This window comes from Pristis pectinata, chromosome 3 (assembly GCF_009764475.1).
Source record: "Pristis pectinata isolate sPriPec2 chromosome 3, sPriPec2.1.pri, whole genome shotgun sequence".
In the NCBI taxonomy this organism is placed as follows: domain Eukaryota; kingdom Metazoa; phylum Chordata; class Chondrichthyes; order Rhinopristiformes; family Pristidae; genus Pristis; species Pristis pectinata.
In genome coordinates this window covers 53956635-54100813 of record NC_067407.1, presented here as the reverse complement: position 1 = coordinate 54100813, position 144179 = coordinate 53956635, and the positions used below count along the sequence as shown (strand labels likewise).

At 39.7% G+C, this 144179-nt stretch overlaps 3 protein-coding genes across 6 annotated transcripts; 1 reads left to right on the top strand and 2 right to left on the bottom strand.

Moving 5' to 3' along the window:
- Nucleotides 1–42329: 42329 nt before the first annotated feature.
- On the bottom strand, nucleotides 42330–70766 carry uhmk1 (U2AF homology motif (UHM) kinase 1). The gene is made up of 8 exons (XM_052011126.1): nucleotides 70295–70766; nucleotides 61754–62046; nucleotides 60516–60707; nucleotides 55602–55696; nucleotides 53744–53820; nucleotides 53121–53219; nucleotides 52878–52966; nucleotides 42330–49950 (listed from the first exon to the last, which is right to left on the bottom strand). Exons 1-8 carry the CDS (start codon nucleotides 70749–70751, stop codon nucleotides 49795–49797), a joined length of 1458 nt encoding a protein of 485 aa, XP_051867086.1. The 5' UTR covers nucleotides 70752–70766; the 3' UTR covers nucleotides 42330–49794.
- A 725-nt stretch (nucleotides 70767–71491) lies between these two features.
- On the top strand, nucleotides 71492–105064 carry nuf2 (UF2 component of NDC80 kinetochore complex). Of its 4 annotated transcripts, none has more exons than XM_052013053.1 (14): nucleotides 71492–71632; nucleotides 73933–74128; nucleotides 83576–83703; nucleotides 84267–84341; nucleotides 84916–84992; nucleotides 87664–87725; nucleotides 90798–90895; nucleotides 91843–91916; nucleotides 92714–92810; nucleotides 93587–93649; nucleotides 96847–96984; nucleotides 98408–98551; nucleotides 100058–100233; nucleotides 104937–105064. In XM_052013053.1, exons 2-14 carry the CDS (start codon nucleotides 74098–74100, stop codon nucleotides 105016–105018), a joined length of 1245 nt encoding a protein of 414 aa, XP_051869013.1. In that variant the 5' UTR covers nucleotides 71492–71632; nucleotides 73933–74097; the 3' UTR covers nucleotides 105019–105064. The 4 variants fall into 4 exon arrangements, with proteins under 4 accessions (XP_051869013.1, XP_051869014.1, XP_051869012.1 ...); XM_052013054.1 differs by lacking the exon at nucleotides 71492–71632 and adding an exon at nucleotides 78848–79044 and having other exon boundaries at nucleotides 74097–74128; XM_052013052.1 differs by lacking the exons at nucleotides 71492–71632; nucleotides 73933–74128 and adding an exon at nucleotides 80170–80271.
- Nucleotides 105065–117373: 12309 nt separating this feature from the next.
- Nucleotides 117374–121650, bottom strand: LOC127568081 (regulator of G-protein signaling 5-like). Its single transcript, XM_052011367.1, has 5 exons — nucleotides 121519–121650; nucleotides 120292–120390; nucleotides 120120–120181; nucleotides 118569–118735; nucleotides 117374–118438 (listed from the first exon to the last, which is right to left on the bottom strand). Exons 1-5 carry the CDS (start codon nucleotides 121560–121562, stop codon nucleotides 118226–118228), a joined length of 585 nt encoding a protein of 194 aa, XP_051867327.1. The 5' UTR covers nucleotides 121563–121650; the 3' UTR covers nucleotides 117374–118225.
- Nucleotides 121651–144179: the final 22529 nt, after the last annotated feature.

Genomic DNA, 144179 nt, shown 5'->3' with positions numbered 1-144179 from the left:
TATAGATGCATAACAAGGGAAGTTAGTCATGGAGCTGGTGACAATGATAAAATTGGATTCACCAGCATAGTTGAAGGGAGTAAGAAAGAATTATGAACCAAGGTTCTTGTATTTAAGCAAGAAGAGACATCTACCTAGTGGGGGATATTTGGTGAGCTTGCAGATTTTTGTTGATTTCCATTACATGTTTTGTTAATGTGAGAACACACTCTTCACAAATCTGAAATGTAACCTCATCTGTTAAATGGCAACTGGGAAAAAGTTGCTCACTCAAATCTTTCCTTTACTATTGTTGTAAACTTGCAACTATAGAATATGAAGGATTCCATCCATTCTCTTGCCGTTTCAATAGATGGATGTTATCAGTAAAGAAGGCAACACCTGTAATAATGCTAAACTGGTTTATTTGTGAATGGAGTTATTTCTGAAAGCAGACAGTTCACTGAGATATTTAAGATTACAAAGCAGCAGTAGGAATCTGGAAACTGCTGACAAAGGGTAATCAAACAAAATGCTTAAGTAAGCCTCTATAATTTAAGTTTGAGACTCAGAACATCTCTGGAAGAAAATAATAAATTGTGTTCCTTATCTGAAAGTAGAATATAATTTTGCAGACAAGCAGGCTGGGATTTTCTCCTGCAGGGACTGTGCCACTGGAAATGATATGAGGCAATATTTATATCAGTTTGACCCAGTTACCATAATCCCAGGGCAAATTTCCTGAATCAGATCAGTTTAATTAAATTGCCACTTGTAGTATTCCAGCCAGAGTTTATTGGCTCTGGACAGAGGGGATTGGATGTGAAATGTCTGCTACTGGTTGAAATAGCTGGCTGCAATAGTGTGGGGGAAAGGCAAAGTTGAACAATAAGATAAGATATTTATTTATTAGTTACATGTACATTGAAACACACAGTGAAATTCGTCTTTTTGCGTTACTGAGAATGTGCTGGGGGGCAGCCCGCAAGTGTCGCCACACTTCCGGCGCCAACATAACATGCCCACAACTTCCTAACCTGTACGTCTTTGGAATGTGGGAGGAAACTGGAGCACCCGGAGGAAACCCACACAGACACATGGGGAGAAATTACAAACTCCTTACAGACAGTGGCAGGAATTGAACCCGGGTCGCTGGCGCTGTAATAGCATTACGCTAACCGCTATACTATAAAACTCCGGTCTCCTGGTACCCAAGAAATGATGAGGTTTACTAATGTAAAACCACACTGCAACTGATTTCATTCTTCAAACCATTGTTGCAGTGAATGAAGAATGACCAAAATGGTCAGATTTTTAAGGTAAATTAGACATACTAATGTACCAGGAATATTGAATACATTTTGATATGGTCCATTGTGCCGTGGATCTGTCTCAGCCCCAGAGATGTTCCAAACTAAGACAATGTCTGACAACTCCCTTTCACACAGTAGTGGTAAGGCATCATATGGCACTTCCTTGGAGGTATCATAAAGGTGCTGGCATGAAATGGAATCCGTTCAGTCTTTTATGATTTTCCCATAGGCCTCTCCAGCTCCCAAGGGAAAAAAAGAATTAAAATTTTTGGACAAACTTTTATTTGTTTTACACCATTGTTCCTGTGAGCAGAGATGTTTTGCTTCACTTGAGGTTGTCACGGGTTGAATTGCTCATGGAGCGGACTGTTGGCTCTCAGTGTCATCATACAAGGCATGCCCTCGACATGGCACCCGTTCAGGCTGGAGGGAATGGGCAGCAAAAGAGGAAAATGACTAGGAATTACAGGTCAAGCAGCATCTGTGGAGAGAGAAACGGAGTTAGCATTTTAAATCAAAAAGGTCATTGACCTGACCTGGGACCTCAAGAGGGAATGGAACAATGGTCTGGTTATATTTTTGCTTAAGTGGCGTAACAAGTAGTGCTATTCTGGTGACTCAGGTTCAACCCTGATCTCCAGCGCTCACTGTGTAGAGTTTGCACCTTCTCTCTGTGACCGTGTGAGTTTACTCTGGGTACTTTGATTTCCTCCCAAAGATGTGCTGGTTGGTAGGTATACGGCCACTGTAAATTATCCCCATTGTAGGTTGGTGGTAAGATAATCAGGAGGGTGTTGGTGGGCATGGGAGAGCGGATAGGTTACAAGGACATAGATGGGAGAATGGGATTGCTCTGAGACCCAGCATAGATTCAACTGGGACCGATCGGCCTCCTTCCATGCTATAAGAAAATATAATGCTGTAAAAGAAAGAGGTTTCTCTTGTAAACCAATTACAAATCAGTTACGACACTCTTGATCTGGCTGAAAGCCATTTAAGCCTGAGTAATAAGGGGAATAGAAATAACTAAACTAGTTCTGAATTTACGCTTGAAGGATGGGAATCTAACTTGTTAACAATAGAGTTTTTCCAAATATTTTTTATTTGGCTCTTTTAACGTGTCTACACATAGTTTTATTTTTGTAATTCCAATCCTATTTCAGATACGATTTTGCAAATTTTGAATGTGGTGACTCTTCTGGAAAATGTGATTATTAAAACATCAATCTCTTGATGCTGATGAACAGATTAAGTATGAGACGTTTTTGATTAAAATGTCAGTCTTTTTCTCCACAGTCTGCTGATTGAAATGTCAGTAAATTGGAATTGGATCTGTGTAAGCTTAGTCATTGTTATTAGTGAATGTGTATGAATCTGTGACTGTTGATTAATCATTCGTTCCTTGCTATATCTTATTTTACATTACTTTCCCTGTTGCTTTAATGCTGTCTGAGCTCTTATTTCATAAGGTAAGATTCTTCAGCTGTATACTCTTGTCAAATAAGATGTTTGAGAATGTCTTTTTGTTCCTTCTGCTTCCCTCTTACTTGAATACTAGCTCACAACTAATGCTGAGTTCTGTTGTTTTTAGTTCATTACCAAAAGCTGACCAAACCAATGCAATAAGTTGCAGGATTTTAAATCTGGGTCAAAAAAAAGTTGCCACATTATTTTTGCACTAGCCAGCCTCATTCACAAAATTGATCAGATTCCTGATTGAATTAATTTAGTGCAATTTGGAGAAAGGTGAGGTGAAACATTTTGGTAGGAAGAATGAAGAGAGGCAATGCAGAATAAAGAATACTGTTCTAAAAGAGGTGCAGGCAGAGAGGGAACTGGGGGTATGTGATCACTGAAAGTGGCAGTGCAGGTTGAGAAAGATAATACATACATAATTCTGAGCTTTATCGATGGATCCATGTAGTATAAACCCAGGGACGTTATGGTAAACCATAAAATTAGTCCAGCCTCAGATGGAGTATTATGTTCATTTCTAGTCATCATATCATAGGAAGGATTTGAAGGCATTAGAGGTTTACCAGAAGGGCTCCAGGAACAAGGGACTACAGGTACAAGGATAGAGTGGAGAGAGTGAGCCTGTGTTCTTTGGAGAAGAGGCTGAGTGAAGATTTGATACAAGTACATAATGTCCATGCTGTCCAGAGCCCTCATCACTTTAAGATGAAGGTCCTTTTGGTATTGGTTTATTATTGTCACTTGTACCGAGGTACAGTGAAAAACTTGTCTTGCATACTGATCGTACAGGTCAACTTATTACACAGTGCAGTTACATTGAGTCAGTACAGAGTGCATTGAGTTAGTACAGGTAAAAACAATAACAGTACAAAGTAAAGTGTCACAGCTACAGAGAAAGTGCAGTGCAAGTAGACAATAAAGTGCGATGGAGTGATCCATCCTTTTGATGGAGTGGTTGAGGTCCAGAGGTCACCAGTGTAAAACAAAGGAAAGAGAATTAAGAGTGACATGAGGAAGAACTTTTTTACACAGCGTGTGGTTGGAATCTGGAATGCACTGCCTGCAGATGTGGTGAAGGCAGATTCCATTGTGGCCTCCAAGATGGAATTGGATAAATATATGGAGTTGAAAAATATGCACACAAGGGTTAGTGGGTGGAACTAGTGAGTTGCTTTGGTAGAGAGCTGGTGAGGACATGATGGGCTAATGGGTGGTTTCCTGAACTGTTATCAGCCTATGGTTCTGTGAATTCATTTGTAGTCCTTCCTAGGGGCACTTACATTTTTCATGATATGTAACAACACTAAAAAGGCAATGTAAAGGACTTTAAATCGGCCTCAGATTTTACTAAGAAACTGACTACCATATACCAATGAAAAGACAATTAGTTCATTATTTTTTTTAATCAACTTACTCAAAATGGTGTATTGGACACAGAACAAAAATGCCTTTTTTTTTTGTGATGAAGCCATTTTCTTCCATTTAGATAAACCTGACGGTGTTACCTCATTTTACGTATATAAAACCTTTAGAAGCAAAATTTTTAAAAGAATAACTTTCTAACCTCAGGGAACGAGCAAGAGCAGATGTCAATACACAAATGCTTTTGAGGGGAAACATGAGGGGAAACATTGTAATTTTGGGGTGAATTTCCACTTGCCCTCTGATCATGCCCAATGAGGAAGCTACAGACCAGTGTATTTCCATCCACATAATTTGGTTGTTTTCTATTGATAAAGTAACAGCTTGTGTTGTTGTTAATTGTAATGATCTGCGTTGTCTAACTGGTTGTTAGATCCTAGCTAATTAGGATTCTTTCTCTCTCTGTTTTTGCTTGGTAGTTGACCAAAGCATGTTTGAAAACTCCAATACCACACCGATGCCAAAACTTCACCACGGCAGAACCTCCACCTCCGTGAGAGGTGCCCTGGCCGGGTCCTCGACGGCCATTGCTGCCGAATCAGCTGGGAGATTGGCCAGCGGCAGCGTCAACCACCAGCACCTTAAGAGCGCCATCAACCTGGGGAAGGCCATGGGGGCAAAGGTCAATGACCTGCTTCGAAGGAAGGAGCAGAGCACGGCGATGGATGTCGGTGTGACTGAGGTCAACAAGAATGCAGAGGGGGCCCTTTCGATGGCGGGAAAGGATGAGAATGGGCCAGTGGCCAACAATGGGATGTGAGTAGGTTCTCAGTTACCTTACCAACCACACGAGCAAAATATCTAAGTTTTGTAGTGACTGACTGTGAGCAGATGTTCTGAGTGCACACAGGATGTGTTGGCTATCACAGATACTTCCTCAAGCAAATTATGTAGAATTTAGAGTACAGAATTAAGCCATTTAACCCAACTGGTTTACGTCAGTGTTTATGTTTCACCCAGCCATATTAATGTACAATTCTCGAGTCATACGGCACAGAAACAGACTATTCAGTCAACCCTGACCATGTCAACAAGTACCCGTCAATACTAATCCCATTTACCAGCCCTTGTCCTGTAGCCTTTTATTCCTTTCTTCCTCACGTAATTATATAACTTCCCCTTAAACATATTTACGGAATGCCTTTGGAGAGTATTGGAGCCATTCCCTGGGTGTAAATAATCCTATTACTAACCAGCTAGGTTGAAAGTAGAATATGTTTGAAATCCTCTAAAGATGCAAATGTTCCGAGAGTGCTCCGTACATGGAACCCGACAGATTTCAAAAAATCTGTAGGAAAGAAAAATCCTTGTGAGGCTCAGGTGATCGCACTGCAGAACACCTCCTTGCATTGTTTCACGTCTAATCTTATGAGATTCGAGCTATGGAAGAAGAAGGGTTCGAGGTTGTGTTGATAATCATCAGGCAGGAAGCCACATTAAGGAAATGAAACATCAATGTCCCATTGGTAACACTTTAACTCGTTTATGATTGGTGACTTGGTGCAGGGTTTGACAGTGAATACAGGTCAAAAATTGTGCAATTTTGTTTGCTTCGATTTTGATTTTTAATGAAAACATTGGCACACATTAACAATACTGGGGAAATGACACCCATATTACGGTTAATGGCACATAGCAGTGTCCCAATGGAAACAGGGAATTGCGTTAAAACATGTGCAAAATGATCTTTGCCCATAAAAATTGGCATAAAGTGGGTCCAACTACTCAACTTAGGTCTGGATTGCTAATGCTCGACAGGGTCAGCCAGTGGTTAGAGCATGGAACCACAGGTCGACCTCAATCATTCATTGAAATCTTGTTCATTTTTAAGTTCACCTCAGGACAGCCCAAAATGCCTTACAGCCAATTAAGTATTTTGAAATTTAGTCACCATTGTAATAATAGAATGAAGCAATGATCAGACAATCTAGTTTTAGTGACATTGGTCGAATGATAAATATCAGCCAGAACATTGAGGAGAACTCCACCGGTGTATTTCAGAATAGTGCCATGGGATCTTTTATTTCAACTACAAAAAGGAGGCAGAGCCTCAATTTCAAATCTCCCTGCAAGATAACACATGGACAGCACACCTTCTGTCCTGCATAGATTTGTGCTCAAGTCCTGCAGTGATACCTAAAACTAGAATCTTCTAACAGAAGTCAAGAGAGCTACCAGTGTTTTGAGGCTGCAACCCAATGTCATAGTGTGACAAATGAATAACAACCTCCTTTTGGAAGTGCAGGCATCATTAAATGTGAAGGCAATTAATATTACATTGACAGGCATATTTAGAAACATAGAAACATGGAAAACCTACAGCACAATTCAGGCCCTTCGGCCCACAAAGCTGTGCTGAACATGTCCCCACCTTAGAGACCCATAGCCCTCTATTTTTCTCAGCTCCATGCACCTATCCAAAAGTCTCTTAAAAGACCTTATCGTATCCCCCTCCACCACCGTTGCCGGTAGCCCATTCCACACACTCACCACTCTCTGAGTAAAAAACTTACCCCTGACATCTCCCTTATACCTACTCCCCAGCACCTTAAACGTATGTCCTCTTGTGGCATCCATTTCAGCCCTAGGAAAAAGCCTCTGACTATCTACCTGATCAATGCCTCTCATCATCTTATATACCTCTATCAGGTCCCCCCCCCATCCTCCGTCGCTCCAAGGAAAAAAGGCCGAGATCCCTCAACCTGATTTCATAAGGCATGCTCCGTAATCCAGGCAGCATCCTTGTAAATCTCCTCTGCACCCTGTCTGTGGCTTCCACATCCTTCCTGTAGCGAGGTGACCAGAACTGAGCACAGTACTCCAAGTAGGGTCTGACCAGGGACCTATATAGCTGCAACAATACCTCTCGGCTCCTAAATTCAATTCCATGATTGATGAAGGACAATACACCATATGCCTTCTTAACCACAGACTCAACCTGTGCAGCTGCTTTGAGTGTCCTATGGACTCGGACCCCAAGATGCCTCTGATCCTCCACACTGCGTAGAGCCCTACCATTAATACTATATTCTGCCATCATATTTGACCTACCAAAATGAACCACTTCACACTTACCTAGGTTGAACTCCATCTGCCACTTCTCAGCCCAGCTTTGCATCCTATCTATGTCCTGCTGTAACCTCTGATAGCCCTCCACACTATCCACAACACCCCCAACCTTCATGTCATCCGCACACTTACTAACCCATCCCTTCACTTCCTCATCCAGGTCGTTTATAAAAATCACAAAGAGTAAGGGTCCCAGAACAGATCCTTGAGGTACACCACTGGTCACCGACCTCCATGCAGAATACGACCCTTCAACGACCACTCTTTGCCTTCTGTGGGCCAGCCAGTTCTGGATCCACACTGCAATGTCCCATTGGATCCCATGCCTCCTTACTTTCTCAATAAGCCTTGCATGTGGTACCTTATCAAATGCCTTGCTGAAATCCATATACACTACATCTACTGCTCTCCCTTCATCGATGAGTTTAGTCACATTCTCAAAAAATTCAATCAGGCTCGTAAGGCAGGACCTGCCCTTGACAAAGCCATGCTGACTATTCCTAATCATATTATACCTCTCCAAATATTCATAAATCCTGCCTCTCAGGATCTTCTCCATCAGCTTACCAACCACTGAAGTAAGACTTACTGGTCTATAATTTCCTGGGCTATCTCTACTCCCTTTCTTGAATAAGGGAACAACATCTGCAACCCTCCAATCCTCTGGAACCTCTCCCGTCTCCATTGATGACGCAAAGATCATCGCCAGAGGCTCCACAATCTCCTCCCTCACCTCCCACAGCAGCCTGGGGTACATCTCATCTGGTCCCGGCGACTTATCCTACTTGATGCTTTCCAAAAGCTCCAGCAGCTCCTCTTTCTTAATATCCACATGCTCAAGCTTTTCAGTTTGCTGCAAGTCATCACTGCAATCACCAAGATCCTTTTCCGTAGTGAATACTGAAGTAAAGTATTCATTAAGTACCTCTGCTATTTCCTCCGGATCCATACACATTTTCCCACTGTTACGATTGATAGGTCCTATTCTTTCACGTCTTATCCTCTTACTGTTCACATACTTGTAGAATGCCTTGGGGTTTTCCTTAATCCTGCCCGCCAAGGCCTTCTCATGGCCCCTTTTGGCTCTCCTAATTTCCTTCTTAAGCTCCTTCCTGTTAGCCTTATACTCTTCCAGATCTCTAACATTACCTAGCTCTCTGTACCTTTTGTAAGCTTTTCTTTTTCTTTTGACTAGATTTATTATAGCCTTTGTACACCACGGTTCTTGTATCCTCTTGTGACTCCCCTGTCTCACTGGAACATGCCTATGCAGAACTCCACACAAATATCCCCTGAATAGTGGACACATTTCTTCCCTGAGAACATTTGTTCCCAATTTAATCTTCCAATTTCCTGCCTGAGAGCCTCATAATTCCCTTTACTCCAACTAAACACCTTTCCAGTCTGTCTGTTCCTATTTCTCTCCAATGTTATCGTAAAGGAGATAGAATTACGATCACTATCTCCAAAATGCTCTCCCACTGAGAGATCTGACACCTGACCAGGTTCATTTCCCAACACCAAATCAAGCACAGCCTCTCCTCTTGTAGGCTTATCTACATATTGTGTCAAGAATCCTTCCTGAACACATTTAACAAACTCCACCCCATCTAACGCCTCACTGTATGGAGATGCCAATTGGTATTTGGGAAATTAAAATCTCCCATCACAACAACTCTGTTATTGTCGCACCGTTCTAGGATCTCCTTCACTATCTGCTCCTCGATGTCCCTGTTACTATTGGGCGGCCTATAAAAAAACACCCAATAAAGTTATTAACCCCTTCCTGTTCCTAACCTCCACCCACAGAGATTCCGTAGATAGTCCCTCTATGACGTCCACTTTTTCTGTAGCCGTGACACTATCTCTGATCAACAGTGCCACTTCCCCACCTCTTTTTCCTCCCTCCCTGTCCTTTCTGAAACATCTAAAACCCGGCACTTGAAGTAACCATTCCTGTCCCTGAGCCACCACATCGTACCTCCAAGTATTTATCCAAGCTCTAAACTCATCCGCCTTGTTCACTATACTCCTTGCGTTAAAATAGACACATCTCAAACTGTCTGTCTGACCATGTCCCTTCTCTATCACCTGCCTATCCTTCCTCTCATACCGACTACAAACTTTCTCTATTTGAGAGCCAAACACCTCTTCCCCAGTCTCTCCAGTTCGGATCCCACCCCCCCCAACAATTCTAGTTTAAGCTCACCTGGATAACGGTGATTCTGCTTCAAGAGTAATAACATAAACACAAAATACACCTCAGGAAGTGACAAGGTTCTGTATAAATGCATTTTCATTATTTTTTCCCCAAGGCAAAACTTCTTTTGTAAAATAGTCTGCCTTATCTCTCCCTGATTGACATTCTTAGGCAATCACCCATCACTGTCTGGGTGGGGGTGCATCCCATGATATTTGGTTTTGGCTGCAACAATACAGAAGTATGAATTTTGTGCTGGGCATCTTGTGAATCCATCCTGGGCATTTGACTTTTCCATTGGTTTCCATATTGACCGAATTTAAATGAACATCTGAATATTTAATGCCAACTTGAACACTGTTGATTAATAAAACATTGTGTGCAGCCTAGAGAGGCAATCGTTCTTAGTCGTAGCTCAAACAGCAATGTGAGTAGTGGGCTGGACAAGGTGGGAAATTCTGGAGATTCCCAACTCCCTGGCCAGTTTTCTAACCGCACTTTAAGATTGCACCCCTCAAGGAATCTAGTGGCTGAATGTGAGTTTCTTGAGCATGTACACTGGGGAATCTGCCCACCAAACCTGCAGCAGGTTAGACTTACTGCAGAAGGAGGGGAAGGGGTAAGATATTTAGAAGGGATCGGAGGGGGACCTTTTTCACACAGCTAGTTGTAAGTACCTGGGTGTACTGCCTGAGAGAGTGCTGGCTGGCAGCATTTAAGAAGTGTCCAGACTGGCGCTTAAATTGCCTAGGCGTGAAGGGCTACAAGCCAAGTGCTAGAAAATGGGATTAATATAGATGGCCAGCACAGGTGTGATGGGCCAAGTAGCCTGTTTTTGTGCCCAATGACTGTATGAAACTATGACTCACTGGAGAGGAATGGCTGCCGGCAAGAAATGTTAGTTAATTTTATTTTAAAATTTGAGTTTAGTTAATTGTTTTTAAGTGTGCTAAGCATTTGTATTTTCAATTTTGTTATTTTCAATCTGTAATTGAGTCACTGATGTTTAATTTTTTTTTCAGCGCTTCTGAATGGCAGGGCTGTTCAGAAACATTAAAGATCCCTGATAGGTGTTGTAGCTGCCTAAGCTATGGATTGCAGCTTAGCCAGTCATCAAAGGTGTTTTTTCTGCTATTTTGAGACATGGGCTTTCTTTGCCCTGGCATTGTCACTGGCATGCTCTCACCAGGAGATCTGCAGAAGGTAACTTGTGTGCACGGCTGGCCTCCCTCCAGCGGAAGATTTTGGCCCATCATCTCCCAAACTGCTGTAGGAAGCATCTCCGGAGCTTCAGATGGTCAGGGTCATTTATGAACCTGAATAGATCCCAACGTCTGTATCAAAGCCAAAACTGAAACAACTGCAACTTGCAATTACGTGGCTCCTTGTTGCTAGTAGACTGCCCCAAAGTGCTTTAGTCAGACACAAATGGGAGAGAGAGAAATGTATCCAGCTTCCCTGTATCTTGCTATCTTTTGACTCACATTGAGGCACGTGCCTGACTTTGCTAACCTCTGCCTTCTTTACTTGTAGTCAGAGCCTTTCGGAGTCGTTCCCTCGGCTGGAGCCACCTCCACCAACAGCCAAAAAGAGGACTCCCCGAGCGTTGAAGACCACTCAGGACATGATGATATCATCTGTGCCGGTGGTTCATTGTGGAGACACCCTTGACCTGTCCATCACCTCCGCCCCTGATGGAATAGCACAGCAAAAAAAACAAGCACTGGAAAGTAAGGCCGACGACGTTGAAACTGCCCTCTCGGGCAGTGTGGAGAACCTGGCTCCCAACCTCATCACGCAAGCCAAATCGGAAAACAAGCCCTGCAGCACGCTGGAGAGCATCGAGGACCTCGCTAAGCCTGCCCTTTCCGTGCCTGATCTGTTGAATAAAGAGCCTGTGGATGTCAAACTCAAGCCAACTGGCCAGGAGAAATGGATGGCTTCCTCCCCATGCCCCGATAAGGCTTGCTTGAGGATCAGCATTAGTGAAGATGATCTTTTAGGAAATGACTCTGAAGACTCTGGAGTGCCAAGGCAAAGATGTTCAAGTGTTGAAAATGAAGAACACCATCCGGACTTGTTGTCATTTGACTAGTCTCTCGTGGGAAATCTTCACTAGTTAAGACTGGGACTATTGAACCTTTTTGTTGGATGGTATCAGAAGTGCCGTTGGCAGGGGGTAGACTCTCTGCAAAATTCTCTGCAACTAAAGTCTTTTGCAAAGTTTCACACCAAATTTCATGACCATTATTCTAACAAATTCACGAACCATTGCATCTTAGAACCAGTGAGTTTCATGTCATGGTTGAACACAGGGTTGGTTGCACAATAACGTGTGCAGCCCTCCTTCAGTGGACAGAAGTTTGGCTCCAAGCCTGACTTTTAAGCCGACTGGGAATCTGACCTTGTATCACCATTTGAAAGGTCACAATTGCTAGTGCTGCTTTCAAAGGATACATCTTTCCAGTGCTCACTTGGAACATGACAAGAAGACTAAAGGAGAATGCAGAGTTTTTTTTGAACTGAGGCATTGAAGTTACATTAGGGGACAAATGGCTTGGACACTTGATCTAACCCTCTCTCCTATTTTTAACACTGCAGTTAGCCTATTTATTTTAAACAACAGAACACCTCTGCTAAAATAGCAGAGATTCTCATTTCAATCCAGCACACCAGCCACTCAGACCTCCCACTCTAAAATATTATCTCAAGGGCTAGATTCTAAAGGTAAAGCTAGAGACGTCAACAAATCCAGCCTCTCTCCCAACTGTTCACCAAAGTTACTAACAACCTTTAACCACTTGCAAAGTCTGCAAGTAATATTGCAACATGAAGTGCCTGAATTATGCCTTGTGTGCTGAAACATTGCCGCCGTAAAATTTGGTTTGGTGAACTCCTCATTAAATACTTTTTTCTGCAATTACTTCCAGCAAGCCATCACAAGAGTGAAGAAAATATGATGTTCTGTTCAGAACATGTGGTGGAGCATTTGAAAAGAATGCAGGAGCCTAAAAAAAATTACAAGGGAAACTGTCTGCAAGTGAATTATATTGTAATTTTAAAATGAAAGATAATGTAGTTGTTTTAGGAAAGAAGAATTTATTTTAGGTTAATATTACTACATTGATGACTAAATCAAAACTTTATAAAGCATATCATTTTATTAAGAAGTCCAGATACCATACTGCCTTAATGATCTATTTGAAAGAGCTTTTCCTGTTTTAAGAACTGGATTATTTAACTGCACCATAATTTGCTAACACGCCAGTTATGCATCCATCAATTAGCTGCTACCTGTATTAATGGACCCCACACATTCAGACTAACCCGCATTGTGCTGCTCTCCAGAATTCCAGTTTAGACAGGAGCTATTTCCAAAGGTATTTTGGTGAAGAGTTTTATTTAATTTTTTTTTGTTTTTCTAGTTTACTAATTTTAATTACTTCTATTACTTAGTTTTGACAAAATAAAATAAATCCTCTCCCTCACCCCAATCCTCACATCTACCTCATGGCCCTCTTCACAGTTTTGCTTCACTAGGTAAATCTGAAAAGGGAGGTGTGCATTCAATATGGGTTTCAATGCCCAAGGCCTCATGTTAAGACACAGTGTGTGGAGTATTGCATTGGGAGTTTTGTCTTAATGTGGTTTGCATTCATTTTTTTAAAAAAACAGCTTAAGAATTGGTGGTGCGAGGGTCAGGAATTGTCTTTGGGAGAAAGCTTTCCCAATCAGTGTCAATCTTCTGAAAACCTATGACCTACTGATTTTTGTGGAATGGATCTCAAAGTGTGATTGGTGTTTCAGATTTAGCTGTTTCATTCAAACACAAATGTTAACACTTAAAACCTTTAGTGTTTTTTTTGCTTTATTTTATAAACTGAAATCTTTAAAAAATAATTTGACAATGTTTTGTGGTTTTCTTTTACATTTGAATTTTGGCAAGCATAGTCTCTCTCTGAATCACTTTGATTGATTTATTGGTGCTCACCTTGATTAGTTTGCTATTGTAATTTGTAATGTTTCATGTAATACCCATACTTTATAATTCACTGGCACATGCATTAATATTGTGTAATTAGGCAATATTACATGAGGAAGAGAGGACTAAAACATTAATCATCCAATTTCTTTTAATTTAGTAGTACATGTATTGCTGTAACGAGACACATTGCATTAAAGATTCAATTTATCTCAAATTTTTGCCAAAACTTCACAAGAGGGCATCAAACTTTTTGTCTGTGATGTTATTCGTTTCAAACTGAGAGTCACCAAGATGACTTTAAAAGTCATCAGAATTGTTACTGGCCCATTATTAAAAGAAATTCAATACACACTTGAAAGCAGAAAACTTGCAAAGCTTCTCTAAAAGAATAGGGCTACCAGGATAGGTCTTTCAAAGAGTTAGTTCAGACAAGGTGGGACGAATGGACTCAATTTGTGCTGTGAGATTCCATGTATTCACACCATTATCCTGTCCCCTTTCACGTCTTTTACTATAAAATATAATTTCATTAAAAATGTAATATTTTGTTCAAACTGACTTTCCAATTGAGTTAACCAAAGGAAAACAAGTTGATTTTTTTCTATCAGATGTTTCATTTGATGGAAATTTTGAAAATATATGTTTCTTTTCACCATTTTGGGCCACTGAATTGTTGAGAGTCAAGTCTAACAGTTACATTGGTGCAGATTCAGTGGAAAGGAAAAATGCCACAGAATTTATTTGGCCACTTGATTCCTGATCCCTGGATTGTCATCCGTACCTTAAAGCAAACACTAACTAATGCTGTACACTGTAATGTGACCAATAATCTCCTACGGATACTGTTAAAGATGGAAGCAGAAATGTTGGGGATATGGAAAGGTTCTCAGAGAACCACCCTGTTGTTTCATGGGCAAAAACAATTTATAACATGCTGGAAATGTATGAAAAATGTTGATTTCAACCGTCACCAATATTCACACTTGTCAGTCCCGCACTGAGGTTGCAGTCACCATTAGAAAACTATTTAGTGAGATGACTTTCTAACTGTTCATGTGTGTTTTATGAAAGTTTGAGCAATGTTGAGAGGTGTGCATGCTTGTCATCCGTACTAAACCCTAATCCTTGTAAATTTTATTGCAACCTTCATTCTTCTGCCATTACACAAGTTTAATGAGATCAAAGCTTAAATGTACATCTCATTTGCTGTCCTTATCAATGCAGTACCTTTCCACAAAGATAATTTTACATGAGAGTGTGATGTTAAGGTGGATAAACACGGTGTAAAATACTTTCCCCGTCTGTTCATTCTATTACATTGATGAAAACGTGTGTCACATCAGAATTAATCATCGAGTGGATTTAACCCCTAACTTAGCTTGCTGAAGGAACTTCACCAGTGTTATTTTACCTCGGATGGTTTGCGAGACTTGTAGAACAGGTGTCAACTTGCACAGTGGGACTGTGACATCACTAATTCTAAGGAGAGGATCACCATAAATTCCCAGGTAGTCTTGAGAGTGTCGGTAAAGTGGATTTAATATCAAGATAGTCTGTAATAAAATGAGATTAGTGTACATGGGTGCTTGATGGACCATAGAACAATACAGCACAATACAGGCCCTTCGGCCCACTATGTTGTGCCGACCTTCAAACCACTCCTAAGACTATCTAACCCCTTCCTCCCACATATCCCTCTATCTTAAATTCCTCCATATGCTTATCTAACAATCTCTTGAACTTGACCAATGTATTAACCTCCACCACCACCACAGGCAGCGCATTCCACGCACCAACCACTCTGGGTGAAAAACCTCCCTCTGACGTCTCCCTTCAACTTCCCACCCATTACCTTAAAGCCATGCCCTCTTGTATTGAGCATTGGTGTCCTGGGAAAGAGGCGCTGGCTGTCTACTCTATCTATTCCTCTTAATATTTTGTATACCTCTATCATGTCTCCCCTCATCGTCCTTCTCTCCAATGAGTAAAGCCCTAGCTCCCTTAGTCTCTCCTCATAATGCATACTCCCTAATCCAGGCAGCATCCTGGTAAATCTCCTCTGCACCCTTTCCAACGCCTCCACATCCTTCCTATAATGAGGCGACCAGAACTGGACACAGTACTCTAAGTGTGGTCTAACCAGAGTTTTGTAAAGCTGCATCATTACTTCGCGGCTCTTAAACTCGATCCCACGACTTATGAAAGCTAACAACCCATAAGCTTTCTTAACTACCCTATCCACCTGTGAGGCGACTTTCAGTGATCTGTGGATATGAGCTCCCAGATCCTTCTGCTCCTCTACCCTGCCCAGAATCCTGCCATTTACCTTGTATTCCGCCTTGGAGTTTGTCCTTTCAAAGTGTACCACCTCACACTTCTCCGGATTGAACTCCATCTGCCACTTGTCAGCCCAGCTCTGCATCCTATCAGTATCCCTCTGTAAGCTTCGACAGCCCTCCACACTATCCACATCACCACTGATCTTTGTGTCATCTACAAACTTGCTAACCTACCCTTCCACCCCCTCATCCAAGTCATTAATAAATATCATAAAAAGTAGAGGTCCCAGAACCGATCCCTGTGGGACACCACTAGTCACAGCCCTCCAATCCAAATGCACTCCCTCCACCACAACCCTCTGCTTTTTATAGGCAAGCCAATTCTGAATCCACACAGCCAAGCCTCCCTGGATCCCTTGGCCTCTGACCTTCTGAAGAAGCCTACCATGCAGAACCTTGTCAAATGCCTTACTAAAATCCATGTAGACCACACCTACTTCACTACCCTCATCAATCTTCCTGGTCACCTCAAAGAACCCTATCAGGCTAGTGAGGCAAGATCTTCCCTTCACAAATCCATGCTGGCTGTCCCTAATCAGTCCATGATTCTCTAAATGCTCATAGATCGTATTTCTAAGAATCCTTTCCAACAGCTTGCCCACCACAGACGTAAGGTTCACTGGTCTGTAATTCCCTGGAGTATCCCTACTACCTTTTTTGAACAAGGGGACAACATTTGCCACCCTCCAATCCTCCGGTACCATCCCCGTGGACAACGAGGACTCAAAGATCCTAGCCAACGGTTCAGCAATCTCCTCGCTCGCCTCACGAAGCAGCCTGGGGAATATTCTGTCAGGCCCCGGGGACTTATCTGTCCTAATATTTTCTAACAGCTCCAACACATCCTCTCTCTTGATACCTACATACTCTAGAACATTACCCTTACCAACACTGTCCTCAGTGTGATCAGGACCCCTCTCCCTGGTGAATACTGAAGAGAAGTATTCATTGGGAACCTCACCCACTTCCACAGCTTCCAGGCACATCTTCCCACCTTTGTCTTTAATCGGACCTACCTTTACTCTAGCCATCCTTCTGCCTTTCACGTACAAGTAAAAAGACTTGGGATTCTCCTTAAGCCTTTTCATGTCTCCTCCTCACTCTCCTCAGCCCCTTCTTAAGTTCCCTCACAAGCCCTGTCTGATCCTTGCTGCTTACACCTTACGTATGCTGCCTTCTTCTTCCTAACTAGTTGTTCCACCTCCCTTGTCACCCATGGTTCCTTCACCCTGCCATCCCTTCTCTGCCTCACCGGGACAAATTTATCCCTAACATCCTGCAAGAGATCTCCAAACATCGACCACATCTCTATAGTACATTTCCCCTCAAAACAAAAGGTGAGACCAGGTGAGACAAAGGGCCTGTTTCTGTGCTGTGTGACTCTATAATTGTTTTAAATGTTTTGTCATACCTGCTTCAGTTGTAGAAACTTTCCAGAAATCTAATTGCCCTTCAGATAACAATGCCTTTTCGCCCACTAAATACTGGATTGTGAGTTTTCTGCCCCCTCGTGGATGTTCTAAGTCAATGCAAGCTGCCTTGAGAAAAAACACATTTTCTCACCTTTGCATTGATTTACTTTTCAGCACCTAAATGCAAGGATATCTTAAGTTCTAATTCCATTCTGTGAACTGCTCAGAAAATACACAGAGATCTCAATTCTATGGGCTGCAGACAATACTTGTTTGAAAAACGTGTGCTTGGTTTACTTAATGCATAGTTTCCTTTCAGTTAGGCTTAATGGTTGGAGGGATACATTATAGTGACCTTTGTAGCAAGCAGGGATATTGCTCGCCATGAATTGCATTAAGGGAGAATGCAGGTACATCATGGTGTGGAGTTTCTTTTCAAGGAATATACAAAGAGTGGGATAACTATCTACTAATGCCAGGCTACAAGGACAAGCACAGTGACTTCAAACCAGTTGTGCAGCAGTCCTCTTGACTAGTGCAAAAATCTTCTACACACTCAAGACTGTTTGGCACAGACCTCCCACGATAAAACTGGCCTTAACTGGACAGCTGAATGTGCTACAGTGTTAGGGAATCAAGTGTACCAGGGGTCTGTAGTTGGGAAGCCCGAAGCTTTGATCTTCAAAAAGGTAGATCTTCCAAGTAGTTTACTGGCCTTCACCCCACCCAGTCTCACCTGTCCCCCTGTTACACCACCCTACCTGCTCTACCTCTCATGTTTCTTACACCTCTCACTACATTCTGATACCTTTCCACTCCACAGGTGTCTGACCTGCTTTCATGTCTGTACCCAACATACAGCCTCGATTATATGCTCCTCCATTCCTACAATCCCCTTTCCTAGGTATTACTCCTTTCTACACCTCTGACCCTTTTCCCATTCCTTCCTGACCTCCACCTCTCTCTCTCTCTCGCACACAATCTCTCTCATTCTCTCTCTCCCTGTCTCCCTCTCTGTTTCTCTCTTCTCTTTGCCGCTCTCTCTGTCTTCCTCTCTCTCTCTCATCCCCTCTCCTACCCTCTCATTCTCTCTCTCGCTGCCTCTTCCTCTCATTCTCTCTGCCCTCCCTTTTTCTCTCTCCTCAATTTCTTTTGCCTTTCACTCCCTTCAGAGGGGAAGCTTGTGGTATGGGTAAGGTAAGTTGTTTGGTTTATTTTCATGTTTTTAATTTATGTTTTGATAATGAAATTTAGTTGTGAATATGTTAATTTTTTTTGTTTCATCATTTACATCAGTTTTAGTAGTCTCTTCATTTTTAATGCTTTTTAAAATATTTTCTGAATAAAACTTCCAAGATTCATAGTGGTGACAGAAGGCAAAGCTCCTCCCACAACTTTGGCTTCTGACAAAGCCTAACAGGGGTATCTGAGGGGAGAGGTCTCTGGATTTCACCACCCCAGACCTGGTCACTACATAGACCACACTGTCCACCTCGTAGGTACGTTTGGCCATCTGCATCCAGACCAGGTAAGTGGATGGGTAGCAAGTCTGGAAATCCAGGAAGATCCAATTGATTAATTTTGCTTCTTTCTACATTGACACTGCCAGACCTGCTGAGTATTCCCCATCACCTAGCATTGACTCTTTTTAGATGCCTGTTATGAAGTGTTTTAATTCCTTATTTTCTTTTTCTCAGTTTACTCCCCTTAATTGGCAGCATAGCCTCAGGTGAGAGACTGAAATCTATCATTGATTTATCTTCTCATATTAAATTTGTTGCTGAAAGCTAGAACAAACAGAACCAAACACAGAGTGTAAAACGTGATACCAATAAGCCGTGATTCTCGTTATTTTGAACCATTTCTGTGGCAGACATCCTCAGCGGTATATGTTTTCCCAGTTTACATAATCAAAGATTAAAAAGAGAAAATGATGAGGATACTCAGAAGGTCAGGCAGTGTGTATGGAGAGCGAAACAGCGCCAACATTCCAGGTTGATGGCTATGGGAAAGAGAAAGCACATGATGATATCCTGCTGAACTTTGGTTTGTTCACTCCATGTTGCATATGCTGAACAGTGCCATTATGATAGTCACCATGATCAATAAAAGAGGGAAGACATCTCTCTAGCTGAAATTAAGAGGCTTATTAAAGTACAAGTGCATGTGAAAATCCAGTGGATTGAGACAGCAGCGAAAGGATACAAAGGAAGTAACTGATGTTCCAAAAAGGGGTCAGGAGCTTGCAAGCAAGTAGGAAAGGTAACAACAAGACTTTTGTTGGAGGTTGAGAGTGATGGGAGGGAGTGTGGCCCATTAAAGGCAGAAGCAGTCGAATGGTGGAAATGGGCAAAATATAAGCAATACAAAGGAATCAAAAATTAGCCAAAAATGATGAACTTAGCATATTTAAGGGATAGACCTCTCAACTTAAGTCAGGCCAAGAAACGAGCCATCTATTGCACCCCCTTGGTCCATTTTTCTGCTGAGTGCTCTATGGGTTAGGGTAAAATCATAAGAAATGGTGAAAAAAGTTGGACTGTAATGTTTCGAGTTTTCTCAGTTGAAGGGTGATTTAATGTTGTTTTTATAAAATGATAAAGGAATGCAACAAGGTAGACAAAGGGTAACGACTTCATCTGCTGGGGTGATCAGAACAAAAGATTATAATCTTAAAATAAGAGGTAAGGCACTTAGAAGTGAAATTTTCTGCACAAAAGACAGGGTCATTTAAAATTTTCAAAACCAGGTTGAATAAAAATTTGTGAGTCCGGGCATCGCAGGAAAGAGCACCAAGGTACAGATCAGCCCTGAATCAAGGACTGGCATCAAGGGGCTTCATGGCTTATTTCTGTGTTATATTCCTTTGGTCAACGTGGCCCAGAAGGATTAGTTCCTAAGATAATTAGAATGTGACAGCTTAGACAGATTCCATCACACTGATTCCATCACACCTGGTCCCACCACTGACCACTGCAGAATAGAGGCACTGGTGCTTGGAATGTTATGTCTAGTTTTTAATAAACAACCATATTACTTGAACCTGCTGTCTCTGCACTTTCTTTCCTTTCTTTTATTATCTACAATTCAGTTCATCCTTTTCATTGTACTTATCCTCTCTCTATACTTGAGTAGCAAGTAGTGCATGAAATAAGAGTCTGAGGATTAACAAATACATTTATTGTACAGCTGCTGAATCTCAATTACATTAGTTGTTGCATTCAAAGAACTACATCATTATTTCTGGGCCATGCCCAAATTGATTACATGATCAGAAGATTTCATCTCTTCAGCATTTGCTGTGGAAAGAGTCTTAACTGTTTGGTTCTTATTGACTTTTCTACAATTCAACACTGCAGATAACAAAAATATCAGCTAAATAGCACATGTTGAAAATGGATTGGCTTGTGAATCAGAATCAGATTTATTATCACTGTTTTATATGATGTGAAATTTATTGTTTTGCGGCAGCAGAACAATGTTGTACAGTGCAAAGGCATAAAATTACTATAAATTGCAAAGTAAGTAAATAGTGCAAAAGAAAGGAATAACGAAGCCATTGGTTCAAGGACCATTCAGAAATCTGATGGCGGAAGAAGCTGTTTCTGAATCGTTTGAGTGTGGGTCTTCAGGCTCCTGTGCCTGGGGATGTGTAAATAAAATCCATCTTTGCTCTTTTTTCCTGGGGTCTCTGGTTCACTGAGTTTCTGTCTTTCGATTCTCCTGTATTCCAAAGACGTGACATTGTCACTCCTTAGACGTTGTGGGAAAAGCTAGAGTTAGGGGTCCTGGTTTAAAAATAAAGGGTTGCCCATTTAAGACAGAGATGAGGCAAAGTCCTTTCTCTCAGTGGGTTGTGAGTCTTTGGAATGCTCTTCCTCAAAGGGCGGTAGTCACAGAGTCTTTAAATACTTTTAAGATAGGCTCTTGATGAGGGAGGGAGTGAAAGGCCACACAGTCAGGCAGGTAATGCAGAAATGAGTTTACAATCAAATTAGACGTGATCTTATTAAAAGGCAGAACAGGCTTGACAGACTCCCACTTCTAATTTGTATTTTTGTATGTTTTACATCAAATAAACCCTGGATCGACAAATGATGATAGTGAAGTTGCTGTACACTTAATACTAGGAATAAATAAATTCATTGCAATCCTTTAACAGAAAATAATGTGGTACCAAATGTCCACTCTACATCAATCTAATAGCAAATGTTTCTGAATATCGCCCCAAGACACTGCAAATGAGACCTAAATTTTGTATAAACCGTCTCCATCTCCTGCATCAAATATGTGAAACATGTCTCGCATTCAAATGTTTTGCCGTTCCAACTGATATTTTCATCTCCTTGAAGACAGCTTTAATTGATTCACAATACATAGAAAATGCCATATTACAAATTCAAATTAAATAAATCGTTGCACATAATATGAGAAGCAGATTTTTAACATTCATACCCTGGGATTTAGAAATGTTATTATACCCAAGTCTGGTTGGTTTAATCCTGAATGTGCATTTTCCTTCTCCACTGAAATATTTCTGAAACTGTGATTAGTGTAATAAGTTAAATCTGTTGCCAATACAATTTAAAGTCATCACTTTTTGTTCAGGAATGACCTCCAGTTTTGGGTTTTGAGGCAGACCTTCCAGAAGTCCTGTTGGCAGCAGAACTTGAAGATTACTGGATAGAAGTTCAGATCACAAGTACACATTAAGCAATTCATTATGGTAATCCAAATTTTAAATAATCTTTTCTGACCGGTTTTCCTTAAATCTAATAAAACTGCAGTATGTCTTGCTATGTTCTTCTTTGCAGAGGCATAGCATGCATGTCTTATATCCCTTAGAGAAACAAAGGACTGCTGATGCTTCATAGATGAATAAACAACAAGATGCTGGAGGAACGCAGCACCTGTGGAGAAAAGCAGAAAGTCAACGTTTTGGGTCAGGACCTTTCTTCAGGACTGAAGATAGGGAAAGGGGAAGCTCAGTATATAGGAGGGAAAAGCAGAGCAGTGATGGGTGGACAAAAGAGGGGAGGCGGGGTGGGCACAAGGTGGTGATAGGTAGTTGCAGATGAAAAAACAGCCAGATGTTGGAGGAACACAGCAGGTCGGGCAGCATCCGTGGAGAAAAGCCAAGAGGAACAACGCCTCATTTTCCGCTTGGAATCTTACAGCCTAACGGGATGAACGTCGAATTCTCCCACTTTAAGTAAACCACTTAAGTAATTCTCCCACCTTAAGACCCACACCCACCCCCCCCCACCTTGCCTCTTCTTTTCTTCCTTTTCCTAGCCTATCTCTCTTTTTTCTCCTCGCCGTTTTTTTTGTTTTTCTCTCTCTTTTTTCTCTCCTCCCCTCCCCCCATGGGGTATCTGCCTCCTTACCTTTGACCCATCCCCCAGTGGATCTGCTCTCCCCTCCTCCCCCGCATCTGCCTATCACTATCTCTTACCCACGTCCACCTATCACCACCTTGTGCCCACCCCGCCTCCCCTCTTTTGTCCACCTATCACTGCTCTGCTTTTCCCTCCTATATATCGGGCTTCCCCTTCTCCTATCTTCAGTCCTGAAGAGGGGTCCTGACCCGAAATGTTGACCGCCTGAGTCCCTCCAGCATCTTGTTTTTTTCTTATATCCCTTATTCTACTCTATAATCACAAAAACTTTAAAAATCCATTGGTTCTGGGGAATTGGAAAATAAGTAGATCATTTAGCCAGTTGATCCTGTTCTGTGGAGTAATTATTGATCCGTGAGCTGACTCTGCCTGACTCCTCGTAGTCCTTAACACTCTTTTGATTATCAGTCTCAGATTTAAACTAATGGCTGATCCAGCACTAGTTGTTGTTTGTGGAAGGTTGCTTCAAGCGTTTTTTAGGCTGTGCTGCATATTCTTAGATTCCACAAGAGGAAACAAGATAGTTTAGTCTAGAAATTGGATTGGTGGTGCCCACTTTTTAGGTGTACTCAGTTCAATTTCAGTTTTGCTGGTGTAGATCATGCTGGAGAACATTTTTGGGGGAAAGCTTGCCAGGGGCAAAATTGGAGCCTGGAGCAAAAAACAGTGGAAGGATAAGGGGTAAAATTTGAAACGACTGTCAGCTTATCACCCGCAATTGATTTACTTATTCCAGTCCTTTAGCAGAAAACAATGTATAGTACCAAACACACATCTGACTGTTCTCCAGTGTCAGGTCCACACTAAATGATGCCATCATTTGCATTACGCCTATTTGACCCCCAAAGAAATTGGAGATCAACACTCCACACTGTGACCATAATGCATGGGTTGGGATAAAAGCACAGCACACTCCTGTTATTTAAATAGGAATGCAATGTGCTCCTATATTCCTTATTATTTAAAGGGGCACTCTACTGATGCTAGGAGACATGACTGGGCCCACTCAGGAAGCTGATCAGACACCTACCAAAGTCCACAGAGCGTACCGGAAGTTTTCTCCAGCTGAGATATTCAATGGTGACACAGCAGGCAGCACTCCACTGTTGGAGGGGTTGGCCACCCAGATTGGGTCAAGGACCTCAAGGCAGGAGGCAATGAAATGCCCACCAATAAAGAACCTGTTCCCACAGAACCTTCAAAGCCCCCACATCCTACCACAACCTCCTCATAAACAATATAGGCATAGGGTCAGCTTTTCCAAGGCCATCATCACCGAGATATTTAATGTTCTGAGCAGAGAACCTTTGACCGCACTTTCATGCTGGGACTGATCTCTCTGTGGAGCTCAGGGTTATGTTGACTCTGAACCACCGCACCACAGCAGGTCTCTGTTCTATCTCCTGATTAGCTACTCACTGATGCTTCAGAGGTCACTCTGGCACTGCACTGGGGGAGAAACTATTTAAGCTGAATCGATTTCAGTGGGGAATAGATGGCATCTTGGTGCTGGGGTGTAGCAGCATTGCTGACTTCTCATCAGTGCAGACAGTCATTTACTGCCCTCGGACCTACTCATCAACAGGAAAGGTTGTTGTGCATGTTGCCTGGGTGCCAGGGTTAAGGACACCTCCCCCGGGGCTGGAGAAGAACTTGGTGTGGGAATGGAAAGATCCAGGGCTCGTGGCCCACGTGGGAACCAGTGAGTTAGATAGGACAAAGGAAGTTTAGCTGAAGGAATGTGAGCGACTCATGTCCAAAATAAATCGTGGAACCACAAAGGTTCTCGGGTACTACCTGAGCCGTGTGCAAGTTGGTTTAAGGTAAATGACATCAGTGAATTGAACACGTGGCTGAAAGATTGGTGTGGGGAAAATGGATTTCAGTCCATGAGGCACTGGCACCTGTACTGTGGAAAGAGGTCATTGTTCCATTGGCACAGGCTTCACTTGACTCAGGCTGAGATGTGTGTCCTAATGAATCCAAATAACTATAGCTTTAAATATGGCGGGTGGGGCCGGGAAAGGATTCTGGTGAGGGAAAATTTAGAAAGTGGGAGGATAAAGCAATAGTGCGGGATTACAAAATGGGAGATGATGATGAGTGTTTGTCAGGAATGGGCAGTGTATACCTCCAGTTAGAGTCAGAATTGGGAAAAATGGGGAAACAACAAAATTCAAGGCTCTTTACCTGAATGTAGGCAGCATTCATAACAGGTCTGTGAGTTAATGGCACAAATAGAGTTGTACAGCACAGAAGCAGGCCCTTCAATCCACCACAACAAAGCTGCCTGTTTTACCCTAGCTACACGGATCCTATTTTCCCTCATTAGGTCTGTAGCCTTCTATGCCTCAGTGATTCAAGTAGATGAATTCTATCTAACGGCCGCGACAGAGACATGGTTGTAAAGTAAGTACATTTGGCAATTAAATATTCCAGGACACTTAACTTTTGGAAGTGTGAGGCTAAATGGAAAGGAATTGGGGTAACTATAAAATTAAACAATAGGATAAAGGCAGCAGAGAAGCTCAGAAAATTAAGAAGCTGAATCAGTTTGGCTGAAGGCAAAGTAACAACAATGGGTGGAAAACATTGGTGTGAGTTGTATATAGGCTTCCAAAAAGCAGTGTGAAAGCAGGGCACAGTATAAATCAGGAAATCAGAGATGCATGTAACAAGGATAATACATTAGTCAAGGGAGATTTTAATCTATATATAGACTGTGCAATTTAGCTGTAAAAGTGTGGAGGAAAAGTTCATGGAATGTATAAGAGAGAGTTTCCCAAATCAATATATTGAGGAACATGCAATTCTATATCCAGTATTGTGCAATAAAAAAGGGCTAATCATTGATTTGGTGGTTAAGAGAACTTTAGAAAATGATGAACATAATGTGATAGCATTTTGCATCAAGATTGAAAATGATTTAATTTGCTCTGCAGCTGGGGTTTAAAATCCTAAACAAAGCAAACTAGGAAGATATAAGGGGTGAGTTGTCTATGATAGGTTGGGAAATCATATGAAAAGGACTGACAGTAAACAAGCAACGGCTAACATTTAAAGAATTACTACATAGTTTACAAGTGGGAGAGCATTTTGGAGATAGTGATAGTAGGTCAGAGGAAGAAGGGGATGGGGAAAAGTCATATCTAACAGGTAGAGAGGCTTTGAGGAAGGAGAAGCAGAGTACAGGCTGTAAAAGTAGTAAGGTGGATGGGCTAAAGTGCATTTACTTAAACGCAAGAAGCATCAGGAATAAGGGAGATGAACCGAGAGCTTGGATAAGTACATGGGACTACGATATTGTGGCTATTACAGAGACATGGCTGACATCAGGGCAGGAATGGATATTGAATATTTCTGGTTTTCAGTGTTTTAAAAGGGATAGGGAGGGGGGGAGAAGAGGAGGAGGGGGGGAGAAGAGGAGGAGGGGTGGCGATACTGGTCAGGGACACTATTACAGCTGCAGAAAGGGTGGATAATGGATCCTCTCTAGAGTCAATATGGGTGGAAGTTAGGAACAAGAAAGGAGCAGTTACTCTACTGGGAGTACTCTATAGACCCCCTGGTAGCAGTAGGGATACTGAGGAGCAGATTAGGAGGCAGATTTTGGAAAGATGCAAAAATAACAGTGTTATTATCATGGGAGATTTCAACTTCCCAAATATTGATTGGCACCTGCTTAGTTCCAAAGGTTTAGATGGGGTGGAGTTTGATAAGTGTGTCCAGGATGGATTCCTGTCACAGTATGTTGACAGGCCGACTAGAGGGAATGCCACACTAGATCTAGTTTTAGGTAATGAACCGGGTCAGGTGACAGATCTATTTGTGGGTGAGCATTTGGGGGACAGTGACCACTGCTCCATAACCTTTAGCATTGTCATGGACAGGGATAGGAGCAAAGAGGACAGGAAGATATTTAATTGGGGAAAGACAAATTATGAGGCTATAAGGCAAGAACTTGCGAGTGTAAATTGGGATGACATTTTTTAAGGGAAATGTACTATGGAGATGTAGTCGATGTTCAGGGATCTCTTGCAGGATGTTAGGGATGAATTTGTCCTGGTGAGGCAGAGAAGGAATGGCAGGGCGAAGGAACCATGGGTGACAAGAGAGGTGGAACAACTAGTTAGGAAGAAGAAGGCAGCATATATAAGGTGTAAGCAGCAAGGATCAGATAGGGCTCGTGAGGAATATAGAGTAGCAAGGAAGGAACTTAAGAAGGGGCTGAGGAGAGCAAGAAGGGGACATGAAAAGGCTTTGGCGAGTAGGGTTAAGGAGAATCCCAAGGCTTTTTTCTCGTACATGAAGAGCAGAAGAATGGCTAGAGTAAAAGTAGGTCCGATTAAAGACAAAGGTGGGAAGATGTGCCTGACAGCTGTGGAAGTGGGTGAAGTTCTCAATGAATACTTCTCTTCAGTATTCACCAAGGAGAGGGGTCTTGATGATACTGAGGACAGTGTTGGTAAGGGTAATGTTCTAGACTATGTAGATATCAAGAGAGAGCATGTGTTGGAGCTGTTAGAAAATATTAGGACAGATAAGTCCCCGGGGCCTGACAGAATATTCCCCAGGCTGCTTCGTGAGGCGAGGGAGGATATTGCTGAACCGTTGGCTAGGATCTTTGTGAGTCCTCGTTGACCACGGGGATGGTACCAGAGGATTGGAGGGTGGCAAATGTTGTCCCCTTATTCAAAAAAGTTAGTAGGGATAGTCCAGGGAATTAAAGACCAGTGAGCCTTACGTCTGTGGTGGGTAAGCTGTTAGAAAGGATTCTAAGAGATAGGATCTATGAGCATTTAGAGAATCATGGACTGATTAGGTACAGCCAGCATGGATTTGTGAAGGGAAGACCTTGCCTCACAAGCCTGATAGGGTTCTTTGATGAGGTGACCAGGAAGATTGATGAGGGTAGTGCAGTAGATGTGGTCTACATAGATTTTAGTAAGGCGTTTGACAAGGTTCTGCATGGTAGGCTTCATCAGAAGGTCAGAGGCCAAGGGATCCAAGGAGGCTTGACCGTGTGGATTCAGAATTGGCTTGCCTATAGAAAGCAGAGGGTTGTGGTGGAGGGAGTGCATTTGGATTGGAGGGCTGTGACTAGTGGTGTCCCACAGGGATCAGTTCTGGGACATCTACTTTTGTGATATTTATTAATGACTTAGATGAGGAGGTGGAAGGGTGGGTTAGCAAGTTTGCAGATGACACAAAGATCAGTGGTGTCGTGGATAGTGTGGAGGGCTGTTGAAGCTTACAGAGGGATACTGATAGGATGCGGAGCTGGGCTGAGAAGTGGCAGATGGATTTCAATCTGGAGAAGTGTGAGGTGGTACACTTTCGAAGGACAAACTCCAAGGCAGAATACAAGGTAAATGGCAGGATTCTGGGCAGTGTGGAGGAGCAGAGGGATCTGGGGATTCATATCCACAGATCACTGAAAGTTACCTCACAGGTAGATACGGTAGTTAAGAAAGCTTATGGGATGTTAGCTTTCATAAGTCGTGGGATCGAGTTTAAGAGCCGCGAAGTAATGATGCAGCTTTACAAAACTCTGGTTAGACCACACTTAGAGTACTGTGTCCAGTTCTGGTCGCCTCATTATAGGAAGGATGTGGAGGCGTTGGAAAGGGTGCAGAGGAGATTTACCAGGATGCTGCCTGGATTAGAGAGTATGCATTATGAGGAGAGACTAAAGGAGCTAGGGCTTTACTCATTGGAGAGAAGGACGATGAGGGGAGACATGATAAAGGTATACAAAATATTAAGAGGAATAGATAGAGTAGACAGCCAGTGCCTCTTTCCCAGGACACCAATGCTCAATACAAGAGGGCATGGCTTTAAAGTAATGGGCAGGAAGTTGAAGGGGGATATCAGAGGGAGGTTTTTCACCCAGAGAGTGGTTGGTGCATGGAATGCGCTGCCTGTGGTGGTGGTGGTGGTGGAGGCTGATACATTGGTCAAGTTCAAGATATTGTTAGATAAGCATATGGAGAAATTTAAGATATGTGGGAGGAAGGGGTTAGATAGTCTTAAGTGTGGATTGAAAGTCGGCACAACGTGGTGGTCCAAAGGGCCTGTATTGTGCTGTATTGTTCTATGGTTCTATAATTCTATCTCCTTTACGATACCACTGGAGAGCGAGAGGAACAGACAGACTAGAAAGGCGTTTACTTGGAGTAAAGGGAATTATGAGGCTCTCAGGCAGGTAATTGGAAGATTAAATTGGGAACGGATGTTCTCGGGGAAAAGTACGGAAGAAATGTGGCAAATATTCAGGAGATATTTGTGTGGAGTTCTGCATAGGCATGTTCCAATGAGACAGGGGAGTCACGAGAGGATACAGGAACCGTGGTGTACAAAGGCTATAATAAATCTAGTCAAAAGGAAAAGAAAAACTTACAAGAAGTACAAAGAGCTAGTTAATGTTAGAGATCTGGAAGAGTATAAGGCTAACAGGAAGGAGCTTAAGAAGGAAATTAGGAGAGACAGAAGGAGACATGAGAAGGCTTTGGCAGGCAGGATTAAGGAAAACCCCAAGGTATTCTACAAGTATGTGATGAGCAAGAGGATAAGATGCAAGAGAATAGGGCCTATCAAGTGCAGCAGTGGGAAAGTGTGTATGGATCTGGGAGAAATGGCGGAGGTACTTAATGAATATTTTACATCAGTGTTCACTACGGAAGAAGATCTGGGGGATTGTAGTGAGGACTTGCAGCAGGCTGACAAGCTTGAGCATGTCAATATTAGGAAAGAGGAGGTGCTGAAACTTTTGGAAAGCATCAAGTTAGATAAGTCGCCGGGACCAGATAAGATGTACCCCAGGCTGCTGTGGGAGATGAGGGAAGAGATTGCGGAGCATCTTACGATGATCTTTGCATCGTCGATGGAGATGTGAGAGGTTCCAGAAGATTGGAGGGTTGCGGATGTTATTCCCTTATTCAGGAAAGGGAGTAGAGATTGCCCAGGAAATTATAGACCAGTGAGTCTTACCTCAGTGGTTGGTAAGCTGATGGAGAAGATCCTGAGAGGCAGGATTTATGAACATTTGGAGAGGTATAATACGATTAGGAATAGTCAGCATGGCTTTGTCAAGGGCAGGTCCTGCCTTACGAGCCTGACTGAATTTTTTGAGGATGTGATGAAACACATCGATGAAGGGAGAGCAGTAGATGTAATGTATATGGATTTCAGCAAGGCATTTGATAAGGTACCCCATGCAAGGCTTATTGAGAAAGTAAGGAGGCATGGGATCCAAGGGGACATTACAATGTGGATCCAGAACTGGCTGGCCCACAGAAGGCAAAGAGTGAGTGTTGAAGGGTTGTATTCTGCATGGAGGTTGGTGACCAGTGGTGTACCTCAGGGATCTGTTCTGGGACCCTTGCTCTTTTGATTTTTATAAACGACCTGGATGAGGAAGTGAAGGGATGGGTTAGTAAGTTTGCAGATGACACAAGGGTTGGGGGTGTTGTGGATAGTTTGGAGGGCTGTCAGAGGTTACAGAGGGACACAGATAGGATGCAAAGTTGGGCTGAGAAGTGGCAGATGCAGTTCAGCCCAGATAAGTGCAAAGTGGTTCATTTTGGTAGGTCAAATATGATGGCAGAATATAGTATTAATGGTAGGACACTTGGCAGTGTGGAGGATCAGAGGGATATTGGGGTCCGAGTCAGTTGGAGTCAATTGGGGTCCGAGAGGTTATTATACCTCTCCAAATGTTCATAAATCCTGCCTCTCAGGATCTTCTCCATCAGCTTACCAACCACTGAGGTAAGACTCACTGGTCTATAATTTCCTGGGCAATCTCTACTCCCTTTCCTGAATAAGGGAATAATCATCAATCGTGGAATTAAATTTAGGAGCCGAGAGGTATTGTTGCAGCTATATAGGACCCTGGTCAGACCCCACAGTACTCTCTGTGCTCAGTTCTGGTCACCTCACTACAGGAAGGATGTGGAAGCCATAGAAAGGGTGCAGAGGAGATTTACAAGGACGCTGCCTGGATTGCGGAGCATGCCTTATGAAAGCAGGTTGAGGGAACTCGGCCTTTTCTCCTTGGAGCGACGAAGAATGAGGGGGGACCTGATAGAGGTGTATAAGATGATGAGAGGCATTGATTGGGTGGATAGTCAGATGCTTTTCCCCAGGGCTGAAATGGTGGCCACAAGAGGACACAGGTTTAAGGTGCTGGGGAGTAGATGTAGAGATATCAGGGTAAGTTTTTTACTCAGAGAGTGGTGAGTGCGTGGAATGGGCTACCGGCAATGGTGGTGGAGGCTGATACGATAGGGTCTTTTCAGAGACCGTTGGATAGGTACATGGAGCTGAGAAAAATAAAGGGCTATGGGTAAGTCTAGTAATTTCTAGGGTAGGGACATGTTCGGCACAGCTTTGTGGGCCGAAGGGCCTGAATTGTGCTGTAGGTTTTTCTATGTTTCTATGTAGTGCAAAAAGAAAGCAAAGGTTAAAAAGTAGTCCAGCTGTGGCAATCAAGGGAAGTTAAAGATCATTTTAGATCCACAGAATGTTGCCAAAAAAAAGCAGGAAAGCTGAGGGTTGGGAACACTACAGAATTCAGTAAAGTATGTGCAAGGCATTGATAAAGAAAAGGCAAATAGATTGCAAGAGTGGTCATGCAAGAATCATGAACCAAACCTTAAAAGCACCTATAAATATATCAAAAGGTAGAGAATACTTTAAGTTAACATGGGTCCCTTGTAAATTGATGCAGGAAAAACTGTACTTGAAGATGTGCATAAGAGAAAGCTCAATCAATTTGTGAAATGTTTTAACTGTATAAACTTATCTTAAAATGTTCATGATGTGTCTTAGTGTTTTAGTTTTTTTGGTTGGAATGGAACAATGTAAAAATTGTTGGAGAAACAACAGACTGCAGATGCTGGAATCGAGATGAAAAACATGATGATGCTGGAGGAACTCAGCAGGCCAGGCAGCATCTGTGGAGAAAAGCAGGCGGTCAACGTTTCAGGTCGGGACCCTTCTTCAGGACAAAATTGTTAAACCAAATGCAGCATGTATTATTATGGTGTAAGGTTGAGAAGCAAAGCATGCTGGTCGTTTGTCAAATTACAATGCTACCTGCAAAAAATGTGCAGGGGCCAATTCTGTTTAAATCTTGTGGACTGTGAAGGTCAAGGCGATACCTTAGACTACGGTGTCATGGTCGAAGCAGACAGAGCACGGAACAAGTCTGAGAATGTGCTAATGAAATACGATGCTTGAAACAATTAAACTAAGGACAGAGCACTGATTAAAAGAGAAGAAAGACAAAGAAGGAATTGTAAACATCAAGAGGAGTGTTTCACTGAGCAAAAGGCTTTTGTCACAGAATGTGAGACAATTAGTGTGAGTATCCCATGCAATGAGTAGCTCAGTCTGTGAGAGAGTAAACAAGGATGATAAGGGTGGCACAGAGGTGCACCTACAGCTGCTGTCTCACAGCTCCAGAGACCCAGGTTCAATCCTAACCTTTGGTGCTGTCTGTATGGAGTTTGCATGTTCTCCCTTTGACATGTGTTTTTTTTCTGGAAGCTCTGGTTTCCTGCCACATTCCAAAGATGTGTGGGTTGGTGCATTGGCCACTGTAAGTTGCCCCAAATATATGGTTAAGTCGTAGAATCATAGGGGAGTAGATGAGAATGTGGGAGAATAAAATGGGATTAGTGTAAATAGATGTTTGATGGTCAATGCTGACGATGGGCTGAAGGGCCTGTTTCTGTGCTGAATGACTCTGCAAAAGAAGATAATGAATAAAATATTGTTGAAATGGTGAGAGATAAGATATCTTGTTACCTTGTAAGATCAAAGAGAAAATTCTGATAAAAGATTGATGTCAGAGAGAGAGAAGGGATGAAGGAATGAGCCAGTGCAAACAGAAGGGAGAGAACCTGCAGTCAACAGGAAACTGCAGGAGGAAAAGAGCAGCGTCACTCTGTGGACAAACCTCTGAGGTTTCAAGGAACAGACTGTGACTATTGTCTTTGTTAAGTATTGCTTCTTCATGACTCAACTAACTTAACAAACACTCCTATAATTGGAAACAGTACACCTGTGCCCGTAATGGGTAGTTGTGGTCAAGAGCAAGTCTCTTAGTATAACCTTTGGAAAATAAAACAAAACTACAAATTGGCAAATCCTATATTAAGAAACAGCAGAGAAATTAAACAAATGTTTTGTATCTGCCTTCAGAGAAGAAGACACAGAAAACCTGGAAATATAGAGAACTGCAGGGCCAGAGTGAATGGAGGGATCAAAGTAAGTAGCAATGGTAAAATAGTGCTTTGGAAAAAAGAGAGAGATAAGACAGGGAACAGTAGATTAGTTAACCTGAGACCAATAGTAGGGAAATTGCTGGAATCTATTATTAAGCAAGTGGTTACAGGGCACTTAGAAAATAGTAATAGGATTGAGCATAGTCAACAAGAATATATGAAAGGGAAATGATGTTTGACAAATCTGGTAGCGTTGTCTTTACGTCATAATTGGCAGAATAGATGTGGTAGGTTTTGACTTTCAGGAAGTCATCGAAAGGGTGCTGTGCAATTAATTATTAAATAAAACTATATGCAATTATATACAGCTCTATACAACTTCGGTTAGGCCACACTTGGAGTATTATTGGCATCAGTTCACCCCATTACAGAAAGGATGTGGAGGCTTTGGAAAGGGTGCAGAAGAGGTTTACCAGGATGCTGCCTGGATTAGAGAGTATGAGCTATCAGGAGAGGCTGGACAAACTTGGATTGTTTTCTCTGGAGTGTGAAAGGCTGAGGGGAGACCTGAGAGAAGTTTATAAAATTATGAGAGGCAAACATAGGGTAGACAGTCAGAATCTTTTTCTCAGTGTAGAAATATCATATGCTAGAGGCATGCATTTAAGGTGAGATGGGTAAAATTTAAAGGAGATGTGCAGGGCAAGTTTTGTCTACACAGAGAGTGGTGGGCGCCTGGAAAGGACTGTCAGGAGTAGTGGTGGAAGCAGATACAATAGTGGAGTTTAAGAGGTTGTTAGATGCAGGGAATGGAAGAATATGGATCATGTACAGGCAGAAGAGATTTAGTTTAATTTGACATCATGTTTGGCACAGACATTGTGGGACAAGGGTTGTACTTTTCTATGTTCTATGTTGACATCATGTTTGGCACAGACATTGTGGGATAAGGGTTGTACTTTTCTATGTTCTATGTTAAAATTTGAGTACATGGGAATTGTGGGGAAACTGAGGACTGATTAACGGACAAAAAAAAGTGTAGGAATGAGGGGGTCATTTCTGGTTGGGGGGGCTACGACTGGTAGGCCACCGCAAGGCTGCGAGGTCCCCAGCTGTTCACAGTCCATATCAATGATTTAGGTGACAATATTGAGTGTAATATATCCAAGTTTTCTGATGATACAAGACTGGGTGAGAGTTGTAAGGAGGATTCAGAAAGACATCTGAGGGGATAGACAGGCTAAGTGAATGAGCAAGGACATGTTGGATGGAATATAATGTGGAAAGTGTAAAATCATCCATTTTGGTAGAAAAATAGAGTTCTTTAAATGTTGAGAGATCAAACTGTATTGGTGCTTAGATGGACCTGGGTGTACTTGTACTTGAATCCCCAAAAGCTAACATGCAGGTCCAGCAAATAATTAGGAAGGCAATTAATATACTGGCCTTTATTGCAAGTGAATTTGAGCACAAGACTAGAGATACCTATTCCAGTTATATAGGGCCCTGATGAGACTACATCTGGAATATTGTGCTTAGATCTGGTCTCCCTAACTAAGGAAAGATGTACTTGCAATAGAAGGAATAATACAAAGGTTCACCAAATTGATTGCTGGGTTGGTGGCTTTGTCACATGAGGGGCGATTGAGCAGACTGGGCCAATACTTTCATTCAGAAGAGTAAGAGGTGACCTCAGTGAGAAGCGCAACAGTGTCAATGTTTTCCTTAGCAGGGGTATCTAGAACCAGGAGTCACAGTCTCAAGAGGGTGGTAAATCTTTGGAATTTTCGACTCAAGTGGACTGTTGAGACTCAGCCACTGAATATATTCAAACTGATAGATTTTTAGATATTAAGGGAGTGTGGGGATATGTGGTTAGTGTTGGAATAGGCAGCCATGACATTGAATGGCAGAGCATGCACCATGTGAATAGGCTACTCCTGCTTTAAATTTTTATGATCCTATATATCCTCCCTGAAGTGAGGTGTCCAGAATTGAGCATGTTATTTAGCTGTGGAGTGACTTTCATGCAAAACAGTTATTCAGGATGTTTGAATTTTTCTCTTTACTCTTTACAATGTCACATCAGTTTTCAAGGGGCTTCTAATATTCCTAACCTCATTCCTTATTGTAAAACAATGGTAAAATATTCACGTTGAATTTTAACATCCCTTGCAGGTGTCTTTTTGTAGCTCTTACTCTGTTTTTTCTTTCTCTCTCCCTCAGTCAACAGTTTCTGTGCTAATTTTTTTCCTTTTTTTATTATTTGACCACTAACTGCTTTTAATTGTCCGCGTATGAATTAGGAGAAGGAGTAGGCCACCAGGGTCACTCAAGCCTGCCCTGTCATTCAATAAGATCAGGGCCAATCTGATTGTGACCTGAACTCTGCATTCCTCTGCTTACCTGAAGTAACTTTTCACCCCTTTGTTTATGAAGAATCCAGCTATTCCTGCCTTTCAAATAGTCAAAGGCTCCATGAACATCACACTTTGAGAAAGAGTTCCAAAAACTCTTTACCCTTTGAGAGAAAAATATTTGCCTCTTCTGTATTTTGTTTAACAATGACTCTGAGTTCTAGATAGTCCCATAAAAGGAAATATTCTCCACATCCACCCTATCAAGACCCACTCAGCAGCTTATACTTTTCGATGTTGCCATTCACTCTTCTAGTCTCCAAAAGATACAGCCCTAGACTGTCCAACCTTTCCTCATAAAACAATCTGCCCATTCCAGATATCAGTCAAGGAAACCTGCTTCTAATGCAGTAACATCCTTCCCTAAGGAGGCCAGTACTATATACAAACCTCCAGATGTACTCTCACCAATGTCCTATATAACTGAGGTATAACTTTTTAACTTTTGTATTCAATTTCCCCAGCACTAATCAATAAGGTTGTTAGCTTTTTTAATTACTTGCTATACCTGTGTATAAGCTATTCATAAATTTTACACTAAGGCACCTCGGCCTCTCAGTATCTCAGAGCTCTTTAGTGTCTCACAAGTCTGGTAATATGCTTCTTTATATTTGTCCCATCAAAGTGGACAGTTTCACATTTCCTCACATTGCTCTCCATTGGTCAGATCTTTGCTGACTTTTTAACCCATCATTATCTCTTTTCAACGTATAGAGGAGCCGAAGGAACTCAACAGGTCTGGCAGCATCTCTGGAGGGAAATGGACCATTGACATTTCAGGTCGAGACCTTTCATCTGGTTCCTTCAGTCCAGATGAAGAGTCTCTACCCAATATGTCAATGGTCCAATTCCCTCCATAGATGCTGCCTGACCCGTTGAGTTCCTCCAGAACTTTGCTCCAGATTCCAGCATCTGCAGTCTCTTGTGTCTCCATTATCCCATTTCACCCTCCTTATGTCCTCTTGACAATTTACTTCCCAATCTGTCTTTGTGTCATTGGCAAATTTAGCAACCATACCTTTGTTGCTTTCACGTAATGGTTCTTTAGCACATTGATGTTTTTGAAAAATAACATTGCAGTGACTTTTTGTTGTTTTACCCGTGAACAGATTTGCCAGTTTACTGTAAATAGCCTGTTTAATTGTGCTGGTTAGTGCTACCTACATCTATAAACTTAGCTGCTTTCATATTTCTTTCAAATACAATGCAGAATGATTACATTATGATCGCTATTAGACAAATATTCACATCCCATTAGGATGTTAATTAAATCTGGCTTAGAGGGTAGTTTTTCAAACCAATATGTCCGGACCTATAATTTCATTATGTTTCCTTGTGTCCTGTTCCCGTCTCTCCTGTAGTTTTCAATCCATCGTTTGTACAGTCTTTATTCCTATCCCAACAGCTAACCGATTAATAATTATAACCCTACACTATCATATTTCTTGTGGGATTTGAACTTATTTCTCCAGTTTATTGGTCCAGGGCTCCAGATCCTAATTCAAAAACTTAACAATGGTGCTACTGTACCCAAGAACTCATTCCCTTCCCTTATGTATTGGATTATCTCCAACCAGTGTTCCAAGTCAATGATTCTGACCTGGAATTAAGAATATGAGGTAAATTCTTTATTTCCTGCAGATTGCTTCAAATATTTTGAGCAAATTGAACAGAATGATTTTAAATTGTTGAGGTTGTTCTCCCTAAAGGCATTCTAATTTCAAATCATTCATGTGATTTGCAGTCATTTTTAAAGGAAACTGATCACTGATTTTCAATGATCTAAATAACAGGTGACAGACCTCTCGGTGGGTGAGCATTTCGGAGATAGTGACCATAACTCCCTGATCTTTAGTGTAGCCACAGGAACAGACATTATGGGAAAGTTGTTAACTGGGGGAGGGCTAATTACAATGGTATTAGGCAGGAACCTGGGAGCATAAATCGACAACAGATGCTCTCGGATAAATGCACAGCGGGAATATGGAGGCTGTTTAGGGAACACTTGCATGGGGTTCTGGATAGGTTTGTCCCACTGAGACAGGGAAAGGATGGTAGAGTAAAGGAACCATGGTTGACAAGAGAGGTGAAACATTTAATCAAGAGGAGGAAGGAAGCATAATTAAGGTTTAGGAAGCAAAAATCAGGCAGGGCTCTTGAGAATTATAAGGTAGCCAGGAAGCAGCTTAAGAAGGGACTTAGGAGAGCTAGGGGGGACATGAGAAGGCCTTGGCGAGTAAGAAAACCCCCAAGGTGTTCTACACGTACATGAAGAACAGGAGGATAACTAGAGTGAGGGTAGGACCGCTCAGGGATAAAGGGGGAAACATGTGCCTGGAGGTGGAGGAGGTAGGGGAGATCATTAATGAACACTTTGCTTCAGTGTTCACCAGGGAGAGGGACTTTGATGAATGTGAGGTCAGCGTAGAACAGGCTAACATGCTTGAGCATGCTGAGGTTAAGAAAGAGGTGGTGTTGGAGCTTCTGAAAAAATCAGGATAAATAAGTCCCCGGGACAGGATGGGATATACCCCAGGTTACTATGGGAAATAAGAAAAGAGATTGCTGAGGCATTGATGATATTTGTGTCCTCCGTGGCCACAGGAGTGGTACCAGAGGATTGGAGGATGGAAAATGTTGGTCCCTTGTTCAGGAAAGGTAATAGGGATAATCCTGGGTATTATAGACCAGTGAGTCTTATATCAGTGGTGGGCAAACTATTGGAGAGGGTTTTTAGGGGCAGGATTTACGAGCATTTGGAGAAGCATAGCTTATTAGAGATAGTCAGCATGGCTTTGTAAGGGGCAGGTCGTGCCTCACAAGACTAATTGAGTTTTTTGAGAAGGTGACAAAACAAATTGATGAAGGTAAAGCAGTGGATGTGGTGCATATGGACTTTATTCAGGCGTTTGACAAGGTTCCCCATGGTAGGCTCATCCAGAAAGTCATAAGGCATGGGATCCAGGGAGACTCGGCTGTGTGGATTCAGAATTGGCTTGCCCACAGAAGGCAGAGGGTGGTAGTAGATGGAGCGTGTTCTGCCTGGAGGTCTGTGACCAGTGGTGTTCCACAGGGATCTGTTCTGGGACCCCTGCTCTTTGTGATTTTTATAAATGACTTGGATGAGGAAGTGGAGGGATAGGTTGGTAAGTTTGCAGATGACATGAAGGTTGGAGGTGTTGTGGATTGTGTAGAAGGTCGTCATAGGTTACAACAGGATTTAGACAGGATGCAGAGTTGGGTGGAGAAGTGGCAGGTGGAGTTCAATCCGGAAAAGTGTGAAGTGATACACTTTGGAAGATCAAACTTGAAGGTGGAGTACAAGGTTAGTGGCAGGATTCTTAGCAGTGTGGAGGAACAGAGGGATCTTGGGGTCCAAGTCCATAGATCCCTCAAAGTTGCCACGCAAGTTGATAGGGTTGTTAAGAAGGCATATGGTGTGCTGGCCATTAGTCAGGGGATTGAGTTCAAAAGCCGCAAGGTGATGTTGCAGCTCTACAAAACTCTGGTTAGACCACACCTGGAGTATTGTGTTCCATTCTGGTCGCCTCATTATAGGAAGGATGTGGAAGCTTTAGAGAGGGTGCATAGGACATTTACCAGGATGCTGCCTGGATTAGGGAACATGTCTTATGAGGAAAGGTTGAGCAAGCTGGGGCTTTTATCTTTGGAGTGACACAGGATTAGAGGCAACTTGATAGAGGTATATAAGGTTATGAGAGGCATAGATAGAGAGGACAGCCAGTACCTTTTCCCCAGGGCAGCAATGGCCAATATCAGGTCACACCAGTTTAAGGTTAAAGGAGGAGTATTTATAGGAGATGTCAGAGGTAGGTTTTTTACACAGAGAGTGGTGGGTGCCTGGAACGCACTGCAGGGGGTGGAGATAGAGGCTGATCAATAGGGACATTTAAAAGACTCTTAGATAGGTACATGGATGTAAGAAAAATGGAGGATTATGGGCAGTGTAGGAGGGAAGGGTTAGATTGATCATGGAGTAGGTTTATATAGGTCGGCACAACATTGTGGGCTGAAGGGCCCATACTGTGCTGTACTGTTCTATGTTCTAACTTGAGTTTGAATTTATTGAACCAGATGAGTCCCTAATTGCTCTATTCTAGAAGGTTTGACTCAAAAGCCTTCAAGTCTGTTTACGAACATAATTTCAAAATTTTCTGATGTTTTGTTCCACCCTGAGTTGATATCATCCACTTTCCATTTGAAAAAGTAAACTGTAAGTTATTTCCTCAGATCCTTTCAATCCTTAATGAGTATGCTGTCTCTTTCAAAATGGCCTCATTACCTTCTTCATTCTCTTAACTGCAGCATTTACTTTCCTTTATGAAAGTTGCAACTAAAGTTGCTTCACTATTTCAAATTGTGAACTCGCTGTGACAAATAATTTTCATCACCCTTCTTGTCCTTTTTGCCAATTATCTTAAATTGGTCCATTATAAATTATCTTAAAAACAGTTCATGGTTTATCAATCCCCACACCAGTGAAAACTGTTTCTTCTCAAATACTCTCAGCAAAATCCTTCAGAATTAAATCTTCCATTATAACTGCTCTAAGAACAATCATATTTCTCCATTCTCTACAGAACTCAAGTGATTAATTGGCGAAAGACTCGTTTCAATGGGAAGACAGCAAATATGGTCCGGGTGAATTGGAACTGAAAGTTTACAGGCAAATCAGTAATAGAGCAATAGGCTGCTTTAAGGAAGATATGATCAGGTACAGTTGAGGCACGTTCCCACAAAGAGCAAAGGAAGAACAAACAAATCTCCCCGGAAAACAAAAGATTCAAAGGATGATTTAAAAAATGGCTGCTTATCACAAGTGTCAGGTTGAAAACACCAGTGAGAGCTCTGCTAATTACGAAAGAATCAGAAGGGAAGTGAAATTTAAGGAGGCAGAAAGAGCATTGGGTCAAATTCACAGCACAGAAACAGGCCCTTTGGCCCAATTCACCCACATCAACTGTGAGGTATATTTGCCTCCCTTAGGCCTGGTACCTCTACTCCTTTCCTATCCAAGTCCCTGTCCAAATGCCTTCTAAATGTTGTAATTGTTACTGCTTCTGGAAGCTTGTTCCATATAATCACCACCCTCTGTGTGGAAAAACTTGCCCCTGAGATCCCCAATTAAATTTCTCCCCTCACCTTAAACCAATGCCTTGAGATTAAATTTCTCCCCTCACCTTAAACCAATGCCTTGAGATTAAATTTCTCCCCTCACCTTAAACCAATGCCTTGAGATTAAATTTCTCCCCTCACCTTAAACCAATGCCTTGAGAACAAGCCAGCCTTAGGAATCCAAAGGATTTTTTCTTGGCAAATAGATAGTAAAATGTTAGTGAATGGAGAGTGGGTCCATTCAGGTCAAAAATGGGAACTTGCTGAGGGCACAGTTGGGAAATGAATATTTTCCATGTGTCTTCATCAGGGAAAGGGTGCTTCCCAAGTAATAGCGAAGGAGCAGATAAACACTGCTTATGTTAAAATAAAATATCATGATGGTATCAGAAAAGTTAGCTAAACATAGGTAAGTTACCAGAACCAGATGTTATGTGACTTATAAGTTTGCATATTACACAAAATTCCAGTATTCTGAACAGATTACTGCAGGTTATAAACACTCTAGTGGAACATTCAGTTACAAGGCAGGCTAAGTTTAATGCACACAAATGGGCCCATGCATTTTGGTAAGAAGAATGAGATACAACATTAAGGGCACTGTTCTTAGACAAAACGGGCAGCTCCTGACAGTATGTGTACACGTCATTGAAAGTGGCAAGGCAGGTTGATGAAGCGCAGAATTTTGTGTGCACAAGAACAAGGAAATTATATTGTCCCAAAATATTGAGAAAAGTACAGGAGAAAATCACAAGGTCACGAATCATAATTGTCCAGTGCCATCAGATTGGAAAAGCAACAAATATTACTCCTTTGTTCAAAAATGGGAGTAAGGTTAAGCATGGCAACTACAGGTCAGTTTTATCCTTGATGGTGGGAAACCATTTAGAAACATTGATCTGGGATAGGAACAATAATCATTTGGAGGAAGATGGATTAATTAAAGGAAGACAGCATAGCTTTAAGGGCAAATTTGATAGTTTTTCTTTAATAACAGATGAGAGTTGATGGAGGTAATGCAGTCGATGTGGTGTACATAGACTTCAAGAAGGCTTTTGATAAAGTGCCATAAAACAGGCTTATCAATAAAGATGAACTACATGACATAAAGGAGACATCAATAGCCTTCAAACAAATTTGGATATAACAGAAACATCAGGTCATGGTGAATGATTGTTCTTCACACTGGAGGTAAGTGAACAGTTGTATTCCTCAGGGATTGGACTTGGGACATTGTTTTTCTTGACATATTAATGACCTAGATCTGGGGTGCAAGCCATAATTTGTTTTAATAAATTCATGGACGACACAAACTTGGCAGTATCGTGAACTGCAGAGGTTACAGATTACTGCAGGATATAAACACTCCAGTGCATGTTCAGTTGCATGGCAGATGAAATTGAATGCAAGGAAATGAACCAATGCATTTTGGTAGGAAGAATGACATACAAGGGGCATTGTTCTAAAAAGGAGGCAGGACCTAGCAGTATGTGAACACATATCATTGGAAATGGCAGAGCAGATTGATAAGGCACGCGGAATTCTGGGCTTTATCAAACAGCCAGAGTCCAAAAGCAGGGAAATTACTTTGGACCTTTTCAAACAGCTGTCTGGCCTCAGGAAATGGGTATAATGGTCAATTCTGGTTTATATATTATAGGATGTGAAGGCTTTAGAAAAAGTTCAGAAAAAAACTATGAGTGGTGCCTGGGAAGACAGTTGTAAGGATGTTAGAGACTGTAGCTGTTTTCTTTGGAGCAGAAGCCAAGAGATTTTGTATGAGTATATGATGAGGGATTTAGACAGAGTGGTTAGTGGCAGGCAGTGCCCTTTGGTGGCGGGATCAAGGACTAGAGGTTACAGATCAAGTGTAATGTGTCAAATGTTTCAGAATGTTATGTTTTGAATGGTAAATTCACTTTCATAACAAGACTGAAAAGTTTTTTTTTGTTTAGGTACTTCTTTATTGTCACTTAAGCATAAGGCATTATTTCACCAACAGAAGATATATGTTACAAGACATAGTAGCATGTCTTTCAAGATAGGTACACAAAGCAGCAGAATAACCAATATGACAACACCAGTGTACATAACCAAACCCTTGCATAAGGTAGGTGGATGCAGCACTGTAAAACTGCTTTCCTGGAACAGGATAGGAATTGATATATTAATTGCATATTTGGATGCAGGAACCATCTAGTAATACTACAAGTTTTGTGGCAATATTTAACATTTTTTATCATACAATAAGAGCTTTACTGGAAATATAGTCATAAATTTAGTTTCCTCTTTTTCTGCAATGTGGTTGTGCAAATTTCTGTCTGCAGTTCATTTTGAACTGAGGAATGGCTGAACAATTAGCATAGCAGAAGGTTTCACATTAATCATTGTGGTTAAAGTAATGCAGAGGTGAAACAACCCATTGTTTAGAATTAATGGTTTGGAGATAAGTCAGAACTAAGATCACGTATAACATTTTTCCATCTGGTATTTTAGCATGTTACAATTTTGTAGCTACAATATCAATATAATGCCGTCAGGACTTATCTTGTATTTCCCATAACCAAGTGTACTCTGCAAATATATATAAGTATGCAATAGCTCTTAATCTATCAGTTTGGCCTAAATTCTCCCATGAGTATTTAATAAACTTCAGTTAATACTAAATTGGAGTTGCACCCAAATTATTAGCCTGCTCCAAAAGAGTTCTTGAACTATTAATTCCAGTTTTAATGTTGCTTTTAAATTGCTAAGTGGAAAAACAATTGCCTTGACAATAGAACTATGATACCAAAGCCAAAGATTTGCAGGACTAACTGGAGGAAGAACGATCCCGATATTGTAGTATTAAAAAAAACTATCCCCAAATGCGAAAGGAAATGATAAATTAGCACTGATCCACCTGTGTCAAATGACTTTAGTCCTGAAAACACAGAATTAACTCAAATATTGGCCTTTCTGCAAGGCAGAAATTAGTTGACATTTTCATTTAAAAAGAAAAACCACTGTTGTATGTGAAAGACAATTACCTGCAGAATAAACATGCATAACTAGTACACTCAATGAACATTCATTCAAACTGCATGGGAAAAAATTGAACTTTCCCAATTGTTTTGATTTGCAATTCCTGTGCAATGTCTTTCACATCACTCCTTGATTTATAAGTGTGGTTTTCTGCTTTCTGCTGTCTCCAATCCTCTCTCTCTCTCAGAAGAAATGACTGCAATAGGTTTCGGTCTCATTGCTTGGCACGCGTGTTAGAAATAGGCATCTATATGGTACTAAGCATTTTAGTGCAGAAAATTTTAATTATCAATCATTATGAAATGCATAAAATGAATGCTGAAAAATACAATGTTCTGATGTTGCAGCAATAAATGTATACAATCTGCAGCTCAACCACGATATTATCATGCACAGTTGATTTATGCATGTTCACAGTAGCTTGTCAATATATTAGCGAAAGAAGTGTCACAAACAACAGTATTTTATAATGAAAACAAACCGATACACTTCCACTTACATTAATTCAGTCAGATGATGCCTCAGTGCATAATTACATTTATAGGCCCATTTTTAAAAAACATAAAATTCTTGTAATATTACATAGCCAAACTCTATTAAATGTCGGAAAAAAGATCAATTTCTTGAACATCTGGCGATAATGAATGGATTTTCAATTACAGTTGAACACTCTGCTTCAGCGTTTCCACAACAGAAACAGGCAATATAGATGCCTGACTCATTTCTTAAAAGCAATGCATACAATAATTTGTTTTTCTTTATAAAGTTTCAGTGTTTAATATTAGACCTCCTACATATCAACCTGGATTAGGGAAAAATAATAGTGTTTGCTTGTTTGTGTAAGTTTCCTGAGAACAAAAATTGCTAATCTTTAAAAACTTAACACAGCAGCTGAAAAATAACGGGTGAAGGAGTGATCTCAAAACTGAAATGCATTGAAAGACATCCAAACTCCATAGTACAGGGCCAGATTATGGCTGGTACATTATGTCTTGAAATGACCTGGTGTGTTATGTTTTCAAAAACTAACGATTCATCCAACTGTCTAGAATCCGAGATAAAATCAGCCTTCAAATAAATCTGTGGCTTCTAAAGAAACCATGGAACTAGGTTGAATGCATGACTTTTAAGGACAGCTAATTTTCACTTACCATCTTAAGGGGTTTAAAGGATAACAATAATCCAGAAATATAACAGCATTGCATATCATACTTCTTTATGGCAGGACAACCTTAATCTTACACAGAAATAAATTTCAAATGCTAAACAATCTCTCAGTTAAAAGTAGTTATATCCAGAATTAACATTTACTAGCATATAAAAGTTTAACAACAGAATGATTCCATAAAAAATTCCAACTTTTTTCTGTTTTACAAATAAATCTGTTCCATCACCCTTGTCATAGCTGAACTGACTTGAGCAAGAATCAAACCAGTCCAAAGGAGAACCCAGGGACAGTTGGAAGTGGCACACAAAAAAATGCAATAAAAATGTTGGAGGTTATAACTTGCACAAGCCATACAGACTGCATTCTGAATACTGTGATCTGAAATGTAAACCGTAAACCTATTGTAATTGTAAAGATTGTTAAAATTCTAAATTAAAACATTATTATCTATCACTTGAGGAACAGCACGTCAGACTTATTTGAATGCCATGGAGCACTGACTTGGAATAATCTTTGTTTAATCATAAGATTTTTGTCCATGATTGTGCATCTTAGGAGTGGATATGTTGCAGATGACTGACCCTGAGAAATGCTTTGGGGATGATTCTGTAATACATTTTAAAAATAACTATTGGAATCATTCCAGTTGAGCAATTATCAACTATAGAATCTCAATGCATGGCTATGTTTAATCCTTTTTAACCACAAGGTTTATTGGAGATGGCAACAAGCTCAAAGAGATAAAACAGATCCAAAATCAACTGTGCAACATTTTGGTAATCTCATCAGTCCTCAGGTAAGTAATAAAAGGGGCCTGTAAATAAAACTGAAAAAAAGGACTTTATACTGTCTTTTTGAAATGGCCCTATGCATATTATACAACAGAGAAAATCTCATTCTTCCCCTCCCACTTTCTCTTGTGTTTTAATAAAGAACTAGATTCAACAGCTCCAGTCGTCCAAGGAAGCACGAATATTCCCTCCCCCAAAGTGACTGCTATAAGATGGCATGTTTACTTCTTTTGATTCAAATCTTTAGCTTGGGGAATACACAGACCACGGGAAAAGCATGTACGGTCTGTGCACAGTGCCAGGTCATTCACTACATTCAGTAAATAAATAAACTGGCTGCTAGACAAACCCTCAACCTGCAGGTCCAACCCATGTATTCTTAAAAAGTAATACACACAATGTTAACTTTCATCAACTTGCCTTCCATGAGAATTCCATATACAAATTTTGCTGTATATCTTTTGTGAAACAAATTGTGATGAAATGTTACGGTCTCCATAATACAGCAGATGCAGGTGCTTTGCCTTTCTATCTCTAGCTTAATCTCACAAATGCTGCATTTCCTAAAAGCAAAATCCAGGAAGTTATGACTACAAAATGGTTACCTCCCAATATTTTGGTGCAGAAGTTACTGGACTGTTGCATAGTTAAATGGAATCTTTTACTCTCTGGTGGGCAGATTGCTGGATAAAGAACCCTGACTCACAACTTAGTAAGTGGTAAGTGGTGATCAAGTCAGCATTTCATCAACGCCTACGATTATGCATGGTATTTATTTTGCAACCATGAAGCAAGACTGATCCAAGTTGTAATCTGAGTTAATTGAACTCTTAAAGCACCCAGCAGTGGAAAAGAACAGCAGGTTTGTTGTGTTATCATTTAAATGCCAAGAACCAATGTCATTGGTCTGCAATAAAAACACTGGGAAAAAAATCTTTGAGCATATGTAAAATATGGTTTGATATTATTTTACTCCATCCAGACTCGAATTTATAATAAGACAATCCAATAAGTGGCCAGGGCTCCAAAATGCAGAAAGCAAAATGAGCAATACTAAATTGAGTAAAAATTCTGCATCTACTGCAGCTCCTTCAATTGTAATCAACAAAATGAAACGTACTCTGTCAAAGCTCTTGTCTTTAGTTGTGACCTGGAAAACTTAGTTCAGGTCTTAGAAGGTCTTTCAAAAGGAGTTGTAATTTTTTTCCAAATTGCAGAGATGTATTTTTATAAATTCTCATAACCCTAGGATTTTGTATGATAAACATCTTCTATGTATCGTGGTATAATTCTTTTCTACAATTGTCCAGAATAGGTTGGAGCACATTGGAAATATGCCAAAGCGATTTCACTGTTTTTTAACTTCAGTGTTGTGCTAATGAGAACTGTAGAATTACTTGTTTAAGTATCAGTAGATATTTTTGCTTTCCTTTTAAATTGTTTCTAGAAATACTGAAAACCTGTTCCCTGTATGATTTAGGGGAAAAAGGCATGTACTTGAACTTTTCAGTAGTGTGTAACTAGAATTTAACGACTTCAGAAAACTTATTGTCGACTTATTATAGAGACTTGATCTAGCACAGATGACCAAATCAAAGAGTTCATAAGCCAGAGATAGTCTGGGTACATTGAAAACAATATCTGGCAACTTAGAGTGCACCTGGTCAATATATATCAAATCTAACTGCCGAAATTTTTACACCATCTGTATGCTGGAATTGATTTTAAGCACTCATATAGTTATTTGGACCAGATCTGCAAAACGTACACCCAAACTTTGAGAAACCATCGTAAAAGAAAAGTAACCTAAGAACCAGGACAGTGTAGAAATTAAATTGGAATGTCAATTACTAGTTAAATTAAATTATTCAGATTTACTTGTTTTAAATTGGAAGTACCACAGCCACTGGTAATATAATTTTAACATAAGCTAATGACAAGATCAAAGTACACTGTATAACACAATCCGTGAGGGTACAAATCCCACTGGATGAATTCTTATTTCCCTACAAATATTTTAATACTTTGATAATCTGAGAATATTTCAATCAGGAATCTATTAACGTTAATCAAATAAAACACTAACTTGAGAGAAATGCATTTTGTATATACCAATGGCTGTTTATTGAGTGTAGGTAATGAGTGCTCTAAATAAGTATCAGTAACAGTAAAGCAAGAAATAGTCTTGAAGTTCATTATTTAATTAAAACAATGAGTTGGAAGACACCAGACCTCACTTTTGTGAATAAACACAAGAGCTCAGCAATGGTTTAGCGTATATGTCTGTGTAGAAAATTATGGGTAGGTGCGAAAGATTGGGTCAAAATTTGCAGCCAGATGAGAATATGATGGAGGAAGAATGCAATTATGAGACATTCCTAACTGTTGGAGTGTTCATGTTCCCTTTTTTACCTTTGGTACGATTTGATAAGTAAAGGTTTGAAAATGGTTTATAAAACATCTTTTTGCATGTAACTTGGTTAAATTTAAATTCACAGTTTTGATTCTAAATTTCTTGAGTTTAAGTCCACAGATAAATCACTGGAGTTCATTTATTTAGTGGCTTAAGATTGTAGAGTACAGCTAAGTGACAGAAAGATGTATCAATTTTTAAAACATTTTCATAATTGTCTTAAATGTACCTGAGCAAAAACCTGAAAGAAACAATCTCAAGAGTGCATAAGCATACTGTAACTATGCCAACTGAATTCTTTTCGAGTCTGAATTGATCATGTGCCTTCATAAACTGGTTCGATACTCTTGTTCTGCATGTTCTCCATTTCAGGAAGCTGTCTTTGGTTATTAGCTAATATTTATCAACTCTATGAAACATACTGGACCTTTATAATTCTAATATTTTTAGGAATAAGTGCAATGAACTGGAAAGCATAACCACAACAAGATTTTAACTGCTAGAGGCCTTGTGTTAGTGCTGTGAATATTGCTCTCTCCAATAGTAATCTAGATTTAGATGAGCTGTTTTCAGATCAACTGATGGAAGGCCCTGTAAAAGACGATATGGAAATATCTTTTCCTAAAATATGCCTTTAATATTGCCACAGTAAAATGCTAAATACATTGAAAACTTGGCAACAATGATGCAATCCAGATCAATTGAAGCTTTTGGTTAAGGTATGATTACTTTTGGTTTTTGTTTATATGTTGATTTTACAGTAAAATTTAACATATAAATAGCACTCACTGGATTATAACAAGTGTACAAACTCATGTTCTTGTACCACTGCTACTAAATTTATCTAAATGTAGTTATTAAAATCATTTAATCTTAGCAGTACTTTTTAAAATATTCGAACTCCCCAAGTGATTTCAACAATAAACTGGCAGTCTATTTGGTCTTTTAGTCTAACAATGATTGCAACATTCCACTATTTTAGAATTACTATTTTATTGTGTGGGCTGTCGATTTGCTGGGGATAAAAAAAAGATAGACTGGAAAGCTAAGTGTATCCAGCAGTCTGATGTTTCCCTTCCCCATTATACCAGATTATGTGGTATCAGTTATTTGCATGCTTATTCTTTCTGATCAGATTTGCTCAGGTATTAAAACACTTGCCATTCATTAAGTCTTTGTGTGTCACTGTGGTCAAAATATACAACTCCAGGCTACAAAACAGTAGCCAAACTATCCCCATGCAAGGAAAACAATAATAAAAAATCACCTTAATGCAGTCTCTAAAGCTGAGAAAGGATACAAGGAACTTTCTTATGTTTCTCCCCAAATATAAATAAATCTGCAACACACCACACATGTATACATACCATTCAAGCAGCTGTTATACCAAGGCCAAAAAAGCACTATTAAGGAATTCTAAGAGTTGTGCTCAAATTTGTGTACCACTTGCCCACAATAAAAAGTATTTTTTTCTCCATTGTTTAATGAATGTGCATTTACGTATATGCACTCACTAAAATCCTTCAAGAAATCACAAGTTTTCTCCATCTGATATACTTACAGTAGCTATGGCCAAATGCTTGCAACAGGATCCTCATGACTTCACTAACATAGATTCAATCTATTTTAATTTTTATTCCACCATTTACAAAAATGTTCTGTGATTTATTTAGATTAAGATATAGTAATCTATGAATAGGTTTCATCAGCATGCTCCCCATTATCAAATGCATTCTTGATACCTCTGCCAGCAAAACTGTTAAATTAGCATTTTACAAACCAAATGCAGTTGGCTATAATTTCTAGTAATAAAATAGATTTTGTTAATAACTTGCCGGCAGTTTTAAGTGCATTAATCCCTAAGTTTGTAAACCTTTTCTCTAAATTAGCTGCTTAAATCAACGCTATCTTACACACAAAAGGAATCAGAGCAAAACAGTTAACCTTTTTACTATTGTATTGAGGAATATTTCAAAAGGGACCTGGGTGATTGTAAAAGGTGGCATGCCCAGTTGTAACTTAGGTATCAGTAACTACTGTATGATACAGATATCCCCTCTTATAAGCACACAGAGGGTAGAACGTAGCCACAACAAACTTGCCGTCGAACATTCTTCCAGTCAGTATCTGCTGAGCTATTTTGCAGTCCCCAGCACTTCTGAATTCAACAAAAACCTAGTTTTAAAAAGAAATAGAATCAGTGTTGCATACTTCATTGTTTCTATAAACCATTTGGTAATCTTGCAGCAGCTACATTGCCAATTGTTTATGAGGAAATTCCATTTGAACTGGACCACCATCCAAAAGGTAGCAACTTTGGCAGTTTCGTACTGACTCTGTTCTGCACTAAAGTTTAATCTTGTGCTCAATTCTCTGGAAAGGGGCTTGAACTCACAATGTTCAGATTCAGACAAGTGTGCTGCCAACTTAGTTAAGGCATACATCAGGTATCAACTCTGGCTATCATAAAATGAGGTACTTTTCTGGGCTGAGTCCAATCCAGACCAATGATGTGGAAGTCTGTTGAATGAATTATCTCCACTTGCTGCAGAGTTTGGGTGATTGGATGAAGTACCTGACTTGGAACAGAACTTCTCAAAATAGCTAGACAGAAGAAGCAGCAAGAGAAAATTCCTTAAGTCCCAAGATTTTTCCCCATTCCCAAGTTATATCAAATCCTCCAATTTTCAGGCAGACAAAATACGCTTGGTAGACTAAAAAACAAGCTGCTGAAGGAGATGGTCAGTATAAAGAGGTGAGGACATCCTGTCTCACCTTTCCTCCTCACCTCTTTATTCTGGCTGCTTCCCCTTTACACTCTCAGTCCTGATGTAGGGTCTCGATTCAAAACATCGACTATCTCTTTGCCTCCACAGATGCTTTCTGACCTGCCGAGTTCCTCTAGCAGCTTGTTTTTTGCTCCAGATCATAGCATCTGCAGTCTCTTGTGTCTCCGAGGCTGCTAAACTTGGGTGAATTCACAGCAAGTGGAGACTTCCATTTCCAGAGAAAAATTTCAAACACTCTTTGCATTCATCCCCACACCATCCCTGCTGCTACAATAACCTTTTATATCTACATGGGTCAAATCAGGCTCCAGGTCTCACTGTCATGGTTGTGCCATGAAATGAAGCAGTCTGTGAGCAGTGACGAAGCTTCAAATGACGAGAGATTCAGAGGCAGGCATGCCTCTGGACCATCCAGATGACCTTTCGTCAGCTTGCTGAGATAATTAAAAACAGCAAGAGACTTCAAATAATTGAAGTAAAAATTATTAAATAATTAATTTACCAAAAACACATTTGAGTGATATAAATTAATTTAAAACATGATGTAAAATAAAGAAAGATATCACGCTGAGATTGGAGACTCAATTCAAATGAGTGGAGTATGTAACCTCGGCCATTCCTGTTAACTGCCATTTCTTAATTACATTATGAACTGAGGAAATGGTTACCAGAAAACACTTTGCTATCTTCTCGTAGCCTTCTCCTGCTTTGTGGGCATCATCTATTTTAATTTTCAGAGTGTTAGGCAGCTGTTTAGAGGAGCCCATGGCTGCTGATTGTTGGGACAACGTTTGAGGAGTCAGGGTATTTATAAAGCTTTGAAATTTGCATCACCTGGCCTTTCCTAACGATGACTGTGAACAAGCCATAGCCCTAACAAGCTAATGAAGGTCTGAGACCTTGGTAAAAGTTATCTGAGAGCTCAAATCTCTTGGGGTGCCCAAACTTTTGCATGGTGCTCCTTTCCTTTTTTCACTCTAAAATTGTACAAAACAAAAATAATATACTAATCTTGCTTAAAATGTTGAAAAAAATGTTTCATCTTTAACTTTATGACTTTTGGGGATCAGTTCGTCTTCTATTCACTTAACTATTCACAGTAACAGAAATTTTGACCGGGGTGCCCAAACTTTTGCATGCCACTGTAGATGTGGCTGATCCACTTGAGTTTCAACATTGTGTTAATGATGACTCAAGGGTGGTGATTCAATGGAATATCAATCTTAAATAGTTGATCTTTCTTACTGGAGATGGTCACTGGTAGCCAAATGTTACTTGCCAATTATCAGCTCATCCCTGAATGTTGTCTAGGTTTTGCTGTAAGCAGGCAAAGACTGCTTCATTTCCTTAAGAGTTACAAGTGAAAATAAACAATGTCCAATTGTCGGTGAATTTATGACTTTAAAATGGGAGGTGACTAATGAAGCAACTGAAGGTTTTGCCTGGTACACTGCCCCAAGGGTTCTCATGTAGAAGACAGGATGACTGGCATCCAACAACTACAACCCCCTTTGCTTTGTGCAAAATATGACTTGAACCATTGGAGTGTTAACAGTTATGCAGAAAGGCAGGACTGCTCTCTGCCCGGAGATAAGAAGGTTAGAAATGTTCAAAATAACAAGTTTGTTGGATTGAGGGAAAAAAGAAACTGTTTCCAGTGACAAAAGAGCTGGTGACCCGAAGACAGATTTAAAATAATTGGCTACAGAATCGAGATGATTTTTTTTCTAGTGCAGATGTGATTGATCTCTAATGCTTTATTTGAATGAAAGGTGAAAGTCTTTTGAACTTAATGGATAGCAGTCTTAAATCACAGGTGCAAGAGCTGACTTCTCTGCCTCTGTTCCGTATCATTCCACATTGCTTCCTTTATTTCTAACAAGTTAAACGACACCAAAAAGGTTCTTGGGAAGTTAAGGACCCTCCTGCCATTGCACACAGTTGAAATCTGTGATACGACCCCATGAATGACTTGCCTTAAGGTAGTAAGTGAATGAAAACCGATGACATACAAATGTTAAGTAATAGTAAAGCATGACTTACTATGACATTATGATTTAAATGTTCTGCATTAGAAATTTTTGATTTTTTTTAATGAATAAAGTATATTTTCAAGTAAAGAAAAAGTCCAAAGGCTATCACTGCAATTCACTTTTGGAGTTTTAAAAATAACTTGCCAAAAGAGCATTGCTCATGTAAGGTTCTATTCCAAACTCTTAATGTGGAGATTACATTTACCCCCAGTAAACTATTACATTTATTATTATAAAAATAGAGGAAATACTCAACATATCAAGGTAAGTGTTTACTTACCTGGCCTTTACCAGGGTTCTCCTTTGGGACAAGCAGAGACATAACTGGTCCAAACTTCTGACATTCTTCCCTCACATCTTCCACGACATCTGTTTGGGAAAGAAATACTAGATATTAACCAAAATTCAAATGCAGTAATATCTTAAATATATTTAAGCCATCAACTCAAACTTAATTTCTTTCTAACATTGCAGAATTATTTAGAAACTACTTTTACAAGTAAGAAAGGAAACACCAACTGACCTTCATACTCTTCTTCACTTTGAAGGTGGTTGTCATCAATAACATTTAGCAGTCTCAACACTGGGGTTGGAAGCATAACCAAATCTTCAATATGGGGGGCTAGTAATGAAAATTAATATGGTAAAGATTCTATTTTGACTGTAGATATTATCACAGTTTTAAGGTAAGAAGCTACATTTTTCTGATGCATATAAGGAATTGCGCTGGAGTAAAAGACAGATGTTTTGTTAAAGTCAATCCATGGTTTCTTCCTAAAATGAAAGGGGAAGGAAGTAAATGCATATCTATCCCAGAAATATGAACAAAACCTTGCAGTGCAAGCTAATATGGACCTTTACACAACTAACAGTGCCGATCAAACATGAGACGCATTTTCAGATGCTCCTTAATAGATACTCATTTCACAACATTACGACTTTCGTTCATTTTCCTCTTCAGGATTAAGTATGGATAGCTAAGCTGTACAAAAGATGGAAGGAACACTAAAAGCAGATCATCAGAATTTCATGGTTTCAATCCAATTCACAATATTAAAATGTAAATTTGATAGTTTTATGTAGGTATATAGCATTAAAGTTTTGGATTCTTACCAATATGCAATTCATAAAGGACATTGAACTTACCAAAGGGAATGCTGAAGAAGGGGTTGTATAAAGCACGTTCTGCTGTAATTCTTTGTGCCGGGTCATCATGAAGCATACTGTAATTTAAATAATGGAAGGTGAAAAATGTCAAGTATTGGAGTTAATATTTTTTATAAACAAGTATCTTTCTGTGGGTTGAATTATTTTCATCCATCCACAATGATGTACTTTTAAATTTCTAATACCTCTGTAGCAGCTTTTTGAACCAATATCAGAACTGATGTTTTTTAAATTGAAGCTATCTTCTGCAGTGTAGCATGATTATTATTGGGATGGTATCTTCTTATGACATATCTGCTTTAATGGTATTAATACCCACTCAGATAGCAAAGACTTGTCACTCAGTTATCTGTTTGGAAACTAAATACAAATAACCCCTGTGCTATGGGGCGGGCAGGGGGTTGTGTTCCTAGAAAATGATTTTTATCATGATTTTCGTAACGTGAAGCGGCATCATCTGTGCTTGCGTCAAAAAAGTTGAAAAAAATCACTTATTTACTTTTTTTCCATATATATTTTGTAATAGCAAATTTTATTCGGTATCTCAAATTTTTGGGTAGTGATTCGTGAATTCTGTGAGGGTGAATTTCTGTATATCATACATGTATCTTGAAAAGCTAACTGATGCTTATGATCAGAAAGGCATTCTTTGGTAAATTGATCTTTTAATCATTTCTTTGCTTCAATTTCAAGTTGCTTTCAAATCTCTGTATAGGACACTCCTCTAATTCCTGAGTTTACATTTAACAAATAATGTTCACCTGACAATCCAGTCAGTGAGTTATAGGCTAGAGGCCTGAAGATGGAAATTTAATTGCTAGTTTTATAATTAGGATGCGTCTAGAAAGAAAGGAAATGCCAAAAACAAACAAGTCATCTCACAGAAGAGACCAGGTAGGTGGGTCGTTATTTACATTTTAACTGAGGTAAATGAGATTAATAGGATTTGACTTGGCTGATCACGTGTATTCATTTCCATTCTGCTACCTAATCAATTGTGCCTTCAGGAGATGTGATGTGAGAAACACAAATATCCAACGCAGATTACATCAAACTATTTCTGTGCTTCAGCCGTATGTAATTGCATATCTAGATAATACACTTTTATAAATTACATCCATTATAGAAGTTATAGATATGTAGTTGGACACAAAAATATCTAGAATCAGGCCTCCAAATTTATAAAGGACACTTAAAAAGTCTATTGTGGGCATAGATGAACTCCTCATGATCTTCCATAAGTATGCATAAAATGTCTACTGTATTATTCAAACATAATTCAGGTTTAGATTTTAATAAAATATTACATAATAAAGATGTTATTGAGTTACTTTTAAATATCCTTGCTCTTGGAGATCTTTTTGACTGAGGAGCTGCTTAAGAAGAGCAAAATTCACATTAAGTAATTTATATGAAGTGTATGTGAAACAATTTAAAGTAGAAAAAATTGTTTCAGTTTTGGCTCAGTGGAGGAAGTCTAACCTCTGAGTTAGTAGTTGTGAATTAAACTTTACTCCAGTGTCTTAAATAATCTAGTTGAACATTTTTAAGAAAAAAAGTAACTTTTGTATTTTATGTTGCTTTTACCCCTCACAGCAAATGCTCCTGAACATTAAGACTGGCTGAATTAACACCAGTGGATATAACAATGTCTTTAAAACCCTCTTATTCATCATCTTTCCACAGTCATGTGTAACACAGATATTTTTCCTGTCTCCACTTAGACATACACATGTATAATTTTCATTTCAATTAAGTGAATAGTAACAATCCATTTAAAGAAATATTAATATTTAAGAAAAGATTTGTCAGTAAATGTTTAAGGTTGATAATTTACCTTTTAATAACATCTCTGAGGTGATAAACTGGGATAGCTGAATATACCATATCTTTACTTGCAAAAATGGAATCTATGATGGCAGAACTGTTGGCCTGGACAGAACAGAAATGTTTAGATCAGAGAACAAAAGTTTTAAGTGTAATCATAAAAGCAAGAGCTTACACAATCTTTTTATCAATTGCAGAACAACTATTATTTATTATTTTCCCATATTTTGAGTGCACATTTCCACTTATGTCAGGTACCAGCAACAAAAGAAACATACCGAGTCACGTATAAGTGTTAACAACTATTTTATTAATAACTATTTATGATAAAAAGGAAAAAAGTAAAAATGTTAGAATGTTAGAAATAAAAATGTTAGATCTCAAGCATTAACCCCAAAAACTAAACTCGAAGTGTGTGTGTGGCAAATTCCCAAACTCCAAATCCAGGAATAGTTCTCAAAGTTCAGTTCAGCAAGCCATAAGGTGAAACGTGAGCAAAGGCTTCTGCAAAACCACCGATGACTAAAGAGAAGATGTAGAGAGAAAATAGAGACATTACAAAATCCAAATGTTCCACGATGGAACCCACACGACACCTCAGTGTCTACTCAGCAGTGACTACTCCACCGCTTTGTTCCGAAGCATCTGCCACCCTGAAAGGCACCCGAATCATAGCTGTCCACACAAATACCTGTTTCCTTCTTCAGGTTAACGACAAAGTGGACTCCACTGGATTATTCCAAAAATCCATACATGGATAGTAGTGACAGACACAGTTACTGTTTTTCATCCATCAATACAGAGACCAGCAGGCTGGTGTCTCTCTCTCTCCCCTCTGACTGACTCCGACTGTCTGCTCCAAAATGTCATTACGTCCTTATCTTCTGTTGACGTAAGCACGCCACACACACACACACACACACCACTGTGCTATGTCTTAAAGGGACATTCACCATTAGTAACCTAATCTGTAACACTTATGAGGCCTTTCTTGTGTATTTAATATTTCTAAATAAAAATTATAGATTAGTTATGTTTGCAGGAAATGAAGGACACGCTGGTAGATATTAAATGGGGGAAATTCTCTTACAATATGAAATATCAATCCATTGCTGTGGAGCTTGATTTTACATTCTGAAACTGCACAAGAATGTCCAAATAACTGCTTGGACCTGTGCTCTTTAATGTAATCCAGGTACATTTCATCTACTAATCTTTGAACAGATTAGCCTTCTTTCCATTCCTATTCTCTCCTCTCTGAGCCCCACAGAATTATGATGAAGGACAATCAGATCCTTTCTGGTCAAAAGGAAAGGCAAAGTGATATGCTGCGTGAAAGAACTTGCAAATGGTACTGAGAAAGTGATGATCAAAATATAGTTTATTTAAAAAAAACTTGCAGTACAATTTTCTGACCTTCAAGGGCAAATGGTTTATTTGGAGTGACAAGTGTCAATGTAACCCTCCCAAGCTACAGAATGGTACATGCCATCCATGCTTCCTGTTCTGATAGGAATATTTCAAATTCACATGAAAATGAGTCTGAAGTCAAGAACTGGGGTAATTATGACTAACTTTGTCATATTTTTTGAGTTTTTATAAATTTAGCATTGAGAATTAAATCATGAGTTTAACAACACTGACAAACTACTGTCTGTTGGCTGCATTTGCAACACTTCTGGACATTTGATTCTTCCCATGTCTGGAGGACCAGTAATTTTGCCACTCAAAGCAAACTGAAATGCTTTTTTCTAGTTTATGTCTGTTTTTCTTGAATTAGGGCACTTTGTGAATAAAGTTCCAAAGAAATCAAACAAATACTTCACTTGTTTGAAACTGACAGATTCTTGCGCAGTGAACACATTCTTCTTTTTAAATTGCTGAGTTTCTGAAGATAATCAACCAAGTACACAATAAAGAAAGCACACCAGGTTTCATCAATGTTTGTTAAGTAACTTACTCTTCCCAAGATTAATGGATGCATGCACACCTGGGCTTTTCGGTAATGTTAGTGGAAGTCTAAATTGCTTAAGGCATTTCTTCAATGAAAAGTTATTTTCTTTTCTCTTGCCCCACAAATTCCATGCAAATTGGAGCGGGGACTAACATTTCAGGACCCTTCCCAAAACTGGAGCTCCATGTACCACAGGATTCTCAGGGAACGAAGATGTCAGTTCAAAGGACTGTTTGAGGTTTCCACCTTGAGGTAATTTATACTTGAATATGGAGCCAAAAGGAATAGTAGTATTAGTCCTGGGTCCAGATTAAAACTGCATATGGACTTAGGTCCCATCCTTTAACCTGTATAAACATCCACAAAATTGGCAGTAATATGATACAAGGGAAAACATTTTCTTAAGAGTCATAGAGTCATACAGCATGGAAACAGGCCCTTTGGCCAAACTCATCCATGCCAAACTGTGTTGCCCAATGAGCTAGTCCCATCTGCCTGCATTTGGCCCATAGCCCTCTAAACCTCTCCTATCCATGTACTTAACTAGATGGCTTTTAAATGTTGCTAATGTGCTCACCTTAACCACTATTTTTGGCAGCTCATTCCGAATATGCACCACCCTTTGCGTGAAGAAGTTCCCCCTGATGTCCCTTTTAAATCTCTCACCTCTGATCTTAAATCTATGCCCTCTTGTTTTAGCACCCGTCCCTGGGAAAAAGACTATGTGCTTTCATCATGTCTATGCCCCTCATGATCTTGTATACCTCTGTCAGGTCACCCCTCAATCTCCTACGTTCCAGGGAATAAAGTCCTAGTCTATGCAACCTCTCCTTGTAACTCAGGCCCCCATGTCCAGGCAATATACTGGTAAATCTTTTCCGCACTCTTTCTAGTTTAATAACATCTTTCTTATAACAGGGTGAACAAAACTGTACATAATACTCCAAGTGCAGCCTCACCAACGTCTTACACAACTGCAACATAATGTCCAAACTCCTATACTCAATGCCCTGTCTGATGAAAGCCAGCGTGCCAAACGCCTTCTTCATCGCCCTATCAACCTGTGACACTGATTTCAGTGAACTATGCAGTTGCACTCCCAGATCCCTCTATTCCATAACGCTCCCCAGGGCCCTACCTTTCACTGTATAAGTCCTACCCTGGTCTGATCTCCCAAAATGCAATACCTCACATTTATCTGGATTGAAAGACGTTTGCCAATCCCCAGCCCACATACCTAGCTGATTAAGATCCCCCTGTAATTTTTCATAACCTTCTACATTATCTACAACACCATCTATTTTTAGTATCATCTGCAAACTTACTAACCATACCTTGTACATTCACATCCAAATCACTTACATAGATTACAAACAACAAAGGTCCCAGCACCAACCCCTGTGGCACACACTAGTCACAGGCCTCCAGTCTAAAAAACGACCCTTGACCATCACCCTCTGTTTCCTACCACTGAGCGAATTATGAATCCAATCTCCTATCTCTCCCTGGATCTCATGTGATCTAACCTTCCAGACTAGCCTGCCATGAGGGATCTTGTCGAAGGCCTTGCAACATCCACTGCCCTACCCTCATCTACCCTCTTGGTTACCTCCTTGAAGAACTCCAAGAGATTTGTCAGACACGACTTCCCATGCACAAAGCCGTGCTGACTGTTCCGGATCAGACCCTGTCTCCCCAAATGTTGGTAGATCCTGTCCCTCAGAACTCCCTCCAGCAACTTGCCCTCCACAAATGTCAGACTCAATGGCCCGTAGTTTCCTGTCTTGTTTTTTCTACCTTGCTTAAACAATGGTACCACATTAGCCACTCTCCAGTCTTCCAGAACCTCACCTGTGGCCAGAGATGAAGCAAGAATCTCTGCAAGGGCCTCCACAATTTCTTCTCTAGCTTCCCACAAGGTCCGAGAATGCACTAGGTCAGGCCCTGGGGATTTATCCACCTGAGTGCACTATAAGGCCTCCAATATCTCCTCCCTGCTAATTCGTATGTGGGTGGTCCAAGACAACACCACTCATTTCCCCCATTTCCTTTAACTTCCATCGTTTTCTCCACAGTAAAAACAGAAGAGAAATAAATATTAATTAGAAATCTCACCCATTTCCTTTAGTCCCACACACAGATGGCCATGCTGATCTTTAAGGGAATCTATTCTCTCCATAGTCACTCTTTTACTTTTAATATACCTAGAGGATCTCTTGAAATTTTGCTTCTGCTTGCCCTTCCCTCAGCCATGTTTCTGTTATGGCTACAATACCCAGTTCCCAAACCCACTCCCCTGCGAGTCTAGTTTAAACCCTCCAGAGTAGCACTAGCAAATCTCCCAGCCAGGATATTGATCCCCCTCCAGTTCAGGTGCAACCTGTCTCTCTTGTACAGGTCACCCCTACCCCAGAAGAGATCCCAATGATCCAAGAACTTGAATCCCTGCCCCCTACACCAGCTCCTCAGCCATGCATTCATCTGAGCTATCGTTCTATTTCAATCCTCACCAGCACATGGTACTGGGAGTAATCCAGAGATTACTACCCTTGAGGTCCTGCTTTTTAGGTTGTCTCCTAACTACCGATATTCATTTTGCAGGGCCTCATCCCTCTTTCTATCTATGCCGTTGGTACCAACATGCACATCAGGCTGTTCACCCTCCCCCTCGAGAATATTCTATAGCCGCTCTGAGATGCCACTTCTTCTTTCAACAATCCAAATGGTAAATTTAAATTACTGTATCTTCTTCTTGTAAACTGAAAATATGGTGGTGGGAAAGGTACTATTTGGAATTTGCAGCACAGAAATTGGCCATTTGGTGCAACTTATCTACGCTGGTTTATTTTAAATTATAATTTATTTTTCTGAATACCTGTTAAACACGTCCATTTAAGTTGATGTTGACTTGCACTTCAATGTTACAATGTGTACATTAAATCTCCTGGACCAGTAAATGTCAATTCTTACCTTCCATTGCGGAGATTTGATCGTCTCTTTCAGCTTAATTCCTGAGAACATTTCCAGCAAAATTATTCCAAGGCTCCAAATATCAACTGCTGTTGTGCATTCTGTATTACTTTCCAATCCCATCTGTGCAAGAATATTATGCAACTCTGCTTCAGGAGCTCTGTAACCATCCGTTTGGATGTATTTTACATCCTGCACAGAATATGCAAACAAAGACAGATTATGACTGAATCCTTAATCACCATTTCCTAAAGTAGGTCAAGTAGACAATTTCCAGATCCTTTCAAGCAAGTTATTGTATTTAATTTAGGCTCCTGTAAACCCCTCTGGAACACTGTACGATTTTAAAATGCATATTGTTATTGGAAGGTTTTATTGATAAATTTAAGAAATCAGCTGTCCATATGCCAAAGAAATTGCTTAAGCAATGAATGTGCAACAATTTCTAACTTCTTGACAAAATTGACAACTAAAAGTTAAAGCTGGAAAGCTACATTTGAAGATTGATTAGGTTTCTTTTGCTGCATTGTTGATTTGTAACTACTTAAAACATTTGGCTAGCAAAAACTCAGGAAGTTGATTATACCAATTATTTCATTCATGGTGACTTCCAATGATCAGGTTTCAAGTTGAGACTTTTGTGAACTTAAATTCCTAAAGTAATGAATCCAGTAAACAGCAGAAATCTGCATGGATCATGCAATGAACCTTGAATTTTGTTGATGTAATTTCCCATGAAAATTGCCAAATTTCTAGAAATTTCAGGCCTCCTCCACCTGATTAAAGAAGCTTTCTAATTTGTCATTTATTTCACCAAAAACTACTAGAATTTATAACTTTCTACTTATTAAAGTTGAAATGTGAATGTTGAATTCTTCAAGATTTAAGCTGTTTATGTGCAAATCTGGTATTATGCATCATTACGTTGCTATCACTTTCAAACTAGACATTGGACTTACAGCATCTTGTCATTCTCAGTGTTTACACATCTCCCTTACTCTAGAAAACTTACCAAAATATCAGATCAGATAACCTTTTCAAAGAAGATCCAGATCGAAGTGAGTATTATTGCAGTTACTGCAATAATATTCATGTATTATAATAATTATTACACGTGTTTGCTGTTAAGCAGTGAGCAAATATTTGACTATGCTTTTAGAAAATATTCAAACATTTAAGCTATACCCTTACATTATAGTGTTACGGTTACGTTAATGAACTCTCTATTCACAATTTACCTGATTTCCCTCCTGGAAACTAAGCCCAAAGTCAATGAGTTTGAAACATTCATCCTCCGCACTCCAGAGGATGTTACATGGTTTGAGATCTGCATGCACATAACCCTCATGGTGAATAAAAGCCAGTGCACTCAGAACATCCCGTGCACAATGCTGGATCATCCACATTGAATGCCCTCGATTAATGGAGTGTAGCAGCAGCTCAGAGACACTGACATCCAACAGTTCCAGCAAAATGCAGTTGCAACGTTGGTTTGTGTACGATAAGTTAGAAAATCTCCCATATAAAGTTACTGGAAATATAAAGAAGAAATTATAGAATTAATCCACATGAAACAATACTTTTTTTTTGTTATTGTCCTATCTTTGTCACAAACTCCCAACTTTGTGTTGCAAACCCCAATTTTACTCTCTCACATATGAAATAACGGCTCGGTGAATGTATTTTTGGGAATCTTGGTCAATATCAAAGTACAAGTACACAATCTTACAGAGTCTAAAAAATATAAATAAGCGTAGGATACAAATCCTTCAACAGTGCTATTAATTAAAGCAAGTATTACCTACCATCTGCTTTGTCAGATAATTTTAAAGGGTTCTACGGCACAATTTTGAAGAGCAGGAACATTATCCCTGATGTTCTAATACTTTTCCCTCACTTAATGTTATCTGGTTACCAGTGCTGATTGTAGGAACTTGCTGTGTACAGACTGGCAGCTGCTTTCTGCATTATGATTTCACTTCCAAAGTACTACATTGGGACATTCTGAAATGGACATGGTTGGCGTGTATAAACCCAATTCCCTCTGCCTTCCACTGCCGTCTTAAGTACCAGCTTTTGAAAATTTACAATGAATATCAGCCTAAGAATTGTAAGAAAATATGAAAACAATTGTGCAGAGGTGGTAAATTAATTAGAAAAATCTTGATCTTAGTTACTGAAATTTGCACTCAAATTTTGACCTCATTTGAAGTGATTTAAACAATGGACAACATCAGCCTGTTTTGTGTTCTCATTGTCCCAAGGCTGCATAAATAACTTCCCTTGCAAAAGTCAACACACCACCAGAGAAAAAGCTAAAACATTACTTTAAATCTAGAGAGAAGATATTAAAATTTTTTACTTCAGTTTTCAATTTATTTGCAAAACTAGTTTTGTACTTCAGAGGGACTGGAAAGCTTCCTTTCCATCTGATGTGCTCTCTTGTGTGCAAAATAATTTCACAGCTTTATTTGTAAATGCTGTAAGCAATTTGCACCAGGGAGTGAAATGAATAAACAATTGTCTACTGAAGCTGCGAGTTCAAAACGTTGCTAAAGTCAACAGGAAACCTTCTGCCTTTTACAAAGAGCACCTTTGGAGGTCTTTTCAGTCAGTGGTGCACAAACTTTCAGCACAGACTATCTGAAAAAGTTCTTGGGCTACTGAGAGGTAAAACTAATGATGTTCAGCAACACCATTAATTTCAAAGGAGAGAAGATAACTGAGGAGAAAGGCAAGTTTCAGGTACAACACACAAAATGCTGTAAGAACTCAGTGGGTCAGGCAGCATCTATGGAGGGAAATGGACAATCGACATTTTGGGTCGAGACCCCTCATCAGGACTCAGATAATTTACACTCAGTTTCAGTTAATTTAAATATACTTAATAGTCAATTTAAATATATCTAATTAAGTTTTCTTATTTTAAAATATTTAGTTTTTATCAAAATATCTAAAAACTATTAACATAGAACAGTACAGCACAATACAGGCCCTTCGGCTCACAATGTTGTGCTGACCTTTAAACCTCACCTAAGACTATCTAACCCCTTCCTCCCACATATCCCTCTATTTTAAATTCCTCCATATGCTTATCTAGTAATCTCTTGAAATTGACCAATGTACCTGCCTCCACCACCACCCAAGGAAGCACATTCCATGCTCTAACCACCCTTGGGGTAAAAAACCTTTCTCTGATATCTCCCTTGAACTTCCCACCCATTGCTTTAAAGCCGTGCCCTCTTGTATTGAGCATTGGTGCACTGGGAAAGAGGTGCTGGCTGTCCACTCTATCTATTCCTCTTAACATTTTGTACACCTCTATCATGTCTCCTCTCATCCTCCTTCTCTCCAAAGAGTAAAGCCTTTAGTCTCTCCTCATAATGCATACTCTCTAAACCAGGCAGCATCCTGGTAAATCTCCTCTGCACCCTTTCCAATGCTTCCACATCCTTCCTATAATGAGGCGACCAGAACTGGATACAGTACTCTAAGTGTGGTCTAACCAGAGTTTTGTAGAGCTGCATCATTACCTCACGGCTCTTAAACTCGATCCCTCGACTTATGAAAGCTAACACCCCATAAGTTTTCTTAACTACCCTATCCACCTGTGAGGCAATTTTCAGGGATCTGTGGATTCCCAGATCCCTCTGCTCCTCCACACTACCCAGAATCCTGCCATTAACTTTGTACTCTGCCTTGGAGTTTGTCCTTCCAAAGTGTACCACCTCACACTTCTCCGGATTGAGCTCCATCTGCCACTTCTCAGCCCAGCTCTGCATCCTATCAATGTCCATCTGCAATCTTCGACAATCCTCCAACTATCCACACCACCACCACCATTTGTGTTGTCTGCAAACTTTCCAACCCACCTTTCTACCCCCTCATCCAAGTCATTAATAAAAATCATGAATTATAGATTAATTACACAATTCTTTAATTAAAAATATTTAATGGTTATCATCAATTTCTGCAAATTCCCAGATATTTTTCAACCTGGTGTAAGTATCTAAGATTATGGGAGGCACAGACAGGATAATCAAAATCTTTTTCTCATTGTAGGGGTATTAAACCAAGAGGGCATAGATTTGAGGTGAGAGATAGGAGTTTTAAAGGGGACCTGAGGGGTAACTTCTTTTTACACAAAGAGTGATTGATATCTGGAACACACTGCCAGGGGAGGTGGTGGAATGAGACATAATTACTACATTTAAGAGGCATTTAGACAAGACACTTAAATAGGCAAGGCAGAGAAAGATAGAGTCTTAATGCGGGGAAATGGGATTAGTGTAGATGAACAAAAAGGTTGGCATTGATGCGGTGGGCCAAAAGGCCCATTTCTGTGTTGTACAAATCTATGTTTAAATGTCAAAGATATCCACACATGTATTCAATATTTTTCCAGCTTAAATAACTGTCAAAGGATTTCTGAAAGCAGGGCCTGCCACTTACTGCAGGAATGCCCTCCATCCAGAGAGTTTGGCTTCAGGGAGAAAATCACTAGTGCAGGTACTAGAGTCGCAAGTTCACACAGCAGGTGATAGGAAACATTGTGTCGGTCATCTGTTGTGCTTAATGACTTGTCAGTGTAGTATTCCTTTTGTATACCATTGTACCGAGGTATGAGCTCACAATTGGCTAACACAGATGTCCCTGCTATCATTCAATTCTTTTTGGAACGTTTATGTATATCATAAACAGTTGAAATATGTCATCACTAAATTTTAAGTAGCTCCTACTTTTCATCTGAGACACCTCCATTTACTTTCTACTAGCTCTATTCATTTTTGGGACTTCAACTTCCTATTTTTAAATTTCAGACTGATTCAATTGTCAACAGTTTTAGTTTCTGTATTATCTAAGAAATATTAGATCACTGGCTGTGATGTTAAACTGAAGCCTAGTCATATGGATGTAGAAGGTACCATGGCATTATCTGAATGGAAGCAAGAGGTTTGCCTGATGTTCCTCCTTCCATCAATAATCATTCCTCGAACATATTAAGGTGTAATAGGGCAGCACAGTGGTGCAGCTAGTAGACATGCTGTTTCACAGCTCCAGTGACCTGGGTTCAATCCTGACCCCCAGTGCTGTATGTTGGGAGTTTTCACATTCTCCCCGTGACTGTGCAGCTTTCTTCCAGATGTTCCAGTTTCCTCCCAACATCTCAAAAATCCATGGCTTGCTGGGTTAATTGCCTCTATTGTGTAGATGAATGTAGAATCTCTGGGGGGGTGGTGGGGCGGGGGGGGAGAAAGGAATTGATGGGAATATGGGGAGAATAGGCTAGGCTAGGATTGGTGTGAACATCGGTGCTTGGTGGTCAGCAATGACTTGGTGAGCCATCTCTCTTCACTACTTTATTAACCAGTTATTCATCTCCCTTGCTGTGCGCAGAATATAACTGCAAAGGAAAAACCGTCATATATCTTCATAATGCCAATGACCAACTTATTAGATGTGAAATCTTCTTGGGGCACTCTGAAGTTGGGTTAAGTAATACTTGAAATAAAGTTCCTTCTTTAAATGTTGTTTGTTTTAAATGTCCTCAAATTAGATTTGACATATACAGACCTATTAACTTTTTTCCTATTTTAATTTGGTTTGGGGTATATTTTTAAAGAAAATATGCACTATCATTTGAACATTTCTTTCTATGCTTCAAATAATTTAAATTTCTGAGAAAGTAATGTCCGCTGTACTGGTGGGACTTCTGGCAAGCACTACTGGATAAACACTTTACTGGATGGTATTTCTCAATTTGTTGAAGCACATCCTTCATCAAAAATGACAGAAAGCTGCCTTAGTCACAGTATCAGATCTATGTTCAGTCCAATGAATTAACCTGGTCCTGTGCACTTCAAATTTTTCTGGTAAATTCTTTAATATTTGAGTATAACTGATTTGATGAAATTACCTTGCAATATATTGCAAAGTAAAGAATCTTTCTGGTAACTTGATCCTCCAAGACATTAGAAATTTCTTGTCAGTTGTTCACTTTTGCTGTTTTTGAATCTACCTGGAGCTCCTGTTTCACCAGCAAAGGTACAAAATATAACATGCTTCATATGCTTCTGGTTTTAAAAAATTATAGATGTATTCATTTATCTTCTTTCATTCTCATTAGACCTTCCTCAATACAGTGACAGTAATACTGAAGAAATTGGTATAATACAAGAGTAAGGTGAAAATCTTAAATAAAAACAGAAGATGCTGGAAATATTCAACAGTTAATGTTTCAGATCAATCATTTTTATCGGAACTGGTAAACGTTAGGGAGAAATATTCATTAAGGTATAGGAAAAGAAGGGAGGAGAGAACAAAAGGGAATGTCTGTATAAGGCTACAAGAGAGCATAAATGACAAAATCAGTTTATAGTGCAAGATAAAAATATTGTATTTAATGACTTCCTTGTTCTTGTGTTCCACTGTGCTCTATTTTGTAATTTTAAATTTATTTCAGTTGGTTTTCCTTGATTTCATTTTTATTAATCCAATTATGTGCCTACTACATTTGATCCTTTGGTTACTCAGCATATTTAACCTTTACTTTTAAAGGTAGCCACTTATATGTTTGAAATTACTCTTGCACAATCTTCTTTAATATTATTCTGCTCAATGAACACATTGTACTGTGTGGCTTGATTATGTACCCACACTGCTTACTAAGATATTGCAAGTTGCTGTGTCATAATCATGATAACCAGTTTATTGAATCCATGTGGCACCATTTCTCAGGCTCTATCTTGCTATGCCTGGGACAAATTTTGCCATATTGTTACATTGGAACAGAAATGGCATGTGAAAATGGAATGAAGAATGGAGTACCAGTGGCTTGGTACCTTTCACAGAGCATAAAATTACTGTCATTATCATAGATATAGTTTACCCATTCACATAATGACTTTGTGAAGGAAAGGACATAGTTTCAAGTTAGCTGTGATGGTAGTAAAGTCAACTTAAGTTCCTGCATTCAGTTTGATCAGGGCTAGGAAAGAAAAGGTAATGTGGAAACATTTTCTTGGAATACAGTGAATGACAAAAGAGGAATCCAAAATGAAGATATAGACGCTGCAATCAGAATTCAATCAATCAGAAACAGCTTGGAATTGAACCAGCTTTGAAGAGAAATTGGCTTTTACATAATTGCTGTCAAGTGGCTGTGAAAAATTTTGCTATAAGCTTATCAGGGCTTAGGTAGCAGAAATAGTTTTTAATGAAACTTTAGAATAGCAGTTTGTTACTTCAGTTTACTATCATTTTCAGTTCCTCTGAAGCAAGGTTTTTTGGACACAGCATTTAACCAGAAGTGTGGGTATGATACAAATTCTTCAAATTTTATTCTAGCTACACTTTCACATTTACCAAGAAAACAGCCCTTTTCCTAATCTGACCTTCTACAAACTACTGTGTCATCACTGCAATGTCACAAGGTGCTTGGAAAAAATGATACAACTGTAAAACACATGTTACTTGTTGTCCTTCATACTTAATGCATTCTTCCACCCCCCCACCCGCTCTGATAATAGAGCAAAGAAAAAGGAACCGTATTCTGGCTGAGTTACCACAGATACGAAGGAAAAATTATTGGACAAAAATTTAAATGAGTATGGTCATTTATGGTCATTGTGCAAAGTATTTGATGGGATGGACTGGATGAGTGTTAATCATCAGACAATTTGATTGTTAATCAATTTATTTTCATTGCATCATACAATCCTCTGCAGCATGCAACACTTGCAGTGATCACAATGTCTTTTTTTTAATTGAAATTATGTACACTGGAACAGTTGTGGACACAAATGGTTGGAAAATGAAGTCTTCTTTTGCCACATGAACTTGTTTTCAGATGCTTCATTAAACTGATCAGGTTGATATAAAAGATATCTTGATATTCAAACAATAATGCAGTTCACTCTGAACTGGCCAATAATGCATTATTATTAAGCATACCTAATCACTAGAGTTTAGCAACACTATGACCACTTTGCACTAAAATTGATCTTTTTTTGTTCTAATTGTATTGTTTCTTGTAAAAATTGTTTTACATTTTTCTTGTGAATGCTGTTAAAATGATGCTGTGCCTGTGATGCTGATGCAAGTTTTTCATTGCACCTGTGCATACATGTACTTGAGCATATGACAATAAACTTGACTTTTGATCTGCTGTATTTAAGTTTCCCATACTTAAAATATTCTGATAGTTGTAAAGATACAAAAGACATCCAGTATTTTTTCCATTTAAAAGAAAATGCTATGGCAAAAGACTTTCATTAAGGTTTTAGTTCACGAATAAATGTGCCTTCCCCCAGGGAAATTCACATGTGCACTGGTTTGTTGATGTAAGTTCGTTCTAAGAATTTACTCGTCACTTCCATTTTCATGATTCCAAAAGACAAAGGAACATCCATTTATGTTGCTCTGAATATGCTCAATGTTAACTACAATATGTCTTGACATTGTTCATTTCTAGTATATTTTTCATTGAGCTACTGCATTTAATAAATATTTGAATACTTTTAATACTAAAGGTTGCACAATTGCCTCCTTCTTATAGACACTGATTGGGGAAAAAAGAAAAGCCAAGTGGGAGCAATTAGATTCTGATCCACATGCTGTCCACATTCTAACTTACTGCCTCAGTTTTATTCAATGTAATCCAGTATTAGAAAAAAATTACATAATAGTGTGGCAAAATGACATATTTACAGTGCATCTGTACAGAGTCAGATCATCATGAAACGCTTCTAAAGTGGAGCGATGTTTCAACATAGCAGAAAATATGCACACAGCAAGCTCCCACAAACAGCAATATAATGATTAACTTATTTTGGATATTGATTGTTTGGGGGTAAATACTGCAGTGGTTCCTTGAAATTGTGCCATAGCATATTTTACATTAACCCAAGGGAGCAGATGGGGCCTTATTTAAAACTCAGCTGTACAACAGCATCTGTGATAGGCTGAGACTTGCTGATTGTGTTACACAAACTTTTTAATGGTCAAATCTCTGCAGAAGCATTTCTTTCCATTTAAGTCCTATTCTGTCAGGATAATAAATGGACCTATACAGAAACATGAACACAACTATTGAATCATAAAGTATGGAAATGGAGGAGTGGGATGGCTCTGCCATCCATTACTAAATGCAAGTGGTTAATGGGAGATGATGGAAATGAATCAAATCAGCATCTGAAAAGAAAACACACATTAACAATGGGGGACAGTGATTTGTAAATCGAGTCCTTGACACATACATTCATTTTTGATTGTGGGAGTGGGGGGTGAATTTGGTAACAACCCACTTGTAGGCCTACAGTGGGTTGCTACCAGGTTCGTGCAAGAAGATGGGCAAAATTCCACACAACATCGCCGCCTGTATCAAAGTGGAGAGGTGGAGAATGTACGTAGAGCAGGGAGAGGGGAAGCACAGTCTGCAGGGACAAGTGGTTGGGGATGGTGAGGGGCAGCAGGAACTCGAGAGGCAGGGACTGGGAGAATCAGGGACTGTGTGTGGGGGTGGGCAGCATGTAACGTGTGTGTACGTGGGAGGCAGCGTGTAACATGTATGTGGGGGGGCGGCGTGTAACGTGTGTGTGTACGTGGGGGGGGCAAGTATGTAACGTGTGTGTACGTGGGGGGGCAAGTATGTAACGTGTGTGTACGTGGGGGGGGGGCAGCGTGTACCCGGTCGGGGGGAGGGGGCCTGCGTGTACCGGGGAGCGTCCTTGCCTATCAGTGTCCCGGGCTCCGCTCCCACCGGCCCCTCGGGTATTTACCGATGTTCCTGTGGCCCTGCAAGTCCTCCAGGACCCCGCTCTCCGTCAGGAAGCCGTAGTCTGACTTGTTATCGTGAACGAACTGTTTGACGGCGGCCCGGGCCGCTCCCGACGTCACGCCATAGACGGCGGCCGAGGAGCCTTTGCCGAGACACCGCTGCGCCCGCCACAGGCGTCCGTTGGCCTGGAAGACTCCCGACGGCGGCAAAGCGTTACAGCCCCGCTCCGGCTCCGAGTACCAACCGCGGGCCGCTCCGCCACCACCGCCACGGTACCTGGGCCTCGGCCTCGACCCGCCGTACATCGCCATGACGTGGTGATGGTGGTGGCGGCGGCTCGGACGGACTCGCAATCGGCCTCGGTGCGACAGCCTGACCGTAAACAAGGCCGCGGGTCCAGGCCCGACTCCGCCGCCGCCGCTTGCCCGACCGATCGGGCCCGCACGGCTTGACGTCATGGTCCCACCCCCTTTTTTCCGGACCTTGCAAACAAACGCCTGACGTGCCTTGATTCCGGATCTCTGATTGGGTGATCCGGTGCCCATTAGAACAGGCTTCGTCCAGACTTGTGGCAGCCAGTGAGGGAGGTTGTGAAACCTCTGAAGTTCAATGGAGGGCCCTGTCCTTGAGTGAAAGCCGTTCAAACAATGAGAGGGGGAATCGTCCCAGGGGGCCACATAAGTGGCAATCCTGCTAGGGTTTAAAAAAAGTGTTGACGCTACTGAATGTGTTGACCAAGTGACACTAACAATGTAAAGGGGCTTGCACCGTGTGTTTTTCCCTTTTGTATATATATTTTATTATTTATAACGTTTAGGTTTGAAATAAAAGATTTCTTTCTACACGGCACTTTTATCTCCCTGGAAAACAAAACATCTGGAAGTTACTTCGCAGTGGCTAATTGGTGGCCAAAGTGGCACCTCTTCACGCACAAAAATCAAAAGCGTATTTTACTGGAACTGCTTAACCAAAGTTACTTTGCCTGTGAAGCAGTTCCGCGCCAATAGCAATTACTGAACGTATCCATTAAATTGAATCGAGCTATGCAGACTTCTGCTCCAAGTGGTTGTCCTTGGACTCTTGTATCCACTGCAGAACCTGTGTCTGTGATGATTCTGTTCGTCCCACCAACTCATTTGTAGGAAATGGACAGCAGCTGATTGGAAAATGACCAGAAAGCACCCTTATGCAATCGAAGACGACAAACTGTGACGTGCTGAAAATATCCCTTGCTCTAGGCTGGATGGAGCTCGATGTGGGAATGGCCATACCCAATTCCTGGCAGTGCTGTTCTCACCTTGCTTCACTCTGATATTTTTATTTGTGGTTGGAGCAAGGGGTAAGTTTCAGTAAAAACATTGTTACCGGTGAAGATATTTCGCATGCTCTTCGTTACTGAAATTGGGCGGGGAAAATCCCTCTCAACGATGAGTGGGTGGAGGATTCTGCTGCAAGTTGTTATTCCCCCTCCTCTTCCTCCTTCAACCCCTTTCTCGGCTTCATCTTGCTCCCCTCTCTCCCTTTTCTCCTGCTTTCCATATCCTCTGGTAATTTTCCCAGTTATGTAATATTGTTTAAGAGAAATACCTACTAAAGCACATGCAGTAACTCGTTTGTTCATCATCAGCCACCAAACTATTTCTAGTGGAGTATAGCAACTTTAATAAAGCTTACACGGTACCGAACACCTGCTGAATTGCATAAGTGGCCAGTAGAAATCAATCAACAACTAGCCCAAAAGTAGTTGGTGACCTTTTAAGTTCATAGGTATAATGTGCCTATGTGTTAAGAGAGAAAATAATTGAGAGTGTCAAGCTCCAAAATGATTGCATGTTGCTGGTGAGAATTGGTTGCATACATGTTAATGCTCCCACAAATAATTCATTCGTCACTACTTGCATTGCGATCTGTCTGTGGACAAGGGATAACATTTTAGCATCAAAACAGCACAGAGTGCCCAAAGAACTTGTGCAATGGAACCCAATTTTGTTTCTTACAAATGTACTGTTTAAAACATTTTCCGCTGGTCTGTTCCTCTGTCAGTAAAAATTTCCAGTTTATTTAACTTGGGTCCATTTTTATTCCCTTAAAATCAACTTTATTTCCAAATAATTATTTGGGTCATTTTATTACTGACATCTTTCTTAATCTTTTTGCAAAACTTATTATGTTATAATCTATTATCTAGATCTTTCCCCATACATTTCCCCAGTTTTATTTTGCATGCAATGAATTTGCTGCAAAGGCTCTTTAATTCACCTTTTATTTTTAATTATCCTTTTATAACTGTGGTTGTAAGTGTTTTTATTCCTTGAAAATTTGTAACTATTATTCCTTAACTTGATATGTCTTTTAATCACGACTCACAATTTTGGTGTTGGTTTCACTATTTCTCTGACCCGATCTTATTCATCCTTTTCTCGTGGATATTCATCCAACAAGGAAGATCATTAATAACCATGAGTGCATAATTGTTTGCTTCCAAAAAGCAGTCAGTTGAGTGCACATAAGAGCAATGAGCCCAGTCTTCCATGAGAGTTGTGTGCATATATTTCTTTAGATTATTTGTGATATTTTAATGCTTTGAGTATCTTGTGATTTTTATTTCCATGTTTCTCAAGTTTCTAAGATCAAAATATACCACAAATCACATGTGTGCTTTGATATTCCTTTTTACGTTATTTTAATAAGGATATTAGTTCAACTAGTTTTATTCTTATTTTTGAAATATAATTAATTGATCTCAACTTGATATGCAGAATTCATTACTCCCAATATGTTTGAACAAGATTGTAGCTCTCCCTCGTAAATCACACGTTTGGCGTAAACATTCTCCTGTCAGCAATAATCTAATCAATTAATGATTTTTTTTTGTTTTTTTCCATAATAACAACTAGCGTGCGTATATATATATGTGTGTGTGTGTATATATATATATATATATATATATATATACATACACACACTGCACTTTCAGTACATCCCTAATTCCACGTTACATATTTGGGGGTTGTCATTTGTTGGCTTCTCTACCCATCATCTAAGCTTATCCATTAATTTTGTTATGGAGGCAAAATGTAATATAAAGATCTTAAATTTAATAGGCACAGTTTAATTGCATTGCATCACATTGATAGATAGGGCCGTTGCTGCTGATTACAGATAATGTTCCTCTTCATTTCCATTTCTTTTAATCAGTGTTCAATGAAAATTCGATTTTTAAAATATCCCTTAGGTTTTTCTCCAAGCTTGCTCAAAGCAGTTGTTCATTAGATTATTCTCCGAATCCAGGACAATCCTGTACGGCTGCCAACTCTAAACCACAGTCAACGCACCCAGGGTTCCACAACGTGGCAGCTGGAATACCTTTAAGTGTCTATCTCACTTTTAATTGGCCCAAGAACAAAGAGATATATTTAAAAATATTAAATGAATAAATATTTACAGAGAACAGTGCTCATTGCTCCTGGAGTACGAATATACGGTGCCCTTTCTAGATCGTCCTGGCCAGTAGGCACCATAACCTGGAGTGCGCAGTTAGCATGGGAAAACAATCCTTCATTTAAATAGAAAACATTCCTCAACGCCAGCGCACGACATGAAGCAACTGGATGTTTCCAGCATTTTGCATTATTTCAGATTTCCTGCAACGAAAACCTCTTTTTGCTGGCGTCCTTCAACCTGCACAAGCCTCCTTCCGTTCCGGACTATTGGTGACTTGACCCAGTCCACATGGCGTAGCGCCAGTGACGCGCCTGGTGAGGTCACGGCGCTGGGCGGTTGACGTCGAGCGCGCCAACTTGAATGTTTGGAGCCGCGGCGGCGGTTGGGGCAGGTAAGCGGGAAGTTGTGTTTGGGAGGTTTGCCGTGGCCGTTGTCAGCAGCACCAGTCGCTGTGTTTGCAGTGTGATTGCTGCTTGTTTATTTTTGTGCCTGCGTTCCCTCGCTATAGAAACCTTTAGCGGTCTTTTATTCTGGTTTAAAGGAGTGTGTATTGGCGCGCTCTCGATTGGATGTGACAGCTCTAGCCGCGCTGGATGCATTTCTTTTGCGGTGGTTTATTATTTTTAATGCTGAATTACAGAGACGTGCCAAAAGTGCACTTCAGCCGGCATGTCAGAAATCGTTCTGTGTACGTAAAGTAAAAGGGAACTGACCCTCGGCGGCGCTTCCGAACTTGCCGGCCGGCCGCCAGCTTTTTCGTCTGCGCATGCTCAGTTGGACCGGGGACGAGCTGAAAGGAGCCGGCCGTCGTGTCTGCGCATGCTCATCCGCCCTGATGCGCGGTGAAGAGCCGGCCGTTGGTTGGCGCTTGCTCACTTGGTCGGAGCCGGCGTCTACCTGCGGTTGTTGACGTCATGTCGATGTGCAGGGGAGGAGCTTTGCTGCTTTTTATGGGGAATACATTTTCCATAGACTCATGAGATGCTGAGTGTTGATTGTATAGGATTGCATAGGTTTAAAATGAGAGGGAAAAGATTTACTAGGAACTTGAGGGGCAACTTTATATAACACACAAAGGGTCATATACATGTGGAATGAGCTGCCAGAGGAAGTGGTTGAGGCAGGTACAATAACAACTTTTAAAAGACAGTTGGACAGGTACATGGATAGGAAAGGCTTAGAAGGTTATGCACCAAACTCTGGCAAATGGGACTAGCTTGGATGGGCATCTTGGTCAGCAAACCAGTAAACCTATGTACCATGCATTGTATAACAAAACCAAACATCTAAAAAGTATCTAAAAGAAGTTCCCAATGTACATGGATGTGAATACGATAGGGGTATTTAAGAGGCTCTTAGCTGGGCACGTAAATGTGCAGAAAATGGAGGGATATGGATGGACATTTTGTAGGCAGAAGGGATTAGTTTAAGCATTTAATAACTAGTTTAATTAGTTCGGCACAACATTGTGGGCCAAAGGGCCAGTTCCTGTGTTGTACTGTTCTATGTGGCCACTGTAACTGGGGTTCATCCAATATTCTGTTGTCCATAAACTAAATTGACCCATCATTCCCTGTCATTCTATATTGGCTCTTGCTCTAGAAATGCCTTTGTTTCTTAATTTAGACTTGTACAGTACAGAAATAGGGCCTTTGGCCCAACTGGGCCATGCTGACCAAGATGCCCATCCAAGCTAGTCCCATTTGCCAGAGTTTGGTGCATAACCTTCTAAGCCTTTCCTATCCATGTACCTGTCCAACTGTCTTTTAAAAGTTGTTATTGTACCTGCCTCAACCACTTCCTCTGGCAGCTCATTCCACATGTATATGACCCTGGGTGTGTTATATAAAGTTGCCCCTCAAGTTCCTAGTAAATCTTTTCCCCCTCATTTTAAACCTATTCCTCTGGTTCTTGAATTCCCAACCATGGGAAAAAGCCTGAGTTTTGCCTTTGAAAAAGACATAGATTCCCCCTATCTATGCCCCTCATGATTTTATATACCTCTGTAAGATCATCTCTCGGTCTCCTACATTCCAAGGAATAAATTCCTAGCCTGTGCAACCTCTCCCTATAATTCAGTCCCTCAAGTCCTAGCAACATCCTTGTAAATTTTTTCTGCACTCTTTCCAGTTTAATAATATCTTTCCTACAACAGGGTGACCAAAGCTGAACATAATACACCAAGTGCAGCCTCACCAACATCTTGTAGAATTGTACCATGACCTTTCAACTTTAATACTCAATGCCCTGACTACCTGTGACTCCACATTCATGGAACCATGTACTTGAACAGGGCCCTACTGTTCACTGTGAAAGTCCTATCTTGAACTGACTTTCCAAAATACAACACCTAGTATTGATCTGAATTAAACTCCATTTTCCATTCCTCAGCCCACTTACTCAGCTGATTAAGATCTCCCTGTAATGTTTGATAACTTTCTTCATTGTCCACTGTACCATCAATTTTAGTGTCACCTACAAACTTACTAACCATGCCTTGATATGGTAATCGTTGATATACATGACAAACAATGGGCCCAGCAGCAACCCCTGAGGCACACCACGAGTCATAGGCCTCCAGACCGAGAAACAGCCTTCCACTGTCACCCTCTACTTCCTACCATCAAGTCAACTGTGTATCCAATCAGCCAGCTCTCCCTGGATTCCACGCGATCTAACCTTCCAGAGCAGCCTACCACATGTAACCTTATCAAAGGCCTTGCTGAAGTCCATATAGACCACGTCTACCACCCTGGCCTTATTAACCTTCTTGGTCACATCATCAAAACAAATAATCAAGTTCATTAGACATGATCTCCCACACACAAAGCCATGCTGACTATCCCTAATCAACCCCTGTCTTTCCAGATGCATATACATCTTAGCCCTCAGAATCCTCTCCAGTAACTAACTGATCTATAGTTCCCAGGTTTTTCTTTGTAGCCCTCTTAAATAAAGGCACAGCATTCACTACCCTCCAGTCTACCAGCACCTCGCCCGTGGCTAACGATGATGCAAATATGTCAGCCAGGGCTCCCACAATTTCTTTTCTAGCCTCCCACAGTGTTCTTGGATACATCTGGTCAGGTCCTGGAGATTTGGCTACCTTCATTCATTTTAAGACATCCAACACCTCCTATACTGTAATGCGGAGTATTGATATGAAAATTCTTCCATGGCTTTTCTCTCCCAATCCTCCAAGCTTTTTCCTGCCTGGCTTTTATACCTCCTCTTTATGGCTTGGTGTCAATTATTTTGCTGATTAAGGCTATTGTCAAGTGTTTGGAATGTTAAATATGCTATAAAAATTAGTTTGGTTGGAATTTGATGGCTAAGGTGCTGCCACACTCTTTTCAGATGGCTACCGATTTAGATTTAGTCATATGATAGGAACTGGAGGATGAGGAACCCCAACTGTAAAGATGTAGGCATTTTGATCTTTAAAAGTTCAAATAAATGCTATGTGCTTGCTGCCTGTCTGGAAGAGACTAAAGACAATAAGGAGGATGGGCAGTCTGATCATTATACTATGATTCAGGAGGACATATAAGCTAGGGTTTGGGGGTTAAATGGACATTGATAGTGGTAAGGAACTGTATATTCTGGATTGCTCCTGATTTCTGCAGCTGCAGCCAGGACCGTTAATAAACAAAATGAAGTCAAGGGAAAACTGCAAAACAAAGTGCTGAACCTGAATATGAAATGCATTTGTAAGAAGATAGACATGTTAATAGCACAAAAAAGAAGAAAGTTTTATTTACTGGAGATGCAAGGTTGGGAATTATTTGCTTGGCATTCAGAAAGAATAGATGGAAATGTGGAGCATGGTTGGATGATGATTAATCCTAACAAAAGATATTAGGGAAGGAATCTGGAATGATGTAGGCCCATGTGAAAGGAAAATAGAATCAATGTTGTAAATGATAACAAGGGACAAAAAGCTTTGGTGATGTAGTTGATTGTCACCTGCATTGTTTGAAAGTAACATTAACCAAAAAATAAAAGGTAACACAATAATCAAGGTGACTTTAATCTTGTAGACTGGGGAAATCAATTGGCAAGGCTAGTTTGGATTAATTCACAGAGTTCATTTAGGCCAGATTCCTGGAAGGACTTGTTATTAAACCAACTACGAAACAGACTATTAATAATCTTATTATGTAATTGATCAAGGTCAATTTGTCATCTAACAGTAAAGGACCTTTTGGCAGAAATGTGACCACAATATAACAGTTCTCTTTTCCTGTTTTATCTTTATAAACTGGGCTTTCTTGTTGCAACTTACCACATTCAAGATGCCTTTGCACTTCAACTGTGAGCATATAACACTGCTTTGTGGCTTCTTTTATGATTTGAATGCACACCACAGATATCTGATAAATTATCATCACAAATCAGGTTAGGCTGCTGTCCAAAGCCCATTGACTGCTAAAACACAGTTTGTGAATTTTATTGCATTTAACACTTGAAATTCTCATGTACTGGGGGCCTCATTAGTAACACATGGGTGTTATCTGTTACCGGGGGAATTGCAATTATGATGATTGGCCATGTGGAGTAGGTTGGTAACCCTGACCCTGGAGTTCTGCATATGCCAATCAAAGAAGACAGTGTTTCAAGCATGTTCAGAAACACAGTTTCCTGTCTAGAAAAACAAAGGACTGCAGATGCTGGAATCTAGATGAAAAACACCATGATGCTGGAGGAACTCAGCAGGCCAGGCAGCATCCATGGAGAAAAGCAGGCGGTCAATGTTTCGGGTCAGGACCCTTCTTCAGGACTGAAGATAGGAAAAGGGAAAGCCCAATATTTAGGAGGGAAAAGCAGAGCAGTGATAGGTGAACAAAAGAAGGGAGGCGGGGTGGGCACAAGGTGGTGATAGGTAGATGCAGGTAAGAGATGGTGACAAGCAGATGCGAGGGGAGAGCAGATCCACCAGGGGATGGGTCAAAGTAAGGAGGGGTAGAAAAGAGAGAGGCCAGGAAAGGGAAGAAAAGAAGAGGCATGGTGGGTGTGGAGGTGGTAGGGGTTACTTAAAGTGGGAGAATTCAATGTTCATGCCGTTAGGCTGCAAGATTCCAAGACGGAAAATGAGGTGCTGTTCCTCCAGTTTGCAGTTGGAATTCTCCTGGCAGTGGAGGAGGCCGAGGACTGACATATCAGTGATGGAGGGGGAGTTGAAGTGACTGGCGGGGAGATGCAGATCGCGGTTACAGACGGAGCACAGGTGTTCTGCGAAACAGTCACCTAGTTTGCATTTGGTTTTGCCAATGTAGAGGAGGCCACACTTGGAGCACCAAAGCACAGGTAAATCTCTGTCTTACCTGAAAGGACTGTTTGGGTCCCTGGATGGAGGTGGTGCAGGGGCAGGTGTTGCTCCTATGGCAGGGGCAGTGGAAAGTTCCTAGAGTGGGATCAGGGTGGGTGGGGTGGAGTGAACTAGGGAGTCACAGAGGGAGCGGTCCCTGCAAAAGGGAGAAAGGGGTGGGGAGGGGAAGATGTACTTGGTGGTGGGGTCCCGTGGGAGATGGAAGAAGTGGCAGAGAACGATGTGTTGGATGCGAAGGCTGGTAGGATGAAATGGGAGGACAAAGGGGACCCTATCCCTGTTGGGTCTGGGAGGTGTGGGGGTGAGGGCAGAGGTACGGGAAATGGCAGAGATGCGGGTGTGAGCTCTCTTGAGCACAGGAGGGGGGAAGCCATGGTTAGTAAAGAAGTTGGACATCTCGGATGTCCTGGAATGAAAAGCCCCATCGTGGGGGCAGAGGCAGAGAAATTGAGAGAAAGGGATAGCGTCCTTGCAAGAGACAGGGTGGGAGGAGCTGTAATCAAGGTAGCTGTGGGTGTCAGTGGGTTTGTAGACAATGTTGGTGGATAAGGAATCTCCTGCGATGGAGATAGAAAGATAGAGGAAGGAGAGAGAGGTGTCAGGGATAGTCCAAGTGAATTGGAGAGCAGTGTGAAAATTGGTGGCAAAATTTATGAAACTGTCAAGTTCTGCATGGGTGCAAGAGGTGGCACCGATACATTCGTCGATATAGCGGAGAAGGAGTTGAGGAATGGGGCTAGAGTTCCCATCTAGAACTCTGAATGTTGTAGCAGGCTCAGGATTTCAAAGGTAATCATGATGAGGACTTTGTGCCAAACTGTCACACCAGGATTGCTGTCACCTTAACTGTCAACTTCCTTGACACAGGATCATTCTAAGTGACTACTGCAGCTTTCTGCTGGAGCTCCAAAGTTGCTGCTTGCCAGTCTGTCGAGACGCAACACAGACACTTGTGGAGGAATCAAGGGTTCAGTATGAATCGCCTGTGGCATTACTGGTAGTTGCTAGTCATGTGGTTTTCTCCACGCACCAATGAACATTAAGTGGAGCCAGGAGCAGTTAACATAAGTCTTCTCTTTGCTTGTGCAGGTGACAATCTGCTGACATGCTGCCTCAGTGTTCATGTAGAACAGCAAGCTGCTCACATGAAGCATCTCCATGCTCCTAGAGGATGATGAACTGCTTATGGATAGCATCTCTGTCTGGTGAAAGCAACAATCTTCTCGTGAATGGCATCTCATTGTTCTGAGCACAGCAATGTTCTGACATCTGGCATCTCTCTATGAAGGCTATTAGGCTGTACATTAAAAGCACAAGGCTGTTTTCATGTAGCAGAGATCAGGATGTAAAAGCATAGATGAATTTGGACTTTGTGTGGCATCTGTCTCTGCCTCCACTGCAATTTGACACCTGCATCAGTAAATGTTGTGCGAGGGGGTTGATACTGAACCCATGCAAGGAAATTCTTTTGGCCACCAGAGAATAGCTCATGGCATCATGGCTCCACACAACCTGCTGCAGGAGCCCGCAAATGGATTCCTCCATGCTCTTTGTGGGTCACCATTGGGTGAGGTACGCATGACAGCGTACTTACCATTTCCATATGCAATTACATTGGCCTTGTGAAGGTGAGCACCTTAGTTGAAGTATTTGCCCAATTCCCTTTGCCTGCTGTCTGGTTGCAGCCTGTGGGTGCTTGCCAATTGCCACTGTCAAATGTCTTTCTAAGATAACATATTGATTTCTCACAGTGCCAATCTCTGAGTTGATGCTGTGGGATGTGAAGCATAACGACACATGCAAATCTTCAGTATTCTCTTCACTTTTCCCCTCTCTCTTCTCCTGTCATATCAGTATCTCCTTGGCTTCCTCCCGTGACCCTTCTTGCTCTGCCCCTCCCTCCACTATAGCCTTGGGCTTGTGCTGCTCCATTCATTCTTCTTCTGAGGGGGTTATCTCGGACCTGCATTGATACTTTGCAAGGATAAAACAGAATAGTGGGATGTAAAATGTGGTATCTAGGGTTTTGTGGAATGATCTATATGGAAGCATGCAAACGAAAGCTTTTCACTGTATTTTGGTACATTTGATAATAAACCAATACCAATCTGAAGGCTGCACACTGCTGAAGAACCCAGTTTTGAATGTTGTCACCAGAATGAAACATATCTGACAGGTTTTGCATCCTACCTCTCTCCCAGTAGTTTCTAGACCCTGTGCCCATCAGTCTCAGTGGTTAAAATGACTGAAGCCAACATAACTAGGTATGTGTGTGTCAGGTTCAGGTCAGATCAGGTCTATGTTCTCGCAAAACATTTGGGTTCTGGTCAGTTCAGGCCATGTTACGCATACCTGGCTCAGTACTTTATCCAGGTGGGTGGAAGCAAGTGGCAGCTGTATTGGCTGGGCACTCAGCCAGGGAGGAAATAATTTTATCCAAGAAGTGGGGGGTATTTTGGGATTTGGCTTTCAGGTTTGACTCAGTTTTATCAGCTGGGTATGATACTCAGCAAGGGAGTAGATGAAGTGGGGGGGGGAGGGTAGGATAAGGAACTTAATCCAGGCTTGGAGTGTTTTTTTTGGGTGTGGCTATTAAATTTGACTGTCCAAGTGTGCAATCTGTATCAGGTAATGAATATCCTACTTAATGTATATTTATGTTTAGATGCAGAAACAGGTTCCACCTTTTTTTTATTGTGGAAACATTTGTATTTCCCTAAAGTAGTATTTTGGATCGAGGTGTCACTGGGTCATTTGTTGTGTATGTGCTTATGTTTTTGTAAAGTTAAGTCAAATGGTGAAAGTGGTATTGTACAAGTTGACATGTGTAATGCCAATTTTCCTCAAAGGTATCAGAGTAAATCTGGAACTTGTTATCTAGATTGGACCTCATCAAATGTTTAATTGCCAGCTACCCTGATCTTAAATTATTTGCTGCATATCAATGAAGACAGTAAGATGAACATGTAATATTCAGAGTTTATATTAAGCAACGCCATGGGTCTTAGAGATTTCATGTAGATTTTTTTTAAGCAACATGAAGATGTACTGATGTTATGAATAACTCTATCTTTCTTAATGTATCCACTGAGTGGTTTTTAATGTTTATGTGCACTTAGATATCTCTAAATGCAGTATCCAATGATCAGTATTGATATCTTCATCAGGAGAATTTCATTATGCATTTAACCAGAGCTCAGGTATTGAATATTAATTCCTCATTTGATAATCTTCCCTATGTGACTGAATGAACCAATAACCAAGGCAAATTATAGATTGCAGGGGTTTTCCTTCAGTTATTGCATTTTTGGTTTAGTGAGTTAAATGACCTCACAGACATGTATTTGTCCAGGGTTTTCAGAAATAATTACAAGGGATCTGTTGGGTTTTGCCATGAACATTCTGTGATACTGGTAGTATCTGAGTTTTCCCTTTAAATTTTGTTTACGTGGAAATCCAGTGTTATCGATTCAGCCTGATTGTTGGTTGTGCAGCTGATGCTTTTGTTCTTTAACACTGACATCAGTGAAGCAGCTCAAATTGCCTGCTACTTAAAGTTGAAAACTCATCTGAAGATTTTGCACCATGTCCTAGAACAACTGCAATAAACCCAGGTGGCAAATTTTAAATACCTGGTTTATTGTTTTTATCAAGTTTCAGCTGCATATTCTCTTGTGATCACAAAATCTAGGCCATTATTCCTCTGTGTGCTCTTTCCCTTTGATGTTATCAGCACTACTGCAGAGGTAGTAGTGATAGATATTGCCATTTACCTGGTATCACTTGGGGCAAAATTTTCTTTGTAAATGAAAAAAGGTCAACAAAAGCTAATCGTCCCACATTTTAATTTGACAATTTGTTAGTTGTGAGACCTTGGTAGCAAAGGATTAAAAGCACAAGAAAAAACTTGGCATCAAAAATATTACATTTACTTACAGTCATTTATAGTTTCTACACTGGTTAGTGTTCTAGCTGTGGAAGGCCAGTGTAGTTAAAGCTTGTCTGATATGCAGAAGAAATTATAGAAGAAAGCACTGTTTGACCCATTGTGATATTCAGGCGATAGTACAAGAAAGCAGATTGCAATCTATGGTGGATGAATAAAAATATTAAATTAAACTTCACTTTGGTTTTGTTTTAATGTTGTAAATCTCAGTTATCCACCCTCAATTTTGCTTCCTTTATAATTTAGTATATCCTCAGTATGCAAGATCTCATCTCTTCTGAAATGTTTGAACCTTTTATAGATTATATTTCTGTCAAAGAATGCAAGATGGAATTCACAAACCCCGTCATGGTCTCTTCTAAGATAAAGATGTTCGGTGTTTTGTGAATTTCTCTCTATGGTGAATTTATTTGTATGTGTGGTCAAAAAAATGAGAAACACGATATTAAATGTATATCTTAAACATTGCTATCATAGTCGATTCCGTGAACAATTGTGGCCTCTTAGATAGCGTATTAAACAAGGTTAATGTGAATTCTAAAATGTAGCTGTTTCCTTGATAGCTCAAATGGAGGGAGAAAACCGAGTTGCTTTTCCCATTTACAAATTGGATTATATTGTAACTTATTGTCGCAAACACATTTTGAGGGGACAAGAAGCTAACCACTTCACAAAAGCTGACATATCAAAGGTAAGCATTTTACAACATTTTTCTAAACCTCTGTAAAGTCACCAAAACCTAAGAATGCATTGATTTATAAGGCCAAGAGTATTAAGCAATGTAATGCATACATTTGTTTTTATGGAGTTATTCCTTTCCAGCTAAAAGTATGCATCTATAGCAATCAAAACCAATACTAATCTATAACCCTTGACAGTTGTGAATAAATTTCCATTTTAGAAAACATTTTGTTTTTTAAGGCATACATGCATCCTTACAACATTTTAAATATTTCATGTATTACTCTCACTAAACTAGAGATCTAGCTGTTTTCAAGGGGTTTCCTTGGTTGAATATGAATTGGGGTGCATAACTGAAATAAGTTTGAGTATTGAGAGTATATTTTGATGACATTCTAGAAAATCACATGACATATGTTAATTAATAAATAATTGACATTTGTATACATCTTGAGTACTCATTTACAAAACTTACAAAAAAAAGTCATGCTAATAATGTTCTTGCTTGAAGTTGTCATATTTGAACAATTCAATGTAATTTGAATGGGACCTTAATTTTTTTTGCTTCAATAGCTAGAAGCTGTGCGGCGCTTATATGTGAGAGTTCTGCAGTATATCTTTGATGCAAGACCAGATTGTTTCTACATGGTTAGTAAAAGTTAAGAAGAATAATGAATGTTATGTACTTTTATGTTCTTTGCTCTGCATATATACCACCACTATATGTTGGCATGGTTTGCTGTATTCTTGTTTCTCAGGGTAATGGTACAAGAATTGGCCCTTGTTTAGTCAAATACTTGATTATGAATATATTAATTCCCACTTAAATGTACATTTCTTTATCCAAAGATAATTGGGTATCATTAATCTTCCTGATTTGTTACTGTTAGACTTTGTGGACTAATCCATTAATTCAGAGAAATTACTCATTTTTTTTCCACTTTCTTGCATATGGAAACTTCTGCTATTATTCCAATAGGGTTGATTATATTGAAAGTTAGAGACAGCAGTGACTCTTGTGAAATAATGTACATAGTGGTTTTATGAAATATTGTTTTACTGTATGATATTTTGTGGATTCTTGATATTATGGACAATGTGTTTTTGACTTTAACATTTGAAGAAAATTTTTAGTTGTACATGATCTTTAAGCCACCTTCTCAAGTGTATTATTCAAACGGAATATAAAATATCTAAATCGATCTGTCTGCTTTATCTGTAGATGCCTGGAGATGTAAGCATGCCTTATCCTCAACTTTTTGAAAATTCTGTCCCACTATTGAATCTGTATATTTGCATGTAAGTATCACAGTGGTTTAGTAGATTGAGGCATCTTGGATATATTAGAATCCAAGTTGTTCAGATGAATGTATCTTCTGAAATCTTTGGTTTGGCACATGTTTTCTTTCTGATTCTAGATTTGAGCCCCTGTGATCTGAGAAGTACTTTGAATATGCAAAGTTTAGTTAAATGCCAACTTTCAACCTCACAAATACACTTCTGGAAACTTATCACAACATTCCAATGAGAACAATGATCCCTTTGTAAATAAGAGACAGTTGAGAGAGGGATAGGAATGGGTGCTTAATATTCCAAGGTTTCAATGTTTTGGAAAAGATTGAGAGGGAGGTAAAAAAAAGGGGAGGGGGGGTGGGTGGAGTTGCACTACTAATGTTCCTTCTCTATTCTCCTTGAATGCCGGTGGACGTGTCCTGACTGGTGCAGAAGATTTAATAGCCTCTAATATTTTTGCCTCTACTATGTTTATTGTAAACATATATTGAGGTTCTTCTAAATATATGTTTAAAACTTACTGTTATCAATTCACTTTTGTGTTCTGATTATCTCTTTTTAATGTGCTTTAGTTTTATACTGTTTAATATTTTGTGCACTGATGATGTAAGACTTCCAATTATTTGCTTTTAAAACTGCAGACTTTAAGCATTACAGGCAATCCCCTGGGTTACAGCCATTCTGATAACAGAAATTTGCCTTTACAAAATTCACAAATCACTACCCAAAACTTTGACATAGGGAATAAAATTTTGGTCTCACAGAATTTATGTGGAAAAAATAAATAAGTAAACACAAAATGTATCTTTTTTCAACATGCATTTCTTGACACGTGCGCAAATGACGTGGCTTCGTGTTATGGAAAATCGTGACATGCACTATTTTCTAGGAATGCAACTCTCTGTAACGGGGTGCCTGTATTTAAATTTTCTTTAAGCTTGTTAACATTTTTTTTGTAGTGGTAACTGGTGCATCAAGTAAATAATCAAGAAATTTATCACGGTTTTTCCCAGTTTTAACTTCAAAGTTGACAGCAAAGAGGTAGAAGGCCAAAGAAAGGTGCTGGCTATTAGTACGAGTGTCAGATCCCATTTCCTAGATCCTGACAATAGGTAATCAGGATAGAAAAGTTTCTTACTATATTCACACAAATCCACAGTACTGATCTAATCTGAAAACTAGCTATCTTTTAAAATCAATGTTGTGTACCTGATCATTTGTTGGTAAGTTTGAACTAATTATATTTTAAAAGGCCAAATTTGAGGAATATAAAGAAGCCAGAAAAGAACTCAAGAAGGAAATTAGGAGAGCCAGGATGAGCCATGAAAAGTTCTTGGCAAGTAAGATTAAAGAGAATCCCAAGGCATTCCATACATACATCAGGAGCAAGAGGATAACTAGGGAGAGCGTTGGAGCACTCAAAGATAAAGGAGGGAACATGTGCTTGGAGGCAGAGGATGTACGTGAGGTCCCAAATGAGTGCTTTGCATCGGTATTCACCAAGGAGAAGGACATGGAGGATAGTGAAATCAATGTGGAGCATGCTAATATGCTAGGGCGTTTTGAAATAAAGGTGGTGTTCAATCTCTTGAAGAATGTTAAGATGGACATCCCCAAGGCCTAATGCAATATACCCCAGGTTATTGAGAGAGGCAAGAGATGAGATTGCTGTAGCCTTGACCTTTGTGTCTTCTCTAGCCACAAATGAGGTTCCTTTGTTCAAGAAGGGAATTAAGGATAATCGTGGAAATTGTAGGTCAGTGAGTCTCACATCAGTGGTAGGGAAGCTATTGGAGAAGATTTCTCGGGATAGGATTTATGGGCTTTTGAAAGAGCATGACCTAATTAGGGACAGTGAGCATGGCTTGGTGTAGGGCAGGTTGTGTTTTACTAACTTGATTGAGTTTTTCAAGGAGGTGATGATGGTGATTAATGAAGGTAGAGCTGTGGATGTCGGCTACGTGGATTTTAGTAAGTGTTTGACAAGGTCTCTCATGGTAGGCTCATCCAGAAGATTAAGATGCACGGGATCCAGAATGATTTGGCCGTTTGGACTCAGAACTGGCTTGCCCATAGAAGACAGAGGATAGTGGTTGATGAGACTTATTCTGGCTGGAGGTCCGTAACTGGCAATGTTCCGCAGGGATCCATACTGGGACCTCTGCTCTTTGTGATACTTATAAATGATTTGGATGAAAACGTGGATGGATGGGTTAGTAAGTTTGCAGATGACACAAAGATTGGTGGCATTGTGGATAGTGTAGAAGGTTGCCCGAGGATACTGTAGGATATAAATCGGTTGTAGATGTGCGGTAGTAGTGACTGAAATGTGCTGTCAGGGGTGGTGGAGGCAGATACAATAGAGGCGCTTAAGAGGTTCCTGGATAGGGACATGAATAAGGACTGAGGGATATGGATCGTGTGCAAACTGAAGGGATTAGGTGTCATTAGCTTAATTAGTTTGGCACAACATCATGGGCCAAAGGTCCTGTTCCTATGCTGTACTGTTCTATGTATTTAAATGTTTATTGATATAAACAGAATTTAACATTCTTTTAGAACTATTTAAATGGAATTTGCATTACACAAAAAGGATATTGTTAAATATTTTTTGCTGTGTTGTTTGAAAGAAGCCATACATTGTACACACTGATTTTGTTTTTAATGTCTCTTCCAGGCATAACTTAATATCGATATGCGCAATTCCAAATTTTGTGATGGTTGACTTCTGGAGACCTAGTAAGTTTACAAATTAATTCAAGTTCCATATTAAAGCACGCTTAGTTCCAGTGGTTGGAAAAATACATCAGGGATATTAGACAATTTCATCTCTCATATGCACTTCAGGATAAAAAACAATTATAATTTATTAATTACGTAGTTCTTTTATGATTCAAATACACACTACTTGTATTTAAATTTAAAGGCACTACCCAGATTGAAAGTCTGTATTAAATCATATTGTTAAGATTACTAAATTGAATGAAATTACTTTTGACATAAAAGCTTGAAGAAATTCTCCTAAGTAGTAATATATATGAACTGATTTGCATCCACATCAAAGATATTTTGTCCAGTTTCAAATCTCTTGTGTATAACCATGTGTGTAGTGCAGCCAATAATAAATCAAGGGAGTTAACTTGACTGTGACTCGCTACTGTAAGTGAATGGCCCGATGTACGAAAACTGTTTCTACCTCTAAGGAGTTCTATCTGCAGAGCAACATTCTCAATTGACCTTTAAATTTTTTGAAATTTGAAATTTCTTGATGTCTGCTGCTAAGTTTACATCTTCTGAGGCAATAATTTGTTAATCCAACTGAAATTTGATACAGTAGTCCAGATCCTCATACAGTATGTATCACCACAACATGACTATGGAGGACTAACTCCAGTTAAGTATATGACTTGGCATACCACAACGAACCAAAGAGAAAAGCAGTCAAGGACAGCAACAAAATATTTATGCCTATATCCAAGAGAATTGATTATACTCATTTGCCCAGGACATTCTCCCAGGTTTTCCTTCCCACTCCCAAAAATCAATACTCCATTCGTCTGCTGTCCTTCTGATTCAACAGCTCCTTATGTTTGCTGAACCTAACATGGAGGCATATAAAGATGTTGCCTTGCTCAATAACTTTTCTCAGCATTCCCCAGTTCTATGATATCATTTCATACACCTGTTCCACGGTGGTCTAATTGATTAATTGTTACTGTAGCCTACAGAAGCATGACCAAAACTGCTCCAACCCCGAGCAATACCACTAACCACTTGAAATCTTTGGTGGTGTTGATTCCTTAGGTATCTGGTCCTGACTGAACAACAAAAATAACAACGGGCTGTATATAGCAGAGCATTTTTCTGAACCAAATGGGTGGTGGTGCCTCCATGCAAAAATGCAAGAAAATATGATCAGGAGTAGGCCACCTAGCCCTTCAAACTGCTCCACCATTCAATATGATCATGGCTAATATGCCCCAGGCCTTAACTCCTCTTCTGTACCGATTTCACGAGGCCCTCAATTCACTGATTTTTTTAAAATTATCTATCTCTTCTTTAAATACTGTAATGATCTGGGCTCTACAACCCTCTGGGATAGAAAATTCCAGAGATTCGCCGCTTTCTGCAAGAAGAAATTCCTATGCAGCTCTGTTTTAAAAGAACAATCCCTTATCTTTTACTTTTATCCCCTCCTTCGAGACTCTCACAAGTGGAAACATTTCAGCATCTATGTGTCGTGCCCCCTTAGGATCTTGTATGTTTCAATAGTATCATCTCCCATTCGTTTAAACTCCAAATAATAAATTTTAACTTTTTTAGCTGTTCATGGTAGTACAGCCCACTCATCCCAAGGATTAGTTTATTAATCTCTTCTGGGCAGCCTTTTATGCTGCTATATCCTTAAATAAGGGGACCAAAGCTATACTCAGTACTCTAGCCTCAACAACACCCTGTGTAATTTTGTCATTACTTCTCTATTTTTATAGCCTGAACAATAAAGGCCAATGTGCCATTTGCCTTCTAAATTGCTTCCTGCACCTGCACGCTAATTTTTTTGTTTTGGGCACATGAACATCTAGATTCCCCCTGTACTCCACTAATTTGCAATCTCTCTCCATTTAGATAATGGACTGCCTTTTGATTCCTCCTTTCAAAGTGCATGACCTCATACTTTCATACATCAAGTTACCAAATGTTCATCCATTCATGCCACCTGTCTATCTCCAGAGTCCAGTATCCTCATTGCATTATGATCTCCCATCTATTTTTGTGTCATCCCCATCAGCAAACTTGAATGCCTTGCACTCTTCTCCCTCCTTTAAGTCATTAACATAACTAGTAAATAAATGAGGATCAACAACTGATCCATGGCCTAGTCTTCAGTCCATGTTAACACATTACCCACCCTCTCCATCCCATACAAAATGCTGGTTTAAAATTTTATTTGCTGAAATGTGGCTTATTGGGTATTCTAGGCAATCAAATTCTTCTGGATAGTATTCTTTAAGCAGTTGTGCAGCAGAACAAGCTCAGTTTAGAGTATGGTTTGAATATTGCATGTGAATGTTTTTTTAGCACTTCTACAGCAGCCTTACCCCTCTAAGTTCTCTACTATCTACTATTGTGGTGGAGTGTGTAAAGTGAAGAGTATAGTTTAATCCTCAAATAACAGTTATCCCCTGAACACTAGTCCTACTCAAACACCTTTTCAAGCCCTATAAGTCATACATAGGGCTATAGGACAGCCTTTGGAAACTCGATGTGATGAAAAATTGAAAGCAAACTAAAATTGAACTGGGGCGAACATTTTCAAACCTATTTACATAGCTACAATGCAGTCTAAAAAAAATTCTAGAAAAAGAAATTTTGGACTACATCTAGCAGAAGATTGGTAGATTCCTCTTGATCTAAAAATGTTTGTAATTATTGCAAGTATGTAGAAAAAGTAGCATTGTGTATTATTTCATAGTTTTGTTGTGTATCTTGCTATTATAGTTAACCTGTTGATAATTACAGTTGACCTGAATTAATTTAAATGGTTTTAAAATTGTGAGATTGAAGCTAGATTATAGTAAATTACACTTTGGAAAAATGGTAAGAAAAATTACGTGTTTGTTAATTTTTGAGGAGCACTGGTATTGAATGAATTTTATTGTTACAATCTAACATATTTGCCTGCATGACTCAATTTTAATAATTGAACTTCAAAATAATATGAGAGGTATTTTGGGATGTGTAAAGTGATAACCATTTATTTTCTTTCTGTTTTTTACTTGCTCATCTTGTACATTAATTTCATTATCAAAGGCAAAAAGTGTACCATTCTCATCCTGAGTGGTATCATCAGTTTTCTTCAATTCAGAAGGAAAACCCTGGAGACCTATCTGAACCAACAAAAAAGTTTCGTAAGTATTGATTTTTTTTTATATTGCAGGATAATCTTATGTTCTAGCAAATAATATATAGCAAGATTCCTGTAACAAGTAAAACGTTCACTCTTGTATCAAATGATAGGAAGGAATTGTATTGACTTGGGATTATTGTTAATAGGATTTCTTTATTCATTCTGTATTTGTCTTGATAGATTACTTTTTAAAAATTTAAAGCAATAACTTCTTTGCTCCATTTTTCCTGTGGAATTCTTAAGAGAGTACTCTTAAGAAAGCTAAGCATCTTTCATTACCACATCAAAATATTCACCTGTGAATATAGATGGTCTTATCAGGATTCTGTATGTATCACAAATAATAAAACTATCTTTATCTAAGATAGTCCAGAACTGAATTGAATGCATTGCAGGTATGGTCAGCTGCATATACTGGGATTCTGCTATTTTTTTTCATTGTCTTAGATATTGAAAGTGCAAGACATTACAATGCAGTTTTGTTATTTCTGATCCTTTATCTGTATACTTTGAGCATTTTCACCATGTGTAGTACATTACCTCTATCAGAGCAGCACTGAATTTATTTTGCAAAATGCTTGCAAATGCCCAGTTCATCTAAGCATTTCTATGCCTATCCCAGTTTGTGTTGTCTGCAAATTTGGCCCATTTGATTTTTTTTAAGTCAAAAAGATCTATTTACTCACTAGCTTCCTTATTTATTTTTAGGTTCTGTTGTTTACTTTAATAATGAGGTTTGTTGATTTGATTTTCAGGTTCATTCTGATGTCTATCTAAAAGCAAGTGAATGGACTTTTCAATTCAATCTCTATTTTGCTGATCTAGTTATAGCCATGACTATTCTGACAATAAACAGTGCAAAACGTATTTTGGGCAAAGTAGGCTCCATTGCAAAAGTGTAATGTTAGTGGAAAAATACTGTATATCACATTCAATTATTCCCCACAGAAATTGAATTTGGAGATGATGCAGGAGATGCTTTCATCAAATGAAGAAATGAAATACAGAATTCAAAGCCTGAAGTAGGTTGATCTTTATGCAGTTTAACCTTTCGGAGGAATAGTTATTTCTCAATTATACCAGTATTGGAATTTAAGTTTAGTAGTTGCTGCTAGGTACATTGCAAAGCTACAGGTCCCATAAATACAGAAAATATATGATTTGCTGTGTTTGGTTTATCAACCTCCAGTGGGAATTGACCTGCATTGTGTGCACTTCAAAGTCATCACCTGCTCTGGGAAAAGTCAAAATGGTGAAAAGTTTTCTTAGGCTAGGGTAATGTGAACAAAGCAATTACAAATGCTGCATAGTCAGGGAATACATTTGTAGAAAGAAATATGGTTGTATATATTGTTACTGAAGCCTTAACTCTCCTTTAATCTCCATTGTTGGGCATTTTGTACCATTTTGATGCATTTCAATTTTCTTTTGGGTGAATATGATAATTTTGCAAATTTAATGGTTCTGTAATAAACCATTGTTGATGGTATCCTATAATCATCTAGTTACACAGGATCTTTATTAATTATTAGTTCTTCAAAAACTATTACAAAACGCAAACTGAGTTTTCTGCGCTACTACAGTTGTAATGAAATACTTTTATCTAATCCTGGGCATTTTGAGCACAAGTTCTCAGTTGAAGACTGAAGAGATGCCAGTTGAGTTATCTGGCATCTCAAAGTTATAGTGGAATAGATTGGATCCTGTTGTACTACTCCTAAAATGTGTTTCTTAGAGACTGATTTCAATGACATTTTAAAGATATACAAATTGTACGAAGTAATATAAATCAACAATTGGAAAACATTTATTTTGCCAGCACGATACCACCTGAGCAACAGGCAAAAATTCATGTACTGTCTACTGACATTACAGAATTACAGCAAGTGATAAACTGGGAATATCGCCACAAACAAGTAAGTGTGCTTGTGTTGGAGATGTTTGCATTTTTTCTCAAAAATAGGGCAGCAAAGGTTTTCTTCCTCTGCTTTCCTCGTTCTGTTAACTTGAATTAATGTAGCAGAACATTACAAAGTTCTTTACTGTTAACATTTACTGGTGCATATATTTATTGTTGTTACATAGAGGAGCACAGCCAGTTTGCAATCTCCTACAGGCAGGAGAAGCCTAAATTCTGCATGTGTGAACTTTCAGGTTGGGAGGTGGGTCAGTGTAGTGGATCAGTGGATAAGCTCCTATTTTAAGGTTTTAAGGGACATACCAAATCTAACCTAGTTCTGTATGAAAATTTGAACTTCAATGTGACTAGATTTTTTGTGGTCATTAGAAAATGCAGAATATGAAAACATATTCCTCATTTATTTAGTTTTCTGTGGTGCTTGTCATTGGGCCCAATATGTTAATCAGCTTTCAAAGATTTTTTTTCTATCCACGACCATGTTGAAATTAATTGCCAAGGTGACAATGTTAGGAGCATTTGGACCTGTCATAGCTAATTATTAGTCTTCATCTTCATTAAAGAAAAACCATACCAAATCTCCGATATTCACCTGGGCATTTCTTGGAACTTGGTTTTCACCCGGACTTGCAAAACATCTATTTAGCAAAAGCTGCTATTTTCATAAGACAGCTGGCTGCACCAGTGGATCTTCAATCTGTAGGCAATGTCTTGAAATGCCCTCCTTCATGCTATGTTGATAATATTGTAATGTACTGCATTTTTTTTGTGCAGAGTTCTATTCAAGATGCTACTACACAACAGAAGGCTGAAATTGCTGAACAAAACAAAGGGCTGGTAGATATATTATTTTTTAATTTTGACGAGGTTTTGATTTGTGAGAATTGTAGTATCTTTTGTAAGTCAATATGTGCTTCAAGACTGAAACAAAATTTGGGCTTAGACAATGAAAGCTTGAAGAATTTAGTGAATTGGTAAATGTTGTCAAGCTGACTTTTTTGAAACCTAGACTTGTGTCAAGATTTCACATGTGCAAATTTTATTCTGCCTTCCAGTTCCTGTTTCAACTTGTGGCATGTTTTTGTTTCTCAAGAAAAATAGAACTTCTTTTGAATATCTAAATGAAGCTCAACCATCTCAGTAAGAACATCGCCATGTGTCAGTTTACCATGAAATGCAGAAGTGCAATATTCAATGGGAGCTGAGTTAAAACTTCTTGTATGTAAAACGATTTTCAGGCACCTGTGTATAAATACATTTGACTGTAAAACTTTAAATTAGCTTGTTAATAGCCATTTGAATATTATTACAGCTTTGCATTGCACCAGCATATCAAGATCTTTCTCAACAGCACCTTCCAAACATATGACCTCTACCCACTGGAAGGATAAAGGCTGCAGGCATAGGGCAACATTACAATTGCAAATTGGCACACATGATCCTGACTTAAAAATAAATCCCCGTTGTTTCATTGCTGTTGAGTTAAAATTTTGGCAGTCTTTTCTGACAGAATTGTGACAGTTCCATCATAATACAGGTTCAGGAAGGTGCTCACCAGTGCCTTCTCAAGGACTTTTAAGAATTGGCAATGTTCTGCCCTTCCCAGCAACATCCACATTCTGTAAGTGGATTAACAAAAGAATGCTCTCCTTATGCTTGCAATTGATTTGACACTGTTTTAAACAGCAGGAAAGTACTGGTTCCTTGAGTTGGAAATGCCATATGTTATTGCCATGGACACGACTGAATGTTAAACCCAATGGCAGCGAAGGTGCAGGGAAGGTAATTGGAGGAATTTGTACAATTCACTTTCCAAATCCCAAATTGCAGTAGCATTAGCAGATTTTATATTCTTTTGATTGAGGGATGCATATATCAAAACTAAAAGAGTAATCTATTTTAAGTTGCAAAGAAGTGGGAGTAATGGAGAAAGCAAACAAAATATCTGTGTTAGCATGCAGACCAAGAAAGGTTGAATGATGCAAATGATGAAATGATGATGGTGACAGCTGAGTAGGGGGGGCGGGAGGCCTAGAGGAGATGTAAACAGAACGAGAAACCTTAATGTGCTTGTGCAGAGCACACTGCAGATCTTGTGCTGTCTATTACATAAAATTCTGATAATTTCCGAATGGTTATAAACTGGCTAATTTAAAGATTTACGGTCAAATCTATTTATATACAGGTACTTGCCTATTCTTGCATATAAATAGCTCGAACTTCAGACTCCCACACATCATGGTAAAATGATGTGAATGAGATTGTTGAATTTCATTTAGTTATTCAAAAGAACTTCAGTTTTATCTGATAAACAAAAGCATGTCACAGGTTGGAACGAAATCGAAAAGCAGAATAAAAATTGACTGTGCCACCTAGGTTTCATACTTGTGTAAGATTACAAAAAAGAGATATTTTCAAATCGAGATAATATTTCCCATGTGCCTTTTGTTCTTGTCTTTCTAAGTGTTAAAAGTAACAGATTTGGGAGATGCTGTTGACAAAACCTTGGCAAGTTTCTGCAGGTGTGTCACATTGCATTAAGGTGTACTGTTGGTGAATGGAATGGGTATATAAGATGATGGGTGTAGTGTTAGTTGAGTAAACAGCATCATTTTGGATGATGTCACCCTTTGAGTGTTACTGAAGTTAAATTTATCAGGACTCCTAAGTACTGCAGAGAGCCAGAGAACATGTATCCGGCTAGTTGCCTCCAGCTTTAACAGACACCAGTTAAATGTATGCCAAGTCTCAAGCATTTCTATCCCTCATATCTGGAGACAAGCTGGAGACAAGCTGGCCCCATGCCTCAAAGCAAGGCATTCTCTGCACTTCAGTGAAGAAGTTGCAAGCCAGGAGAAAAACTGTCCCATGACGGCTTAAAGCTGATTCTCTACTCAGCCCCATAGATTGATCAAATCTGCAGATGGCATGTCACCAACAGCAAAAAAGTTCCATTTGTGGAGCAGGCAATAGGTACACAAGGACTACAGCTAAAGAACTTCATTCCCAACATCCGTTTCCAGTACTGAGGCTGGCAGCTGTTTTGCACTGAATACCATCTCAGCACAGAATATCATCTAACATACTCTTGTGGGCAAAAAGCTCCTCAGATGTCTGCCCAGGATGTAGATGGGTTGAGGAATTTGCTGAATGTCAGAACTCTAGTTGAAGATGGTCGTTGTCCAGCATAGTGATGTGGGCATGTTATTTCTCACTTATCAAACATGAATGATATCTCTATTTACCTGATGTAGAGCACAAATGTACACTACAGTCATTAGTTAAAATCCCCACTTCAAGCTCAGGCCCAGTTTGGCAGTTTTTCACTACGTCATTAGTGGTACATCCACCCAGAGTGCATTCTGTGCTCTTTTAATCTTGGTGCTTCTGTCAAGTGGTGTTCAGTGCAATGGAGTACTGGTTCATCAGCACTGGGTGGTAATCTGCAGGAGTTTTCTGTACTCAGGTTTGACCTTGTACCATAAGATCCATCACATTGAAGATGGTGAAGGTGAAGAGTTGGCAACATCTGCTGAAAGTTATTATTTGGTTAGTAAGGTTGTTGGTTAACTAATCTGTGGGACAGATCTCAATTTTGATGTGGTTTCCCAGATTTTAGTGAAGAGAGCATTAGTGGACATACCTTTTATTGTGTTTGGTGCCCAGGTTGATGCTGAATGATCAATCTGGTTTTCTTAATGTTCATGTGGTAGTTTGATACAACTGTGTGAATTGCTAGGTCATTTAAAGTCATGGCACTGTGTAGTCGTGTCTGAGCTGTATTGGTTAACTGTGGCACATTTTATCATTATCCATTGGTTTCATGGTTGCTGTTACCAAATTAGATTTTTATTCCAGGTTTATTTAATTAACTGAATTCAAATCTCCTATAGGTTTTGAACTTTCAGTTCATAGCCAGTAATCCTGTCTTCAGTACAGCAAAATAACCATTATACAACTGTATCCCAACAGTTGGTCAACAGGTTGAAATCATTAATCTAATTTTTTCCCCTAAAAATATTTTTTATTGGTAGAGCCAGTTGAAAGAGGACTTGGCTAACGAAAAGGAGAGGCAAGCTAAGCTCAAGCCCATGATTGTGGAATGCCCAGAACAACGTAAGAGTGAAATACAGGCACAGAGGGAGACAGTAGAAAAGAAGAAGGGTGCCTTGGTATGAACATCTTTGTATAACTTTAGATTGTACATGATAACCTCTTGCTAGCAGCTATTTGCTAAATTGTCTAAGGCTTCACCTGTTTTCCAGACTGTTTGATACTGCCAGTGTTTTCCCATTCTAATTTTGTGGAAAAGAATATTAAGAAACAAATAGCTTTTGTGCAAAAGTCAAAAAGTATTGTTTTGCTAGTATTAACACTTTTTTGAGTTGCTTTTTGACTCTATCTACATCTTTGGCTGGAAGAATCCTCCAAACAACACACCCTAGGGGACATTTCCTACCACCTTTGGAACTTTTATTCTGATTGGGTTCCTTCTCTCATGACCTTGGTCTTTTCATTTTCTACCATGGTATCAATCACCTCAATTTCTCAACATTTCTTTAGTCGTTCTAACCCACCTCCCATTGAACCTGCCTCTTGGGTTCAATCTCAGTACGCTTTTATTATTCTTGCTGACAATTTTGTGCTGTTATTTGAGTAACACCACTTTACAAAAGCTTACGGTCAACTCTCTATACCATGTAACTTTCCCTGCACTGTAACCTGGCAATCAAACACTAAACTACTGTTTTAAGCCATCAATAACCTCCCCTTTCAAAATCAGCCCCAACCCCGCACAGCGTGCTTCTACATTCTTTCCAAGGTCCATAAACAGGGCTGCTCTGATTTTAGTCTTTCCTTGTCCCATTGAACATGGTTTTTCTGTCTCATCTTTTGTATTTCCTTTTTTCAGACCCCTTTAACCATTTTCAGCTTCCTGATCTTAACTGATGTCTTTTTTTGACCATGGATGTCTAAGTGATCATTAGATCTGGGCTGATAGGATAGAAATGTTGTTATGTAATTGAACAATTCCATGTTTTGTCTCTGAGCAGTATCTTTAAAATTAGTAAGATCTGTTCCATTGGTGCATGGTTGTTCCTCAAGGATTAAAATAGTAATTTCCTTATTCTATAGGTTATAGTTTGAAGTCTCCTGATTAGACTACATGAGATGGTCACTGTTCTTCAATTTCCAGATGTCTGATCATCCACTTAAAAGGAAATCTGAGGCACCAGACTGTAACTTAGTATTGCACTGACCATTTATTCTGAGCAGAATTGTGCTTGGCATGTCAAGGGGTACTGTAGGCTGTGTATGCAATTAACGCACATTCTGTTACTAAACTGAAATAAGTACAGGAGAGGCCTGCCCTGAATTTTGTCTATGTCTTTCCTTAATGTCCTGGTTGGATTGTTAATTTGCAAAAAGTGCTTTGGATTAGCATCATCAAGCCTTGGTCATAAATAGTTGACAACTGCTTACCAAGGGCTGTGGCAGCACCAGTTGGTGCTGTAGATGTGCGAACTCGTGCTTATCAAAAAAAAAGCTGATAGGTTATTTCCTTACTAATTCAGTTTTGTGTGTATTTAACAGCAAAAGAAAAACGATAGAACATTGGAACTTCAGGACAAGTTGGCAAACTTTACCAATTTCCAAAAAAAAGAACTGGAAAATTACAGCAGTTTCTTGCAACAATCCCAGACCAGCTATGACCAATTAAGCAGCATTAACACTGAGGTATGTGAATTCTTATGTTTATCAAACCATATGTACTGTATTAAGTTTTGCTAAGCTTTTGCTAACTCCTATAAAAATGCTTCCAAATTATTGTTTTCTTATTTTGTGTGAGCCATGTGCTGATGAGCCTTTCAATCAGTGTTCTTTATTCTGGTTGAAGTTGATGGACAACTCTGAATTGCTTGATAGTCAAGGATATTTTGAAAAATAAACATGCCTTAATTACGAAGTATCATAAATTTAATTCTTTGTATATAATGTGGTAGATTTCACAATATTGTTCTGGTAATGCCTGGGGCATAGGGCTGGAGCCCATCCACTGATTGGAATGAGTATTGGTACGTTTATCTACCTTTAAGATATTTGACCAAATCATCTAGGTGAATTGGATAGAAAAATAAGCTAATTAGAAAAGGGGATGTTAATTTTTGCCATTCTTATATATATATATATATATATATATATATGCATTTATACATAAGAATTTTTGGATAACATTTGAAAGCTTTACTTGTAAATGAGATTAAGTGTTTGATGCATCTTCTCCCCTTAAAGAGAATTCACTGCACTCTCTAATCTGTTCTCAGTGTTATGGTAAGTCTACTAGGTATTCATTTCTGTTACAGTGTGTTTTAAATTTTATACATTTGCTTTTTAATTGCATAGAAATGTTTCGAAGTTACGACTTGGAAACTGTCCATTCTCCCAATGGGTCTATTTTCCTGTTTGCTTTCTACCTGACTCAATAGTTCAGATCACATGTACCTACCCTGTACTCTTCAATCCTTTTTATCTTTGACCTAATCCAAATTATGACTTTTTCTGCCTTTATTCTGACAATGAATTCCACAGCTCTAAGACATTGTTCCTTCCTTCTCCTAAAGTTGTTTTATTTTTTTCTTGCATTGATTACAACTTCTTCTTGACTCATCTGTCACTGGAAGCCATCCTTTAATCTATCCTGGCCTATCCTTTGATAATTTTAAGTAGTTCTGTAACATTATTTTATAATCTGTACTGTTCTAAAGAAAACGTCTTACATTTTTCAAGTCTGTCCTCATATCTGTGTTTTCTAATGCCAAACAAGGTTCAAGTGAATCTCTATTGTATTCATCCTAAAGCTTCAGGATTCCTCATACACAATGAGCCCAATCTGGGCCACAGTACTCCAACTGAGATCTAAATCTTAAGCTTTTATATAGTTGAACTCGAGCTGTCCTTGTGAGGGCACTCTTGTAAATTGCAGGGAAAATGCTTCATGTGTACAGTTTCAGAGCCATGCTATTATTTAATTCCCTGCCACTTAAAAAAAAGATATATTCATGGTCTCTGGAGTTGCATGAAGACAGAAGGTAAAGACTGCTACATGTTATAGATTTTTAATATACTTTTGGAACTATCTTGCCCTCTTCAATCAAATAGCTGTTAGATTTTATGCATATATATGTCAAAAGTGATACTATCTGAAACATGCAAGAATATATTTTTCTCTTGACTCTTCTACAGACTTGGAAAGAAGAAAATCAGCTGGATAGAAAAAAACTCGAGTGTGAAAACATGCAAAAAGAAGAGACTCAGCTGAAAAGGGTTCTCTGTTCAAAATTAGAAAAGCAAGACAAGCTAACAATGCAGCTGCTTAAGAAGCGGGAAGCTAGAGAGCATAACCTTGATTCAGTAGCCACGTATGTAAACTTAATCATTGTTTTAGTATTTGCTTTGGATCATAACACTGTGGTGCATCTTTTAGCATTTATAATTAGTTGATAGAATAAATTAAGCACAGTGGTCAAACTTATACTCATGCTCGTCTGTACAGTCGTTATCAGAACTGAAAAACAGCTGTAGGCTCCTGCTTTAATCTATCAGTTTTTAACCCAAGTGTCACTACTGTCTGTTTCATACAAATATTCTTCTGCATAGTTTTATAATTCTTCAGCATAAAATTGAAAGGACTATTGGGCCTGGGCACGATGCATACAATAAACCAAAGAACGTGTTCGGGGTCAGACTCATGGCTGACCAGTGGATCTATAGATAATTGCTGGCTGGTGGCAATATGAATGACAGCACATTCTGGGCACATCTGACCTTGCATTCTGGTTCTGGACTTGCTATTTGAGTCCAGGGACATTCTGTAAGTCGCTGAGCTAAGGGAACAGATACGTTTCTCTCTGGCTCCTCAGCTTAATTGCCATCCATTGATTTGAATGATCTCCATTTAAAGATACGTTGAGGTAAGTTTCTCATTAGTTCTTACTTCAACATATAATTATATTTTAATTAATTTATAGCAGTGTGTTTAAATCAACTTTTCACTTTTTAAACTTTAATTTCACATATTAAAAACAATTTACTCAATTTTTGTGAGCTATCGGACGGCCATTAGTGATCCATATGATAGTTCTTGCTGCCTGTACCCTTCTGTGCTTCATGAAAGGGTTGCAGTGGTAAAGCTGTCATATGGCTATAAAAGTTTATTTATATTTGTGCTCATTAATGGGTTAGCAATGGCAGCAACCATGAGCAGAGGCTGGGTTCAACATAGTCTGATCAAGCAGGGCATAATGTTCTATCATGGGTATGAATACAAACAATAAAAAACATGTTGGCCATACAGTCCTTGGAGCCTGCTTTACTATTCAATAAATTCACAGCAACACTTCACACCACTCTCTCATTTATCTCCATGTGCATTGAAATGCTATCATATCCAAAAATCTATTGATTTTTGATATATTCATTGACATTTCTCTGATACACAACTTATCACCCATTGAGTGAAGAAGTTTTTCTTCACTTGTGTTCTAAATGACTGATCCCTTTTTCAGAACCCTTGACTCTTGGTTCTTCTTGGCCAACAACTTTTCGGTATCTATAAAAGTCACTTATGTTGAGTTTGTGCCCTATTAATGGTTTTGGGTGATAAATCGTCAATAGATCAGAATCCTAGTATGACGAAAGGTAGCCAATCTATTATCAAATAAGTCTATTCTCAACTTTCTTTGCTGCAAGAAGAACAAACCCAACTTTTCCATTCTAACCTTGTAGCTGAAACCTCAGGGAACAGTTGATCCCACATCTGAAATCTTTTCTGCATCCCTGCACAGGATCATAACCCTTTCCCAAAATAGTTATTCAGATATGAATGCAGTCCTCCACTTGTGGCCTAACTAGTGTTTTACACAAGTTCAAAGTAACTTTCCTTTTTTTCTATTCTTTTATATATCCCCAAATCCCATTTCTTTTGCCAGCTCCTCTCTCGATATGCTCTTACACTTTCAACTATATGTGCACCTGTGGATCTAGGTCTCTCTGTTCCTGCAGACCTTTTATGATTATGCCATTTAGTCTTTATTGTCTATCCTTCTGGTTTGTAATGAAATATAGCACCTGGCACTTCACTGTTCTCTATATTAAATTTCATCACCCATTCAACCAGCCTTTCTTTGTTTGCTTAGTGCCTATTCCAACCTTCCTCACTTTCAACCTCTTCTCAGTGGCACATTTAAAAACTTTACCCATACACTCGTCAACAAATATAAAAAAATAATGGTTCCAATACTGACAATGGAGAACACTTATGTCTATCTTCAGTCAGGGGAAAGGAAAATATTTGCCACTAGTCTCTGCTTCCTCCCTTTACATCAATATTCTGCTATTGATTCTAGTTCTAAGGATCTCAATTTTGCTAACTCGACTTTTGTGTAATTTATTAAATGCCTTTTGAAGACCTTTGTAGACAACATTGACTGTATCCTGTCAACCTTCCCTGCCACCTCATAAAAATTTAATTAGTTTCTGAGAAATTTAAGGTGTCCTATTTTTTCTGATATTTTTGACTGTTTCAGGGAGAACTACTATGGAAGTGAAGAACTGCATTGTACCTGGATTGCACTTTTCCTATGCATTTTCTGTTCCTGAACAACTTTTTATAATTGTGTTGTTTGATATGTATTGTCTCTCATTATTTGATTTGAAATATAGCACCAAGTTTTGCTCAATGTCTGCTCTCGAACGAATTTCAGCAGCGGCAGGGAAAAAGGACCAGTTCATTCTAACAAATGCAGTGAAACTCTGCTGTGCTTGGCTTGGCAGATTTGATGGGACATTGTAAAGGGATCTTACTCTGTCAAACTTGTACTGCACCAGGCCTGGGGCTGCTTCATAAGCAATGTAGAGAGAGCTTTACTCTGTATCTAATCTAAAGGCTATGGAGGGCACAAATTTTCTAAATTGCATTTAGGAGTACCTTTTTAGGGAGCATGTAGTGCATCCAGCAATAAGGGGCAAAGGGAGTGGGTGCAATTTCTGGATTTGATCTTGAGGAATAAAGTTGGACAGGAAGAAGTAGTATAAGTCAGAAAATACTTTATTGTAATAATGATTATCATTTAGTTAGATTTAGTATTGTTATAGAAAAAGCTAAAAGTTCTAAGTTGGAGTGAGGCCAATCTTACTAGATGGAGAAGTTATATATCAGAAGTGGACTGGATAAAGCTATCTGTCGCTTTTGAAAAATAAAACACTCCCAGGTTATATGTAGCATGCATTAGTTACAGAGTAAAACTAGGTTAAACTCTATTACATCAACTGATTATTGTCCTTAAATACCTAAGACAGGTATAACATTGGATAGTTACAAAGTAAGGATACCAACTGCACTTTCCCATCAAACACTCTCAGGCTATTCCCGACAATGGGACTCATTCTAGATGGAGATTCAAGAGACTGGGTAAACATGTTTCCATAAAGGAAAAGGGTGAGACCATCAAACCTGGAGCTCCTTCGATAACAAAGTGCATGGATAAATTGGATACGTGGCTAGGCCTGAATACAGGCTGTTAAAAGAAGGAAACTGCCAAGGCTCTGGCCATCTTTTTTTCAATATTCTCTTACGACAGAAGTAATAATGTAGAATTTAAGGACTGATGTATTTTTGTTTCATGTATGAGGAAGGGCTGAAGTGAATAATTATAGGCCAATTAGTTTAACTTTGGTGGTAGGGAAACTATTGGAATCAATTCTGATGGATAGATTGTACAACTTAATTTCAAAAACCACAGATTAATCAGGGAGAGTCAACATAGATTTAAGGAAGGTTGTGTCTGATTAACGATTAAATATTTTGAGGATGATTAATGAGGGCAGTATGTATGATGTCTGTGTGGATTTTAGTATGACAGGCTAACTGAAAAAGTGCAATCCAAGGGAGAATGGCACACTGGATCAACAATTGGCTCAGTGGTAAGAAGCAAAGGAAACCCTTGATGCTTGCTTCTGTGATCCAGAGAGGTGTGAAGAGATGCATTTGGGGAGGTGCAATAAAACAATGGAATATGTAGTAAGTGAGAGGATGCTGAAAGATACGACAAGATGGAAACAGAACAGGTTGGTAAGCTGGGAATTTTTCATTCTTTAGTTGAGACATAGTATCCAAAAGCAGGAAGGTTCTGCCAGGGCTATATTGCAACACTAACTAGACCACAACTTGAGCATTCAGTTCTCATCACCACATTACAGAAGAGATTTGATTACACTGAACTGAATATGGGGAATTTCTGACAAAGTTAGGAATGGAAATTTTTAGAGGAAGGATTGGATAAGCTTGAGTTGTTTACTTAGGAACCGACGAGGTTGAGACAAAATCAAGCTGTATAGCATTCTGAGGTCCAGGTAAAGTAAATAAGAAGGATCTATTTCTCTTAGACAGGGGCACAGGTTTAAAGTAATTAGTGGAAAGAGTAAAGGGGGGATAGGCAAAGATTTTTTTCACCCAGTGGATGACAGCAATCTGCAATCTGTCTGCCTTGAAAGGGTGGGTAGAAGCAGAAACCCTTGTATTAACATGGTCTACCTGCCACAGTGTTGGTGGGCCAGTATAGTGAGCTTCCTTCTGTATGTAAGCTGTGGTACAACTGTCCTGGAACTGTTAAATAGAATCACATCGAGGGAGCTTGACTCCATATCAGATCTGCACTGCACCTGCCCAAGGAATGTTGCATAAAATCAAACTCATGCTATACCTGTTAATGTAGTGTTGAAGGGAAGCCAAGAGGAAGCTTTATTCTGTAACTAACCAGTACAAAGCTTGCCCTGGGAATGTTGGATAGGAAATGTAAAGGGTGCTTGGTGCTCACCAAACTCTGCCAGACAGGTGAAAAGGAAGCAGGGGGAATAAGAGAATGATTCACTCCTGCCTGTTATATGGTCTAGAATTCCATTTAGATATACACAAAGAAATGTGCTCTTGAATCCTGTTGGCCAATTTTATTGTAAATTAATCTCTGGCTTATTCAGGAATAACCCAAGCAAAACAATTTTTTTTATTTTAAAATATATCACAATGTGCATCAATTTAACTTTTTCTTTTTTTTTCCAAAACAAGTAAGTGTGATCAACTTAAGCTTCAGACCCAGAAAAAGAATGAGCAGGTTGCTCAAATAAACAGTGAACGTCAACATGTCTGATAAAAATTAAGCTGTTGCAAGAGAACTGTGAGAAGGATGTGTCTGATGTGAGGTACGTAATAGCAATTTGAAGAAAAGTCTTATCTATAATATAGATTTATTTTAATTAGATTGGGATTTTAAGTTTGTATTACTTTGTATGTTTATTTGTGAATATCAGCAGGAATTTGAACAATTTAAATTGCTGGCAGATCTTCTGAATACCTCTAATCAAAATTATATTTGGTCATGAATAATAGTAAACAGGAGTGAAGCACTACCTAAAGTACTAGCAGGTATAGGAAGTTTTGTTTTTTGAAAGCTGTCAAAAAAGTATACAGAATTTATTTAATTTGAATAATTATCCTTCTTACCTGTACTATGACCTAGATCAGGGAATTTAAGAGCAACATGCTAAATTAATCTTTGATAGCAAGCCTTTCCAATTATAACACTACTGAACACTATATTGATGGTGATAAGATATACAATGTTTTATTTTGGAAACGAACCTCAACATTTGAGGCTTCATTTTAATTTTATTCATGGGGATGCGAGAGTGAAGTTGATGCAGATTATGACTTCATCAGACTGACTCTCCTGTGCCTACCATCTGGAGGAAACCAATGGCACCAATAGCTTGAAGAATATGCCTTGTGTTTGCTTTTGAAACGTTGGGTACAATGTACAGTACTTGGATTGAAGTTTTGAGCTCTGTCCTTTATTTATCTGCCAACAGAACCTCATTTCCAAATTGCTGACTCATCTGGAACAATATCATGAACGTTTGGCCACAGTGACACAGAAGGCTACACATGAGGTGGCGGTGAACAAATGGCAGAGCTGGAGAGAGCCATGAATGAAAGATTTAAAATCCTGTCTGCAGTCATTTTCAAACTTTGTACAACTTATTAAGCTTTTTTTTAAAAATCTTTTGTCTCTTCTGCTTATTCTTAACAGGCAACAAATTATTCTTGAGCAGGTATTTCAAAGCCAACACATCTGTCACTGCTTGACCTATTTTGTATATAACATGATTAAAAATAAGGGCCTCTTTGCCTGCATAATGTAGAGATTTTCAAGTCTTTCTATGCATTTTATAATATGTGACTTTTGACATAAATGTAAAAATAAACTGCACTTAATGAGGATTGCTACAGTTAATACACTAATAATATGCTTATAATAGTGTTTCATAAATTAAATGTTATTAAAAATAATGGTCAAGGAGGAGGTAAAACTGTTTGTCAAGGGAGGTTTCCTGTTGTTATCTCCTGAACTGCTATGTGTCTTCACTTCCAAACTCCCACAGTAATGCTGAATGGTGGGAGGGTTGCACCTTGAATTCAGGTACAATTGGTTCAATGGCAGATTACAATATTTGCCGAAAAATAGGAGGGAGATGTGACACATTGACATCTGAACAAATCTCTACATGGAGCTTTTAATCTTCCTTTATCACAAATCACTGTTTACCTCAACTCGCCAGTGGTGTGCTTTTACCCTACGTGTAACTTCTCCCACTCTAATTACTTTTTCCAACCTTGAATTTCTATCCCTCTAATCCTTTTCTTTGTGAATAGATCAAGACATGCCATTTCAATCAACCTTTGTGGTATTGAGTTACACATTCTCCAAAATTCTTTTTGTTAATTCATAGCTCTCTGATATTCATGCCCCTTTTGTTCTAGACAAACATAAAGTGGAAATTGTTCTTGCAGATCAATTTCATAATTTTAAAGAATTTAGAGGCACCTGTTCTGTTTTCCACATCAAATGACCACAGTCTGCACAGTCTCTCAATTCTGGTTACACACATCTTCTCTGCTCTTTCTTTAGTGTCTTAGAGTCATACAGCACGCAGACAGGCCCTTCAGCCCAACTCGTCGATGAAAACCAAAATGTCTATCCGAGCCTGCATTTGGCCCGTATCCCTCTAAACCTTTTCTATCTACAACATTAGCCATCCTCCAGTCCTCGGATACCTCACCTGTAGCTCAAGATAATGCAAATATCTTTGCCAATGCCCCTGCAATTTTCTTCCCTAGCTTCCCAAAATATTCTTAGTCCCTTTTTTTTCTTTCTCATGGATACCCAGAATATACTGTTCTGAGTGAACATTTGACTGAGTTACATGTAGGGTTGAGCTGTAACAAACCTTGTGTACATATTGTGCTTTTCATGTAAAATTATCCAAGGTGCTTCACAATTGTGCCTCAATCCACATAACTGGTGACCAAAAGCTTTGTGAAACCTTTAAGTTTTTAGAAGGATCTTAGAGTAGGGAGCAGCTGAAATATTTTGGAAATTCCAAAAATATAGGCAATTACCAGCAGCTAGTAATGGTAGAGCCATTAAAATCAGGGGCACAGTAATGAAACAGAATTGAAGTGCAGAGATTTCAAGAGGTTGTACGTTACAGAGAGGCAGCAAAGAAGCAAGGAAGGGATTTGTTGTCACATGAGAAATGGGGCGATCAGTTTGCATACAGCAAGCTCTTATAAACACCAAGCTAATAACAATACTCTGTTTTAGCAATGATAATTGAGGAATAAATACTGCCCAAGTCACTGGGGAAATCTCCCTCGACTCTTTAAAATAGCACTATGGGATCTTTGACAGCCATCTGAAAACTGTAGAGCTTCAGAACGGCTAGACCATTCCAGAGGGCAATTGAGAGTCAACCACACTGCTGTGGGTCTGAAGTCACATATAGGCCAGAGTGTATAAGATGGCAGATTTCCTCCTCTGATAGGCATGAGTTGATGCTGGCCTTGTCCCTTGATCTGTAAACCATTGATTTGCTCTGCAGCTATTTTGGGCAATTTTAGCATTTGCCCTTATGACTTGCTGATACTCCATTTGGAATAATTAAAAGGGACTTTGGGCTTAATCTGCAAATTAGGTAACCTAAGCACGATTGTTTACACCTGGTTGGAAGTGTAAGTGAGTAATGAAATGTGAGTATGATCCTACTTGACCTCAATGATACATTGGGGACAATGTCGATTCAATTGTTACCCGTTAGACTTCTGCCCCCATGGGGAAGAAAGGAAATCAAAATCACAGAGCTGTGCAGTGGTAATTGCTGGCAACCTGATTTCCATTGAGAAGGTTTGGCTCTGTCCCAGTGATCTGTTTGGAGGTGGACTCTTGGATGGACCATAAGATATCAGCTGATACTTTTACACCATGTCTGACATGAATTAGAGGCAAGCATCCATGGCCTCACTCCTCCCTATCTGTAATCTCATTAAGGACTACAATTCTCCGAAGTATCCATATTCCTCCATTTGGGTTTTGTAAGCATCCCCAAGTTTAATCGCTCAACTTTCAGCTTATTTGGAATTCCCTCTGACCTTTCTACTTTTTTCTCCTTTATATCTTTTATTAAAACCTACATTTTAAGACGGGCCTAAAATCTCATGATTTGGGTCCAAATTTTATTGGGAAATAGTTCTGTGAAGTGATATTTTGTGAATGTCAAAAATACACATTGGCTTTCATTAAAGCTATTAATATTAAGAACTGCTTTCTTTCCATGCATTTTTTTGATTTTGGAGACCTTGCAATTCCTCCAAACTGCATTGCATGAACAGTATTTGAAAGTCAAAACTCAATGTTTTTGTTATGGTCAAGGGGACTCCAATGATCCATTTAGTCACATCAGATTACCATATTTGGCCATTTTAAAGGTCGAGGCCAAGAAACGTTTTTCAATCTCATGGCAATAATCTGAATCAATGCACTGTTTTTTTGATCCCATAGACTTAACTTGTTCCCACAGTTTCTTGTGCTGAGCAATACTTTCTGTAATATTCATCCAGTAGAATTTGCCAAAATGAAACATGCAGGTAGGTGAAAATTATGATAAGGTGTATCTTTGAACCAGATGTTTCTTCATAATGTCACAAAAGCCAAGGGATCAATTCAGTGCCATATTTATATATTTTTTTGTCACGGTTGCCGTCACCCTCCAGCATTTCATGCAAATGGTGAAAGGAGTCATAGAGTCGTAGAGAGATACAGCACAGAAATAGGACCTTCATCCCACTAAGACTTTTTACTGATTGGACCAAAATTCATTTGGCATTTTCCTTGATTTTCCAAGCAGAACGTTTCCCACAATATAATATAATATAAGGGCAGCACGGTAGCGTAGCGCCAGTGATCAGGGTTCGATTTCCCGTCGCTGTCTGTAAGGAGTTTGTACATTCTCCCGTGTCTGTGTGGGTTTCCTCCTGGTGCTTCCGGTTTCCTCCCACGTTGCAAAAGACGTACGGGTAGGTTAACTTGGGTTTAAAATGGGCGGCCGCGGACTCGTTGGGCTGGAAGGGCCTGTTACCACGCTGTAAATAAAATTTAAAAAGATAAAGTGCTGAGTATTAGACATCTGTGCAAGATCAAAAATGGAAGACTTAAGCTAGCTTAGCATTTTACCATTCCAGTTTTTATTGTAGCAAAGATGACTTGAAATCATTTTAACTTCTTGTAATAATTGTTTTAACTTGATCTGCCATGTGATGATTTTTTTTAGCTCATTCTGTAGAGAATACTAGTAACTTGGGTAATTGTCATAAATGTATTTTGAGTTGATAGTCTTGTATGATAAAGTCTGTGTTCATAATGATCTTTGTAGTTTAGAGGTTTTTATGAATTTATCCCTACAATACTCCTTGTCCAGTTTTCTGGAATAGGCTAACAGTGCTGTCTTTTTTAGTTCAGAACTAATCTTGATCTGTTTTAATAATTTCTCTATTTTTCATTATTTATCTAAAATCTTCAAAGAAATCAAAGTCTCGGGGTTGGAGTTTGTAAGTCCCATTTATTATGCTTGGAACTATACATAAAAGCCATTTTATATAAGTCTTAATACAATGGTGCCCATTTTGGTTTGGATTCCAGCTCCTCGGGAATTGGACCAAGTGCTTCTGGTTGTGGACTCACTTGGGCACAGCTGACATTTTTTCCGCATTATCCTTGTACACAAATGGAGAAAGTAGAGCGATAATGTGCAATGCACAGACTTTATTTATACCTCCCAGTGAAACAGAGATTAACTCTGCAGCGAGTTGATCGGGTGACATCAGTTAAAAGGTTTCATTGGGATATTGATGTCTTTACCTGCCTGTCTGAGCTCTTAATGCTGTGCATTTTTATTATGTTCTTAGGCAGTGCCACAGAATTGAGGAAGTCCACAAGGGCTCTGAAATGGCTGAGGAGGCCAATGTGGGTCCCACAAACTCTCAAGTGACACAGGAAGTACTAGATTGATAGGAGCGGACTTAGGAGTTGGAGCGCTGCTCCTGCTTTTTATGCTGTTCTCAATGAAGGGACTCAAGATTCTCAATGCCATTCTGAATACTGCTCCACTTTGAGCAGCCACGGGCTAGGCATTCTCAGGAGTCTGAGGCTGTACTATGTTTTCAAGTAGGCTTTGAGAACATCTTTGAACCATTTTTTCTGTTCACCTGCTAAACTCTTGGAGTCATGGAGCATGGAAGCAGGCCCTTTTGCCCACATTTGGTCCATATCCCTCTAAACCTTTGCTATCCACATACCTGTCAAGTACCTTTTAAATGTTGTTAATGTACCTGCCTCAACCACTTCCTCTGGCAGCTCATTCCATATACTAACCACCTTCTAGGTGAAAAAGTTGCCTCTCAGGTTCCTATTAAATCTTTCCCCTCTCACCTTAAACCTATGCCCTCTAGTTCTTGATTCCCCAACCTTGGGAAAAAGACTGTACGCATTCACCCTATCTATGCCCCTTGAAATTTTATACACCGCTATAAGATAACCCCTCATTTTTCCTACGCTCCATAACCTCTCTCCATAACTCAGTCCCTTGAGTCCCAGCAACATCCTCTTAAATCTCCTCTGCACTCTTTCCAGCTTAATGGCAGGGTGACCAAAACTGAACACAATATTCTATATGCAGCCTCACCAATGACTTGCCACGACAGAGCTTGGATCAGAGTGCCTCTTTCAGAAACTTGACGAGTATCGCACGTGAACAGTGTGGCCTGCCCATCAGAGCCAATTCTTTGCAGTTAAACACACACACCGAGAACACGTCCCCACACACATTTTCTCTTTCCCTTCATGACAGGCATTGAGAGAGTACTTTAAGGCTTTGACCCACTTGCCATGATTCTCAGGTTACCAGTTGCAATCCCTGCAGGCAGTTGTGGCAGGGGACAATATGGTCACATTTTGTGGCGGCAGTCAGGGTAAAAACTGCCCTGATGATTTATAAAAGTTGGATCCCCAATTTCACAAGGACTTCAATTGGATCTCAGGAAATGTGGGGGCTGCACTTAGTTCTGTTAAATAAGGATGAAATCCTTTTTCCAGGCACAAATCTTTTCTGTTTTAATTTTCCTATTTTGAGGAGTCTGGTAGAACAACTGCAGCAGAAGTTGGATCAGCATGCTGGCAAGCTTTCATGCACAGGGACAGGCCCTTCAGCCCACGTTGTTGTGCCGTACTAATTAAACTAGTAATTAAAAGCCTAACTAAACTAAACCTCTCTGCCTACACAATGTCCATATCCCTCCATTTTCTGCACATTCATGTGCCTATCTAAGAGCCTCTTAAACGCCTCTGTCATATTTGCCTCCACCACCACCACTGGCAGCGCATTCCAAGCACCCACCACTCTCTGTGTAAAAAGAAACTTGCCCCACATATCTCCTTTGAAATTACCCCCTCTCACCCAAAATGTATGCCCTCTAGTATTAGACATTTCGACCATGGGAAGAGGATAACGGCTGTCTACTTTATCTGTGTGTCTCATAATCTTATAGACCTCTATCAGGTTAGAAGATGAGAAGTACAAGAGAAAGTCCGCCATTTGGCCCCTCAAGCCTGCTGCACCAATTGAATACAATTCTTTTTGTGACTGGGTGATGGGTTCAGTTGAAACAAAAAAGCTGAGAATCTACACTTTATAGAATGCACCAAAGTTATTCTAGGATTTTAGAGTTTGTACTGTGACATAGAGATAGCAGCAAGGATGTATTTGTTGCAAATTCCCAGCTGCCCTGAAGGGTGGTGATGGGTTTGCCCTTGAACTTCTGCAGTCCTTGTGTTGACATTACACTTGCAGTTGCGTTAAGGAGAGAATTGCAAGATTTTGGTAAAGCAGTGATGAAAGAAAGCAACTTATGAAGTCAGAATGATGTGTAACTTGGATGGCTGGAAACTTGAAGGTGATGACGTTGTTGCCCTTGTCCTCAATGGTGAAGGTCATGATGCAAGCAGGGCTTGTTGAATCAAGCTTGACAAGTTGCTGCTGTTCATCGGGTAAATTGTACATGTTGCAGAATGTGAAAATTATCTTTAATAAATTAAGAATTAACCCTGAAATTTGCCATTCAGCAGCATTTGGCTGGATATCTTTCACATTTACCCCTGTACTGAATGGCTTGTGTAGACCATTTCACAGGTAGTTAAGAATTAACTACATTTCTGGGCTTCTGGGGTCACATGAAGGTCAGACCAGGCCTGGTGAACCAAGTTGCTTTATATGGCACTCTGGGTAGATTCAGAGCCACTGCTACTGAATGAGGTTTTTAATTCCAGATCGATTTAATTTATACTTTTTTTCCTGGAATACACGTACTTGCACCTGTCGTCCAGCTTCAAGGTGATGCTGCACGATTGGTTAAGGTATGGATCAGCACTAAGATAAATAGCCACACCATCCTTCTTGGCTGCTGATTTGTTGCTCATACATTGTCTGCTCAGTAAGGAGTTGCTGACCCACGCAGAGAATTTTATCTCACAGGGCAGATTATTTCACACAGGCAATGTCATCGCAAAGATTGTGTATTATGCCACATGGATGGAACGTTGTGCATTCTCTCCTTAGAAGGTATTGTATTTAATTTGCTCTCAGTATGGTTTAGGGACTTGTTATTCAGTCATATGCATCATTTTCCTTTTTAACTCTGGAGATGAGTCTGATTATTATTGTAAACCCAATTTCTCTCCATTTCAGGAGACACATACTCGAGTTTAGTTACACAAACTTTGAAGTCTTGCCAAACCCTACCCTTGTGTCCCATCCAAGTGAGAATCATTTGTAACTGTGTCAGTAAACTATTTCATCAGAGCCACATTCTAGCCAAGCATAATTTTGTGTTCAGCATGCTCTTATGCATGAATCTTCCAACAGGGGTCAGTAGATAACCAACAATGGATGAATTTAATTTTCCCACTCGCTCACCCAGCAGCCATCTGTCACACTAAAGTGTGCTACTGAGAGCTTGGAACTGTTTTTCCACCTGTGACTTTTCTGGCTTGATTCTCCTCTGAATTAATGGCTTCATCCCACTGCGGGGTCTGGGTTGACAGGCGGTGCAGTTCCGAGGGAATATTGAACTATCAATGGTGTCATCTTTCAGTGCAGTTTCAAAGTAAAACTTAACTCTCAAAATCAACCCATTCACAGTTTGGTAGATTCTATTCATATTTATAAAATGATCGCTGCATTTCAAAAACAGCCATTTCACAATTGCTCAATGTACATGTATTTATTACAAGGAAGAAAAGGTTCACCTTCCACAATTTCAGTGTAGCTGTAAGTGCTTTGCAGCCAATTAAAACAGTGTATATGTGAGAAATGTAGCAGTTAATTTGTATATAGTAAGACCCACAAACAGCCAAATGATACAGCCTGGTAATCTGTTTGTGGTGCTGTTAATTAAAAGTGAAATAATTGAAGATGGCAGAATTCCCCTATTCCTCAAATATGTCATTACATCTTTTATGCCCATCTAACATCAGATTGTTTAACGTCACATCTGATACACACCACTGACAATGGAACACTTCCTCGGCACTGAACTGTAGTTTTGGCCTGCATTGTATGCTAAAGTCTCTACAGTGAGTTTAGGATCCATGACCTTTTGACTGAGCCACGTTTAGCAATGGTCTGTGCTCTTATAGCTGTAAAATATATTAGTTATTCCTGAAGTTATGTTATTAAAGTGGTGTTTCAGAATCAGATTTATTATCACTGACTTAGGTGATGTGAAATTTGTTGTTTTGCAGCAGTAGTACACTGTAAAGACAGAAAGTTACTATAAGTTACAATAAATAAATAAATAAATAAATAGTGCAAAAACAAAATAGGAATAATGAGGTAGTGTTCATGGACCATTCAGAAATCTGATGGCAGAGGGGCAGAAGCTGTTTCTGAATCATTGAGTGTGGTTCTTCAGGCTCCTGTACCTCCTCCCTGATGGTACTAATGAGAAGAGGGTATGTTCCAGATAGTGAGGGTCCTTAGTGATGGACGCCACCTTCTTGAGGCACCGCATCTTGAAGATGTCCTTGATGGTGAGGAGGGCTGTGCTGCTGATGGAGCTGGCTGAGTCTACAACCCTCTGCAGCCTCTTGCGATGTTGGGGTGCAAAAGTGGAGGGAAAGATAACCAAAGAGGACAGCATTGGAGGATGATTAATAGTTTCCATTCGATTGGTGCTGCTGATCTAATGATGTGTTTCTGGCTGTGAGCATTACTCAGTGGCTGTCCAATGTGGAAGAATTGAAGTAAAGGCGGGCTCTGTAAAACTGCTGACAAGGAGGTGGAGGTCTGCTGCTGAAATGGTACTACCTAGTGTGTACAGTATGAAGGTGGAGAACCTGTGGAAAATTCTGATCATTGGTTGGGGGAGAGATAGTCATGGAGGGGGCATTGTGTCTGCCACTCATTCAAGGGAGGGGAAAGAACTGAAGGGTAAGTACTTCTCAGTGCCAAGAAGAAAGGGTGTACAACAATATTACTCAGTGTAGGGTGGCCTTGAACAGACCTAATGGAAGTGATTCATCATCCTTCAAGACTCTCCTGTTACTCTTCTCACTCCATCCTTCTCTCCACTGCTGCACCCCCCCCCCCCCCCCCCAACAGTAATATATAAGTACAGGGACAAGCAATATATTTTACTATAGTGAGGAGGCCCATGTGCTACTGGAGGGCAGTGAAAGAAATGGGGGCTTCACCTTGTTCATGATTGGTCCTCTGAACCACTCTGAGATTGATGGGATTGGCATACAAGTTAGCAAGAGGGCAGTATGTATATGTGGTTGACTGGGCTGGAGATCAGGAAGTACACGGCAGGTAGATATGCAAGTAGATTGGGTCAAATGAACAAGGAGGGAGACAAGCAGTTGTTGAAGTTTGGTGTAGGCCCAAATTGAAGACATCTTTTCACACAAATGCTCCCTTCTAATTTTTCATTAGTTGCTTTTAACTATGTAGATCAGCAGTTATAAATTGATTTAAATTTAATTTTGAGTCATTTGTGGGAAGTTTGTTCTAGTAAAGGAATTGAGTATAAAAGTCAGGAAGTCACGTTGCAGCCCTATAAAACTTTGTTTAGGCCACAGTTGAAGTATTGTGTTTGGTTCTGCTTACCGCATTACAGGAAGAATGTGGACGTTTTGGAGAGGGTACAGAAGAAGTTCACCAGGATGTTGCCCAGATTGCAAGGTTTAAAAGGCATTTAGACAGGCACATAAAGAGGCAGGAAATGGAGGGATGTAGACAATATGCCGGCAATTGGGATTAGTTCAAATTGGAGTCATGGTCGGCTCAGACACAGTGGGCTGAAGGGCCTGTTCCTGTGCTGTACTGTTCTATGTTCTATATTTTTCAGACTTGATGCACATAAAAAGGCACAAAGCAAAGAAAAATAATCTAAACAATCTAACTAATTAACCTAACAACCCACAGGTTCTTGCAAAGCACTTCCAAAGTTTATTTATAAATAGTTAATTTGAGTTATTTTTCTCTATACAGCCAACTTATATACAGCAAGTTCCCACAAACAATGCTGAAGTAGATAAGCTTGTCATTTATTTGGTGACGTCAGTTGAAGGATAAATTTTGGTCAGAACACCTGGAGAATTCCTTTTTCTCCAAATGGTGCTTTGGGATATTTAATGTCTGCCTGGCAATGTGGATGGGGGCTTGGTTTAAAGTCTGATCTGACAGATGGTACCTCCTGCTGTAACATCCATTGGTTCCTGAGTGTTGCTGCCTTACTAAGGTAAATAACAGAGGTAGAGCTACCAACAAAACATCTTTTATTGAAAGCGGTTTGATTCAATGATGTATCAGAAGTCATTCCACAAGGTACACTTAATTCTTAAAGTTACACTTATGCTTACAAACACTAAATTGCTTCCTGTTTTTTAAAAAGAAGGAACAAACATACAAACCACCATCTATCTAACATGGATAAATTTAGTCTCAGTGTTCTTAATTGTCAGCATCTATACTGTAAGCTACACTTAACATCTCTATAGTATCTGCTCCAGATGAGCTTCATACACGTGACAGCTTTGCAAGTCCATAAATCTCAATAAATACCCTTAATACTTTCTTTAGATATGTTCATTGTTGATAATGCCCACTCTCATTTACAAACTCTCTTCTGCAGATATTTTACCTTCTCGTTGGAAGATCTTGCATTTAGCTGTGAAGATCTCCTTCCAGACTAAGCTCCCCATTACTCTTCAAATAAATGTTGTCAAATCCCAGCTAAAATAATGCTGGTGCATCATATACCACGTGGTGTACCTGTTTCTTTAAGGTATCCCTACACATATACATTAAACCTTTGACAATGCAACACAGTATGCTGGGGATTAAGTCCAGATTACATGCCTAAAGCCCTGGAGTGTGGCTTGAACCCAATCTTACCCTCACGGGTATGATTGATACAACTGCCCCCAAGACAATGCACCCCTCATGTTCTGCCTTGGTAGTCTCCAACATGACGGCCTCAGCATCGATTTCTCTAACTTCTGGTAACCCCTACCCCTTCCCTCCCCTTGTTTTCCCTAACTCCTGTGCTCCCCTCACTCCTTCTCTTTCCCCTCCCCTGCCCTTATGACCTCCACATCTATTCCCCATCTCCTTCCCTTTATTCCATGGTCTACTGTCCCCTCCTACCGGATTCCTTCTTCTTCAGCCCTTTGCCTCTTCTACCTATCATCTCTCAGCTTCTTAAATCTCCCCCCACCACCTACCTTCCGCCTCTCACCTGGACTCACCTTCCTCCTGCCAGCCTGTGCTCCTCCCCCTCCCCTACCTTCTTATTCTGGCTTCTGCCCTCTCAACCCGAAACATTGACTGTTTATTTCCCTCCATAGATGCTGCCTGACCTGCTGAGTTCCTCCAGCATTTTGTGTGTGTTGCTCCATTTTAATTTTAGTACTCAGTACTGTGTATGTTTCACTTACGTCACCCCCATTACCACATTCCTCCTCTACGCCCACCACAAAAAAATATAAAACCACTTTATTGTATAATATTCTTTATTTTGTTTTCTCTTAGCATTTTCACCTGGAGAAAATCAAAAGACTTGTACATAAATAGTTAAATGAAAAACCAATGCCAGACAACAAATAATGTTACAACAGAAAAAACAAACTTTTAGCACAACGTGGTGCAAGTAGCTTGTCCTGCTCAGTGTGGAATTTGAGCTGCAACATAACTGAATTAAAAAGCTTCGAAGTGTCGCTGGGAATTTCCAACATCTGGCACCATGTTTCAAAGTTAGTAATTACTTAAGTGTAAGACTATAAACATTCCTCTCATTGGTGAGCTTTGTCAGAATGTTTGGCTAATCTTTTTACAAGCCCACGATATCAACTAGTGGCTAAGATTTAATGTGTGGGGTTTAATGGTCATTTAGTATTTGATGTATGTGAAAAGATTTACAATTAGTTTTCCATGGAGTTTTTAAGGAGGTTAAAATTATGTGCATACCGATAGTCGAATAGTTGCACAACAAGACCCAACTGTGCTAAAATTTCAAGAAATCTCCTTAAACACTTTTGTAGAAGGCAGACACTTGTTTCCCTAAACAAAAGTCAGCATAAATTCTTCCTTATGCAGACTTCTCAAATATTTTCTTACAATGTGTAACCAATATTACAGAATAATTTATGGACATACAATAAATAATTTATACAATAAGCAATAAAATATTTGTGTAAAAGTCTAACACTCTCACTTCAGTATGTACTGTTCCCTCAACACCTTCAGCATATTCTTCAATACGTGTCCAATTCTTTCCCTAAACTGTGCAAACTCATTGCTCACTAATAAACCTTTTCCAACTATGTTTCCACTTATGCTTTCCGTTCATGTCCTCAGCTTGCATTAGCTGCTCTGTTCAGATACCCCCGACAGGTTCTCCTTCCAGATTCATGTCTCGGACTGCTTGTTGGAGTCTGAGCGGCTTGCCACTCTTTCAGTTTGTTTGGTCAGGTTTAGATACACTTCTGATCTCAGGAATCGGGGATAGGAATCCTTCTCCATCAAGTTGTAGATTTTACTCTGTGCCTCATCGAAGCTGGAAATAGTGGGCTTCAGAAGGTGGTTCTTAGTGGAGTCTTTAGTTTCATAATCAATATTAATCTATTCAGGAGTTAGAAGGGGGGAAAAGAAGACAAAATTTCAATAATTGTTCCTTGTTAATCTCAAAATTACTCACAGTTTTAAAATAATACACTACATATTGTTTACAATTGCAGGTGAAGGGACTCACCTCTTTAGGAGCATCTGTTTCTATGAATTCCAAATAAATCTTCTTTGCTTTGGAGGCTCGTTTTGCAGATGACCTGATTTTCTTGTAGTCCTCACAGGCCAGCCAGAACTCAATGTTCTCCTCACTATACTCTGAGCAAAGAAAAGCTCTGAAGGCAGCCAAACCATCTACCAAAAGAAGAGGGGCAAATCATAATTCTAATGGATGCAAAGGCTTTACTGGGTCAATTTAATTTAAAAATGGAACAAATTCGTTCCACATTTTCAGTCTTGTAAAATATTTTTACATTCCAGGACAAATCATGCATTTGGATTTTTTTTAAATAAGTAAAGATCTTTTATCGTGCAATAGTGATCTGAAGGAGGTTTCCTGCGGACAGATTGACGGCAAGCAGAATTTACGAAAGTGAATTATTATTGCTATCCACCCTCTCATTTATTGCCTTTCTCTGGCTGAGCAAGTTCAGGATCCCACAGTGGCATCAGGCAATTTTCCAGGAAGCTTGAAATGAGAACCACATGCTTCAAATATCCCTTTGGATTTGACTGGACAATGGATCAACGTGGGAAAGGATTGCCTCCAAGTTACATAGATCGTGGCTAAGCATTGCTGGTAATTTCTCACAATGACCCCTTAGTTGGTATGCCAACTGTACACCAACCCTGGTGCTCCTGTTTGATCCTAGCAGGCACCTGTAGTCAAGCTGAGTCAAGTTTATTGTCATGTGCGCAAGTACAGTGAGGTACAGTACAATGAAAAACGTAGCAGAGTCATAGACACATAGGTACAGACAACACACAGAATGTAAATTATATGTAAAATTATACCATACAGTGAAAGAAAGGACTCTGCAAAAGACTTTAGAGCAAATAAAAAACAAAGACACCATCGAAGACGTCCATAGTAGTGCAAGAAGTGGTCCATAGTGTAATTACAGTCAGTTTATTTGGTTCAGATTGACTGAACTTATTCATTTCCCAGGCTGTTAACCATCTTTATAGCATAATAATTTAATCTGGAAAAAAGGGACAGAAACTTGGTTCCCTGGAGCTGTCAAGAGGCTTTTCCTTTTCTGGAGGAAACAGGTTGCCAATTTGTCCGATGGATAGATTCCAACAGGAGATGGAATAGGTTCCTTGAAGGAGTGTGAGAGTACTGCATGTGGAAGGTAGAAGTGTGCTGGGTAAAATACTTTGTAGATATTCCTTTCCTCTCGAACTTGCCGTTGTTCAGGGAAGAATTCCAACCCCCTCCCACCCCACCCCCGCACCTTTGGTTTCTGCAGTGCTCTTAGCCTATCGTTTCGAAACAAGTGAATTATTTTGCAAGTTTGACACTTAAAAAAACCTGAAAATATTTTGCCTTTAATCATTACATGTATTGGCATAAACATTTTAATTTACAGAAGTCCTCCTAGATCACAAGTAACACTTTAATTAATCCATTGAAACATTCAAACAGATTTACTGGATCTGATTAGCTCAATGATTTAACAAAAAACAAAATTACAAAGTTCCAATTATGGCAGGATTAATATACATGCCCACTTACATTTATGAGAAAGCATCTTGTCCAGAGATTGTCTCCAATTCTTTGCTTCCTCTGAGGAGGGTCTGATTGAAAATAAAATATACAACAGTTTTCCTTAATATATTTTGAGAGGTAAAAGGTAAAGCTTCTTTGAAGGTCAGTTGTCCTGCCTCGAAGTTGGACATGTACTCACCTGGATTTTGCTTTATCTATCTTGCTTGCTTGCACAGAACCGTAAGTTTTCTTTGACTTCTGTAGAAAGATTCCCAGCCGAGCCTTGATACCCTTTGCCCTGGAAATAAAAAAATAAGTTTAGGTACACAAAAAAAATCACTTTTGATGTTCTCTATGATCATTATGAATTTTTCCATTTATTATTTTGGAATTCATTAATACTCCTTTAACTAGTCTTCTTTGCTATTTGAAGGTATCTGCTTTTTCTTTCTTTCTTATCATCAATCCTTTAAATTGGGTTTAATCAGGTGCTGTCACTCATGGCGCTGTGTCAATCAACGTCTCAGAAACAATTGGGACTAACTTGTTCTATAGATTAACTGCAGGAAATCCTGGTTTGAGCCAAAAATGCAACAGATTGCAACAGAGAAATACCCTGCTAACACTTGAGTAGAACTGGGGCAACTCAAATCTTAGGGGTAATTGTGTCACTTAAGTCATTCATATTAAACTTAAAAAATGAGGCAGGACGCTGAAAATACCTCATAGCCGAAATAAGAGCAAGGATAATATCTTGGGCTCTGTTGCTGCCTCTTCATTCCAAGACTCATATCATGGCCACTTACAACATTTTTCTGTTTCAGATTTCAAGCATTTGCGTGTCTGATAATCTGAGTAAAACAAAATTTAGGGGGAGAGCATGCCCTGATAACTGTTGTGTTAACTCTGTGAAGAGACCTCTTTTAGTGGTTCAACTATCCTAATCTGGAAATATAATCTGAACCGCAGACGTTGGTTTGAGTCCCACTACAGATTTGTCTGACGTAGTCCTTCAATGTTTTATAGATCTCAAATCTTCAACTAATGAAAATCGATTCAAAATTTAAATAATTTTCAGCTGTAACCTCCCAGGGCTCTAATTTCAGAATTATTCAGATGCTTTTTGCCCAATATTCCTTCACAATTTTGACACAATAGTGGAAGTTAGTATTAACTAGAAGAGGATTTGTGACTGAGTACAATTGGTGTTACTACACATCATTATGCTTTAGCCCCAGAACTGCAATCTGTATCTCCCTTATATTGCACTAATAAGCAGTTTAGCAAAATATAAGAATCTGAAATACATGCATCTGACAACAGGCTATGAATGCAATATTCTTTCTGAAGATAAAACAAGTAATTTTCTCAGCAACCTTCCTTGTACAAAGATACACATTATAATGAAAACTATTAAGTAACATACCTTTCTAAGTAGCAGCTTGGTAGTGATGATAGTCCTTGGCACATTTTTAAATTTTTATTTACCGGGAGCTGTTAAGTCTCCTTCAAAAAATTTTCTTCTTCTGGTTTCAAAGTCTTCGATGCACAGACTGACTGCTCCAGCTGGACTCAGTGTCTTACATACACAAACTGGTTGGAGTTCAGTCAGTTGTCTAACCAATCAGTGGGCTGCAGGAAGCTGACAAGGTTATACTACCAACAGTTTAGGAGTTGAATGATGACGTTTCTGTGTGTGGAAATTCCCAGACTGATAATATGATCATCTGTTAAAATCAAACCATTTGTTATTGGTATGTATGGATAATTAAATCTGAAAGATGTTCAAAACGTTTCTGTACTGATGCAAGAAAGTGAATACTAAAGGAGGAAGATTTAAAGGAGGAAGATATTGTTAAGATTTCATTTATGAATAAAAGTTTTATTTGCTACAGAAAGCAGAGCCATTTAATGAACAGCAATGGAACAATAATTGAGATATAATGAAACCTATTAATCTCCCACCTGATGCAGCTCAGAAATTCCGAGATCTGAAAGAGCAGCACTATTTCAACTCTACTGTGGCAGAATTATTCTTCTATTTGGAGCTTTGCTCTTGCCTGTCACTTTGTAAAATGTTTTAAGATGCTTTCCAATATGAAAAGCATCTCAAGACATTTTATTTGTTGACTATGCAAATACATCTTTGTTGTCGATCTGGTTTGAAAAGAAGCCTTAATATATCTTGTTACAATATTTGATGAGAAAAAAATGATAACATCATGTTCACCTATTATCACAAAGGAAGGTTGTAGGCTATTTTGGAAAAGTGGTATTTTGAATACAGAGTAAGAGGATAACAATTTGTACATTCCTGATAAGAAGTTCATTGACCTCACTGTCCCTTTCTGGGGGCACTACTGGAAATGAATTTTGAAAACATACACAAGGACAAACTATGTCAAACAAAGCTGACCTGGTTAAAAAATTATTCCCGCTTCAACTGATGATCTCTCTGGAGATTGAAATATATTATCTCTAAATTGTCAGAGATAATATGTTGGTTGCTATTTTTGTTATGTGCTATTATGCTGTGTTTTAAGAAGTGCTCTGTGCTCTGTATATTTTTTTCTGATCTTTTCGAGAATTCATAATTAGAAGTGTTTCCCACAGTTATTTTATAATGAATAGTGACAATTTTTGAATGGCTATAAGAACAGATGGGACTCAGATAAATAAATAGGCTATCTTGTAGGGTCAAAACTCTTTCCTGTTATAGCTGTCAAACAGGGGAAAGGAGACAATATAATTTATTAGACTGTCCTTGTTGGCTGGTATCAATCTATACTTTACCTGAAATGTAATTAGTCATTATCTCAACTACCATTTATTGTGATAAAGTGATGTTGTTTTGCAATGGATTACCATGGTCTCATAATATACTGCAACCTGCTAAGTATTTCCAGCATTTTCTATTATTAATTCAGATTTCCAGTACATGGAACTTTTTTTTCGCTATTTGTTTGCTAACAGTAAATATTGCTAGATTGATGTGATCTCTACATAACACTCCATGAGCAGAGAAATATCTCATAAAAAAGTCAAAGGCTTGCAGACAGGCTATATTGAACTGCAACTGACCCTTGGTTAGGATGCCCTGGGAACTGTGCATAGTACTGGTCTCCAGATTACAACGAACTCATAGAGGAAAAGGAAGGACTAAAATAAAAAAAACTAAAATAATGATTAAGAAGTTATAACTATCCTAAAAGACTGCATGTTTATCACCCTCTAGAAATGATGAGGAATAACTTAATAGTGGTCTAAAATTATGTAGTGTTAGAGTCATAAAGGCATATAGCGCAGAAACAGGCCCTGCAGCCCACTGTCCACACTATCAAGCACCTATTTACACAATTCCTACACTAATCCCATTTTATTCTTCCCACAATCCTATCAACTGTCCTCAGGTTCTACCTGCACACTCGGGGCAATTTACAGTGGCCAATTAACCAACCAACTTGCACATCTCTGCAATGTGGGAGGAAACCAGAGCACCTGAAGGAAACACAGGCAGTCACAGGGAGACTGTGCAAACTCCACATCACTGGACTAGAGGTCGGGATTGAACCCAGGTTGCCGGAGCTGTGAGGAAGCAGCTCTGCTACCTGCACCACAGTGATGCTGTTGAATAGAAGAGAAGATACTTCCACTTGCAAAGGACAACAAAACTAAAGACCATAATATAAGAAATTCACTAATATATCCAAAAGGAAAACAGTAGAATTTTCTCTATCCAGAGAGAGATTAGAATGTAATGACTACTACTGAGGGAGTAAGTGTGGCAAACAGTAAAGGTGCAGTTACAGGGAAATGAGATAATTTTATGAGAGAGAAATATATATATGTATCTGCTGATAGTTCGAGATGAAAAAAGTGAGGAAAGGTTCATATGGAGCATACATTTTGGCATGGAACAGTTGGGCTGAATGGCCTATTTCACTGCTGTACATCTTATGTAAATCTATTCACTTTTGACAGAATCTGGAGTGTATGAAGGAAACTACACTGGTCTTCAATATGTGCACAAACTGTCACCAATGCTGGAACATTCAGTGACTGTGAAGGCTGCATTGGCAGAAGGTTTGTCACCTCGCACACTGTTAGTCATGGTTAAGGGTGGGAGTTGGGCAGAGAGCTGGGTGACTTTTTATAAAGGCATTAGTACTTTTTGATAATGTTATTGAAAGTCACACAACTGGATTTGTTTCAAGCTACTCACCCCTCCGCCCCCTCCCATTTCTGGGCTTTAGATGAAATGGTTAAATTTCTTAAGCAGTTTATGGAGCCTTCTCAACCTCTAAATGTTTCTGTTTTGTCACAGCACTCCAGCCTACACTGGGTGATTATACATTCATTATAATCTTAAATCGCTTAATGTCTGCAACCTATTTTCAATGTTATCACCACCACCCCCACACACTCCACTGTGATTACCAGATTGCAGGTTGTCATGTCTTATCTCTCTCTTACAGGGCCAGAGGCCATAATTTACAAATCGTGAGTCTGTAAACAGTATTGCAGCTTCTGGTAAAAGACATATTGCACTGTTTCCTTGGAGCTATGCACAAATGTGAAGGATTGTCTTCAGGGGTTATTAGGTTGCTTTCACTTTGGTGTGGAGTGTACTGACAAGCTAAATGGGCTCAACTTGCAGTAGGAAGGATCTTCATCAGTGTTATCTCTTAATGTTAACTAGAGGACCTGTGTCTGTTCTATATGTCTTTATGTTGACTCTAACGCTACATAATTTTAGACCACTATTAAGTCATTCCTCATGTTAACATATTCGTTATGTGAAGAGCTTGAGCTCCTGATCATTGATCCAGGAATATGAGTCCGATCCCCACAAAAGCAGCTGGGAAACAAGTAATTAAATAAATTTGGAATTGAAAAGAAAGCTAGTCCCCGTAATGTTGACCATGAAACCACTGGATTTTTGTAACTGCTCTGGCTCACTAATGTCCTTCAGGAGAGGAACTCTGCCATTTTTGTTCCATCTGGTTTATATGTGATTCTTGCCTCACTAATATGGTTGACTCTTAACTGCCTCCTCAGTTCAGGGGCAACTGAAGATGGGCAATAATTGCTGCCAATCCCAATGACATTCACATCCTGTGAGTAAATAAATTCAACCTATAAGAACAGAGAGTAGTGAATCTCTGAAATTCTCTGCCCCTGAGGGTGCTGGAGGCCAGATCATTAGATATATTTCAGGAGGAGATAGATAAATATTTGAAGGATCGAGGAATTGAGGGTTATGGGGAGCCATCACAGAAGAGGAGTTAAGGTCAGCATCGATCAGCCATGGTCATATTAAATGGTGGAGCAGGCTTGAGGGGCCAGGTAGCCTACTCCTGCTCCTATTTTCTTGTGTTCTCGTGGAAGGTCTTGGGTTAGAGCCTGGCCTGTACTTTGTTTAACTTTCTGCATAGCATACGATTTACAATTAATGCACCTATGTTTATAGGAACTGAATAAAGAGGCTCTTTAGATGAGATTTGAAAAGTGAAAAGGCATTATCTTAACCTTTTACCTTGCCTGTCCCACACTGAGAAAATGTGTGTGATTGTGTGTCAAGGTTTTAATCAACCTTTCTCCCATCCTCCTTCTGCAAATATTTGTCTGGTAGAGGTGATGCTGAATTACAGCAGATATTGAATGAGGGCCTCAGTGAACTGGCAAGGGTGGCTTTGGTCCAGGTGTTTTGTCTGGCCCATGCAAATCAAGCCAATTAGCCACCTCTAACATGAACCTTCTTGGCCCAGAAGAATGACAGGACAGAATTCAGGCAAACAGCAGTTTTCCTCCAGATTTGGAGACTGGATTATTGTTGTGGAAAGTTGTCTGGAATTGGTGGGAACCAATTACTCTGGGACATCACGAGAGGAAGGAAGCCTCGAACCAGTGTATAGAATTTATTACAAATGGCAAATAAATTTCTAAATAGCTATTCAAACTTCATAAGCATTTTGAATTAACACTTGACAACTCTGTATTTTAATTAAAGGCTAAATATTTCAGTTCAATTCCATAAATCCGCTCAACCTGTTAACATTACTGAGTGCTAACAAATAACAGGCAGGTTATTTTGTTATATAGGAAATGACAGTACTGATTTACTCATCAGATGGAGAAATTTACAGCAGTGCACAGTGTTCCTGACGACAACTGTCTGCACTGTAACCTACCAGATGAGAAAAGACATCAAACAGTTTAATAACAACCTTTGGCATCATTAATTACACTGAGTCAGAGGAGGAGTAGTTTAGTGTTATTTAACGTGCATATTATACTAATGACTTAGTAGTTAAATTAAGTGACAATTTGTTTATTTTTCAGAACATTGCAAGAAAATTGGCAATATTTTCGGGTTCAAGTTCAATGATATTAGTCTCCTGTAGAAGTGCTCTTGATGAGCCTGTGTGGCTTTCTTAGACCCTGTCATCCTTACGTTCTGACTTCTCTCAGGCTTCCCTCTTTCTCTTCCAGTTCACTTTTTGTCCCTCTGTCCTTTTCTACCTCAATGCTCCCCAACACCTGCTGCCTTTCTACCTCTTTCTTCCTCTCTCTTTACATCCTCTTCTTTCAGCTCTTTGACTCTCCTTTTGTGAGGGCCTCGTCACTCGCGGGCGGGCTTATATTTGCATCGACTACCTCAAAGAAGCTACTTTGTTTATAAATTAAATCTTTTCTTAATTACATTTTTTTAAAAATTAAATTAAATTAAATTTTACTTACAGCGTGGTAACAGGTCCTTCCAGCCCAACGAGTCCGCGCCGCCCATTTTAAACTCAAATTAACCTACCCGTACATCTTTGCAATGTGGGAGGAAACCGGAGCACCTGGAGGAAACCCATGCAGACACGGGAGAACGTACAAACTGAAAATGTCAACATCACAAGATTAACTGCAACGAGGCCCAAACTATTTGGTGATTTCTGCACGTGAGATCAGGTGCAGATGTAATTATCACATTGAGCACTGGGTCAGAAGCAGTGGAAGAAGTAAGGTTCCTTTAGTGAGTGGAATGGAGCAGTAGCTTTACTGATGTGTGGGAAAACAAACAATATTCCAATACTTCAGATTCTAGTAAACTCTAGGAAGATCTGGGACAAGCAGTTCATGTTTTTTCACAATGACACTATGGATCAAATAGTGTAACACAAACATAAACAAGACCTCTGTTGAAGCCCAACTTTGTTTAGGCTGCAGTTAAACTGCCAAATGTACTTTAACGTGGAAGGGTTTCGGGTGTGGATGTGTGCCAACAAGGCACAGTAAACGGGGAGTCAGTCCGTGATTTGGAACTGCCAGTGGTGTGAGACCCCGACACAGAAGGTCTTTTTAGAATTAATTGCAAATGCCCAGCCCAGTCTTATTTCATAAATACCCATTAGATTGCTTGGTTGTTTTATAACCTTTATGTGCAATCTTTTGGATGTTATGAGGAAGCAGAAACTCTTGGTCATTTTCTGCTAACATGAAACACTGGCTGCCCAGCACTAAGCTCCATTTATGATCATGTCCAGAGCACTTTAGTGCCTGGTCTTGGTAATCAACAATAATGCAGAGGTCAGCAAAATAGCTCTGCTCTGCAACTAGTAGATTGCATGGGATAATGTTGATCTAGGTAACGGCAATATAACTACAATCTAATACAAATGTTTAAATCTTTCCGGTTCCAGTCTTACTTGGGCAATATAGTGACCTTCAGGTATTGCTGCAAGCACAGAGCTTCAGTGACATGTGCTCAATTCTGACTCGATTCTGATGCTGTGTGATGTTTGCACATTCTCCCCATAATTGTGTGGCTTTCCTCTGGGTGCTCCACTTTCCTCTTATACCCCAAGGAGTGCTGGAAGGTTAATTTGCTGGTGTAAATTACTGGTGGTATAAGTGGTTGGCAGGAGGATCAGAGGTGAGTTGATGGTCCTGTAAGAGAGAATAAGTTACGGAGAAATAAGTAGAGTAATGGGACAGATGGGATTGCTCTGAGAGATGGCATAAATCTTATGGGCCAAATGGCCTAATTCTATGTCTGAGAAAAATATTTAAAAAATAGTGAAAACAAGTAAAAATTAAAGTATACTTAGTTTGGCTTGCAGTCACCAATGGCAGTAAAAGTCATAAGTGAAACATGACTGGCTATTGAGCAATGGTTTGTTTTTATTGGTTAATAAGATGCTTTTGCACTTGGTCTCCATTCCTTCTCTGTCTGGCTGCTTTGTTCTTACCCTATTATCCTAATTATCTCTGATCTCTTACTTGAGTCAGCTTCATTCATGCAGTTGTTTTCCTGTCTTTCTTACTGTTAAAGGATACGTCTTCTTTCTATCTCCCTTGCCGTTGTCTCTCAGAGCCCCTTTGAATTACATTTAGCTATTTTTCTCATATTATGTTGTACATATTTCTTTATATTGTCCTGATGCAGGGTTTTGACCTGAATTGTTGACAATTCCCCTCCTCCCGCAGATGCTGCTCGACCTGCTGAATTCCTCCTGCAGATTGCTTATTGTCCAGATTCCAGCATCTGCAGTCTCTTGTTTTTCAAGCTATTTTTCTTTCTGTGTGGTCCATCTGCCTGCTCTGCTTTATTAATCTATTTATTTCCAATACCTTTCTTTGCATTATTTCTCTTTCCTTAATTGCCCTGTTATTTTGAGTTGTGGCTTTTATGTGAGTTTCACATTTTACAACCTGTATTAGATCACACCTTACCTGGATCACAAATGATCACTGATTTTTGTCCTGAAGTGGTACCTGTCTATATTTCAAGGATGGTTCAGTATCTGAAACTGATGCATTAGAAGTAACAATATTGTAATAGTCTAAGTACAATTTTACTTGTTTATATGAAAAATAATATTATTAAACTTCCTTGAGCACTTTGATATATTACAAAATGAATTAGGTCTCTTCAAAAAGGTTACATCCTGAGGGTATTTTGTTAAATGAAGTGTTATATAAAATTAAGTATATATCTCTGACAAAAACCTAAAGTTACCCGACAAAATGTACATCAAGTGTTTTTTTATTGAAGTTAGCTTGGGCAGGCACGGTAGTGTAGCAGTTAGCGTAATGCTATTACAGCACCAGTGACTCGGGTTCAATTCCGGCCACTGTCTGTAAGGAGTTTGTACGTTCTCCCCGTGTTTGCATTGGTTTCCTCCAGGTGCTCCGGTTTCCTCCCACATTCCAAAGGTGTTCAGGTTAGGAAGTTGTGGGCATGCTATGTTGGCGCTGGAAACGTGGCAATACTTGCGTGCTGCCCCCAGAACACCCTACACAAAAAAGATGCATTTCACTGTGTGCTTTGATGTATGTGACTAATAAAGATATCTTATCTTAGAATGTATTACAAAATCTACATCAGCAAGGACTTCATCCTTTGTTGCATATTCATGTAGAATAATCCCAGTAGTTAGAGCAAAAAAATCAAGTAGGCGGGTGAGGGGGTTGTGTAAGGGGACCTTCTTTTGAATAGTTTGAGCTTAATGGTCAAAGTTGAATTGTGTGCTGTTTAACCTTGGTATTTGTAAAAGGACACAGGTTCTCCAGGGTTGTAGACAGTCAGGAGTAAAGAGAAAGTGTATCTTTGTATAACAAAATTAAAATCGAACTTGTTGTAATCAGTTTAGTTGTCTTTTTACAGTAACAGTTATTATAATTATTCATTTTGCTACTCTACTTAATTCTGTCTGTTATTGGTTAACCATGATAACTGAACCAAAAACAATATCTTGCATTTATATATCTCCTTTAATGTAACAAAGTATCTCATGGGAGCATTAGGAAACCAGATCTGACATTGAACACCGATAGGGTAGATGATCAAAAACTTGGTCACAAAGCTAGGCTTATAGAGTATCTGAGAAGGTGAAAGAGAGTTAGACCACAAAGGAATTCCAGAGCTTTCAGTGGGCATTAATTGAAATTGGGGACATCCAGATTTGGAGGACTGAAGATATCTTGGAGGACAATGGGGTTGGAGGATATTACAGAGAGAGGGAGAAGCGGAGCAACTGAAGGGCTTGGACTCAGGGATGGGAATTTTAAATCTGACTTGTTGTTTATTTAGAAGGCAAGGTAAGTAAGCAAGTGCAGTTTGGGTGTAAGTTAGGGCACGGGCTGCAAGGTTTAGAATGATCCTCAGGTTATAGAGCTGACCAGGTGTGTACTTAACAATAGTGGATTCCAGTGTGAGCAAAAGCATGGCTGAGGAATTCGGCAACAGACAGGGCACGACTGGATGGAGCAATGTTTACAGAACTCAAAATGGATAACCTTTGTGCTGTTGCTGGGGTTGTCAATGACAACAGTGTCACAAAGTTATAATATATTCATCGATCCCATTTATAGAAACACTGCAGAAATGCTGTATCTGACAAAATTATGATATTATATTATAAAATGGCTATGGCTTGACTTTGTATGGAAGTTGGGATTCTTTTATTGGAATCAAGGATAGTGTGGTTCTCTGGATTGTGAGCTGGCTGTTGAGGCCAATGTGGCACCCATAGGCTTCAGAAGTGCTTGATGGGGTGAGCAAGTGTAAATTTTGGAGCAAGGTGTGCTTGTTCTGTTGATTGCGCTGAGCTTCCCCATAATCCCAAAGAGGCTCAGTGCCCTCCTGGATGATCTTTCTGAGGTGCCGTCGGTCAGGGGTTCCCACATGGAAACTTTAAGGACATCCTTGAGGATTTTACTTTGCCTTCCTGGCAATCTTATTACATGATGCAACTCAGAGTAGTGTGCCGGTTTACCAGGAAGACAGCAACTGCTTCAAGAAGGTTAGGATTAATAACTCATAACAAGATACGAAAACCAGTTGCTGCCTGGCCTGCTGAAAGCATTATAGAAAAACAAAAGAAGGCCTTCCATCAGATTTACAGACACATCTGTAGCAGAAAGATTCAAAGTACTGTTACAAACAACTCATCACCTCCCGTTACGTTGTCCCATATTCTCATCTCTTTAATACTTCAGCTAAAGATAAGATATACCCATGGGTAATATTAATACTGTACTGTTTTGCACAGGTCTGGGTTGCAAGGGTAATTACAGCTCTCTCTTAAGATGAAGCATTCTAGAACTATGAGTCATTCTGTCCAGCAGCCTGGCAGAGAACCACATAACTTGCTCATCTGGGGATGATCAAGTGATTTGAACAAAGGCCTTAGCTTGAGAAGCCAGCTCTCTCATCAGTGCAACTGAGAACTTAATCCTTTATGTGCTGAGAACAAATGTAGTGCAGTAATTATTCAGTAAATTAATTATAACTACTGTAATATTTTGTTCTCAAAGCCAATATGTTATTTATATACATGCATTAGTTTAACCCACAAACCAATTTTTAATACAATTTAAGCATCAAAAAACTACTGTAGTTAAAAGAAAATTGCTTCAGAATATTTTCCTAATTACATAAAATGAACACATTAATTCCTCAACCATGCAAATAAAGACAATTCCTTGCTTGTGAAACTATTAATGACCTTCGCCTTCTTTAGCTGGGTAACAGTTATCGTCTCTGACTGGACTGCAATTCAGTATGAGCCAAAAGGGAAAAGAAACGTAAAAGATTTTTAAAATTAGACTGCAGGCACTCTGGCAGGGAAACTCAACTGTCCTGTGAGTATTTTCGGGGAGATACATGACCTCCTAAGCCTCCCAAGGAGTGGGCAAGAAGTATATAGCCCACCACTTTGGGTAGGATGGTGGTGGTAGGTGACAGGAAAGCAGATTGTGAACATTCAGGGATGGAAGTCATTTACTTAAAGTGGCTAATAGGAAGGAATAAGTTAGAACAGCAACCAGGAATATCTTAATTCTGGTACCACTCTTGACTGTCAAGTGTCCGTGTGATTCCATATTTTCTTCAATGTAGGAGGAGGCCATTTGGCCAGCTCCACTTGCCACAGTACAACATAGTACTAATTGACAACTAGGCCTCCATTCAAACCTGAATATGTCACAGCACCTTTATCTTCATCAGTGCTTCAAGGGGAGAGCTGTGGAGAGGCAGCATTAGAGCCCGGGCCAGGAAACTGGGAACCGCCAGCAGCTGCTGATCCTGACCCACTGACGTAACAGGAGGAAGGCTCTGCACTGGGGTGAAACCTGGGCCCTCGCTCTCCCCGGCCTGCAAACTGAGAACGTCAATGGCTTTCGCCAGCAATGCGTTGTTGAAGTTACGCAGTCAAGCCTTCCCCAGCATGATTAGTTGGTCATTTAACCCAAGTGTTTTTTGCTGCTGGCATGAGTTGTGAGGTCCCATGAGGGTTAGCATTCCCAGCTGCTGTTCTAATTTATTCCTTCCCATTGTATTAGTCTTTTGCATTGCCTCATTGGGCACACACCTACCCCTTGCTGATGTCAAAGGCCTGCGTATCTGCTCAAGACAACTCCATACAGCAAGATTGTGTATGAATCATGGTGCATTTTCTTCCTACCATAGAAAATACCGTCAAGCTTTATCATAAAATGGATCTCCATTAATGCAATACATGCAGCTAAGGAGCTGGAACAGTGCAACTGGTGGGGAGGGAGGGGAGGATGAAGGAATGAAAATACAATTAATTCCAATTAATAAATGACACAACTAACACTTAGCTCACTCTTTGACATGTCATTGGCTTGCCAGAAATGAGCTTGTGATCCCATATCCAGTTAGGGCTCAACACCAATTCAGTCCATGTTCAGTAGAATCTGGGTGTTCCAGGATCCCAGCTCCTCTCATACAAAGCAGGTGTAATCATGCTGATTATTCATTCACTTCTGATCTGCAGCCACTGGCTTACAATATTCACTGAAGGTGCATTATATCGAGTCAAAAGAAAGCAGAGTTCCAGATCCTGATATATGCTGCAGGAGCATTAGCCGCAGAGATCTGAATGTTGAGGCTGTGCTTTCTGGGAAGGTTGCCTTCTGGGAAGAGGAGGACAACAAACTGTTTGGATTTAGTCTGATTTTCGGAACTGGCCATTGGACAGGGCACGTTGAGGGTGAAAATCTAATATTGTCTTGGCTTGGACACTCCAATTATTGGGAAGTTATAGTGTGGACGAAGGAATCCTCCTGGCTAGCTCCCCTCCAAGAGATCTCTGGTAATTCAATCTTTCTTTAATGCAGTTTTGCAGAGTTTCTATCTGAGGCTCTGTTATCTTGAATTGGACTTGTATGTCACAGTAGAGAGGTCTAATTGTTATCCATTTTGAATCCTGTTTTTATAAGAAATTCTTAAAGTTTAAAACGGCACGGTAGCATAGCGGTTAGTGCGACGCTATTGCAGCGCCAGCAATCGGGGTTCGATTCCCGTCGCTGTCTGTAAGGAGTTTATACGTTCTCCCATGCCTGCATGGGTTTATTCCGGGTGCTCCGGTTTCCTCCCACATTCTAAAGACGTATGGGTAGGTTAATTTGGGTTTAAAATGGGCGGCGCGGACTCGTTGGGCCAGAAGGGCCTGTTACCATGCTGTAAATAAAATTTAAAATTTTTTTTTAAAACTTTAAAAATTAAAAAAAAATGAACAATGTTTGTTGTGCTGACTTAATTAAGATTGTAGTTGTACTATCACTACAAAATAGCTGTAGCTTTCCGCTTTAAAAGTGATATGTACAGTATCATTGTTAGAATATTCAAATGTTATCAGTGCTCACTGAACAAGAGTCTTTGATTTTTTGTGGAGGGTTTTGCTGAAACCATTTTCTCGAACTCTTCTGCAAAAAGTTCTTAAACTCTCCCTGGGTTCTTAACAATTTAAAATCACACAAAATTTAATAACTTGTTTAGTACTGCTATATTTTTACAATTTTTGGTTGGTGTTTTTAGAAAATTATTTAATTGGAATTCCTGCTGTAGAATTAAATGACTGAATTAGACTGTGCCATAAAATTCATGAACGCAGAGAAAGGCTGCAAGAAATACATTTTGGCTCTCGCTTTAATCAAGACATTTGTCCAATAGCATGCATGAACCCATGAGCATTGTTTGTTGTTAATGCATGCCACACAATTTCCACTACATAGTATATCATTATTTTAGAAAAACTGTTACCAGGTGTTGGATTATAGATTTTTATATGTTGAAACTACAGTAACCATGCCATAACTTTCAGTCCTTTTAGAGTGTTGCAAAGAGCAGTAATGTCACTAGTTTGTCATCTATGGTGACAGTTGCTTCTTGGGACAGATGACAAACATGAAATATGCCATCCTTATGAGTTCACAAAGTTAAATTTGACTGTTTTAAGTATTTTTTTAATATGTATAGTGTTTAATACACCTCAAGTGGCTGCACAAGGAATGGCTGCTTCCTAGCTCATTGGTTCATCCATCAGGTGAATATGTGTTTTCTCACTGGTTGGTTTGGCCACAGGTATATAATAGGTTTCCTGATTGGACTATTGTTAGCTAAGGAGTACCTCTTATCTCAGGTATAAAAGGTGTCATTTTTCTGTTAATCACTCTCTTGCCTCCATCTCTCTCTTGCTCTCCCCCCATTCCCTACCGACTCCCCCCCCCCCCCCCAGCTCATCTTTAGTTCCTTTGTCTCGGTTCATCTCCTAGTAGTAAAGCTAGTACCATGTGCTCTGTGACTGTTTTCTTTGTTTTAAAAATTTCCAATAAAACTTTGTGAAGCATCAAATTGTTTTCAACTCATACTTGGACTCCTGAAAGAACCTGTGGATTTGAAAATAACAATGTAGCAAAGATAATGTAGAGGGAAGGTAGGGGTCAGGTGTTCAATCTAAAGAACTGGACACCAGTTTTTGTATTTCATTTTGAATAAGGGCTCTTAACTGGTTCGTATTCTTACTAATTACATTTTAATTACTTAATTTTAACATTAAATATTTTAAATGTGTTGGCTGCGAATGATATTGTTGTCTCAAGGCTGTGAACGTTAAGGTCATGTTATGTGACTAACTGTTCTCTAGCCTGTAAAAATGTGTACTGAAAGTCCCAGAGACAGTGTGTGAAGAGCTCTTGAATAAACTGCACGAACCTTTTGAGCCTCTCGTGTATCATGTGCATCATCTGCACATTCTGCAAAGGACTTTACCACAGGTTAAGCATTCACTGGAGACCAATCCTTTACAATTGTCCACATAATATTCAATAAATTAGGACTTCTCATTGTCAAAACAAGAAGTATGAGATTTTGGTACATCCCACAAGATCTGTTATGAAAAGCAAAACGTCTCATGAATTTGGAAGTTATTCATTTAATAATTAGAATAGGAGTGATTCAATGATTGAAACTCCAGAATCATTCATTACATCTGCACAGGATTTTGAAAATGCAGATTAATAACAAGAGTGGTCTTAAAACTGAAGTTAAGATGCAAACCCTTTTCCTTTTTGTTATCATTTGAGCACTGGAATGAGCTGTAAATTCCTTTTTCCCTTTTCCTTAGTTTTTGGAAAAGAGCTTCTTGAATTGCTGAGGAATGGTGATAACCTCTGAACATTAATCCATGGTGTATTGTCAATGATGCACTCCAGAGCTTGCATTCTGGAGGGTTTTATCTCTGGATAGTTAATAATTTTGAAATAAATGTTACAAATTTTACTGAGCGATCTGCGGTTAAGTTTAGTGATGTTGTTGGTGCACATATTCCATATTGGCTAAATGATAGCATCATTTACAAAGGCATCTGCTTAAAATTGATGTGACATCAAAGAGCGTGAGTGGAGGCAGAACACCAAACTTGTGAACCTCCCTAAAGTGGGTAATGATTTGTGTATAATTTATAGTTCAAAGCAGCTGATGGAATGAAAGCAAAGGGCTGGGTGATTTGTTGTGCTATTTTGCATCTTGTTTCATTCAGATTAAACTACTGTACGACCAGTATGGGAAATGGGAATAAAACTGAGTTTAAACTTTGAAACTGAAGTTTGAAGAAACTTTTGGTAAACTGTTGAAATCCCTTTTTAAAATCTTTAATTGTAGCTCTGTTTCTAAAAACATTTGCATTTGTGTACCACTATCTTTGAAGTCAAAGTCAGGTTTATTGTCATATTGCTCAAGTACATGTCTGCACAGGTGCAATGAAAGACTTACTTGCAGCAACATCACACGCACATAGCATCAGATATGCAACATTCACAAGAAAAACACACATTTTACAAGAAAGAACACAATTAGAACAAAAATAGTCCATTGTTGTGCAAAGTGGTCATAGTGTTGCTATACTGAAGTATTGATTAGGGTTGTGCAGGTTGGTTCAAGAGCCAAGTGGTTGAAGGGAAGTAACTGTTCTTGAACCTGGTGGCGTGGGACTTCAGGCTCTGTACCTCCTGCCTGATCGTAGCTGCAAGAAGATGGCATGGCCTGGATGGTGGGGATCCTTGATGATGGATGTTGCCGCCTTGAGGCAGTGCCTCATCTGGATACTACCAATGATGGGGAGTGATGTGCCTGTGATGCATTGGGCTGAGTCCAATACTCTCTGCAGCTTCTTACGTTCCTGTGCATCCGAATTGCCATACCAGGCCATGATGCAACCAGTCAGGATACTTTCAACAGTACATCTGTAGAAGTTTGTTAGGTGACAAGCTGAACCTACTTGACCTTTTAAGAAAGTAAGGACACTGGCATATTTTCCTTGTGATTGCATTTATGTGCTGGGCCCAGGACAGGTCATCTGATATGTTAATGCCCAGGAATTTAAAGCTGCTGACTCTCTCTACCGATGTAAACTGGTGCATGTTCACCCTCCTTCCCCTTCCTAAAGTCAACAATCAGCTCTTTAGTTTTAGAGTGTTCAGTGACGTACCAAACCTCCTTAAACTCCTATGAAAGTAAAGACACTGGTTCTTCTTTCTTGTGGCTCAAAGCAGGACAAATACATTCCAAGGTGCTGCCAAAGGTACAAAGTATGTTCAGTCCAGGCAAGTGGCAAACAGCTTAATGTTCACCAGCAATCATAGCACAATAGGCAGAATTGTTTCATGTATTTAAACAGGCAAGTATAAAGCTGGCCAGCTCTTTACATTTTTTAATTGGATGGGCATCACTAGCAAGAACAGCACCGTCTGCCCAGCTTTAGTGCCCCTTTAGAAGGTTGTGATGGGGCAGAAGATTGTGATGAGCCACCTTCTTGCAGGATTTGTGGTAAGATGCATGCACAATGTTGGGTCAGGAGCTTCAGTGGCATAAACGCATGTCCAAATCAGGATGATGTACGCCTTGGAGGGAGCCGGAAGGCGAAGACATTCCTTTGCGCCTGGTGCCCTTGTCCTTCTGCTTGGCAAAGTTCACAGGCTTGTGAAGTGTTGCCAAAGAAGCCTTGGTGGATCATTGCAGAACAACGTTCAGGTTGCATTCATGCCCTGGAGTTGCAGGGAGTGGATTCTTAAGAACAGTGAAGCAGGCAGGCTTTAATTCAGCCAAATTTGTTGCTCCGATTCGGGATTGTGGCTGTTTAATGTCAGAATGTCTGAACAAACTGGGGTGCTTGAGAGGTATGGTCTCAAATATCAAACTCTCAATCATTTGGCTTCCTGGTAAGGTGACTGTAATAAAGCCTAATATTTTATTTCTAGCATTGGCCCCTTGGTTGCTTTAAGGTTGGCAGTTTATATTAGACAAAATACTAAATTGCAGCATTAAAATTCCCATTTAGTTTCAATGAAATAATAAAAAATCTAAATGTTGCTTTTCTTTTATCATTTAATTTATACATTGGGTGGCAGGTTGCTCTTAAAATGTAAGCAACTTCTGGAGCATAGTCTGCTGTGTAGTTTCTAGTTTCATGCCGCTTGTTACCTAGCAACTGTCAAATAGCTTCCCGAATACAAACACTGCACCAGAGTAGGAATGGATTTTTTTCTTTTTTCAAAATAAAATCTTGGATATAAGATTACCTCTGTGTCAAAAATGCCCTTGGCCATTGCCTAACATCTGACTTGCACTATAATAGCATGAATGACAGCATTGTAACAGGTGAGAGAAATCCTGCAGGGTGTGAAATATTCCCATTCTATGAGAAATGGTGAGGTTTAATCCACAGCAACGTGAATTAATTCCTGAAGAAGTTATTACAGAGTCTGAGTTTCATCTGGAACAGTGCACTAGACCAAGTGTTTCTCAAGTTTATGTGAGACATAAATTTTAAAATTCAGCAGGTGTCCATTTTGCATTCTTGTTCTTTTCACATCCCACGCCAACACTTGAGCTGGATGCTTCTGTCTAACAGTTTGACTTGATGTGGCCACTTCCATTTCCCACTGGAAATCTCTGCATCAACCTACAAAATGACCTGACAAAACTCTTTCGGTTTAGGTTATACACTTCAGGTTTGAATGACAGACAACTACTGATTATAGGCATAAAGGAGTTTTGTCAGATCATTTTGCAGGCTGATGCAGAGATTTCCAGTGGAAAATGGAAGTGCTTATCCTGGAGGCTAAAAAGAATGAAGGTGAAGATAAGAGTAAAGAATTGAAGCGGAGGAATGATTGAAGGAGCCAAAAAGAGTGATTAATAATCGAGGAAAGCAGCCAACCTTGTTGAATGACCCTGGTGATAAAACAATTCATTCTGTCAATTAAGTAGCTACGTCAGAGGCCAGAGCTGGAGGAACAGAAGTAACATCTGACAGCCAAAACTAAGATAACTAACTTCTGTTTAAAAGGCAGTAGGATCAGTTTGCAGCTGGGAGGCAAACGAGGCTAAGGATCTGATGGCTGGATGTTCTGTAGGACCCAATTGTTCCTGTGCTGCTGAGCTTCAGAGCATGGTCATGTATTTGGAAGATAATACACTTCAGGTCTGAATGATAGACAACTACTGTTTATGGGCATTAAGGAGTTTTGTCAGATCATTTTGCAGGTTGATGCAGAGATTTCCAGTGGGAAATGGAAGGATGGGAGTCCAGTCTATGTGTAGCAAATCCTTCCTCATTCCGGTTTTTTTTCTTTTCCCACAAGAATACTGCTTGCATTCCATCCTCCCTTAAATCAGAAGGATTTTGGTGGATTTGCTCTGCTCTGGGTGTTTATCTAAATTATTTGATTGGTTTGTGCTCGTGTGCAAGTTGCACGTAGCTGAGCAAATAACCTGCTAACATATCAAAAGGATTAATGAATTTTCCTTAATATTTGCTCAGAAGAGATCAAAGTTACCACATCAATGGGCACAAACAAATTCAAACTGCCCACTCATCCTTGCATTACAAGGGGTAGAAAAAGATTGAAAACATACATTAATCCTCTGGTTGGTGTCATTTATGAGTCAATGTTCAGTCTGGAGTGGAATTAAGGATGTTGTTACATTTTAAATGTGTAAAACACGCATCCTGCATTCAATAGCGTTGCACAAGTTTGTTTGTTGGCTGACCAGTGTATCACTCTTGATAGAAGACTTCCACCCCAACTTTCCAGACTTAAATCAAACCCAGATTGAAAAAAGGACTGCAGTCTAACCCAATATAAACCATACTGAAGAAAGTTGTTAGTCAGTGTACTCGTTAATGTTCTACCTTGCTATTATTAAACACAGACTGATCTTTCCCCACCACTATTTCCTTATGCTTACAGCCTGACCCCATTTCTTCAACAGGCTGCACTTCCTACAGACGGAAACTGTACACTGTGTCAGCATCACACAAAGCAGTTCTAATCAAGGTAAATTTCCCCTTTCGTAACTTTATGTTGACTATGCCCATTCATGATTTTTTTTGTATTAACTGCTCTCTTACTACATCCTTAATACCAGATTCTAGTAATTTCCCCATAACAGAGGAAATGTAATGATGAACAGGCAGAAGACAGAGTAGAAATATAACAGCCAATTAGCAGTGGGGAGAGGGATACTGGAACAATCGATGCTTGGACTTCAGCCATTTGCAGTCTATAAGCTTTAAGGTCGATACTTATAAGGGTAAGACTGGATCTTGGGTGAAAATGCTAACTTGGGGGAAGGCTAATTGCAACAGTATTAGGCAGGAACTGGAAGAAGTAGACTGGGGGTGGCTGTTTGAGGATAAATCCACATCTGACATGTGGGAGTATTTTTAAGGTCAGTTGATTGGAGTTCAGGACCAGCATGTTCCAGAGAGAATGAAATATAAAGATGGCATGGTTGGGAATCTTTTGAATGACAAAAGATATTTTAAGTTTAGTCAAAATGTAAAAGGAGGCATATGTAAAGTTTAGGAAGCTGAAATTCAACAAAGCTCTTGAGAAGTTGCAAGGAAGCAGGAAAAGGAAAGGAATTAGAAGGGCTAAAAGGGGCCATAAAATGGCCTTGGAAAGTAGGATTAGGGAAAATCCCAAGGCATCTTATTTGGAGCAAGAGGGTAGCTAGGGAAAAGGCAGATCCACTCAAGAACAAGGGAGGGAATTTACTCGTAGCACCAGAGGAAGTGGGTGAGATCCTTAATGAGTACTTCACATTGGTACTTACCAAGGAGAAAGACATGATGATGGTGAGATTAGGGATGGGTATGGTGATATTCTAGGGCATGCCAACATTAAGGAGGAGGAGGTGTTAGGTGTCTTGAAAAACATTAAGGTGGATAAGTCCCCAGGGCCTGAAACTGAGGGAAGCGAAGGAGGAGATTGCTGGGGCCTTGATGGAGATCTTTGTATCCTCTTTAGCCATGGGTGAAGTGCCAAAAGGCTGGTGTATGTTGTTCAATAGGGCAATAGGGACAAAGCAGGAAATTACAGGTGGTGAACCTTGTATCAGTGGAAGGAAGTTATTGGAGACAATTCTTCGAGACAGGATTTATTTGCATTTGGAAAAAGATGAACTTGTTAGAAATAGTCAGCATGGCTTTGTGCAGGAGATGTCCTGTTTCACAAATTTGATGGAGTTTTTGAGGAAGTGACAAAGATGATTGAGGCTAATGCAGTGGATGTTGTGTACATGGACTTCAATAAAGCATTTGACAAGGTCCCTCATGGTAGGCTGATCCAGAAGATTAAGTCACATGGGATCCTCAGTGAGTTGGTAAATTGGATCCAAAATTGGCTTGGTGGTAGAGGAGGTCTGTGACCAGCAGTGTTCTGCAAGCGTCAGTGCTGGGACCTATGTTTGTAATATTTGGATGAAAATGTAGGTAGTCTGATCAGTAATTTTGTCTGGAACCAAGAGTGATAGTCTCAAAATTCAGGACACAATTGAGAAGTAATTTCTTCACCCAGAGAGTATTGAACCAAACAGGGCTCTGGGGGCTCCTTTGCTGAGTATATTCAACACAGAGTGTGACAAACTTTCAGATATTAAGGGATAGGTGACTTGGGTAGGAAAGTGTTACTGAAGTAAAAGATCAACCATGATTTTTATTTTCAAGGCAGAAAGAGCACGAGGGGCCGAATGGCTTACTGTTGTTTCTTCAGGTCTCAATTTTCAAGGAAGATGCAAAAAGTGGGGAAGTGAGCAAGCATTAAAAGTGAATAGAGTAGTTTAGTGTTTAGAAGGAACAAAGTTAAAAGTAGTTATAGTAAGTATTTAGGAAGCCAACTGAAATAAAAGCCAAAGGGTCAGAGAATCGTGGGATATATGGCTACTGCAGAGAAGTGGCACTGAGGTAAAAGGTCAGCTGAGCTTGGAGATGGTGGAGCAAAGGTTCATCGGCTTACTGTATGAAGAGTGAGTGAGTAAACTGGGCTGATGTACTCCAGAGTTTGAGGAGGCGGCACAGTAGCGTAGCGGTTAGCACGACGCTATTACAGCACCAGCAATCCGGGTTCGATTCCCGTCTCTGTCTGTAAGGAGTTTGTACGTTCTCCCGTGTCCGTGTGAGTTTCCTCCGGGTGCTCCGGTTTCCTCCCACATTCTAAAGGCATACGGGTTGGTTAATATGGGTTTAAAACAAAAGGGTGGCGTGGACTCGTTGGGCCGGAAGGACCTGTCACCACGCTGTAAAATAAAATATTTAAAAAATTTTAAAAATTAAAAAATTTAAATTTAATTAAATATAAAATTCAAAGGGATGTAACAGGGTGGGTGTTAAAGAGAATAACTTCCTTGGTTGGAGATTCTAGAATCTCCAGAATTGCATTAATAGTGAGAGGCAAATTATGCGTCTCAATTGTTTGTAGTATCGGCAATCTTAATCCTCTGTAATCTTTGATTTAAAGCCATTGTTTTGTAGAATCTCACACAATGCTAAACTCTTCACACTTTGAAAGGAAAGGAATGGTGATTTGCAACAGACCATTACTTGCATTTTCACAAAGCTACGTTCTCAAAGAATGCTGCACCCACCATCATTTTAATGAATGCATCCACCAGGAAACAATACTATTAATGTGTAACCATTAACCTGCCTCTGTTTAGAAAGGGAGTTTAGAAGCACTAATGCTACTCACTGGCCCTCTTACGTGCTCATGAGATTTGGGCAACCTGGAGCAGGCACATCAAGGAACTGGAGAGAGAACCTCAATATTGTCTCAATCCTCCAAATTCACTGGAAGAATAAACAGACGGACATCGGTGTCCTCTCTTAGGCCAACATCCCAGCATTGAAGCCCTAATTACACTTGGGTAGCTGTGATGGACAGCTGACTTTGTATATATGCCCAATACAGGATTCCTGAAAACAGATGTTCTATTCCATGCCCTGTCAAAGGGAAGAGACTACCAGGAAAACAGAGGGAAAAAAATTTGTGGATATTCTAAAAGCGTCCTTGGGAATTCAATCATTGCCTTGCAATAGACTTGGGAAGTAAGACAAGATAAGGTATCTTTATTAGTCACATGTACATTGAAACACACAGTGAAATGCATCTTTTGTGTAGAGTGTTCTGGGGGCAGCCCTCAAGTGTCATCACGTTTCTGGCGCCAACTTAGCATACCCACTACTTCCTAACCTGTACGTCCTTGGAATGTGGGAGGAAATTGGAGCACCCGGAGGAAACCCACGCTGACACAGGGAGAACGTACAAACTCCTTACAGACAGCGGCTGGAATTGAAACCAGGTAGCTGCCGCCGTAATAGCGTTACACTAACCGCTACACTACCGTGCTTGCATGACTTTAAGCATCTTACACCATGGAGGTCTGGCCAGCTGCACAGTCCCATTACTACAGAGTTTGTGGGTGACGTATGTATGTTGGCAGTGGTATGTCAGCAGCTTGTGTGACCACTCAAAGAAGAGAAAGAGCATTTGGGATGACACTCAGAATCTCAAAACCATGCATCAGGTGCACACACAGCCCAGAATATACAGTGGGAGGAGTGCACCAACCCAACTATCCACCTGCCAATCCCATAAGGCACCCCTGCCCTATCTGTGCACAAGGCTGTGGGTCTCATCTGTTGCCTCTGGATCCAAAGTATTGGTGTATTATGGTCACATGCACTGAAATACAGTAAAAAACTTAGTTTTGCAAAACATCCATACACATCATTTTAAAAACATAACTACTTTGAGGTAGTACAAGGGAAAAGCAGTAACAGAATGCAGAATATAGTGTTACAGTTACAGAGAAAGTGCAGTACAGGTAACAATAAGGTGCAAGGGCCATGATGAGGTAGATTGTGAGGTCAAGAGTTCACATTTATCATACAAAAGGTTCATTCAAGAGTCTTATAACAGCAGGACAGAAGCTGTCCTTGAGCCTGGTCAAATATGTTTTCAAGGTTTTGTATCTTCTGCCCGATGGGAGAGGGGAGAAGAGAGAACGTCCGGGGTAGGAAGGGTCTTTGATTATGCTGGTTGCTTTTCCGAGGTAGCGAGAGGTATAGACAGAGTCCATGGAGGGGAGGCTGGTTTTCATAGCAGAAAGGAAGCAAGCCATCCTTGATCCCTGAAGGCTTCCTATGAAGGAGTGGAAGAGTCACTTGTATTTTTCTGACCTACCACTGCAATGCTAGGAAACATCGTGGTAGAGAAGCAATGCACTAAAGTTGGATGAATAATCTGAACTTTAGTACTTGTGATAAAGGAGTGGTGCAGCAGTTATTGCTGCTACCTCACCTCTCCAGGGACCCAGGTTCAATCCTGACTTCCAGTGTTGGCTGTGCAGAGTTTGCATGCTCTCCCTGTGAGCGTGTGGACTTCTCCTGGTGCTCTGGTTTTCTCCCCTGTTCCAAAGATTCACCAATGTGCTAACTAGCTGCTGTA

What these genes read in the sequence shown, in the direction of transcription:
- LOC127568081 (XM_052011367.1), bottom strand. Translation starts at nt 121,562, where the DNA reads ATGTGCCAAGGACTATCATCACTACCAAGCTGCTACTTAGAAAG. An exon ending in ATAGATAAAGCAAAATCCAG is followed by an intron (nt 120,182 to 120,291) that starts GTGAGTACATGT and finishes ATTTTCAATCAG; the next exon opens with ACCCTCCTCAGAGGAAGCAA. An exon ending in CAAGATGCTTTCTCATAAAT is followed by an intron (nt 118,736 to 120,119) that starts GTAAGTGGGCAT and finishes TTCTTTTGGTAG; the next exon opens with ATGGTTTGGCTGCCTTCAGA.
- uhmk1 (XM_052011126.1), bottom strand. Translation starts at nt 70,751, where the DNA reads ATGACGTCAAGCCGTGCGGGCCCGATCGGTCGGGCAAGCGGCGGCGGC. An exon ending in CTCAGAGATGTTATTAAAAG is followed by an intron (nt 53,821 to 55,601) that starts GTAAATTATCAA and finishes TTTAAATTACAG; the next exon opens with TATGCTTCATGATGACCCGG. An exon ending in AGAACCCTGGTAAAGGCCAG is followed by an intron (nt 49,951 to 52,877) that starts GTAAGTAAACAC and finishes TTTTAAAACTAG; the next exon opens with GTTTTTGTTGAATTCAGAAG.
- nuf2 (XM_052013052.1), top strand. Translation starts at nt 80,238, where the DNA reads ATGATGAACTGCTTATGGATAGCATCTCTGTCTG. An exon ending in ATGGATAGCATCTCTGTCTG is followed by an intron (nt 80,272 to 83,575) that starts GTGAAAGCAACA and finishes TTTCCTTGATAG; the next exon opens with CTCAAATGGAGGGAGAAAAC. An exon ending in GACCAGATTGTTTCTACATG is followed by an intron (nt 84,342 to 84,915) that starts GTTAGTAAAAGT and finishes CTTTATCTGTAG; the next exon opens with ATGCCTGGAGATGTAAGCAT.